The sequence below is a fragment of the Lithobates pipiens genome, unplaced genomic scaffold (assembly GCF_037356315.1).
Source record: "Lithobates pipiens isolate NorthernLeopardFrog02 unplaced genomic scaffold, aLitPip1_a1.2 Scaffold_3, whole genome shotgun sequence".
In the NCBI taxonomy this organism is placed as follows: Eukaryota; Metazoa; Chordata; class Amphibia; order Anura; family Ranidae; genus Lithobates; species Lithobates pipiens.
The window spans coordinates 88555693-88699871 of record NW_027507790.1 but is presented as its reverse complement, the minus strand read 5'-3'; the positions used below and the strand labels follow the sequence as shown (position 1 = coordinate 88699871).

At 43.2% G+C, this 144179-nt stretch overlaps 1 protein-coding gene across 1 annotated transcript; it reads right to left on the bottom strand.

Annotated features, from left to right (window-relative positions):
- Positions 1-51417: 51417 nt before the first annotated feature.
- Positions 51418-138349, bottom strand: MAPKAPK5 (MAPK activated protein kinase 5). The gene is made up of 14 exons (XM_077462025.1): positions 138139-138349; positions 113384-113457; positions 102939-103014; positions 98144-98241; positions 94336-94444; positions 92698-92787; positions 91717-91812; positions 89352-89432; positions 82293-82480; positions 80782-80902; positions 80159-80289; positions 73782-73894; positions 67197-67301; positions 51418-59602 (listed from the first exon to the last, which is right to left on the bottom strand). Exons 1-14 carry the CDS (start codon positions 138172-138174, stop codon positions 59505-59507), a joined length of 1416 nt encoding a protein of 471 aa, XP_077318151.1. The 5' UTR covers positions 138175-138349; the 3' UTR covers positions 51418-59504.
- Between the last annotated feature and the right edge of the window lie 5830 nt (positions 138350-144179).

Genomic DNA, 144179 nt, shown 5'->3' with positions numbered 1-144179 from the left:
TCACAAAGAAAGTGTAAAAATGGTTCGCTGGACCCCGGAGAGATGATCATCCACTGCTGGATAGCAAGAGTGGATTAGCACTGCTGGAATCTTTTTTTAATTTTTTTTAATTTTAATAAAGGAATTTTTCAAAAGTGTGTTTGTCTTATTTAACAATTTTTACACTTTCTTTGTGAAATGGTAGGGGTACTTTTGTACCATTATCCATTTTTGGAAACCCCCACCAATGGACGTGTGTCAATTGGGATGCTAAATTGTAACATTGCAGGTTTGGTAATGCTAGACCTCCCGCTCGTATCGGTAAATACAATGTATCTAAGGACACTCTAGGTGGTTTAGGGCCCCAAAGAAAGGAAGAGAGTATCTTGTTAATTTCTGTGAACATTTTCTTAGGGATATAGATTGGGGCATGCAAGAACAGGTAGAGAAATCTGGGGAGAAAAATAATTTTGAACATGTTAATTCTTCCCAGGAGGTTGAGAGGCAGCCTATTCCATGTCTGTAAACTTCCCCTTAGGTGCAACAGCAAGGGAGATATATTATTGGGTATGTGAAAAATGTGCCACCAGCGCAAAAATCTAAATCTATAACAATGTGTAACTTTATCTTTAAAAAGCAGATCTGCTGCAGTCATAAAACCCCCACCAGGGGTGTGAGGTAAGCAATATTACAGTGAAAAGTGTAACTGTGCTGACCCTAAATGATATATATATATATCTTACCACATATCAAAAACAGTGAACGATCTTCATCAATAATTCATCAAAAATGTAAACATTAATTTAGCAGAAATTGATCATAAACTGAAATAAAGTGCATATTTGGTGAACTACAATATTATAAGGAAAATCATTTTTCTTAATATATGATATTAGTAAATAAATGAAAATCATGTGTTTAACAAAAAAACAGTCCCAATAATCCTCTTCAAAAACTGGTTACCTGAATCCCACGTGCACAAATCCACATCCGTGAGTGGAAAACTTTCACCAGTTCATGAGACACCACCACCTTCTAAAATGGACACTCACCAGAAACAAGGTAAAAAGACACCTTTGGTTTATGCTAGGTAAACCACTCCACTCATATAAGTATGTCTGAAGATTTCCAAATTGAATGCCAGTAATCACTCCTTGCATCTCCACATTAATCTAAGTCTTTTCAGCAATGCTTTAATGTATAGCAAGCACTGTTCCATCTCCCGGGATCGGCGTGCGGTCCAAGCCTCGATATGGTGCAGGTTGGGGCAGGAAGTGATGTCGGCATTACCTAGAAGTCTCTATGTGTTTTGAATCCAATCATGCATCTTCAGGAGCAAAGGCTATTTGCTTTTTATGAGATCCTGAGATTAATGTGGAGATGCAAGGAGTGATTACTGGCATTCAAATAGGAAATCTTCAGACATACTTATATGAGTGAAGTGGTTAACCCAGCATAAACCAAAGGCATCTTTTTTCCTTGTTTCTGGTGAGTGTCCATTTAAGAAGATGGTGGTGTCTCACGAATTGGTAAAAGTTTTCACTCACGGATGTGGATTTGTGCACGGGCAGGGCTGGTGCTACCACTAGGTGAACTAGGCACTCGCCTAGGGCGCTTGGCCACTGGTGTCTCGAATCCCTGTCTCCCACCAGTCTCCGTGTTATGTAAGTGTTCGGTAAAGGTGCGGTGCTGTATAATGCAGGGGATGCCGCCTGGCGCCCCTTCAGAATGTTACATATACTCAGGCAGGCGCTCCGTCCAACTGTACTATCATTAGAGGTGCAGTGCAGCACTGGGGGACATGTCCTGAAACAAACACATCCCCTGCTGCTTCTGCGCGCCACTATGATTACACCAGTGACCTGTCTGTGTCTCTGCACATGATTCAGTCACTAAATTTCAGTGACTGAGATTTGTATCCGAGTCTAGTCATGTGACCTCTGACCCCGCCCCCTGTGTCACCGTCATTTGCAGAGGCCAGCTCTCCCTCCCGGTGTTCTATCACCTGTTCTGTACAGCATAAGGTGTCACTCACGTGCAGACATGCTACAGCCAATCGGAGTAGTCAGTGCCTGGTGAGTGGTGACAGCTGGAGGCATGGAGGCGGGGTCTGTGCTGGACAGAGTCATCGGATGCAGTCTGCAGAGCAGAACCCCAGTGAGTGAACTTTAACTACACTATATAGTGTGTATAGACTGATCTGTCCTCAGACTCCTCATCCCTCTCCTCCTCCTCCTCTCCCCCCTCTTCCTCTCCTAACAACCCTCCTCCCCCTCTCTCCTCCAACCCCTCCTCTCCTCATCCTTTTCCCCCTCTCCACACACCTCTCCCCCCTCTCCTCCTCCCTCAAACTCCTGATCCCTCTCCTCCTCCTCTCCCCCCTCCTCCTCCTCCCCTCCCCTCCTCCCCTCCCCTCCTCCTCCTCCTCCTCTCCCCCTCCTCCTCCTCCCCTCCCCTCCTCCTCCTCCCCCTCTCCTCCTCCTTCTCTCCTAACCCCCCTCCCCTCCTCCTCCCCCTATCCTCCTCCTCTCCCTTCTCCTCATTCTTTACCCCCTCTCCCCCCCTCCTCCTCTCCTTACACCTCTCCCTCCTCCTCCTCCCCCACCCTCTTCATCCCTCTCCTCCTCCCCCACCAACCCCTCCTCCCTCTCATTCCTCCACCCCACACTCCTCATCCCTCTCCTCCTCCTCCCTCCCTCCCATTCCTCCCCCCTCTCCTCTCCCCCACACTCCTCATCCCTCTCTTCCTCCTCCCTCCCACTCCTCATCCCTCTCCTACTCCTCCCCCCTCCTCCTCTCCTAACACCCTTCCTCTCCTCTTCCCCCACACTTCTCATTCCTCTCCTCCTCCTCCCTCTCACTCCTCCTCCCTCACCTCTCCCCCACATTCCTCATCCCTCTCCTCCCCCTCCCCCTCCTAACACCCCTCCCCTCTTCCCCCCCACACTCCCCCTCCCTCTCCTAACACCTTTCCTCCCCTACACTCCTCATCCCTTTCCTCCTCCCTCCCAATCCTCTCCCCTTCCTCTCCTAGCACCTCTCCTCCCCCTCCATCTCCCCCACACTCCTCATCCCTCTCCTCCTCCCTCCCAATCCTCCCCCTCTCCTCCTACCGCCTCTCCCCTCTCCCCCTGTCTTCCCCCACTTCTCCTCCCCTCTGCCCCCCTCTCTTCCTCCTCCTCCTCTTCTGTCCCCTCCTCCTCTCCTAAAACCCCTCCTCCTCACTCCTCCTCCCTCCTCCTCCCTCTCCTCCTCTTCTCCCCTCCTCCTCTTCCCCACTCTTCCTCCTCCCCCACAGTCCTCATTCCTCTCCTCCTCTCCCCACTCCTCCTCTCTCTTCTCCTCCTCCCCCTCTCTTCATCCTTCTCCTCCCCCCTCTCCCTCCCCTCTTCCTCTGACTCTCCCCTTACACTCCATCCTCCCTCTCCTCCTCCCCCTGTCCACCCTGCCCCTCTCCTCCTCCTCCTCCCTCTCTTGAGAGAGCAACCACCAGGGATACCCACCAGTTGTACCAGCCAGATGTACCTACCCACAGAACAGCCATCTGCAGCCACCAGCCATAGCCGCTGCAGGGCAAAGGGGTGGGGTTGGAGGTAGAGCCAGGGGGCGGCAAAATGAGGTTTCGCCTAGGGTGTCAAAAATCCTTGCACCAGCCCTGTGCACGGGAGATTCGGATAATCCGTTTTTGAAGAGGATTATTGGGACTGTTTTTTGTTAAACACACGATTTTCATTTATTTCAACTTTACCTATAAATATTAGTACCCAGTAATATTATGTACATTTAGTAAATAACCCAGGCCTTTCTTAAAGCAATCTACTGAGCTGGCCACAACCACCTGCAGGGAGTCTAATACACATTTTCACAGCTCTTACTGTGAAGAAACCTTTCCGTATTTGGAGATGAAATCTCTTTTCTCTAGACGTAAAGAGTGCCCCCTTGTCCTCTTTGTTGACTGTAGAGTGAATAAATCAACACCAAGTTCACTATATGGGCCCCTTATATATTTGTACATGTTGTTCATATCCCCCTTAATCTCCTCTTATCAAGAGTGAATAAATTTAGTTCCTCTAATCTTTCCTCATAGCTGAGCTCCTCCATGCCTCTTATCAGTTTGGTTGCCCTTCTCTGCACTTTCTCCAGTGCCCCAATATCCTTTTTGAGAACTGGTGCCCAAAACTGAATATGAATGTGTTCAGTGGTAGCTGAAATTCAACCCCCAGGTATCGAAAGTGAGAGACCACCCGCAGTGGGACATCCGGGGCCATCCTAGGAGTATACTCGGGGCTAAGGGGGAAAACTATGGATTTATTTCAGTTCACTTTAAATCCCGAATATCGCCCAAACCTGGAGATGCTATCTAAAGCGGTAGTCAGGGACCCCCCTGCCTCTACTAAATAGATGAGCTTGTCATCAGTATAGAGTGATGTTTTTTCCTCCAGTGCATTGACCCTATATCCTATAACTCCGTCATTTGGACGTAGGAGGGCCACCAACGGTTCTATAGCAAGGGCAAACAGCAGGGGCGATAGGGGGCACCCCTGCAGCGTGCCCCTAGCTATTTCAAAAGGTATCAGTAATGTTAATATTAATATTTTAATAATATTATCCCTCAGTCAGGCCATTGGTTTGGCATACAGTAGTTGGACCCAGGCTATGAAGTTGGGACTGAATTTGAGCCGTTCAAATAGCGCTATGAAGTATGGCCATTCAATAGAGTCGAATACTTTATGGTTGTCCAATGACACCACTACCCGGGTGTCTGGATTGGGACCTTCCGATTGTATAATAGTGAAGAGGTGACGAAGGTTAATAGCCCTTGACCTCTCAGGTATAAAACCTGTCTGATCAGGATGAATACCAGAAGCAGTCACTTTATTTAATAGTTTTGCCAAGAGTTTAGCTAATATTTTTGCATCAACATTAGATAGAGATATAGGCCTGTACGATTCACAAAGGTGATGGTCCTTGTGCGGCTTAGGAATCAGCACAATATGTGCTTCTCACAGAGATTCAGGAAGTATACCTTGTGCAAAGGCTTTTCCATAAACCTCTAGCAATTTAGGTGCCAGAGTTTCTGTATAGGTGCTGTACCATCCAACTGGAAAGTCATCCAATCCTGGTGTCTTGTTTGCGTTGAGTGAGCGTACAGCGGGCACAATTTCATCTGCTGTAATTGGGAGTTCTAGCTCTGCCGCCGCCTCCTTGTACAGTTCCAATAGAGGCAATACTCTGCAATACCCGCCAATACTCTGCAATACCCTGCCAATACTCTGCAATACCCTGCAATACTCTGCAATATCCAATACTCTGCAATACTCTGCAATACCCTGCAATACCCTGCCAATACTCTGCAATACCCTGCAATACCCTGCCAATACTCTGCAATACCCAATACCCTGCCAACACTCTGCAATACCTTGCAATACTCTGCAATACCCAATACCCTGCCAATACTCTGCAATACCCAATACCCTTCCAATACCCTGCAATACCCTGCAATACTCTGCAATACCCTGCCAATACTCTGCAATACCCTGCAATACTCTGCAATACCCAATACCCTGCCAATACTCTGCAATACCCAATACCCTGCCAATACTCTGCAATACCCAGCAATAATCTGCAATACCCAGCAATAATCTGCAATACCCTGCCAATACTTTGCAATAACCTGCCAATACTCTGCAATAACCTGCCAATACTCTGCAATATTTTTATTTATTTTTTATTTATTTTTTATTTCAGGCTTCCCAGCCTAGAGGTGAGATGCAGGGTCTTATTGACCCCATATCTCACTGTAAAGAGGACCTTTCATGCCATATTCCTATTACAAGGGATGTTTACATTCCTTGTAATAGGAATAAAAGTGATTAAAAAAAATATTTTTGGGGAAAAAGATGTTAAACTAAAATAAATAAAGTAAAATGAACAATAAAAAAAAAAATGTTTAAAGCGCCCCTGTCCCCATGTGCTTGCATGCAGAAGCGAACACATATGTAAGTCCGCCCACATATGAAAACGGTGTTCAAACCACACATGTGAGGTATCACTGTGAACGTTAGAACAAGAGCAATAATTTTGGCCCTAGACCTCCTCTGCAACTTAAAACATGTAACCAGTAAAAAAAGCGTTGCCTATGGGGATTTTTAAGTAGCGACATTTGGCGCCATTCCACGAGCATGTGCAATTTTGAAGAGTGACATGTTAGGTATCCATTCACTAAGCGTAACTTCATCTTTCACATTATGCAAAAACATTGGGCTAACTTTACTGTTATATTTTTTTAAAGCACAAAAAGTTTTTTTCCCCAAAAATTGCTGCGCAAATACCGTACGTGATAAAAAGTTGCAACGACCACTATTGTAATCTCTAGGATCTTTGCTAAAAATAATATATAATGTTTTTGGGTTCTATGTAATTTTCTAGCAAATAAATGATGATTTTTACATGTAGGAGAGAAATGTCAGAATTGGCCTGGGTGCTCCAGAACGCCTGATGGTGCTCCCTGCGTGTTGGGCCTCTGTATGTGGCCACGCTGTGTAAAAGTCTCACACATGTGGTATCACCTTACTCGGGAGTAATAGCAGAATGTGTTTTGGGATGTAATTTGTGTGTTGAGAAATAACCTGATAATATGACAATTTTGTGAAAAAAAAAAGGAAAAAAAATCTTGATTTTGCAAAGAATTGTAGGAAAAAATGACAACTTCAAAAAACTCATCATGCCTCTTACTAAATACCTTGTTATGTCTTCTTTCCAAAAAGGGGTCATTAAGGGGGGTATTTGTACTTTTATGGCATGTTAGGGTCTCAAGAAATTAGAAATGAGAAATTTTCAGATATTGGCACCATAGCTTGTGGACTCTATAACTTTCACAAAGACCAAATAATATCCACCAATTTGTACTTATTTTTACCAAAGATATGTAGTAGTATACATTTTGCCCAAAAGTTATGAAGAAAAATTACTAATCTGCTAAATTTTATAACAGAAAAGAGGAAAAATTCATTTTTTTACAGAATTTTCTGTCTTTTTTCTTTTATAGCACAAAAAATAAAAAATCCAGCGGTGATTAAATACCACCAAAAGAAAGCTCTATTTGTGTGAAAAAAAGGACAAAAATTTCATATGGGTACAGTGTTGCATGACTGAGTAATTGTCATTCAAAGTGTGAGAGCACCGAAAGCTGAAAATTGGTCTGGTTATTAAGGGTGTTTAAGTGCCCAGTGGCCAAGTGGTTAAAGACTAGAGCAACAAGTGAACCGTGTTGATTGTAGAGCAATCCATTTTAACCTAGCAGCAATTGGACAATCAAGGATCAATTAAACTGGAAGTAAGATATGCACAGTGGTCTTCATCATGAATTTATCCACCTGGAGGGTCCCTTCCAACTGCATGTGGGCTGACCCAAAGGAGCTGTATGGTCAGGTTATGTAGGTCCCAATGATTCTATCCAGCGGTTTGCCTCTTTAGGAGAAGTGAAAAATTGTACTTTACCTTTGTGCACCACTTTTGGCCTGGCAGGGTAAAGCATACTATATGGCAAGCTGCGTTCTCTCAGGCGCTGCTACACACTTTGAAAGGCCGCTGCTTCTGTGTAGCTTCAGAAGAATCTGGAAAGATGGTAATTTGTGTATTGTTGTACATCATTTCAGGCATGGTACGGGCCTTGTGCAGTATTGATTCTTTATCCCTGAAGTACAGAAAGTGGGCCAGCATGGGTCTAGGGTATCTTCCCAGTGGAGAGGCCCTCGGAGGGACGCTATGGGCCCGTTCTATGTCAAACAGGTGGGAAAAGCATTAATTTCCGAAGGTCTGCTTTAGCCAGCATAACAGGAATTCATCAAGGCGTTTGCCCTCTGATCCCTCTGGGAATCCCAGAAAGTGGAGGGTTATTCCTTCGGAGCCGGTCCTCAATATCCCCCAACTTGGCCTCCTGGGACTTGTGGTCCGCCGCCACATCTTGAACCTGCACCATCAGTGGGTTGCGACCATCATCCACTGTGCTAATATGCTGTTCGGTGTTGGTGACCCTGTGTCTTATCTTGTGCAAATCATCTTTCAGTATGGCAAAGTTCACACTTGTGGTGTTGATCTGTGTGGATAGCGATGCATGGCAGCTCTAAACTGTGTCTATTATCTGCGTCGTCGGTTCTGAGTGTCGGTTCTCTTACCTGTGCACTGGAGTCATCTTCCCCTGACTCCGGCGAGGAAGAGGGCAGGGGATTCGCTAGAGGGTCAGTTGGTTCTAACCAGTCCGTGCCCCCCTGGTCCATAGGCGGCTATCCGAAGCAGGAGAGCGGCGTTGTGCTGCAGCTGACTGGGCACCATCGTGGCTCGCCTCGTGGGTGAAGCGCGCGAGCTTCTCCCCAGTTGTTAACTCGACACTCGGGCCGTATTTCACCATGGTTCTGTGCCCAGTGTGTTCCAAATACAGTTACAGTAAGTGGGTGACAAAAAATCCAAGTTGAAGGATTACAGCGCGATCCAGAGCTCTGAGAAAAGGCTCCTCACATAGCGGAAATTGGGCATGCCCCCAGGGCTAGGAACTTTAGCTTGTGTGTGGGGTATTTCTTTTCAGCTGTAGCCACACTTCTGCTCAAAAACACCACAGGTCAGAGCTGTCCTTCATACTTTTCATATAGCACCCCACCCAAATCATCTTGACTAGCATCTATGTGTAGCTCATATGGATTTGATGTGTCAGCTTAGGCTAGGACTGGAGTGTTTTTCACGTGCTCCTTCAGTTGATTGATTGCTGGTTCACACTGTTCCATCCACTGACCGCAGATATTCTCGCTCAAGGTTTCAATCAAATAATTTTTATTGATTTTTCATTATACAACAAAAAAAGAAGGACTCACAAACAAACAATAAATTTCCCATAAATTCCCCCACCCTAAAACTATTTAAAAAAAAAACAAAAAAAAACACACAGATCATTTCCACATTTGCGCTCACCAGTTTACATTTCAAACTTTAATCAAAACCCTCCCTCACAATATTACGCCTTAGTAATACTTCTGTATATATATATATATATATATATATATATATATATATATATATATATATATATATATATATATATATTTATATATAAACTCCCCCCCTAAAAAAAAAATCTATCTCACTAATAATTTTCCTCAGTTTCATTAATATATTCAGCTGCTCGCTCCGATAAGTTAGAGATTAACCACCAATGCCAGATTTTCAGAATTTTTTTAGCGCTCCTCCTATGTTTAGAAGTCAACTCCTCTTTTCTTAAATTAAGATTAATCACTTAATCACTTTAATACATTGATCTATCATTTCCAGATATTTTGAAATCCAATTTTGTAGTTTAAGTTTACAAGCCATATACATAGTTCTCAACCACATCACATGCATTTCAACTGGGAGAGTATCTTCTGGTACAATCCCTAGCAATGCTATTTTTGGGTCAATATGAATCTGTGTGGAGCTTAAGGTATTTAAGGTATCAAATACGCACTCCCAGTAGCGATACAATTTAGGACATTGCCACAGCATATGCATAAATGTACCTGTATTATTAATACACCTTGGACAGTTTGGTGTATATCTGCTTTAGCCCAAGGAGTGTAATTTTAAAGGAGTATAATGGGCTCTGTGAATGATGAATAGCTGAGTCAAACTTTGTGAGGAGGATAAGGATACCTCAAATAAATTATTCAATGCCTGTTCCCACTCCTCATCACTGTCTCTAATGCTGGCCATATAATATACAAAAAAAATGGGCAAAATTCAGTCATTTAGACAGTTCATTAATTTTTCGGACAGTTAATGGGCACAAAATCAATAATCGTTAACATGTTTTTGAGACAAAAAAAAAACAGACAAGTTTGGAAATTTTCTGCCAAACTAATGATTTAAAGAATATTTTAAATTAAAAGGTTAATGTGTTTGCCATCTGAACTTTCTGCAGTATATTTAAAAAACAACAAAAAAAAATGCATTCATTTATGTCCACTGAACGATTTATTGGTCATTACATGACGGCACTATCGCTTGCGCTCACAAAAATGGGTTTGGCCAATTTTTCATAGTGTATGGCCAGCATACGGTAAGTCTCTGCGCCATCACACAAGACTAGCCTCCTGTTGATTATTTCCAACTGACATTTATAAAGAAGAATATATATTCCCTATAAGTCCCTGTTTAGAGCGTTTTACAGTTGCTGCCAACTTGCCAAGGCTAAAATTGGTAAAGGATTATATTTTAATAGGAATGTCTTTGCTTGAATCTGCAAAGCATGCTGTAGCTGTAAGTTTTGAAAAAATTATTTATTAGACAAATGGTATTTTTCTATTACCTTATCGAACGGATACAAAATCTCATTATCAAAATGCTGACAAAGAAGCTGAATGCCAGCTCTCTTCCATATATCAAAATCGTCAAGCCTTACCAGCTCAGGTAATTGCAGATTATTCCATATGGGTGTATATTGAGTATATCCCTCCTGATGGGTGTCTTGTTGAATAGTAATCCAGATTTTATGCATTAAATTAAATGTGGGATAGCTACGTTTACTTTAGAAATGCTAGGCTACTATTAACTGCAGCGGTGGTTCTATAGGAAGTTGAGAAAATATAATTAGCTGTATAGGATCCTCATAATCTATAGTGTTCAATCCATATAATTGCTGCAATCGGAATGGCAGATAATGCAATCTGGTATTAGGAACAGCCAAGCCTCCTTCATCTTTAGGCAATTGCAAGATTTCCAGTCTAATCTGAGGATTTTTATGGCTCCAAATAAGGTCTCTAAACAAAGTATATATTTGTTTAAAACATTTCTGTGGGAGCCATATAGGACAATTATGCAACAAATATAATTGTGGCATCCATATCATCTTTATCAGATTTGCTCTACCTATTATCGTTAAAGGTAATTTACTCCAAATTTCCCCACTTGCTAAACGGTTTAAATAGTGAAGTTAGATTCCACTCCACATATGTGTTCACCTGTGTTGTAACTTATATGCCCGAGTATTTAAATTTAGACGCTACGACTATTAGAGAAGCAGACATTGGCAGGTTGGTCACCAGGGGGTTCACCAGTAAGAGACCCCAGTTTATTTTAAAGCCTGAAAAAGAGCCATATCTATTAACCAAAGACATCACTGCCTCCAAAGAGGACGATGTATCACCCAAAAATAACAGTGTATCTTCAGCATATAATGCTCTTATCTATCCTCTCTTAAAGATCTATGAAACCCAACAATATCAGGTGACTGACGTTAGGGACTTTAGGGCTAGGAAATGTAGCTTGTGTGTGGGGTATTTCTTTTCAGCTGTAGCCACACTTCTGCTCAAAAACACGACAGGTCATAGTTGCCCTTCATACTCTTCATACAGCACCCCACCCAAACCATCTCGACTAGCATCTATGTGTAGCTCATATAACTTTGATGTTTCAGTGTAGGCTAGGACTGGAGTGTTGTTCAGGCACTCCTTCATTTGATTGCTGGTTTACACTGTTCAATCCACTGACCACAGATAGACTCTCAAGACCTTATCAGGCTTGCCCAACAGGTGTGCAATGTTTTTCTTCAACAGTGCAGTGAGAGGGTGAATCCCTCAACAAATCTTTGATAGTAGGAACAGAACCCCGGGAATGATCTCAACTCTATGACATTACTGGGTCTAAGTTAAGAAAGCAACAGCCTCTATTTTGTGGGGGTCAGTTGCAATCCCTTCAGCAGAGACAACATTACCCAAGTAAGTGACTGTTGCTAAACTTGGGACTTCCCTGAGGACAACTTCAGCCATTCCTCATGAAGCCTCTGTAGCACTTTTTGAGTTGATCTTCATGTTCATTGACGGTTCTCCTGAACACTACCCTGTTTCCCCAAAAATAAGACCTAGCATGATTGTCGATGATGGCTGCAATATAAGCCATACCCCCCAAATAAGCCCTATCTTGTTTCCCCAAAATAAGCCCTATCCTGAAAATAAGACCTACAAGGACTTTAACTAGGGCTTATTTGGGGGGTAGGGCTTATATTGCAGTCATCACTGACAATCACGCTAGGTCTTATTTTTGGGGAAACGGGGTATGATATCATCTAGGTACATCAGGACCTCAATCAAACTCATGTTGCCCACTATGTGCTCCATTAGTCACTGAAATGTTGGGGCTCCTGGCAGTCTCCTGACTTCAGGGTGCATAGGGATTTGAAAGTAACCGCCCTTTAATTCAAGCACGCTGAACCATTTAGCACCAGACATTGATGGGCGTCTTCAATCCAGGGCGTGGTGTATTGGTTGAGGATGGTCCATCGATTATGTGTTCGAAAATCAATGCATTGCGCTATTCTTCTTCCTCACCAAAACTATTAGAAAAGAGTAAGGGCTTTGTGGCTCCCTAATGATTCCTGTTCTCTTTAGTTCTGCTAGCTGCTGCCAGAGGTCTTCCAAATCTCCCAGGGTGATTCTTCAAGTCTTGGTGGCATTGAGAGCTTCCTCCTCCCTGATAGTCTTCATTAGCTTGGAGTATGAAAGCGGGTTTTCGGATCTCTAGCCCCAAGCTGAAACATGATGCCGTCTAAAGGCTGAGCCCCTTTCAGAACTTGTGATAATAGGGCCTTACTCGCAGCCACTACTACCATTCTGCCTTAATGAAAAGCCTGCAAGCATCCAGATGAAGTGCATCCTAACTTATCTTGCTTCAGGTCCCAAATTACGTTTGACATCAGGGCCCGTAAGCTTTCAATCACTCTCTGCCTCTTGATATCGTCAGCTACTTTTCAATCCTCAAAGGCTTGGGTTGTCTGATTGATCCAGGCATCAAGGTCACCCTCTCCGAAGGGTGAGGAATACCTGCCAAAAAAGAATTAGTTTACGTTAGCCGTAGTTCGTTGGCTTGGCGGGATTTTTTTAAAATACCTTTTACCAGCTTCCCAAGCTTATCCAACAGTTATACCGAAAGTCCTTCAAAAGATGAGGTGGAAGCTGCGGCTCCTACCACTAGGTCTGGTGTAGCTCGCCCAGAGATTTACGGATCAAGTCTTGGCCTGCTCAATTGGATTAGTTGGGCTTCAATGAAGTCAGCCAGTTGGAGATTGACCCCCTTGCAACACAGCAGAGATTCCTTTCTTCCATTCTGTTAGAAAATAAGTGTGAAGGGTATCTGGATTTGTCTTCACATCAAGGATGAACATTTGATGGCCAGGGACTAAAGCAATTGGTGTCTGTCAAACGTGCTCTTTAGACCATGGATTGTTCCTTTTTCAAGTGACAAGAGTAGATTGCAATTTTGAATAGGACTAAGTTACTTGGGTCTCTCTTTACCTGTGGTAAAGACTTAAGCCTCGTACACATGATCAGATTTTTGGCAGGGAATTGTGTGATGATAGACTGTTGGCCTAAAATCCGACCATTGGTACACTCCATCAGACAATTGTTGTCCAACTTTCCACCAACAAATGTTCGATACCAGGCTAGTAAATTTTCCGCAGACAACGGTCTGTTGTCCAATTTTCCTACCATGTGTACAAAAGTCCGTCACATAAAAGTTGAAAGTACAAACACGCATGCACAGAATCAATGCTCACCAAACACGACATTAGCAGAAGGTGCCGAAAGGGTGGCGCTCAAGAGCTGAAATTCCTTGTAGTACGTCACTACGTTCATGTTTGTTGGCCGACAATTGTGTAACGTTTGTATGCAAGACAAGTTCATGGGCACACGCCCTTCGGACAAAAGTCTGGCGCTTTGTCTGCCAACAATCCGATCGTATGTACGAGGCTTTACATTCATATGCAGATCTGCCCTCAAGATAGCTTTTAAAAATCTGTTCAACTTCAATGATACAGTATATTCTTAACTCAGAAAATGTGTCTTTTATTGCTGTCTTGTGACCCTCTAAAAGTGAATGACTACAGGTCCCAGCATGAACCCCTCACAGCTTAGGATGTGTCACACCCCCCGCCCTCCCAACTATTGAAGGACTACAGATCACAGCTTGAACCCATGACATCTAAGGGGGTCACATCCTTAGATTTCAGGTATTAATGCTTGAACTTGTAGTCCTTCACTAGTTGCGTCAATTGGTTGGTTCAGTGAGCCACTTGACTGGACCTTCTCCACAGGCTAAGGCTTTCTGGGGACCCTGATGTAAGGGAGGCTCTCTCGGGACTCTAATGTAATGAGGGGGCTCTGAGGACCCTGATGTAAGGGGAGGCTCTCTGGGGACCCTGATGTAATGAGGGGGCTCCAGGGACCCTGACCCTGATGTAAGTGGGGGGCTCTATGGGGACTCTGATGTAATAAGGGGGTTCTCTGGGTACCCTGATGTAACAAGGAGGACTCTGGGGGCCCTAATGTAAGAAGGGTCAATAATAATAATTTTAAAAAATGGGATCCGCACTCAGATATGTAACGGTATTTTATATATCTATATACAGTGCCTTGTGAAAGTATCCGGCCCCCTTGAACTTTTCAACCTTTTGCCACATTTCAGACTTCAAACATAAAGATATAAAAATTTTATTTTTTGTGAAGAATCACCAACAAGTGGGACACAATTGTGAAGTGGAACGAAATCTATTGGATTTTTGAAACTTTTTTAACTAATAAAAAAATGAAAAGTGGGGCGTGCAAAATTATTCGGCCCCCTTGCGTTAATACTTTGTAGAGCCACCTTTTGCTGCGATTACAGCTGCAAGTCGCTTGGGGTATGTCTCTATCAGTTTTGCACATCGAGAGACTGAAATTCTTGCCTATTCTTCCTTGCAAAACAGCTCGAGCTCAATGAGGTTGGATGGAGAGCGTTTGTGAACAGCAGTTTTCAGCTCTTTCCACAGATTCTCGATTGGATTCAGGTCTGGACTTTGACTTGGCCATTCTAACACCTGGATACGTTTATTTGTGAACCATTCCTTTTTTTCGATTTTGCTGTATGTTTGGGATCATTGTCTTGTTGGAAGATAAATCTCCATCTCAGTTTCAGGTCTTTTGCAGACTCCAACAGGTTTTCATCCAGAATGATCCTGTATTTGGCTGCATCCATCTTCCCCTCAATTTTAACCATCTTCCCTGTCCCTGCTGAAGAAAAGCAGGCCCAAACCATGATGCTGCCACCACCATGTTTGACAGTGGGGATGGTGTGTTGAGGGTAATGAGCTGTGTTGCTTTTACGCCAAACATATCGTTTTGCATTGTGGGCAAAAAGTTTGATTTTGGTTTCATCTGACCAGAGCACCTTCTTCCACATGTTTGGTGTGTCTCCCAGGTGGCTTGTGGCAAACTTTAGACGAGACTTTTTATGGATATCTTTGAGAAATGGCTTTCTTCTTGCCACTCTTCCATAAAGGCCAAATTTGTGCAGTGTACGACTGATTGTTGTCCTATGGACAGACTCTCCCACCTCAGCTGTAGTTCTCTGCAGTTCATCCAGAGTGATCATGGGCCTCTTGGCTGCATCTTTGATCAGTCTTCTCCTTATCTGAGCTGAAAGTTTAGAGGGACGGCCAGGTCTTGGAAGATTTGCAGTGGTCTGATACTCCTTCCATTTCAAAATGATCGCTTGCACAGTGCTCCTTGGGATGTTTAAAGCTTGGGAAATCTTTTTGTATCCAAATCCGGATTTAAACTTCTTCACAACAGTATTACGGACCTGCCTGGTGTGTTCCTTGGTCTTCATGATGCTCTCTGTGCTTTCAACAGAACCCTGAGACTATCACAGAGCAGGTGCATTTATACAGAGACTTGATTACACACAGGTGGATTCTATTTATCACCATCAGTCATTTACAGTGCCTTGCGAAAATATTCGGCCCCCTTGAACTTTTCAACCTTTTGCCACATTTCAGGCTTCAAACATAAAGATATAACATTTTAATTTTTTGTGAAGAATCACCAACAAGTGGGACACAATTGTGAAGTGGAACGAAATCTATTGGACTTTTGAAACTTTTTTAACTAATAAAAAAATGAAAAGTGGGGTGTGCAAAATTATTCGGCCCCCTTGCGTTAATACTTTGTAGAGCCACCTTTTGCTGCGATTACAGCTGCAAGTCACTTGGGGTATGTCTCTATTAGTTTTGCACATCGAGAGACTGAAATTCTTGCCCATTCTTCCTTGCAAAACAGCTCGAGCTCAATGAGGTTGGATGGAGAGCGTTTGTGAACAGCAGTTTTCAGCTCTTTCCACAGATTCTAGATTGGATTCAGGTCTGGACTTTGACTTGGCCATTCTAACACCTGGATACGTTTATTTGTGAACCATTCCTTTGTCGATTTTGCTGTATGTTTGGGATCATTGTCTTGTTGGAAGATAAATCTCCATCCCAGTTTCATGTCTTTTGCAGACTCCAACAGGTTTTCATCCAGAATGGTCCTGTATTTGGCTGCATCCACCTTCCCCTCAATTTTAACCATCTTCCCTGTCCCTGCTGAAGAAAAGCAGACCCAAACCATGATGCTGCCACCACCATGTTTGACAGTGGGGATGGTGTGTTGAGGGTAATGAGCTGTGTTGCTTTTACGCCAAACATATCGTTTTGCATTGTGGGCAAAAAGTTGGATTTTGGTTTTATCTGACCAGAGCACCTTCTTCCACATGTTTGGTGTGTCTTCCAGGTGGCTTGTGGCAAACTTTAGACGAGACTTTTTATGGATATCTTTGAGAAATGGCTTTCTTCTTGCCACTCTTCCATAAAGGCCAGATTTGTGCAGTGTACGACTGATTGTTGTCCTATGGACAGACTCTAACACCTCAGCTGTAGTTCTCTGCAGTTCATCCAGAGTGATCATGGGCCTCTTGGCTGCATCTCTGATCAGTCTTCTCCTTGTCTGAGCTGAAATTTTAGAGGGACGGCCAGGTCTTGGTAGATTTGCAGTGGTCTGATACTCCTTCCATTTCAAAATGATCGCTTGCACAGTGCTCCTTGGGATGTTTAAAGCTTGGGAAATCTTTTTGTATCCAAATCCGGCTTTAAACTTCTCCACAACAGTATTACGGACCTGCCTGGTGTGTTCCTTGGTCTTCATGATGCTCTCTGCGCTTTCAACAGAACCCTGAAACTATCACAGAGCAGGTGCATTTATACAGAGACCTGATTACACACAGGTGGATTCCATTTATCACAATCAGTCATTTAGGACAACATTGGATCATTCAGAGATCCTCGCTGGACTTCTGGAGTGAGTTTGCTGCACTGAAAGTAAAGGGGCCGAATAATTTTGCACGCACCACTTTTCAGTTTTTTATTTGCTAAAAAAGTTTAAAATGTCCAATAGAATTCGTTCCACTTCACAATTGTGTCCCACTTGTTGGTGATTCTTCACAAAAATAAAAATTTTATATCTTTATGTTTGAAGCCTGAAATGTGGTAAAAGGTTGAAAAGTTCAAGGGGGCCGAATACTTTCGCAAGGCACTGTATATATATATATATATATATATATATATATATATATATATATATATATTGTATCTCTCTCTCTCTCTCTATATATATATATATATAGAGTTATATATATATATATATATATATATATATATATATATATATATATATATATATATATATACATGCGTATGCCCGCCCAAGTGTATGACTTTCTTTACTTTGCTGCTATGGACTCTATCTAGCCCCAGATCTTTTGTAGATGTAGCAACGCCCCTGGTGGCTCTTATGTATGGGGTTTTGGCCTCACTATATGTCTACATAACGAGAGCTTCTTCTTGAATAATCCAGGCCAACTTCCGTATGCTTTTAGGTTTCTGAACACCGACTCAGTGGCTGTTCCAGACTTGCTGGCTGTGAATCTTCCTCCCATTGGGGCTCCTCTTACGCAATGGGGATGACGAGCACCTTCTACCAGAAACAGTAAATTTACTGTCTTATGATTGCAGTGTTTTCATAATGAAAACCAACCAGCTCCCATGTTGTTCTCAGTTTCTGTTAGCAGTTTGTCACTCCTACTCCCCTTAATACCTACTTGGAGTTAATCATTTAGCATCTACTAGTGCAATCAACACTTGTCATATTTCTTGCTTAACTTTTGCTAAGACTTTAGTTTCAGACAGTAATACTACAAAAATGGCAAACAGTGTGATCACTTGATACGTATATGAAATGGGCAGATGCACTCTAAATTTAGAAGCCTTTTAAAGAGCATTGAAAATATCTCTCTTGGGGATCACACTTCATTTCTCTGATGTGCTTTTTTTCTTAGTTTTTTGTTAAAGTGCCAAATTACCTTGTAGGTATTTCCATTCCAAATCCTTTGCATTTGAGAATGGACCCTCTTCCTTGGATCCATTATCAAGTGAGTCATAGTGAGGCTTCTGTCCCTACATTATTGACTACCTTGGATCTCCTTGTCCCAGTTATTACCCGGACCTGTTCTCAGTGACTGTAGCTCACGGGCTACTAGGACAATGGTCAAGCAATCCCTTCTATGGATATGTCTCTGTGGTAAGGATCATATATCTGCCCGGTGTCACTCACACCTGCTAGACTAGACCTTGATGCTGTTGATCTGTTATTTTATTAGTTCTATAAGATTGTTTAGCCGTTACCTAATTTTCTCATTTAATATCTCAGGTTACTTTCTTACCATGGGGGGGCATTAGGGGAATTGGTGCAATCTTCTTAGTTGCAACTCTGATGCCACTAATGGTTTCAAAAGACCCACTGCATTTCATTTGACTTTTGAACTTTGAATAGGTGAGTACTCCAGGTTTCCTGAAGATCCTAACAAAGTCAATGTATATGAGTACAGTTACTGTATATATATATATATATATATATATATATATATATATATATATATATGTCCTCTACTGTTGGCTTTGACACATTTTATATATATATATGTATGTACACACACACACACACACCTGTCCTGCCCATTATTTGTTCCAATTTAGAATAAAGTGTCCTCTCACTTTATTACTCTGTTCTGTTATCTTTATTTTGTGTGGGCTTTGCTCCATCCATGTTGCGATTGTTTTGTTTTTCCCAAAAAAGACTGCAGGGACTTTGTCTCCACGGTTTTGGATCAGACAGATTCTCTGTTGGCTTATATAGCCATTTGATGTAGCTTGATCTAGGCTGCTAAGATTACTTTTTGGCATCTGCCGTTTTACTCCTTTCCTCTTCTTCTCTCTATCTTTCACTCTAGCCTTTTCTTCCCTTCTTCTCCTTCCCCCCGGTTTTTTTTTTCTGGGGTGAAGGAGAGGCCGAGACCAAGACTTCTCTGCAGCTTTGCTCTTTCAACACCCAAGGTGTAAATGAACCATCCAAACGATCCCAGGTCTAGTATGATTTTCCACAAATCCAAGGTAGGTTTAGCCTTCTTTCAAGAAAGCCATTTCTGCACTGATTATATTCCTGTTTTACGCCACAAGTATTACACATCCCGTTTCTACAGTACCTATGCTCAATCGAAGTCCCGCGGGGTAGCAATTGCTATTCACAAGTCGGTACCATACACCTTATCGGACATTTGCGCTAATCCCGAGGGAAGGTACTTATTTGTGAAACTTACCCTGCATGGCAAGCTATGCAAGTAATACAGGGAAAGCAGTGGAGAGGTTGAGGCACCTGTGTAGTGTAAAAGTTTAGACAGGACTGCTTTGCGGACTGGGACAGGACCACTAAAACAGGGAAGAATGATAACATTACTATTTAGGTAACTTTAGCCTGAATCTACATAGAAATATGACCAAAAAGATAATTGGGTAGAACAGTGTTTGCTGTTTGAGCCTGTGGGTGTGAATAGTATGCAGCTTCACTACTAACCATCGTTAAAATGAAACAATAAGGCAATAACTTCACAGCAGGATATAGAACCTTTACAAGGAAACCTGAACAAAATAATGGGGTGTGCAACTACATGGAAAATTAGGTTTAATATTGAAAAATGTAAAACAATGCACTTGGGGGCTAAAAATATATATAACCCGAAAAATTTGACCCCAGATGACAACTTCCTGGTCGAAACGCATGGGGTGGACCTCCTTGCAGATATTGCTTAACTTTTGTTTACATGCAGTTTTCATACTCCTGAAATATGAGTGTTTTACATATTTTTTACATTAAAACTTCCTTTTCCTGTAACGGTATCATGCTATGTTAGCTCTTTATTTACATGGTCTTATACACGACTTTACCATCCTGCCTTCCATTTGATGCTTCTGAAAATTACCCAATTTGTGATTGACGCTTTGACGTTCCGCTTTTGGGGTTGAGATGGAGGACCGTTTACCCTTACCGGGCCAGTTGTAGTGTACAAGCCTTGTGAGACTTGGGGGGCATAAGCCCAGCTAAGTCCATTTGTTCCGGTAAGCCTCCTCCATTTTTCACGGTGGTGGTGGTGTCTCTTTCACTTTTCAGGAGTTCATTTAAAATTGGTGCTTCTACATTTACCCATTGGACTCTCTTTTATTGGACTATAAAGGGACTTACAGATGGGGAAATGGTTACTGATTAATTACCACACATTAATATTGACCTTTTTGGTTTATACACTATATATGATTTAAATTTCATATGATGTATATCTTTTGATATTTCTACATTGATGTTTTTTATTATTTCAGAATATCGCTACACAATTTTTTGTTTGGTCATAACAAGCAAAGCAATCAGAATATTTGCATGCATTAAAAAGGGGATTTACTCAAGAGATAAAATAATCCTGCCACTTAAGAAAACTCTGGTTCGGCCACATCTGGAGTATCCTGTCCAGTTATACTCACCAGTTGTCAGGATCAGGACTTCAGAATTCCTCCCTGCAAACCTTGTCCCTGCCTGATCTGATCCTTTGCCTGATACCCATTCCTGATCAGCTTCCTGCCCTGTCCTGGACTCTGTTTACTGTGACTTGTCCCCCGATTCCTGCTTCAGGCTCCCCCTTGCTCCTGCTTCCTCTATCTGGCCTCCTGTTCCCCTTGTCTCTTGTCCCTTTCCTTGTGTGTATGTGGGTATGGTGGCCCGTAATTATGGGAGGAGCCTGGAGGGTATTTAATCAGACCACCCACAACGGTCTGTGTCGGTTTCAGTGCAAGGTACTGCACGTCAAGGGGCCGACTCTTCTCAGCTCCCTCACGGTCGTCTATCTGTGCGTCCAATCGCAGGTGCACTTCGGCTTCTTCATTCGTGGTCTTCGCTGGCGGTTCCCGCTCATGGTCGCAGATAAGTAGTATCCGAATCTTTTCATATCATGTGCAAACTTGCGGCTTATCATGCTTACTATCCTGCACCCCTTTCGCAAAACCTACCTCTGAGTTGATGACATCTTTCGGCACAGGCATAGTACATTCGTAAATTCTTTCTACCAAACATACGATTCATTCATAGATCCAAGCCTTCGAGTTGCTGTCGGTCGTTCTCCAATATCACTCGCCATAGGCTTCACTGGTTATAAAATTCACTGTTCTCATCCTTTTTGAGATAAACAGGTATTGTTTGTATGGGTTTCTGTGGCTGATTGAGGTGTAATTAAACCCACCTTATGTCTTTCCTGCACTTGACTAGCCTGGGGGGATGGGTGGTTGATAGGTGTTTGGTTTCACAGTAAGGAATGGCATACACTCTACAACCAATTCGTATCAGATACTCCTTACTGCCAATTTATATCAGAGTCATCTCATACATTTTTAAGCTGATTAGTGTCAAATGCATTGCAGAGGTTGACTCTGCCAACTCACTGCGTGTCCACGTAGTTGTACCTTCGAGATCGGTTGTATATCTTCATTGATTGTCCCACACTCGGACCGCTACACACTCGCTGTCGCAGGTAGGACTTTGTTGTTACCGCTCCTCTAAACTCTAATAGTTATGTTATCATGTTCGTTTATCATGTTCGTTTTGCAAAAGTCGCACTTACGCCACCGTAAGTCTTTCTATGTCATCTTTCATGTATTTCATGCTTTCTACCCAACGCGGGTTTACTCGAGCCGTTCACTTCACGGTCGATGCAGTCAAATCCGACATTCAAGCCCCTTACTCACCTCGCATCTACGGCCGATTCGAATCTAGTCGCAACTTCGCTTCTATTTTTCGGATCCTCGGCAATCACAAGCCCCTTCAACCGCCATCACCATTTAGTCGATTCAAACCCAGCCATATCATCGGCAATACGGGCAGATCTGTCATACGAGCCCTGTAGTCACCTCGCATCTACGGCCGATTCGAATCTAGTCGCAACTTCGCTTCTATGTTTCGGATCATTGACAATCACCAGCCCCTTCAACCACCATCACAATTCAATTAATCCGAACCCAGCCATATCCTCAGCGTTACAGTCGGATCCCATATACGAGCCTCTCAGTCGCATCTACGGAGGATTCGAGTCTAGTCGCAGCATCGGCGCAACGATTCCAGTCCTTGCCAAACGCAACTCTAACAACCAAGCCGAATCCTGTTGCGTCACCGACTCAAATGAGTCAAATCTTTCGCAGACTATTCCATAGCTATAGCCCAGTTCAAACTAGTCACATCGACTGTACGAATTCAGCAGTACTTACATTTGACCTTCTCAGTCTATCCATACATGATCATACACAATTCTCTCCACCAATTTGCTCAGTATTGCGCACGGTCATTCCTACATAATCACATTTCCTCTATAACCTTTTCTTTCGCCTTTCAACAAAGCTGCGTTCTTGCAATCGCTGCAAGTCTTTCTGCATTTGGCTCAAGACTGCCAATCGTCTCCAGTAGCAACACTGCTGTTCACCTCATACCTACACACTTATAATTCTGCAAAACATTGCTTTCACCTTTCAAAGAAAGCTGCTTCCTTGCAATCGCTGCAAGCATCGATGCAATGGCTCAATATGGCCACTCATCTCCAGTAGCAACACGGCTGCTCTCCTCATTCCTACACACTTATAATTAAATTTATAGATTCAAATAAAGCTGCTTTCTTGCAATCGCTGCAAGCATCTCTGCAATGGCTTAATACGGCCACTCATCTCCAGTAGCAACACAGCTGTTCACCTCATTTATTCATTCATTCTCACCTCATAATTCAATTTATAATTCAAATAAGGCCGCTTCCTTGCAATCGCTGCAAGCATTTCAGCAAGTGGCTCAAACTGCCACTCATCGTCTCCAGTAGCAACACGGCTGCTCATCATTTTCTCTGTCGCTTTCCCCTTTTTAGGCCAGTTAGAACACCAGTTAGTCCACCCTGCACCAGGTTTGGACAGTATCTCCCAAAAAAAAAAAAAAAACCCCATTGTCGAGGGCTTGCATCTTCACCAGGGGGCCAGCTTTGCCCCAAACAGCTCTTTGCAATCCCCCTTGTCAAAACGAAATTCTCATGTCACCTTACTACAGGCTCCCGGTCAACTCAGTTCTCGACCCCAACCAGTCGACTTCACAACTAGGGCATAAAGTCAGGTGTGTAGTTCAATGGGATTCCCCCTTTCTCTTAAACACTCTTTCACTACATATTTTTACTTCACATACAGAATTTGACCTGCTCCTGAGGCGTTAGCAACTGTCACATACTTCTGTGCACTTCACTCTGTTTTTGAAGCACAAGCCTTCAATACGCAGACAAGGTCGCCTAATCTCCATACTTGCTGGCAGTGCAAGCATTAGTAGACCGAACCCACGTCAATTAACTACAGATCGCAACATTCCTACTTAGTATACTAGACTTCAGCTACCCACCCCAGTCCGCCCTGTGACGCTCTGGTTCATTAGTCTGTGCCGAGCACAGACTGACACTTGAGCTATCGGTTACCTAGCCAGTCACCTCCTGGTTGTCACACATTCTTTTGAGATTTCTAAAGTCACACTCAACAGCACTCGAGCGCAAACCAACTGTCACTATGGCTGTCATTCCTTGTCCTGTTCTTGTTTTCCTTCCACCTTTCATCTTACCCAAACGCAACTATCCCCTCCTACTTTTGCAACTTACCTCAAACATACGCACCCCCCCCCCTGCTTTTAGTCTTGCTTTTAGTTGACGCCATATCACAGGCAGACAGTGAGGACTTTGCCTCAGCCCTGCCATCACCCTTTGCAGCTCAGCAAGTGGCGGTTTACAGTATCACAAGAGCTTAAAAAAAAAAAAAACTCATAGCAGAACGGAGTAAATCCTACCCTGCCGCAGCCAGGAAACCAAGCTTTTAGGCTACTGTTTCCACCGCCAGGTGCAGCCCTTCCAGGCACCACTTCAGTCTATCTTCTTTGCGACTACTCAGCTGCACTCCTGGGTAACCACACTGTCAACAGCAGTCGCCGAAATCCAAGCAGAGTGACAGCCCTGGAGGTACGCCCAGCCATGCCCCTACCAGCTCCAGTCACCACCGTCATTCCTGTACCTTCACTTACAGGTACACCCAACTTCTGCACCACTGTCTTCCCTGCACACCTTGTCCTAGCAGGGCATCTAAGAGGACATCTTGGATGCCCACGACGTTAACTTAGCATCCCTCCTCATAGCAGTACACAACTTGGCCTAGAACAAGTCATATTCACTGGGAGATATCTCCGTCATCCTGAAGGCCAGAGACCCTTTACTTAATCGCAAGCTCACTGTCACAGAGTTTATGCTGGCCTTGGGGACAGTCAGAGACATGCTAGGCAGAGCAACCCCAACAGGAGGGTAGAATTGGACCCAAGGTGATCCTTTATCTCCCACCTTTTAGTGTTTCTCTCCCAGGTACAAGACCCTGACTAAATCCTTAAATTAAGATGTGCCAGCTATAGCAGATCTGCCCATGGGAGTCGAATTTCTCACAAATTGGAATGGCATGCCAATGTTTATTCCCTCAGCATCTCTCTCTTCATCTCAGGTAGTCATGGTCACCACAGCTTCCACAGGTCCTCGCCTCAATTTTTGGCCAACTTGGGTTTATAGGGCCATGGCCGTCAGAAATCCTCTTGATTCCTGGGTTCAGTTAGTCCTCCTCTTTGTTCGACCTCTACCCCATTGTCGCAGCAGCTCAAGTCTGGTGCAACAACTGGGCAGGACAAACTGTGACGTTCGCCACAGACAACCAAGCCACAGCCAGTATTATAAATAAAGGAGGTCCTAGTAGATGGCCATCGTGGCCTTCCTGCGCAGGCTGGTGCCACTATCCCCACAGCACCAATCTAACGTCCTATGCGTCCACATCCCAGACAAACGCAATAATCTGGCCGACGCACTACCCGTTAACTTTGCTTCGTTATTTTTGCAGGAACCTGGAACCAACCCGACCAGGTCCCTTATCCCACACTGGTCGTAGCTAACCTCGGATTCAAAACAACACTTTCACGACGCTACCTGCCTTATTAATCTTTCATTATCTCACAACACCCTGAAGGCCTACCGTGCAGCCTAGAGGTTCTATGTCAGGTTACTAGCCTCAAACCCCAGAGCAACACCAAGAGTTCTCCATCACATCCTGGTCTTCATATCATGCCACCACACACAGTTGGCATTGTCACACAATACCTTAGACTCTACTCAGCTGACATCCAGTATTTCATCCCCTTATGAGATTCTAACAAACCGTCTATTTTGCCACCCATACGGTCAAGACCATGTTGTGTGGTATTCACAGGCAATGACCCCAAATCAGTATCAAACGGCTACCAGTCACCAGCGCCATATTCCGAGACGTGTCTTTCATCCTGTCACATTCCCCTTTGGTTAAATTCAGCCTGGTCATTCAAGCAGCCATCTACCTGGCTTTCTACAGATTCTTACGCCCCAGTGAATACTGTCACCATCCCAGTTGTAAAGTGTTACGTAGACGCCACCTCACACGCCATCAGACTTACTTCATCTTGCTCCTCAGGGTGTCCAAAACACAATAGTCCGGTCCAGGGGTTGACATCAAACCTTTTCAAACTCTCAAAACCTGGTGCCCCGTGTCCATCCTAGATCAATTTTTTGGCCCATCTGTTTGATCCCTCGCAGGACAGCCCATTACTACCGTTCCCGATTAGCACCCCAGGCTGCAACCAGATCATTAGTCACGTCAGGTTCCTTTTGAGCAAATTAGGCCGGGACCCTGGCCATTTTCTTGGACATTCTTTCGCATTGGAGCAGCATCAGCAGCCTCACAAAACGGGGTCCCAGTCCACGCGATCAAAGATGGGCAGGCAGGAATCCACCTGCTTTACTCGATACATCTCCAATCCACAAGTGGAAATGTCATGAGCCTTCAGCAACTTTGCCCTGTAGTGTCTTGTTGTACATAAATTAATAATTACCTCCCTAAACCCTAAGCTCACCAGGGCTTACCTTACAGCAGACCAAGGGCACAATTCAGGTCTATTTTATGTTGTTAGTCTTGTGACGTGTTTATGTGTTCTTTCATATCTCTTAGAGCGGAAGGCTCCGACCATAAATAAGAGGGCCAGTATGGTGGCCCGTAATTATGGGAGGAGCCTGGAGGGTATTTAATCAGACCACCCACAACAGTCTGTGTCGGTTCCAGTGCAAGGTACCCACCCACCCATTTCCCTTCTTAGAGTACTTCTCTTAAAACACGTTTCTCTACAGAAACATCCATTTACTTTCTTAAGGTATGCGGCCTTCTCTTGGCATATCGCCCAGCAGACCAGGGCTCACCGCCCAGCTCACCAGGGCTTACCTTACAGCAGACCAAGGGCACAATTCAGGTCTATTTTATGTTGTTAGTCTTGTGACGTGTTTATGTGTTCTTTCATATCTCTTAGCCCCTGTACACACGGTCGGAGATTTCCACAACCAAATCCGTCGGATTCTGCCCGTCGGATTTTGTCCGTCGGATCTTGTCCGAAACTGTTGCATACACACGGTCGGACAAAGTTGGCGAAAAATCCGATCTTTCAGAACGTGATGACGTAATTTCGTTACGATGGGACTACATTCAGGCTAGTAGCCAATAGCTTTGATGTAGGAATTTGATCTGAGCATGCGTGGCACTTGGTCCGATCAAAATGCTCTACACATGATCGGATTAGGTCCGTCCGGCCCAGTTGGTTGGGAAATATTTCCAACATGTTGGAAAATTGGGTCGGACGGAGATTCGGACAGAATCAGTCCGATGCATACCACACACAGTCGGATTATCTGACGACACGGTCCGATAAGACTCATTCCGACAGATTCTCCGACCGTGTGTACAAGGGCTCAGAGCGGAAGGCTCCGACCATAAATATATATATATATATGTACATACTGTATATATATACTAGTTAGATTGGGTGTTTGGTGTTGCTGTGTATTAATTGCATTTCCTGCTTGTTCATGGTTTGCTGTGTTTGGTTTTGCACGTGTCTTTATCTTTAATAAATATATATATTTTCACTTACCTTTGTGCCTGATTCCTTTAGCTCTGCCCATTGATCTGTTTACTCTGTGCTGGATGCCTATGTTAGGCATCTCTTCCATGACAAAATTCTGAAGCCTTACAAACAGATTGGCTGCACTTGGGAACTGGGTCTGGGCACTTGCTATTGCTAAAAAAAAAAAATGCATCTGGAAGAGAGCAACTGCTGGAATGCATCCATATAGCCCATGTTTTTGTCGATCAGGTCAGTTTTCTGTTTGAGGACGTGCAACCATTATTGACCCTGTCTGATGCCTCTAGTGAAGGTGATGACTATACACCCCCCTTTAATGCAGCTCAGGTAGAGTCTTTGGTGTAGCTGTTGGAAGATGACAGCCTTTTTCTTTGAGCAGTACTCAGCTTGTCCTAAACAGGTGCTTGCAGCATATATTGATTCAGTGCAGTCTCTGGTGAGACAAACAGTGTGCAAACCTGATTTTGTTTATTTTGTGCAACCATTATTACAGGCCTGGTCAAGTTTGTTGTACTCAGCCTCTGTCAGCTCCCAACCACCCATTTCTGTGTCTAGATACCAGCCTGTTGGGATATCTTCCTCTCTATTACCCCCAACAACCACAGTTGCCGACTAATACCCCCTGCTACCAATGAAGTACCAGTACCCTGTTTCCTCCTGCTGTACCTACTCTGCATTTAACCCCTCTGCTTCTTCTTGGCTGCCTCCTTCAGTTCCACTAAATCTCCCTTCAAAATCTGCTCATTCTGTCTTACTATCCTTCCGCTCTTCGCTTTTACCAGCTGCATCCACTACCTACAGCCCTGTACCCACACACAAATCTTCAGGGGCTAAAACCAAAAAGAAGCGGAAGTTTTTCCCAACCCATACCATTCTGCCATCACCCAATCCGGCCTCCACACCAGTTAATCCACTCCCGTCTGATGTTCCGATGTCTGCTGTTCAGCCTGTTGTGCCAGTGTCTCTGCCTGTTGTCCAGTCTGATGTTCCAGTGCCCGCTGTTCCATCTGATGTGCCACTGTCTGCTGCCCAGCCTGATGTGCCACAGTCTGCTGCTAGGCATGATGTGCCTCTGTCTGCTGCCCAGCCTGATGTGCCACTGTCTGCTGCCCAGCCTGATGTGCCACTGTCTGCTGCCCAGCCTGATGTGCCTCTGCCCACTGCCCAGCTTGAAGTGCCTTTGCCTGCTGTCCAGCCTGATGTGTTCCTGTCTCCTACCCAGCCCAATGACCCGGAGCTTGCTGCCCAGCCCGATGACCCAGAGCTTGCTGCCCATCCCCATGACCTGGAACTCGCTGCTCAGCCTGATGACCCTAAGGGGGGGGGGACTGTCAGGATTAGTGTTATTGCTTGGATCACCTGCTGGTGTCACTATTTCTTTCAGTACCAAAGGGTGCAGTTCTGGTGGCCACCAGCGGGTGTCTCCCAGCAGATAGACATTCTAATGATCAAGCTGCCCCTGATGTGGAAATGCTGGGAGAATATAAGCCCGCCCTTCACTGAGGCTGAGGGCTTCAGAATTCCTCACTGCATGCTTTGTCCCTGCCTGATCTGATCCGTTGCCTGAAACCTGTTCCTGATCCACTTCCCGCCCTGTCCTGGGACTGTTTCCTGTACTCGGTTCCTGTGATGTGTCCCCCGATTCCTGCTTCTGGCTCTCCCTTGCTTCTGCCTTCCTCTATCTGGCCTCCTGTTCCCCTTGTCTCTCGTCCCTGCCTTGTTGTATATGTGTTCCGTGTGTGTGTGTAGTTAGATTAGGTGTTTGGGGTTGCTGTGTATTTATTGCATTCCTTGATTGTTCATGGTCTGCTGTGTTTGGTTTTGTACGTGTGTCTTTATCTTTACTAAATATATATATTTTCACTTACCTTTGTGCCCAATTCCTTTAGTGCAGCCCATTGATCTGTTTACTCTGGGCTGGATGCCTGTGTTAGGCATCTCTTCCATGACACCAGTCCTCAGAAAGGATGTGTTGGAACTGAAGAAAGTCCACAGATGGCAACAAAATTAATAAAAGGACTGTAGAACCTCAATTACGAGGAACGACTACAAGCACTAAATGTATTCTCCCTGGAGAAGGGACGCTTGAGAGGCGATACGATAGTGATATACAAATATCTTAATGGTGATCTCAGCATAGGTAGGAAACTATTCAGTCTCAGGTGGTGTAAGCAGACACATGGGCCACTCAATGAGATTGGAGGAGAAGTGATTTAACCTTAAGACCCCTTTCACACCAATGGTGTTTTGCAGGAGCTATAGCATTAGAAATAGCGCCTGCAATCCGCCCTAAAACTGCTGCACCATTGTCTGTAGTGTGAAAGCCCCAAGGGCCCCAAGGGCTTTCACACTGCAGCGGTTCTTTGGAGTGGTGAAGGAGCGGTGTGTTTACCGCTCCTCCACCGCTGCTCCCCATTGAAATCAATGGGGAAGCGCTGTCATTCCGCCAGCAAAACGCTGCTATTGTGGCTTATTGCCGGCGGTTTTAACCCTTTCTTGCCCGCTAGCGGGGGGTAAAAGCATCCCACTAGTGTCCAAAATGCGCCGTAAATCCGGCGGTAAAACGGCACTAAAAATGGCGGCGTTTTACCGCCGATGCTATAGGCGGCATGGTGTGAAAGGGGTCTTAAGCTGCGTAGGGCGATAAGAATGTGGAACTCTCTACCACAAATTGGTTGTGTCAGTGGGAAGTATTGATAGTTTTAAAAGACTCTGGAATGTGCCTTACCAACTATAAAACTAGAATACTCACCTCAGCTCCAGCAATGCGGTGTCCTCGAGCTCCCCACCCGGCCATTGACATCTTCAGGCAGCCGGCTTCTGGGTCTCAATTGCCAGACTGTCATTGGCAGGGTGGGGATGACATCACTCCCGCGCATGCAGGGGAGCTCAGATTCCATATAAAAAATCCTGCCCATCTACCAATTTAATTTCCGTAGGCTGAAGTTCCACTTTAAACAGAATTACAGGATATCAAAATAAAGAAATCAAACTATTTGTCATGACGAAATGCAAGTAACATTTTCAGTAACTGTATTACCACGTACACATGATCAGAATTTACAGCGGATCATTCGATCGTGTGTGGGCTCCAGCTGACTTTTTCTTCCCCAAAGTCCGGCGGACCTAGATTTAAAACATGTTTTAAATCTTTCCGCCAAAAGTCCACCGGACCCAGTTCCTGTCGGGAAGTCCGCTTGTCTGTATGCTGGTTCGACGAGCCAACTATGACGCAGCGACAACTACAGCACCTGCCCGCGAGAATGTTTCCAGCACGATCCTATCGCACTGGTTCTCGGCTACAGGGTACTGTACACCAGACCCTTAGGTCTGGTATGGATCTTAACCCCTACGCCGCGTGGGGGTCCCCCCAAAATCCATACAAGACCCTTATCCGAGCAGGCAGGCCGGTCAGGAAAGGGGGTGGGGACGAGCGAGCGCCCCCCCCTCCTGAATCGTACCAGGCCGCATGCCCTCAACATGGGGGGTGGGTGCTTTGGGGATGTTGATGAGGACAAGGGCCTCTTCCCGACAACCCTGGCAATTGGTTGTCGGGGTCTGTGGGTGGGGAGCTTATCGGGATCCGGAAGCACCCTTTAATAAGGGAGCCCCCAGATCCCGCCCCCCCCACCCTATGTGAATGATAATGGGGTACATCGTACCCTTACCCATTCATCTGGGGAAAAAGTGGCAATAAAAAAAAATAAACACACTACACAGGTTTTTAAAGTAGTTTATTAGACAGCTACTGGGGTCTTCTTCTGACTTCTCCGCGCTTTCTGGTTCTTCTCGCCGGGCTCTTCCGCTATCTTCTTCTCTTTTGCTAGCGGAGGAGCCCGGCTTTCTCCTTCGTCGACGTCGCCTTCTTCTTCCTTCTTCTGTTCTTCCGATGTTGACACAATGCTCTCTCCCGCTGTAATGCCATGGACACGGTGCGTGGCGATGTATATAGGCATAAGGGATGTGGTCACCGGGTCATGTCACGCGGTGACCCTGCCCCTTATGTCACAGTCCCAGCATGCCGCAGGACTGTTGACGACGAAGGAGAAATCCGGGCTCCTCCGCTAGCAAAAGAGCAGCAAAAGAGCAGAAGATAGCGGAGGAGCCTGGCGAGAAGACCGGAAAGCGTGGAGAAGTCAGAAGAAACCCTCCAAAGTCGGAAGAAGACCCCCAGAGCTGTCAAATAAACTACTTTAAAAACCTGTGTAGTGTGTTTTTTTATTGCCACTTTTTTCCCCCAGGTGAATGGGTAGGGGTCTGATGTACCCCATACTCATTCACATAGGGTGGGGGGGTCGGGATCTGGGGGCCCCTTATTAAAGGGGGCTCCCGGATCCCAATAAGCCCCTGCCTGCAGACCCCAACAACCAGGGTAGTCGGGAAGAGGTGGCCCCCCTTCCCCAAAGCACCCACCCCCCATGTTGAGGGCATGCGGCCTGGTACGGTTCAGGAGGGGGGGGGTCACTCGCTTGCCCCCACCCCCTTTCCTGACCAGCCGGTGTGCCTGCTCGGATAAGGATCTGGTATGGATTTTGGGGGGACCCCCACGCTGTTTTTACAGCGTAGGGGGTTACCCTTAAGATCCAAACCAGGTTACGGGGCTTGCAAGGTGTCAATCTCCCCCGGAAAGTCCAATCATGTGTGTGCAATTTCGCTCGTTCGGAAAGTCTGGCGGACCTCCGATGCAAAGTCTGGCGGATTGTCCGTCGGACCAAGTGTCATGTACCTGGTTGGAGTCTGAAGTGACAATGTTGGCCTCCGTTGTATCTCCAACCCGGGTCCTGCTGATGATGGGGACAGAAGGACCCAAGGGAAAGGAAGAACACGAGTGACTGCAGATGTAGCTCAGGAAACTTGCGGCAGGTGATGCTACTTTGGAGATACAGGAAGTAGCAGCAGGTAGCAGGAATGGAACTGCGGACACCTGGATGACAGCGTGAAGCCAAACAGGAGACAAGAGCGTAGTCACAGGAATAGCCGGGTTCCGAAGCAGACGGGCAGCAAGGTACCAAATCATCAGGCAGGAGCAGGATCAATCAGGAAGCCGAAGTCAGGAGCCAGTAGTTAAAGATAGGATCCAGAGCCAGGTTAGGACAAGCCAAGGGTTCAGCAACGGGCATCAGTCAAGCAATAGCAGGAATAACAAGTGTACAGGACGCCAAGGTTGGCCAAGGACTCTGAAAACTTTGGGGCGAAGACCCGACTACAGAACTGTAGGTACTTTCTTTTCTTGTTCTTTTTGTGCTGAAGATAAGCGGACTTTAATTTACGTTTTTGTATGCTGAAGAAAAGCCTTAGTTTGATTTAATTATAAAGTCTTTTTGGTTTCACCTTTGACCGGTTTATGCACTTGGTCCCGCGGAGCTAATAAGCCACCGTGACCCAGCAGCAAGCTTCAGCAGATGCAAACCGTCGCCATGAGGAAGCGATGGCTCAGCAGCAGCAGGCCCTGGCACAGGCCATAGCTGCACAGCAGGAAAGCACACGGCTGCTAGCCACCCAGTTTACTGCTCAGCAGAAGTCCACTCCCACAGGTGGCTGCCTTGCAGGAGGCAGTACAGCGGCTGGCTCAGGGACGAGAACAAGCGGCTGTTGCCGCTGGCAACCAGGTGTCTGTTAGGGCCAGCCATTTTCTACAAAAACTGACACCCAGTGATGATGTAGAGGCCTTTCTCTCCACCTTTGAGAGGATAGGGTCGGGAGAGTGGTGGCCCCGTGACCAATGGGCCGGCATTATCTCCCCTTTCCTCACCGGTGACCCGCAAAAGGCCTATTTTGACCTCCCAGCGGAACACATCAGCGACTATGAGCGCCTGAAGGCAGAGATCCTGGCCCGCCTAAGAGTGACCACAGCCATCCGGGCTCAGAGGGTGCATCGCTGGAGGTACAAACCTGATCGACCACCCAGGTCCCAAATGCATGAACTGGTACAGCTGGTTAAAAAATGGCTGCAGCCAGAAAAACTGTCAGGCCAACAGATGATGGAACGAGTAGTGATGGAATGGTACCTGCGGTCCCTGCCAGATGACCTACAGCACTGGGTAAGCCATGGAGACCCTGCAACCGCTGACCAGCTGGTTGAGTTGGTTGAAAGGTACACCGTGGTGGAGGACCTGCTTGGGCCTGCCAAGCATCGGGAACCCACATCAAGGGCAACCAGACCAGCCATAGCACCTAGGAGAGAAGCCGTGCCAGACGTTGGGATCCGCAAAACTGCATCGTCTGCTGCAGAACCTCGAAGGGTGGTTCCTGTCCCAAAAATGGGAGACCTACAGTGTTGGCGATGTCGGTCCTGGGGACATACCCGGGCGCAATGCCCACTTCAGGAGGAGCCTATGGACTGCGGGAGTGGTCGGAGAAGCTCCTTCTATGTGCAAAGAGTCTGCACCACTCATCTGGATCCAATTTCAGGTCGGTTGGAGTGTGAAGTGTGGGTGAAGCACCTTCCTGCCAAGATGCTACTGGACTCCGGTAGCATAGTAACTCTTGTACATGCCAGGGTGATTGGGAGACTTGGCCCAGGAAGGAAAACCCTACGCGTAGTGTGCATCCATGGGGACACCAAGGAGTACCCCTTGGTTTCAGTGACGGTGTCCTATGGCCATACCTCAGTGACACAAGAGGTCGGAGTAGTGAGAAGCCTAATACATGACATTATAGTGGGGCGAGACTGTCCACTATTATTCGAACTGTGGAGCCAGGTACAGATGGGGCTACCAGGACAGCCAGGAGAACTGGGGACACTGGGCCTGGAAGAGACAGAGTCTGAGGGACCTGGGCCTGAAACCCCCACAACACACCCCACTGATACGGGGATACCAGTTACTGATAATGATATTGCAGAGAATGTTAAGTTGAAGGCTGGTTCTGTTTCTGGTTTCAAAACCGAGTTAAACTCTGAGGGGGGGGGGGGAGTCTTCCCGTTACAGGTTATGCTGGAGGAAGATGACAAGGAGCTCTCCCCATTGCAGTTCCCGATTGAGGAGGGTGAAGAGGAAACATCCTCAAGGCCAGTACACCCAGACCTGGATGTACCCAGGGGTGCATTTGGCACCGCCCAGTTGCAGGATCCTACCTTGGTCAATGCCCGAGAGCAGGTTTCTGTTGTGGATGGGGTCTCACAAATGCCAGGGGCAGATCAGAGGTTTCCTCATTTTGCGTTGAAGGGTGACTGGCTTTATCGTGGGGCTGAAAGCCGGGGGGAAACTATAGAGCAGTTGCTGGTTCCCCAACCATATAGGCGGATGCTACTTGATCTAGCACACAACGATGCACTGGAAGGACACTTGGGGGCAAAGAAAACAGAGGCCAGTATAACCGACTGGTTTTACTGGCCAGGGGTGAAGGCTGAGGTTAAAAGATATTGTGCATCTTGTCCTGTTTACCAGTTAACTGCCCCAGTGCCCCACTATAGAAGCCCTCTGGTACCCTTGCCAATTATTGAGGTTCCATTCGAGCAGATCGCTATGGATCTCGTGGGACCCCTGGTAAAGTCGGCAAGGGGGCACCAATATATATTAGTCATCCTAGACTACGCAACCAGATATCCAGAGGCAGTTCCTTTGAGATAAACTTCCTCTAAAGCCATTGCCGGGAATTATTTCAAATGTTTTCACGAACTGGATTTCCCAAAGAGATACTAATGGACCAGGGCACCCCTTTTATGTCAAAGGTGATGGCAGACTTGTGCAAACTGTTTCAGATTAAGCAGTTGCGGACGTCCGTCTATCACCTGCAGACCGATGGCCTAGTTGAGAGGTTTAATAAAACTCTAAAGTCTATGCTAAAAAGAGTGGTCCAGAAAGATGGGAAAGATTGGGATATGTTACTCCCTGCCCTCTTGTTTGCCATCTGGGAGGTTCCAGAAGCGTCCACAGGCTTCTCACCATTTGAGCTAGTGTATGGGCGAAGGCCCCGGGGGTTGCTTGATCTGGTAAAGGAAACGTGGGAAAGTGAGTCCTCACCGCACAAAACCGTGATAGAGCATATCTCTCAAATGCGAGAGAGGGTGGCTAAGGTGATGCCGCTGGTGAGGGAGCACATGCAGAAGGCTCAGGATGCCCAAAGAAGGTTGTATAACCGATCTGCGAAAGTCAGACAGTTTCAAGTAGGAGACCGGGTGGCTGTCCTAATACCCACAGTGGAGAGCAAGTTCTTGGCCAAGTGGCAAGGTCCGTTTGAGATAGTAGAAAAAGTGGGGGAGGTAAACTACAAGTTACACCAGCCAGGGAAAAGAAAACCATACCAGATCCATCACGTAAATTTGTTGAAACCCTGGAGAGACAGAGAACAGGTATCCGTGGTGGTAGCAGAACAATCAGGAGACCATGCAGGGATCGACCTGGTGCAGGTGGCTGCTACCTTAACTAGGCCCCAAACCTAGCAAGCAAAAGAGTTCCTTCAAAGAAATAGGGACATGTTTTCAGGGTTGCCGGGACTCACCAATGTCATCGAGCATGACATTGTAACTGAACCCCATGAAAAAATTAAAACCGTATTCCAGAAGCTCATAGAGTGGCAGTGTCTGAAGAGGTCAAAAGAATGCTCGAGCTTGATGTCATTGAGGAGTCGCAGAGCGAGTGGTCGAGTCCAATCGTGTTGGTACCCAAACCCAACGGCACTCTTCGCTTCTGCAATGACTTTAGAAAACTTAATGAAATCTCTAAGTTTGATGCCTATCCCATGCCACGGGTAGATGAGCTAATTGAGAGGTTGGGTCCTGCCAGGTATATTACCACGCTAGACCTCATGAAAGGGTACTGGCAGATTCCCCTGACCAAGGAAGCTAGGGAGAAAATGGCCTTCTCTACCCCGGAAGGCCACTTCCAATACAAAAGAATGCCATTTGGTTTACACTCTGCCCCCTGCTACGTTCCAAAGGGCCATGGACAAAACTTTGCGTCCACATCATCGGTACGCTTCTGTTTATTTGGATGACATAGTCATCTTCGGCCCTGATCGGGAGTCCTATCTTCCCCGAGTTCAGGCAGTCGAAGACTCCTTGAGAAGAGCAGGATTCACCATCAATCCAGAAAAGTGTGCAATTGGGGTGGAGGAAGCCAAGTACCTAGGGTACATTGTGGGTAGAGGGCTGGTGAAGCCAGAAATGAGTAAAATAAAATCCATACAGGACTGGCCCCGTCCCCTAACCAAGAAGCAGGTCAGAGCGTTTTTGGGCATAGTTGGCTACTACCGGAGGTTTATCCCCAACTTTTCCACCATTGCTGGTGATGGTAAAGTGGAATGACGATGCCGAAAAAGCTTTTCAGAAGCTTAAGACGGCATTGTGCCAGGATCCGGTGCTCGTTGCTCCAGACTTTACTAAGGATTTTGTAGTACAGACAGATGCTTCAAATGAAGGGCTAGGAGCAGTCCTGTCGCAAGTGATCAACGGGGAAGAGCACTCCGTAGTTTTTCTAAGTATGAAGCTGACGGCAGCGGAGAAAAACTACACGGTGGTGGAGCGGGACTGTCTTGCCATTAAGTGGGCTTTGGACTCTTTGCGGTATTTCCTCCTAGGCAGAAGGTTTCGCTTGGTATCCGACCATGCCCCACTGACCTGGATGAGGCAAAATAAGCACACTAATGCCAGCGTTCTCTCCAGGAGTTCAATTTTGTGGTAGAGCACAGATCCGGGAGACAACATCAGAACGCCGATGCCATCTCCCGGGTCCATTGTACGGTGTCAAGTGGTGCCTCCAACACCTCCTCGTTGAGGCAGGGGGAGGGATATGTACAGGACACCAAGGTTGAGTCCTGGGCGGGTGCTATGTAGCACCTATATTCGGGTTGTGGTCCCTTTAAGGGAATCCGGTAGGCTTCAGGGGGCCACCCAAAAATGGGTGAGAAATTCCGGAGATAGTCTTTAGGAGAGGACTGACTCACGGTCCTCTCTATATTAAAAGAGAGATAGTTGGGACCCAGAATTTGGGGGGCTCTGAAGTGACATTTGGGTGGGAAAGTGCCTCCCTCCGTGACCACAGGGATTTGGCACACAGGGGGTTAAAGGCCTCCAAGAAGACAGCTCATAAGACAGGAAGTAGTAGAGAGGTGGTGGTGAGGAGGAGTAGGAGATTAACACCTGTCTGAGGAGCTGTGTTGCTGTCTTGCTATCTTGGAGGCTACAAAAGATTGCTATAAGGACTCTGAAAACTTTGGGACAAAGACCCGATTACAGAACTGTAGGTGCTTTCTTTTCTTGTTCTTTTTGTGCTGAAGATAAGCGGAGTTTAATTTACGTTTTTGTATGCTGAAGAAAAGCCTTATTTTATTTAATTATAAATAAAGTCTTTTTGGTCTCACCTTTGACCGGTTTATGCACTTGGTCCCGCGGAGCTAATATCCCCAAACTTTACACAAGGAACAGGACTGTAACAGCTGAAGATCGGTCAGCATCTGCTACAAGTCAGTGTGCCCTTTAAATAAGTCCACTGGCGCCAAAAGGAGCGTGGATGCGCACCTACAAACCCGCGCGCACACGGGCACACATTGACACGAGCATTAGCACGCACATTGCTGTGCGCATTGGCGCACCTGCGATTGACACAGTCTCTTGTGCGCATATGCGTGCGCAAATGCGCCCGGAGCTTAACAGCAGCTCTCTTACACCAAGTCTGCCGGAAAGTCCGATCGTGTGTATGTGGCATTTCTAAAAATTCATGTTTTCACTGCTATTATATCTAATGCATAAGATTAAACTGGTTTATTTAGGTACCATTTCCCTAACATACTGTATCATAGACTACTAGATGTGTATACTCGGGACTTTTGAAAGGTACCATTTCAACATGTAAATACCATATACTCAAATATATAGCAACATTTTTTTATTGCTATAAATCTTAAAATCACATACAAAAATAGAAAAGGAGGTCCATGCGAGTTGATAGATTGATATACCAATATGTTTGCATTTTTCTTGCTGTTCTGCCTCCCCAGTCTAAACATGCCTCATGCATAAACTACACCTGCTTAGGAAATGTATCAGCATCAGAAAGAAACCCTTCTAAGAACGCAAATAGCTTTTAACCACTTCCCACCCGGCCAATGCACATATACGGCCGGGTGGGAGCCGTCTACTCCTGATAGGACGTTCAGGAACGTCCATCAGGAGGAGCGGGATCGCGCGCGCCCGCGCAGCGGCGCGATCCCGATGCGCCCGTGTCACCCGGACACGGCGCATCTCAGATCGGCAGGAGGGCTCTGTGATTGGCCCTCCTGATCACATGACGGCCGTGTCCAATCACGACGGTCATGTGATGTAAACAAACAGCCGGTTGCTAGGGAATCGGCTTCTCCTCACACAGAAGTCATCGCTGAGGAGAGGAGAGCAGATTGCTGCAGCCGGCTGATGATCAGTGAGTATGAGCTGTTTTTTACAGATTTTTACTCACTGATCACTAGTCTAGTGTACACACAAATCACCACACAGTAAACACACCACACAGTATAAACACAATGTCCCCACACATGTCCCCAAAACATACATGTCCCCAAATAATAAAAACACATGTCCCTAATAATAAAAACATGTCCCCCACATATGTCCCACTAAAATCACATGTCCCAATGATTATCTGCACACATATGTACGTGATCACCTGCACACATCTGTACATGATCATTTGCGTACATATGTCCGTGATCACACAAACCAATTATTATACACTTAACGGAATTTTTTTTACCAAAAACATGTAGCAGAATACATTTTGGCTTAAATTTATGACAAAATTTGATTTTATTGGATTTCTTTTAAAATAGAAAAAAGAAAATATTGTTTTTTTTTCCAAATTTCCGCTTTTTTGCGCTTATATCGCAAAAAATAAAAAACGGAGTCGTGAATAAATACCACCAAAATAAAGCTCTATTTGTGCGAACAAAATGATAAAAATTTCATTTGGGTACAGTGTAGCATGACCGCGCAATTGTCACTGAAAGCGCTAGAGCGCTGAAAGCTGAAAATTGGGCTGGGAAGGAAGGGGGCGAAAGTGCCCTGTATTGAAGTGGTTAAAGAAATTTGGGGTTTGCTTCAAATGCAGTGCCTACACAACACTATGCTAAAGACTTCAAGGCTATTATTAAGTGAAAAGAATGCAACAGTGATGATCATGTGCAAGTGAGCCATTTCAAGACACTACCATTCTGCCCACAAATAATTCTCCCAAGGCAAATCATGGCAGGGAGAGCACAGACAAAACAGCGCCTCATATTCCAGTTTTCTCTACATGTACAGATACAGAGATAGACCCCGAGACAAATCCCAAAATATGCTTAGTTTGTGTATACCCCAAGGGTCACCCTGAAAAACATGTAAGACTTTATACTATTCTAGATGATCAGAGTAACAGGTCTCTTGCAAGATCAAAACTTTATGACTTGTTAAACATAACAGGAGATGCCTTAGCATACACCCTGGGCACCTAGGCTGGCATTACATATGTAGGAGAGCCACTAAAAAGATAATAGTTTTATGTTGCCTGCCATTTGTGCAACTGTTAAATGCATATTTTCAGGAAAAAATATAATAAAATCAATTTTAGGGAACACAAACACAATATAATACCCATTTTTTTTTTTTTGTAAAATGGGGTTGTGTCGAGTAAATAGGAAACATGTCAAGTCTTAAAATTGTGTGTGCAAAAAACCTCCATAGGTGAGGCCAAATGCCTTTATTACCCAGCTTATAATTAACCACTTAACAACCGCCCATTGCCGATTAACGGCTTCACGGCGGTTGTTTAACTCTGAGAGGCCGTTAATTAACGGCCTCCCAGAATTCTGCTCTCGCGCGCCCCCTGGGGCGCGCACACGAGAGCATCCGTGACCGCTGGACCGCGGCCGTTTACCACGTGATCGCTCCGTCAAATGACGGAGTGATCACTTGTAAACAAACCGGCGTCATGTTCACCGAAAATTAACCCCTCAATTCCCTGCAATACCCTACAATACTCTGCAATACCCTGCAACACTCTGCAATACCTTGCAACACTCTGCAATACCCTGCAACACCCTGCAACACTCTGCAATACCCTGCAACACTCCGCAATACCCTGCAACACTCTGCAATACCCTGCAACACTCTGCAATACCCTGCAACACTCTGCAATACCCTGCAACACTCCGCAATACCCTGCAACACTCCGCAATACCCTGCAACACTCTGCAATACCCTGCAACACTCCGCAATACTCTGCAACACTCTGCAATACCCTGCAACACTCCGCAACACTTCCTCCCTCCCCCTCTCTGTACCGATCGGTACAGCGGAGGGGGAAGAGATCGGTGTCAGCAGCGATGTGGGCTGCATCTGCAGTGCCCACATCGCTGCTCACCGAAAATTAACCCCTCAATTCCCTGCCATTACTCTGCAATACCCTACAATACTCTGCAATACCCTGCAACACTCTGCAATACCCTGCAACACTCTGCAACACTCTACAATACCCTGCAACACTCCGCAACACTCTGCAACACTCTGCAATACCCTGCAACACTCTGCAATACCCTGCAACACTCCGCAATACTCTGCAACACTCCGCAATACTCCGCAACACTCCGCAACACCCTGCAACACCCTGCAACACCCTGCAACACTCTGCAATACCCTGCAACACTCCGCAACACTCTGCAATACTCTGCAACACTCCGCAATACTCTGCAACACTCCGCAACACTCTGCAACACCCTGCAACACCCTGCAACACTCTGCAATACCCTGCAACACTCCGCAATACTCCGCAACACTCCGCAACACTCCGCAACACTCCGCAATACCCTGCAACACTCCGCAACACCCTGCAACACTCTGCAACACCCTGCAACACTCTGCAATACCCTGCAACACCCAGCAACACTCTGCAATGCTCTGCAACACTCTGCAATACCCTGCAACACTCTGCAATGCTCTGCAACACCCGCCAATACCCTGCAACACTCTGCAATGCTCTGCAACACCCGCCAATACCCTGCAATGCTCTGCAACGCAATACTCTGCAACGCCATACTCTGAGATACCCAGCCATACTCGGTGATACCCCGCAATACCCAGCCATAGACATTTCCCCCCCCCCTCCCGCCGCCCTCCGGTGCTTCTACCGAATCGCTAATACGATCACAGCCAGAATCTTTTTTTTTTTTTTGTTCAGGCTTCCCAGCTTAGAGGTGAGATGTGGGGTCTTATGGACCCCACATCTCACTGTAAAGAGGACCTGTCATGCCATATTCCTATTACAAGGGATGTTTACATTCCTTGTAATAGGAATAAAAGTGATCAAAAAAATTATTTTTGGGGAAAAAAATGTCAAACTAAAATAAATAAAGTAAAATGAACAATAAAAAAAATGTTTTTTTTTAAAGCGCCCCTGTCCCCATGTGCTCGCATGCAGAAGCGAACGCATACGTAAGTCCCGCCCACATATGAAAACCGTGTTCAAACCACACATGTGAGGTATCGCTGCGAACGTTAGAGCGAGAGCAATAATTCTAGCCCTAGACCTCCTCTGTAACTCAAAATATATAACCAGTAAAAAAAAATTAAATCGTCGCCTATGGGGATTTTTAAGTAGCGACGTTTGGCGCCATTCCACGAGCTTGTGCAATTTTGAAGAGTGACATATTAGGTATCTATTTACTCACCGTAACTTCATCTTTCACATTATGCAAAAATTGGGCTAACTTTACTGTGTTTTTTTTTTTTAAGCACAAAACTGTTTTTTTTTCCAAAAAAAAGCATTCGAAAAATTACTGCGCAAATACCGTGCGAGATAAAAAGTTGCAAAGACCACCATTGTATTCTCCAGGGTGTTTGCTAAAAAAAACATATATAATGTTTTGGAGTTCTATGTAATTTTCTAGCAAATAAATGATGATTTTTACATGTAGGAGAGAAATGTCAGAATTGTCCTGGGTGCTCCAGAACGCCCGATGGCGCTCCCTGCATGTTGGGCCTCTGTATGTGGCCACACTGTGTAAAAGTCTCACACATGTGGTATCGCCGTACTCGGGAGTAATAGCAGAATGTGTTTTGGGGTGTAATTTGTGGTATGTATATGCTGTGTGTGAGAAATAAACTGATAATATGACAATTTTGTGAAAAAAAAAAAAAAGTAAAACAAATCTTGATTTTGCAAAGAATTGTGGGAAAAAATTACAACTTCAAAAAACTCATCATGCCTCTTACTAAATACCTTGGAATGTCTTCTTTCCAAAAAGGGGTCATTTGGGGGGTATTTGTACTTTTCTGGCATGTTAGGGTCTCAAGAGTTGAAATAGGCCATCAGTACTTCAGGTGTGATCAATTTTCAGATATTGGCACCATAGCTTGTGGACTCTATAACTTTCACAAAGACCAAATAATATCCACCAATTTGTACTTATTTTTACCAAAGCTATGTAGTAGTATAAATTTTGGCCAAAATTTATGAAGAAAAAATTACTAATCTGCTAAATTTTATAACAGAAACGAAGAAAAATTCATTTTTTCACAGAATTTTCGGTCTTTTTTCTTTTATAGCACAAAAAATAAAAAACTGAGAGGTGATTAAATACCACCAAAAGAAAGCTCTATTTGTGTGAAAAAAGGACAAAAATTTCATATAGGTCCAGTGTTGCATGACTGAGCAATTGTCATTCAAAATGCGAGAGCACCGAAAGCTGAAAATTGGTCTGGTTATTAAGGGTGTTTAAGTGCCCAGTGGTCAAGTGGTTAACTGTGTACTATTGCTAGAATTACTACTTTACCTCACATGGATGGTGAGATCATGGTGCACACTGGATGTGCGTTTGCATTTGTGGGTGTGTACAGGGCAACAACGGTTACGGTTCCTTTTGTTTTGGCTTTTGATCATTTCATTTTTTTTTCCAACTTTTTTTTATAGATTTTTTTCTATTTAATGTTATTGCTATCACAAGGGGTTATCAACCCCACATGAGATAGCATTAGACAGGTATTCCTTACGCAGACATTGGGGGTTTTGGGTTCCCAGTAACAGCGAGCCCAGCCACAAATGGGTAGGGTGTGTGTGGGGGGTGAACACCATGCTGCCCACACTGTGACAGTGATACATATGCTTGATTACTTTCACTTTACAGCCGAGTGTCAAGCTGAGAGAAACAAAGCCATAATAATTGTGCCAATCATTGTTAAAAGCCCAATCAGCTTGATTAAGAATATGGAAAGGCTTTCTAGAAATTGCCTTCTTTTTGTGGCTACTGGAATATGAGGAAGCTGTGCAGAACTAGATGTGACTAGCCAGAGACAGTACGTGGCAAGAATCTGAAGAATGAAATCATAAAATTCTGGCAGTGAAAAAACTTCAGCTATCTTCATGCCCAAATCCCCCTTGCCTTCTGAAAATTTAAGTGCATTAGGCAATTCAGGCTGTAACCCATGAATAGTCAGAGGGAGAAGAAAGCATATTGGTGATAGCCTTTCAAATAGATTAGACATAGTGGCAGAGAATTCAGCTTTAATCAGACAGGCTTATTGTTGCACATCTCTGAGGGAGCCCAAATCAGGGGATGGCATGGTGTTCATGTAAGACCTTGCTCCGGAAGGGAACAGCTATAAACTGGAGAGTAACATGGATTTTCTTCAGAGTCTACAGTGGAATTCCTGCTAATTGCCTTATATGCTTCCACTCGCAAGTGCTTGCAATCAGTGAATCCACCATGAGGATCTTCCCTTGCGGGATACTCATGGAATAGATTAAGCCTGATGGGGTCTACATCATCTAGTATCAATGAAATGCTATAAACCAAGCACTACGTGATCTCCTATGGTTGTGTCTCTGAGGTATAAAAGCAACAGGTGCAATTATCAACTTGTGCAGTCAGAAAATGGCAGGAGTGCACAGTTAGGAATCTTATTAGCACAACGTCACTAGCCAGAGAAAAACTTCTGATAGTGAGGTGGAAAAAAGACTACTTAATTTAAAATAGGTGAACACTAATAACTGAGATACTTGTCTTTTAGTTTGGATAGATACTGGCGGAGAAGAGCAATGTCAATTTTGATCTCCTCAATCTTTTCCATGAGGGTTTCCTGCAATGCAGCGATAGCCTCCAGCACCTTGGCAACATTGGCTGAGTGGTGTTCTGTGTCAGAGCAAGCGTCGGCGCCATGCCCAAAAATATATAAAAACATTTTTTTATCTCAGTTTAGGCCAATACGTATTCTTCTACATTTTTTTTTTCTAGCAAAAGTATTGTAATTTGCGATTGATTGGTTTGCGCAAAAGTTATAGCGTTTACAAAATAGGGGATAGTTTTATAGCATTTTTATAAAAAAATATTTTACTAGTAATGGCGGCGATCAGCGATTTTTATTGTGACTTTACATTATGGCAGACACATCGGACATTTTTGGAGCCACTGCCATTTATACAGCAATCAGTGCTATTTAAATACACTGATTCCTGTTTAAATGACACTGGCAGTGAAGGAGTTAACCACTAGGGGGCAGTGTAGGTGTTATGTATGACGTTATGTTTTTTTATTGTAGGGGGGGCGTGGCCTGGCATGTGATGTCACTGATCGTCCTTCCCTATAAAAGGAAACAGACGATCGGTGACAGCCACACAGGGAAGCATGGGGAGAGGTTTGTTTACACAGACCTCTCCTCGTTCTTCAGCTCTGTGACCCGATCACGGGACACCAGCGGCGATCGGGTCCGCTGGTCCAGCGGCCACAGAGCACAGGACCAGGTCGGGAGCGCGCCCCCGGTGGCGATTCAGTTCGCATTGTGCGCTATATAAGTATTTCATTCATTCATTCATTCATTCAACCCACGGCTGGGCACTTAAAAAGCAACGTACAGGTACGTGCTTGTGCCCAGCCGTGTCATTCTGCCGATGTACATCGGCGTGAGGCGGTCCTTAAGTGGTTAAAGTTAGGTGATTGGCTGAGCCATTCTCACAGCTTTATCTTCTTTCTTTGAAACCAATTGAGTTTCCTTGGCTTTGTGTTTGGGATCATTGTCCTGCTGAAATGTCCACCCTCATTTCATCTTCAGCATCCCGGTAGATGGCAGCAGATTTTTATCAAGAATGTCTTGGTACATTTTTCCATTCATCCTTCCTTCAATGACATGAAGTTTGTATGAAGTACCATATCCCAAAAAACAGCCCCACGCCATGATGTTGCCATTAGACCTCAAACATGGTGTGTATTATGGCATCCAAAGAGTTCATTTTTTATCTCATTTGACAGACTATATTCTCCCAGAATTTAACAGGCTTGTCTAAATGTTGTGCAGCAAACTTTAAACAAGCTTCAACATGCTTTTTCTAAAGCAATGAAGTCTTGTATGGTGAGCGTGCATATAGGCCATGGCAGTTGAGTGTATTACTTATTGTTTTATTTGAAAAAATTGTACCTGCTAATTCCAGGTCCTGCTAAAAAAATAAAAAAAAATAAAAATAAAACTCAAGTGGTCATTGGCTCTTGGTCAACTCTTATGTTAATTCTTTTCACTCCTCTGTTTTGCAAGGAGCACCGGATCGTAGACGGTTTATGGTGAAACAATGTTCTTTCTACTTACAGATTATGACCCCAACTGTGCTCACTGGAAAATTCAGATGTTTAGAAATCGTTCTGTACCAATGCTATCAGTATGTTTTGCAACAATAAGGTGGTGAAGATCTCGAGAGCTCTTATACCCATCATATGTTTCTTGTGTGACACCTTGGTAATGAGACACCTTCTTATAGGCCATCAGTTGAGACTGAACCAGCTGGATAATAATTTGCACTGACAAGGGGCAGGATTGGAACACACCAACTGAAACAAAAAGAAGAAGCTGCTCCAGGTGTCTACTTCCTAATGATCTTTCCCCTCTCCAGGCCTGGGTGCAGCTCAATCTGCAACCATATGCAAAAATTGAACAAAAAAGGTCTGGATGGCCGCACTGCAATGAAAACGATTTCTTGATTGTTATAATAAATCCATGTAGCAATGATAAAACCACTGAAGCGTTTCACACCATTACAGGAGTTGCTTCTAAGCACCTGCTGTATCGGTATGAAACTCGTCAGTGGTTTTAATTTTTGCTGCATGGATTTATTATAACAATAAAGAAATCATTTTCATTGGAGTGCAGCCATCCAGACCTTTTTGATCTACCTTTTTGCACCTCACTTTCTTCATGTGTTCAATAACTTTATTATTTGTTATTTTGTCATTACATTTTATTACACAACTTCATTTCTGAACTTTTTTTGTTTATGGTTTCTTTGAATGTACGACTTGCATGGGTTACCAACATGTGGGGAAAATGTCACGTCAATAGCACCTTTGGGGGGTGTGGCCTGGAGCGTGATGGAGAAGGTTGTGGATTGTGAGGGTTCCGCTTGCTGATCATCCTGTACTATCCTGCTCGCTAAAACCGAGGTTAAACTTACCTGCATAGCTTCTTCTGGGTCCCGGGATTCAGAGGGGACATGTCTCCACCTAAAAGGAACAACGAGACAGCAAATCAGCTAGCAAAATATTACCATCAAGACAAGGACCAGCTGGCCGAAGATGGCGCCGACACTTGCTCTGACACAGAACACCACTCGGCCAATGTTGCCAAGGTGCTGGAGGCTATCGCTGCATTGCAGGAAACTCTCGCAGAAAAGATTGAGGAGATCAAAATTGACATTGCTCTTCTCCACCAGTATCTCTCCAAACTAAAGGACAGCGTTACAGAGACTGAAATCTGTATAGGAACAGCAGAGGATATCCTGCACCTATTGCGACATACCACGGGACAAACACAGAGGCAAATACAGCAATTGCACTCACACCAAGACGACATGGAGAATCGCCTTCGCTGATGTAATCTCCGGTTCATAGGGCTCCCTGAGAGAGCAGAAGGTAATGATTTGGTGGGATAGTTGGAGAATCTCCTCATTAAAGCCCATGGCAGGGAAGTCTTCTCCATTATGTGTGCAGTAGAACGGGCGTACCGCATACCGGCAAGACCCCCACCACAAGCAGCACCTCCTCACATATTTATAGCCAAATTTCTCAATTTTATAGATAGATAGAGATCGAATTCTGTGGCTTACCAGGGAGAAAGGCGTCAACCCTGTGGGAAATTCAAGTGGCAGTATTCCCGGATTTCTCGAATGAGATACAGAGAAGGAGATCCCAGTTTCAAGGAGTCAAATGGCGCATGTACACCCTCCACCTCAAGTACGCTATGCTGTTCCCTGCCAGGCTGAGGGTGGAAGAGGACGGCCATGTACAGTTCTTTAAAGACCCAGCTGTGGCAAGGCTGGATCAGCATGGATGTCTTGCTTAGATGCTCGATTGACCTGGTACCCCAGTGAGTACGACAACTATGTCCATCTGAAGGGTGTCTTTTTACCCATTCCCCCCACCTTGTTTTTTCTCCTCGATTTGGAGCCTGTGACTTGTTGGTAGCACAACTCACCCATAAGGGTAGGGGGGGGGGGATTAGACTACACCTAGATATCCCATTGACCCAAACCCCATTCTGAAAGAACCCTTCCAGATATAAAACAATATACCCCAATATGCAAACGTACTGGCTTCAAGTTTCACATTCTACATGATAAAATAAGGTGTCCTGTGGTCCTTGACCCAAAATTATGTCTGCTGGGCTTATTGCCAGATGCCAAGGTAGACACATTTCTGGCCACATTTAAGCATGAGACTTTTTGGCACGTAAGGTCATGGCCCGGTCTTGGATGCTGGCATTAACCCCCCAATTCAGAACTGGAAAAAGGATGTCAATGATACTCTTCAAAATAAAATACTGCTCTATACCTATAGAGGGTGTCCACTTAAACCTAACTTTGAAGAGGGATATGTTTGTTAGCTAGCTGCCATAACCCTGGTATCCTCTTCTTCATGGGGCGGTCCGGTTTCTGATAATAATGGTCTCTGCGCAGATTCACAGCGAGATCACTTGTGTTGGCAGCTATAGAGGGGCCATGCCCCGATGCCCTCCACCGCTTAGCGGAGCAGGCAAGAGCGGCAGAGATCATACCCTTGTTCTTGCTAGGTATAGAGACGAGTGAGGGCAAAATGGCCCCCATCTTTCGCCATACAATTGCAGGTCTTAATATGGACATTTTTGTTTTTATTATTGCATTTTAGTGTAAATATGAGATCTGAGAACTTTTTGACCCCAGATCTCATATTTAATAGGTCCCATCGTGCTTTTTTCTATTACAAGGGATGTTTACATTCCTTGTAATAGGAATACATGTGGAACTTTTTTTTTTTTTTAAAAGAACAGTGTAAAAATAAAAAGGTAAAATAAATAAGAAAAAAAAAATGTAAACGTGCCCCATCGAGCTTGTGCGCAGAAGCGAACACATACGCAAGTAGCACCACACACATCAGGTATTGCCGCGATTGGTAGAGCGAGAGCAATAATTCTAGCCCTAGAGCTCCTCTGTAACACAAAACACGCAACCTGTTGAATTTTTTTAAACATCGCCTATAGGGATTTTTAAGGGTAAATGTTTTTCGCCATTCCACGAGCGGGCACAATTTTGAAGCATGACATGTTGGGTATCAACATTTACTCTGCGTAACATTATCTTTCACAATATAAAAAAAATTGGGCTAACATTACTGTTGACTTTTTTTTATTCAAAGAAGTGTATTTTTTCCAAAAGAGTGGGCTTGCAAGACCACTGCGCAAATACGGCGTAACAAAGTATTGAAACAACCTTCATTTTATTCTCTAGGGTGTTCGAAAAAATTTGTATAACGTTTGGCGGTTCCAAGTAATTTTCTAGCAAAAAAACTGTTTAACTTGTAAACAACAAATCTCAGAAAGAGGCTTGGTCCTTAAGTGGTTATATAGGTGGTTGGGAGAGGGCAAGACCTGTATCTAACTGAAACATACCAATATGTTGACTATATCACACCCCAGGGATGTACCGTTGGGAAATAGCTTCAATCTCCCATATTTATGATGTCCTGGTTCCCAGGAACCGAAAATAAATTGTTACCATAGATATGTTTTTTTTGTCCCTGTCTGAATTGATTGGATCAACGGGACCATGGCAAATGTATTACTAGTTACCATATCTGACATATGTATCCAAAATTGTTGTAATATGTGCATTTCCTCTCAATAAAATAGTTTTTTTCCAAAAAAACAAAAAAAAAAACTTTGGAAGTATACTTACCTAGAAAAATGGTGATGTGTTCAATACTTAATTTTACTGTGTGTGTGTGTGTGTGTATATATATATATATATATATATATATATTATATATACACACACACACACACACACACACACACACACACACACACTTGTGCTCATAAGTTTACATAACCTGGCAGAATTTATGATTCCTTGGCCATTTTTCAGAGAATATGAAAACACAAAAACTTTTCTTTCACTCAGGTTTAGTGTTTGGCTGAAGCCATTTATACTCCTTTTAAATCATAATGACAACAGAAACTACCCAAATTACCCTGATCAAAAGTTTACATACCCCAGTTCTTAATACTTTGTATTGACCCCTTTAACATCAAGCTACAGCTAGTAGTCTTTTGTGGTATTTGTGGATGAGGCTCTTTATTTTCTCAGCTGCCCATTCCTCTTGGCAAAAAGCCTTCAGTTCCTGTAAATTCTTGGGCCGTCTTTCATGAACTGCACTTTGAGATCTCCCCAGAATGGCTCAATTATATTGAGGTCAGGAGACTGAGATGGCCACTCCAGAACCTTCATTTTACTCTGCTGTAGCCAACGACAGGTCGACTTGGCCTTTTTTGGATCATTGTCATGTTGGAATGCCCAAGTACGTTCCATGCGCAGCTTCCTGACTGATGAATGCAAATGCTCCTCCAGTAATTTTTGATAACATGCTGCATTTATCTTGCCAACAATTTTGATCAAATTTCATGTGCCTTTGTAGCTCACACATCCCCAAAACATCAGCGATCTACCTCCGTACCTTTCATCATAGTCCTTGTTGACTCCTCCAAATGTAGCATTTATGGTTGTGGGCAAAATGCTCATCAGTCCAAATGACTTTGTGCCAGAAGGTTCGAGGCTTGTCTCTGTGCCGTTTGGCATATTGTAAGCGGGATACTTTGTGGCTTTTGCGTAGTAATGGCTTTCTTCTGGTGACTCGACCATGCAGCTCTTCTTTCTTCAAGTGCCTCCTTATTGTGCATCTTAAAACAGCCACCCACGTTTTCATAAAGTACTGTATTTCACCTAAAGTTATTTGTGGATTTTTCCTTGTATCCCAAATAATTTCCTGGCAGTTGTGGCTGAAATTTTAGTTGGTCTACCTGACCATGGTTTGGTTTCAACAGAACCCCTCATTTTTCACTTTTTGATTAGAGTTGGAACACTGCTGATTGGCATTCTCAATTCCTTGGATATCTTTTTATATCCATTTCCTGTTTTATACAGGTTAACAACCTATCCTGCAGATCCTTTGACAATTCTTTTGCTTTCCCCATGACTCAGAATCCAGAAATGTCAGTGCAGCACTGGATGAAAGGGTCTGTCAGGAGTCCAGAAACGCATTAACTTTTTATATACACACACCAATTACAAGCAACTAGATCACAGGTAAGGATGGTTACCTTTAATAGCCATTCAAACCTCTTTGTGTCAACTTGTGTGCATGTTATCAGGCCAAAATCACCAGGGTATGTCAGGGTCATTTGGGTAGATTCTGTTGCCATTGTTGATTGATAATAAATGGCTTCAGCCAAACAATAACCATGAGTGAAAGAAATGTTTTTGTGTTATTCATATTCTCTGAAAAACAGCCAAGAAATCATAAATTCTGCCAGGGTATGTAAACTTATTAGCACGTGTGTGTGTGTGTGTGTGTGTGTGTGTGTGTGTGTATATATATATATATATATATATATATATACACACATACACACACACACACACATATACATATACACACACACACACTTCAATGTTTTGACTGGACAAAAATGGCTACCTTTTTGCGATTTGCTATTCTGTAAATATAAAATCTTCACGATATCTCTAGTTCCTAGTCTTTTACAGTCATAATGGTATCTAACAGAACTAGGGAGGATCACAAGGGGTCATGTTGACATATTAGGCAATCGAGCCTCTGGTTTAAAATACAATTTTTCATTGGTCATTGTATTGAAAAAAGCATAGATGAAGAATCAAGACACAAATATTTCAGTAAAATTTTATATACAGTAATGCATATTTACATTTTAACACTGGTCTGAAAAACAAAAACTTTAATGACATCAATAAACATTGCAACATAAATTAAATATGCTTGATACATTTAAGAAACAAGATTAAGAATGATGAACCACAGAATTAGATTAGACAAAGATTAACCAAACATCCCTCCCATCCGCAATTTTTCAATTTGACTGAAATATATTTCACTAACTTTTCAGTGATAAATAAAACTGAACAATTTAATATTCTATTTTCTGCAATGAATTTCAATATAGGCAGCAAATATTATCAAACCGTATATGTGTTTTTAGGCATATAAATCTATCAAAATATTTCTTAATCATGCCATGCACAAAAGGTGGCCAAAATAAAGTTGAACAACTTTCATTCTGGCACAAATTTAAGAGATGATAGTTCTTACAAATACCCTCCTTCCCCAGTTACACATATTGGTAATCATATAGGGTATGTGATTAACAGAAGAGCTTCATGATAAAACATAATATATAAAATTGATCAACAGCTGGAGACATTCAGAAGTTCACTTGGCCTTATTTATAAAGCAGATGGAAAAAACACAATTTCTAGCCGTTTTCCAGTGTGGGATTCAATTACCGGGAATTATCGGAGACTGCTTTTCCATTGGACAACTTTATAAATCAAGGATGTATTTTTATGAGTTGTTTAAGTGTTGCTCATGAGAAGAAAATCCATTATTAAAAGTACAGCATTTATGTTTCTACAAAAACGGTTATCAGTAAATAAAGTGTATATGTGCTGACCGAGCAGGTGGCCATTGACTAAAAGCTTCCAGTGCATGGCCCCATAAATACCAGGGGTCTTAGCCAGACCACTTGACACCAGAGAACTTCCAACCTAATGGATCATGCCTGAAGGTGATGGTCTCCTTAATTGCAACGTATTGATTCCTCACTCATGATTGTGAAATGGCTGTACCAAAATGTCATGCGACACTCTTTTCCCACCTTTACAATGTCCATATTCATCCAATTCTGCACTGGATTTAACATAAATAGCACAAGCATTAACCTTAAGGACAGCCTGTTGGCAAAGCAAATTTGGAGCTTACATTTTGAATTACAAGTGGGCTTTACAAAGGTATCAGGATGAATGCAAAAAACAAAAACAAAAAACAGTTTTTTAAATATATACACACAGCTCTCCAAAGTAGGGAGAATTCAGAATAATATCGCATTACTTGGAAAGTCAGTTGCAGCATGGCATGGATAGCACTCTGAACCATGCAGTCCCAATTTCAAAGTGATAGAATGCAGTCCGAGTTAAACTGGTTGTCAGTAAAACTCTTCAAAAGTTATTCATGCTTATAGCAGAGGAACAAAGCAGCAAAAAAAAATAACACTTAGTGTTCTGGACTGAGACAAGTACACACTATAGAGTGATATGCTTTGTTTATATTTCATGTCTGAGGTTTACAACCACTTTAAGCACAGAACAAAGTGACTGCATAGAATAAACAACAGTGTATGAACCTTACATGGAGAATTGCAACTAGCAAATCACAGAACTGCTTTGATTTCTTCTTCGAGGAAAACTAGGTCAAGGTTATGTTGCTTCTCCAGCTTATTCACATGCAGTCTATCAACATGGTTTTACTGACAAGAGTTCTTTGGTTGCAGATCAGTTGATATATATATACACAAAAGTATTTTTCCATTTCTAGCTTATGATGAATATTTGTTAGCCTGCTAAAATGTACTAGTAAGTGTATAGGAAAAAGACAGAACACTGCAGCTCCAGATCAAGTTTATATATCACTACTCTGCTCTCATGTAAAACCAAGTACATAAAATGGTTATATTCATGGGTAAAAGTGAATGTTTAAACACATTTAGTTTTATAATAAACTCAATATAATGAAATCAGACTCATCTTATAAGCATAGTGCTTTCACTATAGGACCATGCAACGTAAACATTCAACAATCACTAAGACCAAACAAGAACGCAGTACACAAGTGTCCACTTCACAAACAGCCTCAAAATAAAACCTACACGTCCCAGCTTAAACTTTCCAAGACTTCAACCACAGAAAGAATCTAACTTTGTACCAAGTATTATGCCAACAGGAGAAATGCCTGCTGATCTGCATAATGCACAGCATCATTTACACAGGGTGCTAGATAAATCGATATTAACTACTGGGGAAAAAAAACGTACATTTACGTATAGTAAGCAAGTTGAAAAATCATTTGTGAGACCTGTACCAATTATTTCTAGTTCAATCTTTTTTTAATTTAATTTGTACAAAGCAATAGGCACAAGAGCGTGCCAATTATTTTTCTATCAAGGAAGGGGAACCAGACTGTCACTGATTTTCTACCACATTTACCCTTTGGTTGTGTTTGGGTGAATGCCATAGTGGCTTGATCAAGAACACACTTCAAAACATGTGATTCTCCAAGAGATATCTGCCTGTCTAATGCTAGCCCTGGTTTGAACAACCTAAATGAAAACAAATACCAATTACAGAGTGGCTTATTCTGTTATTGGTTTTAACTTGGCAAGTAGCTCAGCTAGTCTGATATACAGATGTTATGAAGACTTGGAACATCAAAGGTGAAAATATACACAAAGAAAAATATACAATTTTTTCCCCATAAGCTTTGAGAGAAGACGATTGCTCATGTTGTTGGAAAGGACAATTTTTGTCCTCTGCACTGTAGTTTTCTAAGGTTTTAAAAAGAAGGGATCTCAAACCATTTTCCTACTCTATCAGGCAGCCTTGTGAAATAATGCTGTGCACAATGCAGGAAAGGTAATTTCCTTTAGAAGGACTCACATGGTTATGGAATATTAATAATACTGGTATTCCTTCTATTGAGGAAACAGACTTCCAAAAGTTAATCAAATACTTGTTTTAGGAAACAAAATTATGGGAATAACTACAAAAATATGGCTTAGATTCAGCATGGCAAGCCATGTACATGGCCAGCCAGCTATTGCTGGACTATATCTCTTTTTAACCTTGACTCTTTAATGGTGACAGATAAATAAAACTTATCATGTAAAGATTGCATCCAATGTTTTTTAACCCCCAATTTACTACACCAAAATTAGGTTGAGCATCCATAAACAGCCATGGCAAATTAAGATTTTCTTTTTTATCTCCAATGTACAATGCTAACCTGAAATGCAGTTTCCTTAGCATCTCCATTTTGGGCACTTTTCCACTTCCTATATATTTTAACGAACACAAACAAACAATTCTCTGATGTGAACAGAAAAAGAATCGCACTAAAGTCTAGAAAATACAGAAATGGTCATACAACCTAGTTAAAAATCTGAAAGGATAATGATGTGCATTTGTGACCAGTGGCTAGTTTCTTTGCGTAAACTGCTTCCAGGATTACTGCCGTAGCAGTCAGTTTATTATATAAAAGTACCAGTGGTGTATACTGATCGCTCATGAATGATATGAAGTAATACACACTATACACTCTGAAATCACAATGTAAAATAATGCACTACTTAATAATAGAGCAGAGAACGGATTATCAGTACCAAAATTCTCGTCAGTGCTTCAAATACAGAATTTCACAAAGTTCAAGAAAAGGAAATCTCAAACATTCAATTATCATGAATATAAAAAAGAAAATTTCTTTAGAATACAATTAAATATTTTCAATAGATGTGAGCAAAGTTGGAGAAGTTGATTTTTATGACATTTGTAGCTATGGAAGTATCTGAAGGTAAAGCAATTAGACATTCAGGGTATGATGCAGCATTTTCCCCCACATACTTGCTTTTTAAAGTCGAGGTTTATGTGTCCTCTCACTTTAAATGGTTTGGGTCAAACTGGCCCATACAAACTATTACTATAACCAAATGACTCTGCCACTGTGTGCACGGTATCATACTGTAGTAGCAGCATTTGCTACATACTGTACAGCAGTATTTGTCTACCTTTGTTAAATCAAAGCACCCTTTAAAAAATTGTGCACAATTTCAAAGCACACCATTTTAATAAAAAGGTAAAAAAAGAAACTAATAGTTTTACATACAGTCACATATAAACACATAAAAATGCCCAACATTGGAGGCGATTTATTCTTCCAAAGCAAATACACTCTTTACACACTGGTACTGATGTATTCCCCCACTCAACTATTGTGACCCCAGTGCTGATGGATAGCGGCAAACAAGGATGCTGTTGCAGGTGATGTCATTGGCTGTTATGACACCGGTGGTTAAAGGTTGTAATGTTGCACAATGTATAACGAAAAAGGCAGGCTTGATCCACCCACTCGCTTGCACACAAATTTTTTGCCATGTTGCCAAGTCACCCTGAAGAAACCTGGTGGCACCCAAGGGTGTCTGGGCACACTGGTTGAAAAAGGTTGCTGTGTTCTAGCACCCTCGCGAGTGGCTTCCCCTTTGCTGCTGGAACAAGTTTGAGAGTGCTACTCAGCCATTCAGAGGAAGTCTTGTATTTTAATCAATAACCACAAGGGTTTCCTTTGATTGACCAGGGTGGAAATTGTAAGATCTGCTCGCCTCTCCACCTCCCTGCCAATAAGTGGGAAGCCGTTTATTTATTCATAAAAAATAAAAGCTTCTACTAAATGGCTGAGAAGCACTCAGCCTAACTCAATTTTGCCCTAGCAGCAATGGGAAGTCACCCTTTATGCCTGTCAGAACACAGAGCTGCATAATGCATGCAGTACTACAGTATGATACAGTGCTGACAGTGGCAGAATATCACTATAGAAATAGTTTGTTTGGGCCAGCTTTAGTGAAAGGAAACCCGGACTTAAAGGATAAGTACACCTTTGGGAACATGTTACATGTTCCACCCATTTTTAGGGTGTAACATGTTCCCAATGCTGCAGCTGCTGCTAATGCCGATCCCCCCCCCCCCCCCCCCCTGTGACAGCAGTATGGGGAAAGGTTTCCCGTACTAACTGCCACTTTTTGAAATCAGCGTAGCTTGTAGTTTTCAATGAACTACCATGGCGCTGTGGCGCACCATGGTAGTTCATCAAATCCCCTCTACGGGATGTATGGCACACAGATACACCGACAGATCTGCAGGAGACCTACATGGCACCAGTGACCTGTTGATTGCTGAAGGCTCCAAATTCTTTTTTGTTAAATAACTGCACAATTTTTTTACCTGCAAAATATTGTGCAGTTATCTTTTTTTTTTTTTTTTAAGTGAACGTATGCTTTAAGCTTTAAAGCATGGTTAAATCCCAAAACAAAAATTAAATATATTACAGCTAACCAGTCCTCAGATGATATGCCTGCATTAGTATTCTTTTTCAGGCTCCCTCTCCTTTCTTTTTACCTGGTTATCCTTCAAGTAACACATTTACTGTTCCAGTGTGGCTAAACTCACTCCTTCACTATATCTATGAAGGAAGCCATGATTGTCACCCAGGCTGGACTTTAACGAGCTTGCCTCTGTTTATCTCGGTTAAAAAGGGGTGATGGAATTAGTTTTGCCTGGTTTTGCCTCCAGTTCATCTCACAGGAGGTGGCATAAGGCTGGCCATAAACGGTTCAAAGTTGGAACCATTAATGGACAGGCTGAAGTACCAAAGTTAATCAATCGATCAACATAGGTACAACCAACCTTCCGGATTCGCTTACAATTATCGCAACCGGCAACTATAGCTGCTAGTGATAATCACCGTCAATGTCTCAGCAGGAGGGATCCCCTGTTAGCACTCTCTGTGTTGATAGGGGAATCGTGCAAATTTCTTTCCTGCAACCCATGGTTGCAGGAAAGAAAACTGCACAATCTATGGCCTGCCTAACATTTTTTTCACTTGTCACAATTGTGAGATAATATCCTTTCAGATTTATAACTAGGACATGACAAAACTGGGGGCGACAATGCATTTTAGCGCAATCAACATGCATCGTCTGTATTTGCTAAGAATGCTCACAGCCTGAAAAACAATAAAATAAAATAATGCAGCCACCACATCTAAAGACTAATGAGCTGCAATATAAAATGTTAGTTGTTTAGTTTAGTCATAATTTAAGCTAATGGGGTGGCTAGTCTATAAAAAGGCAGTTATACTTTCCATTATTCCCCTGTTATCAGCTTATGCCATGTGCATATCTGGCACAGTATATTTTGGGCAACTGTTTAAAACAAGCCTGTAATGACAAATTGAAGGAGCTTCCAATGAGGCCTTTTTGGGTGTTGTTCCAATGGCTTAATTACACAGTGAGTAAATGCCCTCGATGTACACATCCAGTGCAATCGTATTATGGGTCACTGGCCTATAAAATAGTAAGGATAGAAGAGTAACCATAACAGTCAGGAAAATATCAACTTTAAAGATAAAGCAACTGATGCAATTATATTTCAGTTATCGCAAATTTACTACTGGTAATGGGAAGATTCAAAACCGCAATAACCCTTAATCACAAATCACGGTTCGATGGTCAGCTTTAGTGAATGGGATTGGCTGCTATGGGTTTATGAATCTTGCACATTAACACACTTCTCTCTCTGCTCCGCCTTACTAAAAAAAATATTATAATATATATATATATATAAATAATATTGTAATGATGAATTGTGAAAACCTTGCAAGCACTGGAAACCAATTCATAGCTGTTCATTTTTCCAAAAATTTAATGAATGCATACCATATAGTATAAAATGACCAGCTATGAATTGTCAAAAAAATTTGTGAAATTTGTCGCAACAGAAGTTATGGAACATGTGTCGGTGAATTTTCATCTGTTTACTGCAGATGATGAAGAAATGCAGCTTATACTAATTTTAATATTGCCCTGTCTATGGACATTGCCCTTGATATGCAAAAAATAAAAAACTCCACTGGAGAGACATTACATTAGTTCAGTTTACATGCAGCAACCAAAGGTCAAATCAACACAATAAAATAAAGGATTGTGAACCTACTGTAAGAGCAATCACAGAAGATGAACAGTACAGAGGGGAGTTGCACATTTACACAGATGTACATTCAGCTAAACTCTCTCTTGTAAAAGAGCTTTTCGAGAGCTGGGAAGATCACTTTGGCAAAGAAAGCCAAGCCACAAAAACATTAGTACGCCATTGCTGTTCTCGAAACGTACATTGTTTCTAAAGAACCCCAGAATTGGCACTTTAGTCTGCAGTTCACCACTGCATGTTCAGGCACACTAAACATATGCATATTTCATATTAAAGGAAAGTTTTAAAATAGAAAACTAGATTATCTAAAAAGAAATCTATTAAAGCTGAGAACTGTGCAGTAAAAAGGAGAAACAAGCACCTCACAACAGAATAGTAAAAAAAAAAAAAAAAATTATGAAAAGAAATACATGGTATGTCTTATCAGAACTACACAAGAGCACCACCTAGTGGAGAAATTGCCCAAAGCAACGAAATGCTTAGTTTCAGGGTTGGAAAAGATGAATATTTTGTCAACTAAGGAAGAAAGAAAGGCTACAGAGATTTCTAGAACATGGGTACAAATTGAAAGTCTTATACCCTTCTGAAATATACTGGCACCTATACAGAGCAGCTGGTGAACAATTCAAAGGCATGTGCTCTATCCAGTTATTCCTGAGGATACCGCCAGCCAGTGTAACAAAGTCAGTTACATTCAACATACAGTTATTTTCAAGTATGTTAACATGTTGACTGTCAGCTGAGACTGAACCATATTGCTCAGAATGTATTATTCTGACAGTTTAGGAATCAAGCAGCTTGTGTACATAGCAGCCTGCTGACTATCTATGGGCGAAAAAAAAAAAAGGAGAGGGCTCATACCTTTGTAGAGTACTACAAGTTCATGAACGGCTATGTATTCCCTGCTAGGCTTGTACCTATTAACAGTACAGTAGTGTGAAAAAATATTTAAACCAGTTTATATTTTCTAAATAAATTACAGTACCAATGATTGTTTTTTCTTTTAAACCTCTATCTACATTTATACTGTATGTTCAAGCAGTGTGGAAATTCAGTGATATAATTTACATAAAACTATTTTACAGTTATTTAAGACGCACGTATTCTTCTATAAAATAAAATAAAAAAAATAAAAAAAAAAACACTTCAGCTATTGAGAATCTTCTTGAGAGTTTGTTTGTTCTTCAATAACCTGCTTTACAATTTCGGCAAGTTTCAGACGATCAACCTTGTCTGTAAATCCTTGTCCTGAAAAAGAAAAACCAAATGTTATTACTACAAGATTAAGACATATTTGGCAGACATTTGTCCCTTATAAAAGGAAAGTATTCTTGATTTACTACAAATAATCATAAAAATCCACAACTGACTTCTGGGTAAACTTCTTTTGGGACTCTTCCATAACAGTACCACTGTTAATTTATTTTACTTACCGTAACTACATTATACTAACTTGGGCAGGAAAGTTCCTGCCCCTTCACATCACTTCAGTGTTTCCCACACAAACGTCACAAAATGCATCACAGGGAGAAACTGATCTGCAGGCTTTAACAGGAGACTCGGCACAGGGGAATGCCGGTAAAGAAAAATTCTGTCTTTGCTGATGGGGAGAGCTTTAGTTCATCTTTGTTAACAGGGGAAGGTCAAACCAAAAACAGAGAAGAAGAACAAGGACTACAAAGAAATACAACTAGGTAAACTGACTTTTCTGAAGCCTAACATTTTCACAGTACTTTGGAAAGAGGGAAAAAATGTAAGCTGGGACAATCTAAAGGTGGTTTGGTCACCGAGGAGATCTGTTTGGGCTAAAGGAGTTTCTATCAACTTGCTTTTACATATAAAATGGGCCTAGGTCAGACCCCTTTACAGTAGCTTTTAATCTTGGTTTGCAGTTTAAGCTTTCAATCCTACCCAGAAACTTGTTACGCATTTGTGTGGGTTTTGCAATTTTGTGGCTTCTTCCCACAAAATAAAACATTCGGCTAGGATAAATATTATCCTCTTAAAATGGCCCGCCTAACGCGCACGTGTGTGTGTTTGTGTGCAAAAAGAGTAGATTATGAGATCCTTGGAGGTGCATAAACTAATGTGAATCATTGTATATACCCAATAAATTGTTGTATATACAGTATGCATATAGAAGATCAAATAATTTGATTGTAAGCTCGCAGGAGCAGGGCCCTCCTAACTCTCTTGTACTGTTGGTATAATACCTCCATTTATATCGTAAAGCGCTACGCAAACTGTTGTTGCTATATAAATCATGTGTAATAATAATAAAATATACAATGGATTTCTGCCTGTCTATAGCCCTTAGGCCCCTTTCACACATGTTCATCAGTTCAGTCACGTTTTTTTAACAATTTTTGCGTCAGTTTTTTACATCCACCAGCTAGCGTCCTTAAAAGTGTTTGTACTCTAAAAAAAAAAAAAAATGTATCACGTTCCCCTTAAAATATATTATATAGCACAGTGCTTGTGCTGTGTAATTTGTCTCCCTGTATCACCTGAAATACCTGGGTGATCCTGCCTGGTTCTGCACTCCGCTCTGTAAACTGACCAAGGGTTATTATGGCTGCTGAGCCCTGACAACCATGGTCAGTTTATGTGTCTCCGTCATCCACAGCGCGCCTATCCACCTCTGTGTTCCTCTACCCCCTTCCTCCCTGCCTGTCAGCTCATACCAGTGGCCCTCTCTGCTCCCCTCCCCATTGCTATAAAACTAGGTTATGTTTACACCATCCCCTCTATTAGATGACAACATGTGTCCTAGCGTCTGTGCCTTATTAAAAAAAATTATTTAGATTTCTACCTGATCTCACAGCGCCTCCCGGCGATCATGTGACTCTTCAGCTGACGTCAGCGGGAGTTCTCGGTCCTGCCCGCTGTAGGAGTCAGACAGGGAGAGGAGAGAGCCCGGGAGACGCTGTGAAATCAGGTAAAAAGCTGCATCCTTTTTTTTTATAAAGCACAAACGCTAGGACACGTTATCTAACAGAGGGGATGGTATAAACATAACATAGTGGCTTAACAACCACTTTAACCACTTCAGTCCTTTGATGTAAAAATGGACCATTTGTTTACATATGGTTTTCATCAGATCCAAAATAGGGCTTTGAACAGTTCCAAAAATGGATGTTCATGGAAGCGGATATAAATGGATGCTCATTCATTTACATCCGTTTTTTCCATAGAGATGCATTAATGTCCATTTTTTATCCATCAACAGATGGATGAAAAACAGACAGTTTGCGTGTGTGAAGGGGGCCGAAGGCTCAATGCAAACTATAAGCTTAATAAAATAACAGAAAAACGCTGGATGAAAAAATGTTCATAATTAGCCTTTTTGTGCCAGCTTTTAGCAGTGTTTAGAAGTGTTAGTGTTAATTGGAATTTCCTGTAATGTGACTCATTCCCTTTCTTTTGTGCAGTCCCTCTTAAAAAAACAAAAAAACAAAACAAAAAAAAACGCTGGAAACCAGCATTTTTTTCTGCAGGCAAATCGCTTCCACAAAGCAAAAATGTTTTTCTGCTCCTAGAAGCTGAAGCTTCAAAAATGCTTCTAGACTAAACCAGTGTGCATGGATACATAGGATAACACCATTTGCTCAAAAGCTGCTGCAAGGAGCGTTTTTTTTAAGCTAGTGTGCAAATGTGGTGCAATTTTAGATTTTACTAGCAAGTGGTGTTGAAGGCGACATGTAAAATAGCAGAGACACTTCATGTAGCATATAAATGTAAGATTTACAGTGGTGTGAAAAAGTGTTTGCCCCCTTCCTCATTTCCTGTTCCTTTGCATGTTTGTCACACTTAAGTGTTTCGGAACATCAAACCAATTTAAACAATAGTCAAGGACAACACAAGTAAACACAAAATGCAATTTGTAAATGAAGGTGTTTATTATTAAAGGTGAAAAAAAATCCAAACCATCATGGCCCTGTGTGAAAAAGTGATTGCCCCCCTTGTTAAAACATACTATAACTGTGGTTGTCCACACCTGAGTTCAATTTCTCTAGCCACACCCAGGCCTGATTATTGCCACACCTGTTCACAATCAAGGCATCACTTAAATAGGAGCTGCTTGACACAGTAAGGTCCACCAGAAGATCCTTAAAAGCTACACATCATGCCGAGACCCAAAGAAATTCAGGAACAATTGAGAAAGAAAGTAATTGAGATCTATCAGTCTGGAAAGGGTTATAAAGCCATTTCCAAAGCTTTGGGAATCCAGCGAACCACAGTGAGAGCCATTATCCACAAATGGCGAAGACACGGAACAGTGGTGAACCTTCCCAGGAGTGGCCGGCCGCCCAAAATTACCCCAAGAGTGCAGCGACGACTCATCCAAGAGGTCACAAAAGACCCCACAACAACGTCCAAGGAACTGCAGGCCTCACTTGCCTCAGTTAAGGTCAGCGTTCATGCCTCCACCATCAGGAAAAGACTGGGCAAAAATGGCCTGCATGGCAGAGTTCCAAGGAGAAAACCACTGCTGAGCAAAAAGAACATCAAAGCTCGTCTCAATTTCTCCACAACACATCTTGATGATCCCCAAGACTTTTGGGACAACATTCTGTGGACCGATGAGACAAAAGTGGAACTCTTTGGAAGGTGTGTGTCCAAGTATATCTGGCGTAGAAGGAACACTGCATTTCAGAAAAAGAACATTATACCAATAGTAAAATATGGTGGTGGTAGTGTGATGGTCTGGGGCTGTTTTGCTGCTTCAGGACCTGGAAGACTTGCCGTGATAAAAGGAACTATGAATTCTGCTGTCTACCAAGAGATCCTGAAGGAGAATGTCCGACCATCTGTTCGTGTACTCAAGCTGAAACGAACTTGGGTTCTGCAGCAGGACAATGATCCTAAACACACCAGCAAGTCCACCACCGAATGGCTGAAGAAAAACAAAATGAAGACTTTGGAGTGGCCTAGCCAAAGTCCTGACCTGAATCCTATTGAGATGTTGTAGTATGACCTTAAAAAGGCCGTTCATGCTCGAAAACCCTCTAATGTAACTGAATTAGGACAATTCTGCAAAGATGAGTGGGCCAAAATTCCTCCAGGACGCTGTAAAAGCCTCATTGCACGTTATCGCAAACGCTTGGTTGCAGTTGTTGCTGCTAAGGGTGGCCCAACCAGTTATTAGGTTTAGGGGGCAATCACTTTTTCACACAGGGCCATGATGGTTTGGATTTTTTTTCACCTTTAATAATAAACACCTTCATTTACAAATTGCATTTTGTGTTTACTTGTGTTGTCCTTGACTATTGTTTAAATTGGTTTGATGTTCTGAAACACTTAAGTGTGACAAACATGCAAAGGAACAGGAAATGAGGAAGGGGGCAAACACTTTTTCACACCACTGTAAATTCTAAATCACCACACATTTGTTTTAAAAGATTAGATGCCTTGGAAACACTGGTGAAAACGGTACAAGCATACAGGAAAAACAGACCTCACAACTAATAGTATGATGAAAGCAATTCAGATGGCTGTTGCTGCCCAGATTCAGAAGTAATGCAGTCATAAATAAACATGAAATCATGGATATCGGGAACTGGTGTCCACATTGTACACAGTTAAACCATTAGACAAAGCTTCACTGGTTTATTAACTATGGTTTAGTAAACATGCTGATGGTTTACTGAGTCACTGCAATTCATACAGGAGAATGACTCATTTACCAAGCTGTATTTATCAATAGCATGGTTCTGCAGACCTGTACACAAGTGTGTACTTTACTAACAATTGTAGATAAAGAATCATTCTACTATATGCATGGCCCTGTAAGGCCACATGCACACTGGGCATTCAGCATTGGTGCATGAGATCCTGGTATTTTGGTGTGGGCAGAAGGCACAGGTGCACTGGGGCACCCAGCCCAGCTATTGAAAACCTGTAAAACTCGAGAAGTCTGCATCCCAGGAAATTGTCTCTGAGTGCAAATTACCCTTAAATGAGTACTACTCAGTAAAGTATCACCAGCTTTCACCCTCTCAGAGTTTTACAGGCCGCAGGCAGCAGGGCAGGACTGTGCACCTGTGCCTGCACCAAAATACCAGGATCTCATGCACCAGGGCTAAATGCCCAGTGTGAATGAGGCCATAATTTGCCACACATGCAAATTAATAATTATTTGTCTACGTTCATTAACAGCATTCATTTTCAATGGACTACATATACTATAAACTGATACTGTAAACTGAATTTTTGTCATCAAGACTTTTGAGAAAGTCTTGTCAAAGAAGTGCAATTTTATTTTTTTTAAAAAGTGGTTTACTGGTTGCTACACTAGGAGACTGTTTTGTTAATAAACTTCCATGGAGGTATTTCAACACTACCTGGGCAACTATAAGAGGGGTCCAAGGAGGATAACGATTATTAATGAGTGCTTGTCTAGACCCTATGCAGTATATGGGTCATTACATTTGGTAAAAGTCCATTCCATGACATCTAGTGGTCACTAATATATGTGTCTTTTAAGACCCATTTAGACTGAAGGGTTTAATCCAGTCTTTCTTAACGTTTTTACCCCAGAGGAACCCTTGAAATCATTTTTAAGTCTCAGGGAACTCTTACTAAAACCAATTCATTGGTGGTCAGTGAAAAAAATGGCTCTTACATTGTGGTCATGTGGAATGAGGCAGCCCTTACAGTGGTGGAGAAAATGCAATCCCTACGGATGGCTTAAAAGATTGTTGGCTTCATGCAACTGGCTCTATCCAAGGAGCATTGACCCCAGAACTATGCAGACAACTTAAGATAGGAGGTCAATCGGCCAAAGCTCAAGGAACCCCTAGCAACCTTTGAAAGAACCCTAGGGTTCCACGAGACCCTGGTTGAGAATGGCTGATTTGATGAGAGTTCACTTTTACCATTGTTTTCACTGAAGTGAAGCATATAGTAAAGACCCAAAGTATGAACATTTGGGTTTATTTGTATTTGGTAAACTCTACACGTTTGGAGAAGAGTGTGATTACAACGGTCAATCAGTGGGGAGAGATGGCAATTTTAAAGTATGAAGTGAGGGAGAAGGCACAGTCCAAAACTCCAGCTTGTAGCCCATAGAAATGACACAACATCTGACAATTCTTGGAACCAGTAGGCCCACAAAGCCAAAATACATCCCAATGAAAGTGTGTTTTAGACTTTGGAGCTGGAGGCGTGAGAGGGTCTTCTTTCCTAGTCTGGGAAGAAGGTCTACCAGCAGACGCACAGGCTTTTTTTCTGGGGGAGAAAAGTGCTCTTATCCCCCAAGATCTCCTTGATGTAACTATCCAAGGAAGGACCACATAGGCATTTTCCCTCAAACAAAATTCTGTTTGAGGCATTTTTTGCATAGGAGTTTCACTGACCAGCATTTGAGCCAAGGGATCTACGTATATGGATGACAGAGGAGGTTCATCCTGGCGATCTGGTGAAGCATATATGCAAAGCTGCTCAGATAGTAGTGTAAGATAAGGCACCGGTTAAAAGCTCTAGATGGCAGTGAAAGGAGGTTTCCATTAAGTTGCAGTTAGACTCCTTTCACACTGGGGCATTACCACTTTGCTGCTGTTATAGCATCGCTTTTCAGACACTAGTGGGGTGCTTTTAACCCCCGCTAGCGGCCAAAGAAAGGGTTAATAGTGCCCGTGTTGCCGCGCTGCCGAATCGCTTTGGCAGTGTTGCCCATTCATTTCAATGGGCAGGGGTGGTGGAAACCACTCCCCCACCATCCCAAAGATGCTGCTCGCAGGACTTTTTTTCCCATCCTGCAAGCGCACAGCTTGGGCTTGAGAGGTGCTTTTCAGGTGCTATTTTTAGTGCTAAAAAGCCTGAAAAGCGCCCCAGTGTGAAAGGGGTGTTAAAGGAGAAGTATGGGCAAAGCTTTTTTGGCAATACTTCTATGGATCACAAGTACAGCTCGTTCTGCACTCCTATGACCCATTTTCAGCAGACAGTGAGCCAAAGCCCGCTGTTGGCTGATGTCACTCAGCCGGTCCAGGCTGGGGTAAGATCCCTATTTTACAGTCGAGATCCACCCAGATGCCTGGATCAACAGCTGGCTCAGCCTCTCAGCTGTGCCACTTGGAGACTGACCCAGCCACTCACTACCCTCCCCAGTGCTCCAGTGAGAGCTGGCATAGCAGAGCAGATAGCCGTTGACTGACAGTCAAGGCTCTCTGCTCAGAGCGGAGGGAAGAACTGAGCGATCAGCGGTGTTTGTTCGCTTAGGTCTCACTGCAGAGATGGCTGGGACAGATGCAGAATCGTATCAATGCTGCATCCACCTAGAGAAGTATAGTATGTAGTAGGTGTTTTTAAAAAACAAAGACAAACATACTTATTTTTTAAGGTTTTGGGCAATGCACTTAGTCCAGACAGCAAGAATCTCTGGCAGATAGCCATGGGGGCCACTGCCCCCCCCCCCCCAAGGAATAGGTGGCCTTAAGAGAGCCTCTAACCTTTAATCTGAAAGGTCTCTGAACTCTGGATTATGCTCCACAGGGAGCGTGTCTTGTTAAGAAAGGAAATTGCTTGTTCCCCCATGCAGTCCCCATCCATTTTAGGAGGAGCAAGGAGCTTCTCCGGATGAGTCCAGTCATTGTACAAGACGGGCTCTAAAATGCCTGCTGCTGCTAATCATTTGTTTGACTGAACTCGATTAAACGATCTTCTGGGGATGCACATACACTAACTGAAATTCAGTTGGTTCTTGCTGAACCACCCAAATTGAGGTCTATGGCTAACTTAACACAGGCAACACAGACACTTAAAAATATAAGTATTAGAAACATTTAAGACCAGATCAGATTCACTTTAAGATAAAGGTGGCTGACAAAATTTCAAAATTTACCATTCCAGCTAAAACTTTGCAATGTGTCTCTCAGTAATTTACAGTCTCTGTTGTATTCCCAGGCATCCTGTACAACTTCATTTAATTTTTCGTCTTCATTTTCTCCTGTAAAAAGAACAAAAATTTAATGTCTCAGTTTACATTTTTGTTGTTTGCACCTGCAGGGATTGGGGGGACTTTGGGTTAGCAGACCGCACATTCGGGTCCTAAAGTAAAGTGGAATAAAAGTCTGTAGCTTACCGTCAAAGAACCTCATAACCTTAATGTCAAATATAAACATGCTTACTAGATAATCTGTACAGCATAATATACGCACTTGCGCATTTGATGTCACACAATAGTCCTACAGCAATATCTATGGAAGGAGAAGCTTTAGGAGGATGTGAATATGCTCAACATCAATCAGGTACTATAAGCTTGCTGATGGAGCAAAGTGTAAAAGAGTCTAATTCAGTTAAAAATGATTATTGAACACCTGTCCACAGATGTATGTCACTGTAACAGATATAGGACTTATTAGTAGCCAAGTGCAATTACTGAAGTTAACATGCACTGATGATGGCAAACACTTCTCACAACATGGAAGTAGAGGCAATGGACGCAGATTTGTTTTCCTTTGGATGTCCCATGTTGACACTGATTGTGAAAGTATGGGACACAGTAAAAGGACATGCTAGGATTTACAGAGTATTTTGCAAATTAGGCATTCCCTTGGAATGCAGTTGAAAGATAAGGAACTAGAATGGAGCGAGAGCCCTCTTAGCAAGATAATCAATGCGAGCACCTCTAAGGGATTAATATCTAGTCTATACCCACATATATAAGGCGACCTTGGATGGAAATGTGAACCCCCTTAGTAGCAAGAGGTGGGAGGAGGACCTGGGGAGTATAACAGAGGAGCGAGCAGTGGAGGCGTATATAGGAATTAGGCCTATTTTTGTTGTTGTCCCAATAAATGAGAGTGTCACATCTATTCTTACTAAACAGGGTGTATTATACACCTAAAATGCTGTTTTTATTTGAACAGAGACTAGATGCCAACTGTCCAGGGTGTAGAAACACAGGAGTGGATCTAATACATATGGTGTGGAGATTGCCCAACGTTACACTGGTATTGGAAAGACATCCTTGACATTATAAATTGTGTATTTGAGACAAATATTGAATCTAGAGGCAAAAAGGTATGTGTGCTGGGATATGTGGAAGGGGCAGGGGAACCCAGTTACATAAAAACCGCAGTGCTTAGATGCTTGTTTCAAGCAAGGAAACGGATTGCTCAAAGATGGTTGTCGGTAGCACCCCTCGACCTGTAGGAAATGGACCATGAATGAAACAATATGGAAGGAGAAGTTGGTATACATTAAACGGGGTTGTATAAAGAAGTACGAAAGGATCTGGAGACCCTGGTTGGAGGGAAAAGGATACTCCCCCCAGAATACTAATATATAGCTGATAAAGTAGATAGGCCACAAACATGTAAATAAGGGAATATATGGGAAGGAAGGAGGAAAGGGTGAATTTAAAGAATTAGAGGATATTCTAAAGGAAGATTATTTGGTGAGGTGTGATGTACTTTAAAAGAATACAGAAAAAAAGGGAAAAAAGGAAACCGTGGGTGATGTAGGAGTTGGGGGTAGGAACTTAGTGGGAGTAGGAGTAGGGAATTAATGAGTGAGAAATATCAAGTTAATATAAGTTTAGAGCAATATATTTTTATATTTTGGTTTGGAATTGTGATGCAGATGTTGGTAGATAGTAGGGGTGTTAATTAGTATAACGGCACAACGATGAACAGCATAGATGAATTGTCTATTTAAGTGGTGGTGGTGGTGGTGGTGGTGGTGGGGGGGGGGGGTGGGGGGGTGGGGTAGGGGGATTGTAAGGGGACTGTATGTTTGTTATAAGTGAAAAATCTTCATTGGAAGAATATGGGGCCTGTCATTGCTTAAATGCATAGCCCACCTTTTATACTTTTCAGGTCTCTTAGGCTGCTTTCACACTGGGATGGGCGTTAATGGTAAAACGCCACTAGTTTTCGCAGCACTTTACCATCATTTTCGCACCGCTTTTCAGGCACTAACGAGAGCTTTTAACCCCCAGGCCAGATACAGGGTTAAATACACACACGCAGCGCCACTGTCGAAGCGATTCGGCAGCGGTGCCCATTAATTTCAATGGGCAGGAGCGGTGTATAGACCGCTCCTCCGCCACCCCAAAAATGCTGCTGTCAGCGCATCGCCCCAGTGGTAAAGCAATCTGGCATTCACACTGGGACTGCAAGTTAGGTGTTTTTCAGAGGCTTTACAGGCGCTATTTTTAGCCCAAAAGAGCCTGAAAAATGCCCTAGTGTGAAAGGGGACTTAGTACTTATAAGGGCACAACGAGACAAAGGAGAATCAAGTGCAACTACACTGAGGTTTTTGTGCACGGCAGAAGTGAGCATATCTACATTGGCAAGCATTTTGTACAAAGCCAGGTTTAAACATCCGAAGAGTAAATAAACTCAAATACATCCCCAGCTTCCTGCCAGATCTACCTAAATATGAATGCCATTCAGGAGGCACTTATATAAAAGTGTACTGCAAGAGTAATGGAGATATTGGTCTCTCTTCTCTGTATGGGTCCAGGCCTTAGCTGTCACTTTGGGCATACCCCAGGAGGAGTTTTCATGGGATTTGGGATCCATAGGAAAAGACCAGGGCCCTGGAACTATAAAGCACCCCCCCACTAACTACACTTATTATATAATTATTATATAATCAACAATGATCCTGCGCAAGTGGAATGTGTACAAGTGAATAATAAACATATAAAGTGCAATGTGCTTGATGCAAAAAATAGGATAAATAATTATATTAGAAAGGCACGCATCATAAATAAGTCCAAAAGAATATATAGTGACTAATAAAAATAAATAAATATATAAAGTGCTAAGTGCTAGTGCAATCCAATAGCAATAATATTCGGAAAGTAGGCACCATAAAAAATAAGTCTCTCGATAATGTTCAACAGCACCAGAAGAGTTCAAATAAATTCTTATCCAGGAAACAGCAGGTGAAATATGATGCAAAAAGATATGGGCTCTCAGAACTCTCACCTCCACTCCTTGATATAATAGCACATCAAATACAATGAATAACCTCCATTCTCTCCTTTACCACCAGGGGGTCTTCAGTTGTTAATAACATGGAAATTATGGCCATCCACACTGGGCCACTAGGGGGAAATTCCTCCCTGTATCAACCATAAGCAAAGCCAGGCAGCGACCTCCACGAAAATATGCCACTCAATAGGGATATAGGGAGAGAGAGAAAGGCTCCAATAGTGTAGTATTAGGTCAAATCAAAGGTTCAATTTATTTAAATAATGATAGGACTCTCACATGAATAGAAATAACAAACAGCACATAAGGAAAATGGTGTCCTGGCGACTTCCGCCAGTCTTACGTCACTTCCGGTATTACATCACGGCCAATCCCTACGCGTTACGTCAATCACGTGACTTCATCACCTTATGTGCTGTTTGTCATTTCTATTCATGTGATAGTCCCATCATTAATTTATTAGTCACTATATATACTTTTGGACTTATTTATGATGCGTGCCTAATATAATTATTTATCCTATTTTTTGCATCAAGCACATTGGACTTTATATATGTTTATTATTCACTGTTACACATTCCACTTGCGCAGGATCATTATTGATTATATTATATTTGCAGTATTATGTGAATACTGATAGATCCAGCTGCATGTATTAGCACTTTGTTTGCAATTTGCACGTGTATTTTTATTTATTTTTTATAATTTTTTGATATTTATCACTATTTACCATATTCGTTGTCTTTACCTTTAGGTAGTAGCGCGAGGGCTGCCTTATTTTATTTAACTACACTAATTGCACTCTGTGCCAAGTTAAGCGCCTAAGCAGGATCCAATGCTCAAAGCAACATCACAGGCCATATCCACAACCAAAAGTTTACATACCCTGGTAATTTTGGCCGCATAACTTGCACACAAGTTGACACAAAGGGGATTGAATGGCTATTAAAGGTAACCATCCTCACCTGTGATCTGTTTGCTTGTAGTGTGTGTGTGTGTGTGTGTGTGTGTGTGTGTGTGTGTGTGTGTGTGTGTGTGTGTGTGTGTGTGTGTGTGTGTGTAAAAAGTCAATGAGTTTCTGGACTCATGACAGACCCTTGCATCTTTCATCCTGTGCTGCACTGACGTTTCTGGATTCTGAGTCATGGGGAAAGCAAAAGAATTGCCAAAGGATCTGTGGGAAAAGGTAGTTGAACTGTATAAAACAGGAAAGGAATATAAAAAGATATTCAAGGAATGGAGAATGCCAATCAGCAGTGTTCAAACTATTTAAGAAGCGGAACATGAGGGGTTCTGTTGAAACCAAACCACAGTCAAGTGGACCAACTAAAATTTCAGCCACACCTGCCAGGAAACTTGTTCGGGATGCAAAGAAAAATCCCAAAAAAACTTCAGGGGAAAGACAGGACTCTCTGAAAACACGTGGTGTGGCTGTTTGCACAATAAGAAGGCACTTGAAGAAAGATGGGCTGCATGGTCGAGTCGCCAGAAGAAAGCCATTACTACGCAAATGCCACAAAGTATTCTGCTTACAATATGCCAAACAGCACAGAGACAAGCCTCAAACCTTCTGGCACAAAGTAATTTGGAGTGAGACCCAAATTGAGCATTTTGGCCACAACCATAAACGCTACATTTGGAGAGGAGTCAACAAGGCCTATGTTGAAAGGTAGACTATTCCTACTGTGAAACACGGAGGTGGATCGTTGATGTTTTGGGGATGCGTGGGCTACAAAAGGCACAGGAAATTTGGTCAAAATTGAGGGCAAGATGAATGCAGTATGTTATCAAAAAATACTGGAGGAACATTCATCAGCCACGGAGCTGCGCATGGGACGTACTTGGAAATTCCAACATGATAATGATCCAAAACACAAGGCCAAGTCGACCTGTCATTGGCTACAGCAGAATAAAGTGAAGGTTCTGAAGTGGCCATCTCAGTCTCCTGACCTCAATATTATTGAGCCACTCTGGGGAGATCTCAAACGTGCAGTTCATGCAAGACAGCCCAAGAACTTACAGGAACTGAAGGCTTTTTGCCAAGAGGAATGGGCATCTTTACCATCTGAGAAGATAAAGAGCCTCATTTACAAATAACACAAAAGACGTCAAGCTGTCATTGATGTTAAAGGGGCCAATACACGGTATTAACAACTGGGTTATGTAAACTTTTGATCAGGGCCATTTGGGTAGTTTCTGTTGTCATTGTGATTTTTTTTTTCTAAGAGTAAACACAGTTGATTGATAATAAATGGCTTCAGCCAACTACAAACCATGAGTGATATTGCTCCTTTAATGTGCTAAGGTCTCCTGGCATTTCATATGATACAAAAGGCACAATTAGAAAGTCCACTTTTGAATGATCATTATATGTGCAACCAGTAGGTGGGTACAGGGTGAGATGTGGGTCGGATCTGTGCCTCTGCATCCTTTTAAAATGTCCAAGGATGAAACGCGCCAACAGAGCTTTGCGTACTGGTGTCACACACTGTCAGATTGTTTTTTGGCAATGGTGTTTTATGTTCATTTTCCTGCTTGCTTTTATATAATTTTCTGCCCTAGAAATTATTTTAAATAAAATAACACTGCTGCACTTATGCAGTGTTTCTCTGTTTTATGATTATATCATTAGGATAATCCTGCCATGAAGATCAGTTTGCACATGGACGCAAAGAAGTCCTACATTTTAGTAAGTGTGTGTTTGGATTACCTGGTGATGTTGGTGACCTTTTACAATAGAAGCACAAGAATTATATTTGAGGTCAGCACATCTGGTTTGTGGTGGCACTACATATAAACTACATTACAAAAAGTATTGGGACACCTGCCTTTACATGCACATAAACTTTAAATGGCATCCCAGTCTTAGGCCATAGGAGTTGGCCCACCCTTTGCAGCTATAACAGCTTCAACTCTTCTGGGAAGGCTGTCCACAAGGTTTAGGAGTGTGTCTATGGGAATGTTTGACCATTCTTCCAGAAGTGCATTTGTGAGGTCAGGCACTGATGTGGACGAGAAGACCTGGCTCAGAGTCTCGCGATCGGGGGGGGGGGGGTTTGTGTGCCTGTGTGTCTTCTCCTCGTAGTCCGGTCAAAAAGACCGCCCCGAGGAGAATGGCATCACTTCCTGCTTCCTGTGTAAACAACACACAGTGGGAGGAAGCTTCTCATTGGCCAGGAGCGATCCAGGGGGGGTGGCCAGAAACCAACGGCCATTCCCTCATCACGGATCGCTCCTGGAGCGAACCGAACCGCCGTATCCAGCGGGAGGGGGTCCGATCGGACCCCCCACCCGCTGGAAGGCAGGCACGTACATGTACGTGCCAGCCTGTGCCATTGCGATGACGTGCAATGGCAATACGGCGGTCCTTAAGTGATTAAAGGAGATCTAAAAACAGAGGGTGCCTGAAATTCATAATAAGCTGCAAATTGGCACATCATTGAAGCCCACCAATTGCTTTAAATGGATGCATGGTAATTTACCTTCTTGTGGTAGAATACATTGTGCAATCACATCCCGCAGTTTTTCCACAGCAATATTGGAATCTTCACCATTCTCTGCATCTTGAATATAAACATTTTCCTTGGGTTTTGTCCTGTAATTAAAAACATGTCAAACAAAGTCTCATTCTTGTGCTAATTTCACTAGGTTTTGGCTCAAAGCTGTGTCACACTGAAAAAAGGCAAATGAACTAAAAGTCACTTTAGCTCAACTCCCAAAAAAGTGATCTGCAGGGTCCAAGACAGTTTTTCTCAACCTTTTTTCGATCAAAGCGCCCTTTAAAATGATGCACAATCTTGGGGCACTCCATTCGAAAATGTAAAAACGAAACTAATAGTTTTATATAATTAAGGAACATTCATACATGTAGGACACCCAACGGCAGAGATGATTTATTCTTCCAAAGCAAATACACCTTTGCACACTGGTACGGATTAGTGTTCCAATGTTTCTCTTGTCCCTCAGTTTCCCTCCCTCATTCAGCTAGTGTGAACTCAATGCTTACAGAGTGGGGCAGGGGAGGGAAGTGCAGTGCAGGCACCCAACATTTTTCCTTATCAACCAATTATGTCATTGGGTGTTAGGAGGCGGGGGCTAGAAGGTTGTAATGGTGCACAATGAAAATGTGGCTTTATGTACCTAAAAGGAAGGCTTTATCCACCCACTAGTTGGTATACAATTTTTGAGGAATTGTAGGCATTTTCCCAAGGCACCCCTGAAGAAACCTGAAGTCACCCTGGTTGAAAAAGGTTGGTTCAAGATGAGTGTCCACCACCGTTTTTCTTTAGTCCCACAGAAAAATAGGAGTTTTGTACTCACCGTAAAATCCTTTTCTCTGAAGTTCATTGACGGACACAGCATCTTTATCTTGACCTTAGGTTTATATCGGCCCTTTAGTAGAGGACTAGACAAAGTGTTAAAAACAGCAACACTTGCACAGTACTGCCCAGGGGGTGGTCCTACTGGCTATAACCCCTCACACTGCATCCAGCAGCTCAGTTCGTCAAAAACAGTACAAACAAACAGGAGGGGTGGATGCTGTGTCCGTCAATGAACTTCAGAGAAAAGGATTTTATGGCAAAAATCCTAAATTTTCTATTTCGTTCATTGACGGACACAGCATCTTCGTCTTGACCTTAGGGACATCCCCAGGCAGTTTCAAAGAAATGAGGGGTGGGAATAGCAAGAAAATAACTCCACCCATAACAACCAGAGCTCCTCAACAGAGGAGTTGCAACCTTAAACAGCCGCCTGCAAAACCCCCATCACCCTTGTAAAATTTTGTGACGACCAGGTCGCTGCCTTACACACCTGGGAAACAGATGCTTGATGTCGAAAAGCCCAAGAGGCACCAATCGCCCTGGTAGAATGTGCTGTGACAAGAAAAGGAGGCGTTCGCCCCCTTAAGGCATAAGCCTGAGTCACAATCTGCATGATCTACCGAGAAATGGTGGCCGATGAGACCGCCAGTAACTTCTTCGGACCAGCCACCGATACAAACAGCGAGTCTGACCTCCGAAAAGGAGCCATAGCAGACAGATACACCCTCAGAGCCCGGACCATGTCCAAGGAATGCAAAGCCACCTCTTTGGGGTGTGACGGCCGAAGACATAAGGACGGAAGCACAATGTCCTCATTTAGATGAATGGCTGAAACAACCTTTGGCAGGAATGAAGGCTGCAGACGCAGCACCGCTTTATCTTTGTGGAGGATCAAGTAGGGAGACTCGCCAGAGTGCCTCAACCCTTCGGGGGTTTCTCGCATTCACAGTGTGTGCCCCTGTGTAGCAATCTGTGGCTCCAGGACTTCTATATGATGGTACTAACTTTTATTGTTGTTTCATTTGGTCACCATATGAGAAAAAGAAGGGGATGCCCATAGTGTAAATCTGTTTAAAAATTTTGAATTTATTGAGATAAATAATGTACTCACACTTAAATGAACAATTGCAGGCAAAAAAACAAACACGCTATATCCTCAGACCGGAAGTGACGCAATGCCGTTCTACGTGTTTCGTCATCAGACGTCGACTGGAACGCTCCAGTCGACGTCTGATGACAAAACGCGTACCTTGATGAAGACCCTCAGTGCTGAAGTCAGGCCAAAAGGGAGAGCTACAAATTGGTAGTGCTCGTCCCAGACCGCAAATCGCAGAAACCTCTGATGCTTGATGCAAATATTTAGTCATGCATGTGTACGTCCTTGATGTCCAGGGATGCCAGAAAAAACCCCTGATGGAGTGCAGCGACCACAGAGAACTGATTCCACCCTGAACGTTTGCACCTTCACAAAGCTGTTGAGGGCCTTGAAAACCAGGACTGGATGGACCCCTTCCTTCTTTGGGACTATAACAGATTGGAGTAGAATCCTTGAAACCCTTCCGGTGTTGGTACAGGTACTATCAACCCACGCAACAGCAGGTCCTGTACTGCCCCGAACAGGACTTCCCGACCAACCTTCATCTTCTTGCGGCTGGAGGAAAAAAAAATCTTTTTGGCGGACAAGAAAGAAGTTATCTTGTATCCTGATGAAACCAGTTTGCAGACCCACCAGACAGAAAGTAGGGAGGTCCACCAGGCGGCAAACTCACAAAAGCAACCCCCCCACCCGGAGATCGAGTGGGAGCAAACCCTTCATGCAGTTACAGAATTGCTCGCAGGCTTGTTTGGCTTGCGAAACCAGGGACGCTTCTGTCCCACAGCAGGCACCTTGTCGAACTGGGAATGCATACCTGCCAACCCGGGCGGACAAAAAATCTGCTTCTGAGTGGAAAAGGAGGGCCCTTGCCTACGGCATGGCTTCTTACCCTTTCTGAACTGTGGGAGGAACGTACTCTTACCCCCAGTAACATTCTTAATAATGTCATCCAGCAAGGCTCCAAATAGCCTCTCTCCCTGGAAGGGCAAGTCTGCCAGTGCTTTCTTAGATGCCTAGTCCACAGACCAGCATTTCAGCCAAATCAGGCGACGTAGCACTACTGCCGATGCAGAGGCTCTAGAGAGCAAGGAGGCCGTATCTAAGGCCGCATCACAGACATACTTAAGGCCCTGCACCAACTGCTCCACCAGCACAAAGCAGACCAGGGAAGCCTGTTGCTTCTCCAACTCACAGTGCAACAATTTTGCCCATTCAGTAAGCGTCTGGGACAACAGGGCCGGAGCTAACACTGGTTGCAATGCTGACCCCACCACAGTAAACATGGACCAGGCAACTGCCTCTGCCCTTCTGTTGGCAGGGTCTTTGAAAGCAGGAGTCCCTTCCACCGAAATCATGGTTACCTTATTTAACATGGATACGGGGGGATGGGGGGGGGTCAACAATCGGAGGAGATGTCCATTTCTTCAGGAAACTCTCTTCAAAAGGGTAATGCACCGCCATGCATTTTGGGACTGAAAAGGCCCGCTGCGGTTTTCCCCACTCCTTGTAAGTAAACTTAGCAAAATAAGTTGGGTAAGAAAACACCTGGCTGGCTTGTGGGACCCGAAAGGGACCAACACCTCTGTAGACGCCCCCACAGTATCCTCCATCTTTAGGGTATCCCGCACCACTATAATAAGTCCTCCTACAAGCGCCTTTTCCTGCGCTGACCCGGACACGGAGTCATCCTCACTGTCTGAACGGTCCTGGTCCGCATCCTCCGACACATCAGAACAGGGGCTGCCTATAACAGCAGGGCCGTGTCTGAATCAGAGCTTTCCCCAGAAGACAGTGCTCAGCTGCTCCATCCTGCCGAGACAGGAAGAACCATACTTACCCCTCCTGCAGGGACTGCTGGACTCATTCCACAGACATACCCCTCACCCGAGCAGTACGGGGTGGCTTTCAGCCACGGCACACTGACACGGACAGCAGTAGCCCAGTCGTGTGTGCACCGGAGCATATAGCTCACCGACCGCCCCTGGATCAGACGGGGCATGTCGCTGCCGACCCAGCGCGTAACTCGGGCCTGATCGTGCTCGATGGCCAGGCTGGGGAGACTACCAGGATCTATATTATCCAGCCTGTCACCCATCCTGCCTGTTGACTGTAGATCACAGGAATCAAAAATGCAGAAAAAAAAAAATTCCTAGGACCAATGGTCCCACCAGGAGCTAGGTCCTTCTACACTAGGCTGGGTGCAGTGAGAAGGGTTATAGCCAGTAGGACCGCCCCCTGGGCAGTACTGTGTTGATGTCTTTAACACTTTCTGCCTAGTCCTCTCCTAAAAGGGGCGATATAACCCTAAGGTCAAGATGAAGATGCCGTGTCCGTCAATGAACGAAAGAAAAAGGAGCTTTACAATTTGATGTATAAATCTTTAAAAAAGGCACTTGGTCTACCAAGAATCACACCAAATAATGGTCATTAAAAATGCACCTTTAGGGCAGTTTAGTAAGAAATTGATAGAGCTTGGGAAAAACGAAGGGTAAACTTTTAAGACATTTAAGCACTGGTCAGAAAATGTGTTACATTTTGTAAATTCATAACTTCATAAAATTATTGGGTACACAAATACAACACTACTCTTACAACACAACTTGGTGGATAAGCATGCTACTCCAAACCTGCTGACCACACAGAGCTGTGCTGGCCCACTAGGGGTCAGTAAGTTTGTCTACATTGGTCTTTGCATGTGTAATCACCTTTCCTCAGATTTACAGTATCTCATGAAAGTGAGTACACCCCTCACATTTTTGTAAATATTTTATTATATCTTTCATGTGACAACACTGAAGAAATGACACTTTGCTACAATGTAAAGTAGTGAGTGTACAGCTTGTATAACAGTGTAAATTTGCTGCCCCCTCAAAATAACTCAACACACAGCCATTAATGTCTAAACTGCTGGCAACAAAAGTGAGTACACAGCAAAGTGAAAATGTCCAAATTGAGACCAAAGTGTGAATATTTTGTGTGGCCCCTATTATTTTCCAGCCCTGCCTTAACCCTCTTGGGCATGGAGTTCACCAGAACTTCACAGGTTGCCACTGGAGTCCTGTTCCACTCCTCCAGGACGACATGACGAAGCTGGTGGATGTTAGAGACCTTGCGCTCCTCCACCTTCCATTTGAGGATGCCCCACAGATGCTTAATAGGGTTTAGGTCTGGAGACACACGTTTGGCGAGTCCATCGCCTTTACCCTCAGCTTCTTAAACAAGGCAGTCGTCGTCTTGGACGTGCGTTTGGGGCCGTTATGTTGGAATACTGCCCAGTCTCCAAAGGGAGGGGATCATGCTCTGCTTCAGTATGTCACAGTACATGTTGGCATTCATGGTTCCCTTAATGAACTGTAGCTCCCCAGTGCACCATGACATTGTGCACATACCGTGCACCAGTAGCGCACCATGACACTCTGACCACCATGCTTGACTGTAGGCAAGACACTTGTCTTTGTACTCCTCCCCTGGTTGCCGCCACACATGCTTGACACCACCAGAACCAAATAAGTTTATCTCGGTCTCATCAGACCAAAGGACATGGTTCCAGCAATCCGTGTCCTTAGCCTGCTTGTCCTCAGCAAACTGTTTGTGGGCTTTCTTGTGCATCATCTTAGAAGAGGTTTCCTTCTAGGATGACAGCCATGCAGACCAATTTGATGCAGTGTGCGACCTATGGTCTGAGCACTGACAGGCTCACCTTCCACCCCTTCAACCTCTGCAGCAATGCTGGTAGCACTCATAGGTCTATTTTGCAAAGACAACCTCTGGATATGCAGCTGAGCATGTGAACTCAACCTCTTTGATTAAGCCTAGCGAGGCCTGTTCTGAGTGGAACTTGTCCTGTTAAACTACTGTATGTTCTTGGCCCCCGTGCTGCAGCTCCGTTTCAGGGTTTTGGAAATCTTCTTATAGTCTAGGCCAAATTTAGGTGCCATGTTGAACTTCCAGTGAGCAGTAAGAGAGTGAGAGCATTAACACCAAATTGAACACACCTGCTCCCCATTCACACCTGAGACTTTGTAACACTAATGAGTCACATGACACCAGGAAAGGGAAAATTGCTAATTGGACTCAATTTGGACAGTTTCACTTAGGGGTGTACTCACTTTTGTTGCCAACGGTTTAGACAAATAATGGGTTGAGTTGTTTTGAGGGGACAGCACATTTACATTGTTATACAAACTGTACATTCAGTACTTTACATTGTAGCAAAGTATAATTTCTTCAGTGTTGTCACATGAAAAGATATAAATACGATATAAATAAGAGATAAATAATAAAATATTTACAAAAAATGAAAGGGGTGTACTCACTTTTGTGAGATACTGTACATTTCAAAGAAAATAAGAAAATGAAGGGACATTCTGACACAAGTTTTTTCCAGACCACTCTATCATATTGATTGGGATGGATAACTATGTTTTCTCATAACATTTACCCCAACAGCTTTCGCTTGCGCAGGATGGGATTATTGACAATGTTTAATGGTTTCAAGTTGACTTTGAGGTCTTGTATTCTCATGTTGGCAAGCTGCTCTGCATGGGCTTGCTGTATCCCGGCAACCATTGCCTGCAATGGAAAATGGTACACAGTCTAATTAGTTCCTGTGCAACTTTCTTAAGATGAAGCATCCACTGAAGTGAATACAACAGAAGAATCTTTAATGTGATAATGTTCTGACAGAGATAATACACTGTAATGCCTTAATGTAAATGGCACACTCCTGAATGTGAATTTCTGCTATCGTTACCTGGAATCTAAGCAAGACACATTTTCCCTACGAGAGCAATTGCTCCTTATGAAAGTCTTTGTCTGAAGTGTAATCTGAACACCCTATTTTAACTGATTATAAAAAAATGAATTTAATTTTTCTCTATAGTAGACTGTTATATCAACACTTCCAGAAACCTGTTTCCCATTTACCATTAATGTTTCTTAAAATTTTGTTTTACTGATAAATATCAGTATTATCCATTTCAAATGTCATCTGTGTACCCTAAGGAAGATGAAAGTTTTCCTAACAATTTAAGATTAACGCAGAGCACAAAATCCATATACAACCTTATCCATCATCATCTGTGCAGATGGCAAAATATTATCCAGCGCCTCTGTGGAGTTTAGCCAAGGGTGGTCCAGAACACCTTCAATGGTGAGTCGTTCCTCAGGCTTAACCTTCAAAAGCCTACAGACAACATTATACATTTAAATAAACATTGGTTTTGGTAAACAAAAAACAAAACAAAAAAAAGGCATATCTACAATCCAAGGAGTTTACTGTTCTTGAGCACTTAAAGCCTAAGGCCGGCCAAAGACGGTTCGGTTCAAACCCAGGTGTGAACCATGTATGGGCATGCTGAATGTACCAAGTTGCTTGATCGATCAACTTGGGTACAACCAGCCTGCTGGATTTTACATACGACCATCGCTAGCGATGAGTATAGCCGCTAGCAATAATCACTGTCTTCTCCCGGCAGGAACAGTCTTTAAACCCCCCTTTTGGCTGTTCTGCTCCTATGGCTCACAGGAGTGCTGTTCATGCAGCACTCCTGTGACCGGTTTACTGGTTTCCAGCAGACAGTGATTGACATCACAGAGCCTGGGAAAGATCAGGACCATATGTTCAAGATCCCCCCAGAACCCGGGACTGGTACCTAGCTCAGCCGCTCAGAGAGAGCATGGGCCAGCCGCTTCTGCCCCCTCCACAGCCTAGCGCTCCAGCAAGTGCGATGGGGGTGCTTTTGTTTGGACGTTGGAGATGGCCAGACAGATGCAGCATCAGACTGATGCTGCATACACCTAGGCAAGTATGATTCCTTGCAGAAATTTTCTTGTAAGGTGAACAAAGTGCACCTTTTCAAAATTGTTGCCTAGTTTAAATGGCATATCTGCAATGCCAATGGCAATGGTGGCTTTCCCACAGTATGGGCAAAAAAATACATATATATATAAATTTTAGGTGCTCGTTTCTGTCTAGCTTAAGAAGTGGAATGTACTGTATGCTGGGCACGTCCTGAGCATTATAGAAACAAGTGTGCTTTCCTTTTCATGTCCCTTGCATGTACAATGCAACAGCATTGGGTTTGGCTCCTGTGGCGACGAGGGAAGATGAAGAGCACTGCGCATGTCCTGATAGAGCGCTTGCTCCTGTGATGCCTGGGGCATACTCAGCTTATGGTGTATTCCAGATCCTAGGTAGGATGGGGATGACCTCTTACAGTGGCAGTCTGTTAGCCAGGCTATGGGTAAGTCATTACAAGTAGAGCATTTAAACTAAGCACCAATTTTGTAAGCTGCGCAGTTTTTAGAACTACTGGGGTCCCTTGACCCCACACATTACATTATATACATCACAGTACATTATACTGTATAACAAAAGTGAACTTAGTCTTGAAATGAATAAGATTTTGTTTTATGAGCAATCTTGTTAAAGGCGTTTACATTACAGATGCTACAGCAGTCTAACAATGGCTTAATTGCTGTAGATGAGTTGCAAAGCACATGGGATTAAACAATGGAAAAAAAAAACGATTACTTCATAACTACAAAGATTTCAGGAAAATGCAATAACTCACTTTCTGACAATGTCTTTTGCCATTTCTGAAATCTGGCTCCATTCTTCCTCTGGGAACTCAAAACTTCCTGTCATAATCTTCTTCCTCATATCCTTAGGGATTGTTCGGCTGTGGTGCTTGGAGTAAAAGGGAGGGTAGCCGCACAGCATCACATAGATGATCACACCTAAGGACCATAAGTCACAGCTCTGGGAGAGACAGAGACAACCACAGAGTAAAAACATAAAACACATAATAGTGATAGGTCCCTGTATGCACACCTTGCATACATGTGTAGGGGTTCTGATAAAATGTTTTCCCACAATAACAAGAGGGGGGGGGGAGACAATGTTTCCTCTGCGTCACAAAGAACGGTGTTCTAACAGTTTAGGTGTTCTTTGTTGCTTGATTAAATGCGTAAAAAAAACAAAAAAATAAAAATAATAACAGCTTACATGTAAAATCCTTTTCTTTGAAGTACATCATGGGACACAGAGCCATAGTAATTACTATGTGGGTTATAGGCCACCTACAGTTGATGGACACTGGCACACCCTAAGACAGGAAGTCCACTCCCCATTATAACCCCTTGCACTACCGGGAGTACCTCAGTTTTGTAGAAAAGCAATACACGTGTATACCAGAAAGAGGGGGGGGGGGGCCTCTGTGTCCCATGATGTACTTTAAAGAAAAGGATTTTACAGGTAAGCTGTTCTAAAAATCCTATTTTCCTAATCGTACATCACGGGACACAGAGCCATAGTAATTACTACATGGGATGTCCCAGAGCAATACCAATATTCTCATGCCTTTTTACAGTCACCTGATAGAATCTGGTAAATGTATGGACTGAAGACCAAGTAACAGTCCTAGTGGAGTGCACTTTTGATTTGAGATTGTGGAATCCTCCTCATTAAATCATAAGCCTGGACAGTTACTTGAACTAGTTACTTAGAAATAGTAGATTTCGATGCTGCCTGTCCTTTTTCTAGGACCTACAGGCAACACAACAAAACATACATTTTTCGAATCTGAGCAGTCGCCTTCAAGTAGACCTTGAGTGCTCTCACCACATCAAGAGAATGTAGCCATTTTCCTTTCGTAGAACAGGGTTCTGGAAAAAATGAAGGTAGAACAATATCCTAGTTCGGCTAAAACTAGAAAGTTAGGATGAAGGCACAATACTACCTTATCCTTGTGAATAATCAAATATGGCTCTTACAAGAAAGAGCAGCCAACTCTAATAACCTTCTTGCAGAAGATATGGTTACCAGAAAATTTGATTCCTTGTTAAAAGGACCAAGGGAATATGCTGTATTGCCTCAAAAAGGCTGTTTCAGCAATGCCGACAGAACTAAATCCAAGTCCCAAGGGTTCACGGGTGACTTAACCGGAGGATTAAGCCGCTTTAAGCCCTGAATAAGCTACGAACCAAAGAATGCAAAGCAAGTGGTTGGTAAAATAATACCGACAAGGCCGAAACCTGGCCTTTGATAGTACGCAAGACCAGCTTTATTTCTAACCCCATCTACAGAAAGTCAAGGATTCTACCTTCATGGGGTGCGAACCCCTGGATTCAAACCAGGAGACATATGCTTTCTACACTCTAATCTACGATTCTGGAAGCCAGCTTCCCTGCATTAATCAAGGTAAATACCACTGGACCGGACAGTCCACACTTCAAGAATGTGGGATTTAACAGCAAAACCGTTTAATTTAGCGTTTGTAAGGTAGGATGGAATACCGGCCCTTGCAAGAGAAGGTCTGGACATGGTGGTAGGGTCCATAGGTCCACCAACGCCATCCTTATGATCTCTGCATAACAAGATCTTCTGGGCCACAAGAATCACCGATCTCCCTTTCTGCTTGATGCTGCGAAGCAGTCGTGGATACAGCAGAATAGGAGGAAATGCATAAATCAGTGAGAACTGATTCCACAGGAACACCAAGGCACCTGTTGCGCGTGCTAGCGGATCCCTTGTTCTTGATACAAAGTTGTCGATTTTCTTGTTGAACCTGGACACAAACAGATCTACGTCTGGGATCCCCCATCTTCGGCACATTGCCAGGAAGATATCGGGGTGAAGGGAACATTCTGCTGGGAACAACTGCTGGCGACTCAAGTGTCTGCCTGCCAATCTTCTATTCCCATAATTAAGACTGCTGATAGGCAAAGTATATTGTTTTATGCCCAAGTTAACCACTTCAATACAGGGCACTTTCACCCCCTTCCTTCCCAGCCCAATTTTCAGCTTTCAGCGCTCTAGCGCTTTCAGTGACCATTGCGCGGTCATGCTACACTGTACCCAAATGAAATTGTTATCATTTTGTTCGCACAAATAGAGCTTTATTTTGGTGTTATTTATTCACGACTCCGTTTTTTTTTTTTTGCGATATAAGCGCAAAAAAAGCGGAAATTTGGGAAAAAAACAATATTTTCTTTTTTCTATTTGAAAAGAAATCCAATAAAATCAAATTTTGTCATAAATTTAAGCCAAAATGTATTCTGCTACATGTTTTTGGTAAAAAAAATTCCGTTAAGTGTATAATAATTGGTTTGTGTGATCACGGACATATGTACGCAAATGATCATGTACATATGTGTGCAGATAATCATTGGGACATGTGATTTTAGTGGGACATATGTGGGGGACATGTTTTTATTATTAGGGACATGTGTTTTTATTATTTGGGGACATGTATGTTTTGGGGACATGTGTGTTTTGGGGACATATGTGGGGACTGTGTTTTCACTGTGTGGTGTGTTGTGTGTTTACACTACACTGATGATCAGTGAGTAAAAAGCTGTGAAAAGCAGCCCATACTCACTGATCATCAGCCGGCTGCAGCGTTCTGCTCTCCTCTTCTCAGCGGTGACTTCCGTGTGAGGAGAGGAGAGCCGATTGCCTAGCAACCGGCTGTTTGTTTACATCACATGACGGCCGTGATTGGACACGGCCGTCATGTGATCAGGAGGGCCAATCACAGAGCCCTCCTGCCGATCTGAGATGTGCCGTGTCCGGGTGACACGAGCACATCGGGATCGCGCCGCTGCGCGGGCGCGCGCGATCCCGCTGCTCCTGAATGACGTTCCTGAACGTCCTATCAGGAGCAGGCGGCTCCCACCCGCCGTATATATACATTGGCCGGGTGGGAAGTGGTTAAGATATAATTCACATCTCTCTGGGCCGCACAACTTGTCGTGCCCCCTTGGTGATTGATATAGGCCACTGCTGTGGTATCGTCGGATTGAATCCTAACAGGATAATTCCGTAATATGAACATCCATGCCCTCAAGTCCAATCGCTCTGCCCAGATCTCTAGAATGTTATTGAGCATTTTTAATCTGGACCATTTCCCTTGGACAGTCACTTCTTCCTGGACTGCTCCCCAACTCAAAAAGGCTGTCATCTGCTGTTACCATCTTTCAGGTAGGTGATAGGAAAGATTTTCCCTTCGGCAGATTCTTGGTTATCAAGTACCAACTGAGGCTCCGCTGCACTCTGGAGACAAGTCACATTGGGAAATCTAGAGCTTGGACCTATTTGTTCCAAGCCGACAAAATACTGTTTTGCAGCAGCCTCAATGAAACTGAGCAAAAGTAACAGCCTCGAATGAAGCCACCATCTTTCCCAACAACCTCATGAAAAGCGGAATAGACGGATTCTTCTTTGCTATGAGCATCTGAATCAGTTCCTTTATGGCACTGATCTACGCTTGAGGCAATACCTTTTCCTGGGCTGTATCAATAATCAGACCCAAGTATTCCAATCTCCTTGATAGTATTTTTAAGGAGGATTTCTATAGGTTGAGAATCCGACCTTGGTATTCCAGGTAGTTAACTATAGATCATGCATTGGTGTAAGTGGGCTACCGACTGGTCTATCAAGAGCAGATCATCTAGGTAAGCAATAATCACTTGGGGCCTTAATCTGGCTACAGGAGGGGGGCCAGTCCTTTGTAAATACTCCAAGTGCAGTATCTAGAACGAAAAGGCACAGCTAAAAACTGAAAAAGAAGAAGATTTTCTACCTTGAAATATAGATATTTCTGGTGAACGAGAAATATAGGTACATGGAGGTATGCATCCCTGACATCCCTGATCTATTGACGCCATAAGTTCTCCACCTGGTACGACGAAGACCACTGATCGGATTGACTCTAAACGGAAAGAGCAGATATTCAGAACTGGTTTAGATATTTGAGATCGAGAATGGGTCTGACATACTCTTTTGGTACTGTGAAAAGGTTTAAATAAAACCCCAATCCCTGCTCTTGCATGAGAACCACGAAGATGAATCTTTTGAGACAAAAGATGGTCCAATGCTTTAAAGAGAGACTTCTTTTCCTCTGGAGTCTGATAAAAAGAGGAGACGAGGACCTTTGGAACCCAAGTTTTTACCCTAGCGTTATTGAGCAAGTCACCCATCAGCAGCCTATGGCACCTGGCATTCCTAGGTGGTCTCCCTTCCAGGTACTGACCAGGCCCGACCCCACTTAGTCGATGAGATTAGACGAGATCGGGCATTTTCAGCCTAATGTGGCCGTAGGCTCTGACACTCTTCCTGCCAGACCCTTGAGAACAGTGGAAGTCTCCCCCCCCCCCCCACTTGAGCGAGAGGGCGCGCCCCTCAAAGAGGCTTCAGTTTCCTTCTTGAACTTGACGGCAGAGGCTGTCGTGACTGCCTGGAAGCAGATGCTCCTAGCACTGAAGAAGGAGCTTGTTTAAATTAAATACATTTACTCCTCTTCCAACTAGTAAAAGAATACTTTTTGCGCTAAAAATTTTTTGGACGTATTTATCCAAATCATTCCTAAACATCTGTTCACCGTGAAAAAGAAACTAGCCAGGAGTTTTGCATGATGCTTCGGCTGACCAATTATGACTTCGTCCTCAATCTATCTCGAGAGAAATTATACGTCTACAGGCAGTCCCCAAAATCATAAACATAGGCAAGGTTGAAAAAGACCCTTCAGAGGCTCCATCAGCTATATTATGATAAAGGTAACAAAGCTCACACCTTATTAGCGCATAAACTACGGGAACATACTCTTATCTTGGCCCACCAAGCCCTGTGGGACCCAACTGGGACCCTTTACTCCCACCCCGACTGTTTCGTCCGTTACTCTGAGACTATTACTCAGATCTTTACAATAATCCCTCTATACCACACTGGACGACCCAAACAACTTATGGACAGGGGCTGCAGTGTTGAAAACAACTGCAATACTCGATAGCCCTGATCACTTACTCTGACCATCCACCCCAAAACTCTCAGGGGAGGATGCCAGTGTAGAGCGTTTAGAGCTTACAGGAGTCCAATTTAAACCCTTTTTTGGTGTGTTTCTACCCCCCGTCCAACCATAGCCCAGTGTACAAATGCAGAGGGACTATCAGAAGAAATCGCATCCACTGCTTGAGCAAGTAGTCCAGCAACTGCTTTCGCTAATTTAACTCTCACCACTGACATGCCTCTTTTTAGCTTTTGTATCTGTCTGACATCTGCAGTCAGCAAAAAATTGAGCTTTTAAAAGTACCCCCATGCTGGACGTTACTGCACGCCAATGCCACGCTAAACCTAGCTCACTCCATGTTCCAACAATGCTCTTCCCCCTAAAAAGTGTTTTTCAGCACGAGCGCAGGCCTCCGATCCGATGGGATCGGGGTGTGTGTGTGTGTGTGTGTGTGTGTGTGTGTGTGTGTGTGTGTGTGTGTGTGTGTGTGTGTGTGTGTGTGGGGGGGGGGGGGGGGGGTGGCAGTGAAAAACCGCCATACAGAGGCGGTGAAGAACGGAGTGGCATCCGCCGATCGTTCTGCTTCCCCCTTTACTCAGAAAGAGGGGAGAGAACTTGTCTGGGTGGGTGCAGCGTTTTTTTTTTTTTTAAACCCCCCCCAACATCGGACCAGAGTCCTGTGACTGCTAGCCGGAGAGAGATCCGTCAGAGTCTGCTGACACGGCATGTGAGAAAGCATCACAAGGTACGTGCTCTATACAGCCCCCAGTGGTGACTTTTAGGCATGACAACATTTACTTTTTAAAGGAGACAATTCACAAGAAACATTAACATTCTTAACAAGTCTCCACTTTCTTTTCCCGCCGCAGGGTTTTCTGTGGTAAAACCAACAGACCCAATGTTCACCTCTCGCGGTGGGCTCCGTTTAAAAAAAATCTTCAGGAACTGGGGGGCCCCTTTTTTAATCGGGGGATCTGCACTCCTGGACCAGTAAAATACCCTGCCAGAAAAAAAAGGTAAGGCTGAAAAAACCAAAAGCACTGGATCCCGGGGTCTAGCTCTCTAGAGAGAGAAGCGTTGCCGTCTAAACCCCGTTTCTTCGGGCACGAGGCCCGGGTACCATTCAATTTAGCCTAAAAAGACACTTTGAATGGATCCGGCTGCTTAGCTAGCCCCAGCAAGGATTGCTCCAGTGGAGCTCAGCACAGCACATCTTTACTCGTGACCAACACCTTAGACACTGGCGAAAAAACGGAGGTACTCCCAGTAGAGGGAGGGGTTATATAGGGAGTGGACTTCGTGTCTTAGGGTGTGCCAGTGTACATCACCTGAAGGTGGCCTATAACCCACATAGTAATTACTAGGGCTCTGTGTCCCGTGATGTACTATTTAGAAAACACATTTCCTCCAAAGCTAATAACTTAGTGAATTTTACAAGATCTTTCTATCTCCCTCTGAATTTGAGAAACTTGATGCGATTACAAAATTCCTGGAAAATAATGCTTAACATTTCTATTTATTCATGTGCATTGGTTCTCAACTTAAACATTTCAGTCTATAAAATGAAAGCTGTTGGATCAACATTCCTTATATGTAGAATCTTTGCAGCATGGGCATCACATAGCCTAAAACAAAAGCTGACTCATCCAGATGTTCTTGCAGCAGTAACTAAGCAAGAATGCAGATATAGAGTCGCTGTGTCCTCTCCTTGGTGAAAATCCATATATATATGTAATATAATGCAAAGCTTTGGAACACTAGTTTTTGTGGGAAAATGTATTTCTGAAATATTCAATGGTTGTTCCAAAGCAAAGATTCATTTTAAAAACTGGCAAAAACATTTACCTTGTTATATGTGTATGGTGTTGGTGAGGTAGGAATAATCCCCGACTTCTCTTTCTGGTGTCTTCTTTGTGCCTCTAGAACCTGACAGTTATAATATAAAGTAAATAGAAGCGCTGCATGAAAAAAAAAATCTCTAACTGATAAACATCTTGTATACAGACAACAAAAATGTTTTTGCAAGTTTAAAAAAAAAAAAAAAAAAAAAAAAAAAACACAAACACAAACAAACATTTTTTTTTGTAAGGTATTTCACAGTAAGAAATACTACAGGAAATATTCTAGCTTTGAAGCCCTGTACTGCCCGATGATGATGTTTCCTGCATAATACAGAACGGGCATATCCACTGACCAGAATTCTAGCATGTGTGTCCATTGTGCAGCATGTGTAATCTGATCTCTCTGCTCTTAAAGTGTCACTAAACCCACATCATAAAAAACTAGGGGACAAGAAGTTCCTCATGCAGACAGGCTGGAAAAGACCTGGGTCATATAACAGCTGTATATTGATCAGATCTAGAAGTATTTTTTTTTTTTTATTAAAATAATTTGGGTCATCATCCACATGTAGAAATAGAAGTGACATTGTGAATTAAACAGTGTTGGTTTAGTTTCACTTTTAGTATTATTTTATCAGAGTACCAGTGGCAGTGGGAGTCTACTGAAGACTGCTTGCGTGGAGCTCAAAAACGGCTTGCTGCAAGCGATAAATATAGGTAATGCAAACTTTCCATTTATAAAATACTACTATGTAATATTGTATAATTACCTGACTAAATAAAATACTTAGTATCACTCTTCAATTATGTTTTTTGTTTAAAATTTTAAAGTGAAGTTCCACCAAAAAGTGGAACTTCCGCCTATTTGTCCCGTCTCCTATCCTCCTCCAGTGCCACAATCTTTGACAGGTATCCTGTTCCCCACTTCCGGGAGTCTGGGTCATGGCCCGTGACATCACCGATGGGGCTCCCCCCTCCTCTCCCTGCCACTGGGCCAGTAGGAGAGAGGAGCGGGACCTCGCGCATGCGCACTAGGGTTTCCGCCGTGAAGCCATAAAGGCTACACTGCCGGGTTCCCTTACCCACAATGGCAGCAGCAGCACCCGACAGCCGATGGAAACATCAGCTGTGGTGCCAGCATCATGGGACTCCAGGACAGGTAAGTGTCCTATTGTTAAAAGCCAGCAGCTGCAGCTGTCTGAATTCAATAATAAAATAAAATGTGCTGCTTCCAAGTTATAGCAACATTAATCATGCAGCTCTGCATTTTTACATTCCTTTTCACTACAGTACTCTGTTATGTGATCCTGTTATGCACACACAGGAGACAGCATGAGGTCAGACAGTTGGCAAAGCAACAGACTTCAGGTGATCTCTCACCTTTAAAGCGGGCCATGCATACAACAATTTGTAACAGATCAATGGATTGAATGGTTTAGATGGGTCATTTCAAGTTTGACTGTCAAAATAAATGGGTAATCGATTCTGATCAATAGATTTTGTGCATATTATTCACAATCTCTTGTGCAATCAAATGGAATTTATTTTGTCATTAAGAAATAACTGATTTATAAAAGCTGGGCTCAAAAAAGGCAGGTAAAAATGACAAAGGGCTAGTCACCAGTGTTGCCTGTGGTCTTCCTGCAGCTGAACTTTACCCCATTACTGACTTACCATTCCTTTTTTTTTTTTGCACTGTCCATCCATGTGGAGGTGACCATTTTTGGTAGAGGTAGAGCATGGCTTCCTCATGTGAGAGTCTCCAGCAAGGAGAACACCGGGCAGGAGCACCAGAGACATATGCGTATCGCATGGATAATCTCCTGAGATGAGCAGTCAGAGGCAGTGGTACCTTAGATCTCACACTGCAGCTATACGGCCTTGATGCTGTAGGCCATTCACACACCAGGAAGTGCACTGCTGATTTGTGATAGGAATTCCAAGAAAAGTGTACTGCTTAGGCACAATTTACACTTCCAGAATATATCCTAGCTATTTGAGTTCAGGTCCACTTTGTTTTTAAGCTAAATAATATTTGAAAGATTGATAAAATGTATCATCCTGCCCAACGGACTGAATTAAACAAAAATGCAAGAGATAGTCAATAACAGCAAATAACTATTTTCTGCAAATTCCATAAAAGGTGTTGAAATTGGCAATTTGTTGCCAATATATTGTGGATGCACACAATAGCTTTAGGACATCCTTAGAAAACATTAAGGTAAATAAAAAGACAAGAAGAATATTTCAAATACAAGCCATTATACTTGTGATAAAAAGACTGAAAATGTATAATCCCATTGTAACTGGTTCGCTTTATTGAGTCAATTTCTTATGTGACATGCTTCGAAATGAATTTTACCAATTACCTGAGGAGCTACATAGTAGGGGGTAAACTGTGGTGTCATTAGGTCTCCTTGGTCTATTTTTGCAAACCCAAAATCACACAGTTTGACTGGAGCATCCTGAAAAAAACAAAAACAATTGTGGACAGACATTTTTTATTATTATTCACGATTTATATAGCACCAACAGTTAACGCAGCGCTTTACAATGTATAGGGGCACAATTACAGTGCAATACAAAAAGGTACAGGAGGGCCCTGATTGTAGAGCTTACATTCTAAAGGGAGGGGGTGGTGGTACAAAAGGTAATACCTGCAGAGAATAATTTCATGGGGGTATAGATACAATGTAAAATGATTAGTTTGATGCTTAAGGTGGATGTAAACTCGATTCAGAAATTTGAGCTGGGCACATATATCTGCAGTGTTTTCTTATCTCCCTTCAAAGCACTAAGTGGCTTTCTTCTGTTGAGTTCTGTTATCAGCATGATAACTTCTGACAAGTTCTCTATCAACTAAGATAAAACCAGCCTGAAATTTCTGTCCAGGGAGGTTGCTATAAATAGATCAGATAGCTGATCTATTCACAGAACAGCTCTGAAAGTCTCTACCTATGTGGAGAAGGGGGCGTGTGCCTTTCCCCCAATCAGCTGTCATGGCTGTATGCCAAAACTTCACTTCCAGTGTTGAACAGGAAGAGAACATCCTTAGCAAAATCTGCACTTTCTAAAGACTATATAAAGCTGAAAACCGCAGCTATGCAGGTAAAACTCATGTTTTATCCCTGTGTATCATCTGAGGCTGTTCACTTCACTGGGTATATGTGAGGGTTTACATCCTCTTTAACTTTAACTTGCTAAGAGTAGAAAAGGTACCAAAAACATTGGAGCAGTAGAAAGCAGAGCAGAGCCTGTATTTGCAAACACACAGTCCTCAAATATATAATCTAGCACTGTAATTAGTGTGAGAAAAAGCCTACTGCACAAAAGGATTATAACAGTCTTACCAAGGAGTTATCTTTAAAGAGCAAATTCTCTGGTTTTAGATCTCTGTGTGCAATGTTTAATGAGTGACAATACTGTAGAGCCAAAGCAATCTGTAAGGAAAAAAAAAAATAACAAGTCAGCACAAGGAGCATTTCTCACCTACAGTTGTATCTCAGATAACAAGAGGAGCTGTGTCAATATATAGGTTATTAAATAAAGACTGCTAGTCTGCACTCTATTCAATAAAAGAAAATTATAGCGTACTTTCAGCAAGTATACGATATGGGTAATAATGATAATGTGGAAAGGTAAGCCTAAATTTACTGAGATGCTGGTACTTACACTTTAGTAATTCCTAAAAGAATCATAGAATGTACCCTATTGCTGCACATATGGCCACTGGTCCTGTGAGTTGCCCCATTAAGGAGTTCTGAATGATGAGTAACATTCAGAGTTCCCCCTGCAGGAAACCTATACTCATTTCCATGTCAAACACTCCATTTCATAAAGGCAAGACGCATAAGAGCAGTCCATTTGTAGAGGTGTCACACTACTTGATAATTTGCATACGGCCATGGTAGAATTTTACCGTACAAACTGATTCCATTATGCCGAATGCACATGAAGGCATCATCAGGGAAGATGGAAGGACTTTAGGACAGTGGAGTACATGCAAAGAAAACATTTGTTTGGTTGTTGGTCTATGTATACACACACGTAGTCAGATTGCGACTCTTAACTTTGACTTACAGTTCCACTTTAACATCTGAAAATCAAACAGTCTATTCAGCATTGTATTGAACAACTGCTAGCATAGGGATGATACGTATACCAACTTCAATCAGTCTGGGTAAGCTCGCTTTGCAGCACTATGTTGCTGCTCAGCCCACATACGTAATGAACAAATATACATGTAAATGAAAGCGGCCATAATTACAATCAATACCTACAGTAGAAGCAATATGTTTAAAACCACAGCACACAATACTAAGACTATTCAGATCCAGATGATCACAGTCATTTGTATTTAAAACACTAAAAACAAACAAAAAACAAACAAAAAAGAAAAAAAAAAAAGAAAAAAAGAAGGACTATAGATTCCCTTTAACACACGTTATGGAGATGTAAATTATCCTATATATCCTCAATGCTCCACAAGCAATTGAAAACACCATGTAATAGATGGCAGGGTATCCCTTTATCCCATAGCAACCATGGACAATGTAACCACTAACATGTTTTAAGGCTTCCTGGAGAAGCTTTTATGTGGAGACCCATTAAATATAATGCTGTACATCTGCATAAAAAAAAAAAAAGAAGAAGAATCAGATAGCTGGGCTTTCCATTGAATTATTTTTATATTTCTTTATACACCAATTAACAGACACATTTATACAATTTTGGAAATGTAAACTGGATTTAACCCAGGCAAGGCTTTCAGTCCACCACAGGCCCATAAAGCAGAGTACGCATTATTTATACGCCCAGTAGGAACGTACTCTGGCTGAAACAAAACATTCCTCCAAGTGGTGGCGTACATAGCATTTGATCATTATAACAAAGCAGGCAATAAGATAAGTGAGAGCCTAGGTCCCTCTATTATTCTTTCAACCCTTATTGTTCATTGCAAGACTGCTGGTGGAAATTCTGGAACTTGCCTGCTTTGTTACTTGGCTGGCTTGCTTCTCAGTGAAGTGCCGGTGCTGGCTGATTCTGTGAAACAGCTCGCCCCCCTCCATCATCTCCATAACAAATAGGAGCCGTGCCCTGTTCAAAAGTGTTAATTTAAAGAGTGTGTCAATTATCAGTGAGTATGCAGTCAATGCTGATGCTGGTCAACAGAAGGCGCAACCTTGCCTTAGTTTTCCCCCATTTGCTGCCTTGACAAAATGCTGTTTGGTTTTGGTGAAGGTTGTGCCCCAGATTGACAGCACTGGCACTTCTCTTCCAGCAGTGTTAAAATCAATCCTCCTGCCATTGTATCATATACTAACTTTATTTAATACAATATGTATGAAAGCAGGGTTTCACTATATTAGCCTGTTAAATCTGGAAAGATACTGGAGGTAACCATTTGTAAAGTTGTATAAAACAGCAACAGCTGCAGAGAAGGACATTAGGGAGCCAATAAATGTGTTTGGACAATGAAAAAAGGTCAGGCAAACTATTTGATTACAGCAAGTGTTTTGGTACCATACATTTAATGAGGTACATGTGCGTGTAGTACAACTGTTGCAGAATTATCAGGAACCAATGACACAAGTACATGGCCTAGTAATACCGCTAGCTGTTTGTGAAGTGATAACCTGTATATTCTAGCTAAAATGGCCACCTCCATTATGTGCCAACTCCAAATTACTGAGCAAAGCTGTCACAAAATTTTACATGAAGTAAACAACTATTATATATGGTCACCATTTAGAATAGAAACTCTACAATATTTACTACAGGTTTAAGAATGGTTTATTGACTATACTTGTTGCGTTAAATAGATAAAGCTACAGGTGTTACCTACAGAAACCAATTAGAGCCTTCCTTCTGAAATCTGAATGGTTGCTGTATATAGACCATCCTTCATTCAAAGACCCATTGTTAGAGTAACAAATCCTCTCTAGTAACCCAATTAAAACCCTGGTTGACAAACAATAGGTATTACAGCAAGTCTGATAAAGAATACTCTGCATATCTAGCCAAACATTTCAGTTGTTTTAGCAGTGGCGGCCCATCCATAAGGGGCACTGCCCACTGAATCCATGAGCCCGGCCCCTAATCAACATGCAGGGTGCCGGATGCAATAGATTCCTGAGGCTTTAATTGGCTTCAAAAAAGGGGTGGGCTGGAGGGGGCAGTGCACTGTGCCCTTAGCCCACCCAGTTGTGTGACAATAGCAAATATAAGCTATATAAGCTATTGTCTTCCTGATTCTCCTATCGGCCAATAAGGAAGCGGGTCCTAAGACCCGATTGGCCCTGTTCAGCCGGGAGAAGCAGCAATGGCCCCAGCTCCTCCTTCCGCCTACATCCTAAGATGAGGTCCGTCTCCTGCAGGGGGGAGAGGGGGCTTAGGTGGCAGTGGATGGCCAACCGCCGCCTTCTCATCCATTTAACAACAGGGTGAGGGGGCATGGGGGTTAGTGTGCTGCCCCCCTAAAAAAAATAATTAGCAGCAGCTGCAATTTAGCCCTCTTGCCCCCGCGGTTATACGGAATAGAAGGCTGCGGCCATCCACTGCCACCTAAGCCCCCCCCCTGCAGGAGAAGGAAGACAATAGCTTATATTAATTTGCTATTGTCACTGCATTTTAGCTATTATAAGAATGGGTTTGAACTTCTGTCTATGACCTCTTTGGGAAAATTTGCCCTTAAATTCCTGTCCCAGAGACTGCTGGACTGTAGTACTTCCCAATGTGTTCTATGGCCATTTCTATTTCCTATTGGGCAGATCTCCCATCAATTAGGCTGACCATACGTGATGTAAATTTCTTCCCTGCAACCACGGGTTGCAGGAAATAAATTCACACGATTCCCCCATCAAAACAAACAGTGCTGACAGGGGAATACCTCCTGCTGAGCAACTGTCTTCTCCTGGTGGGAGTGCAGTTCGGACGAGGGAAGCCACCCCCCCGGAAGATGACAGTGATTATTGCTAGCGGCTATAGCAACTGCTAGCGATAATCACAAGAGAATCCAGCAGGCTGGTTGTAACCAAGTTGATAGACCAATCAACTTGGTACATTAAGCCTACCCATTAATGGTTTGAAACTTCACCTGTTCCTGCTGAACATGTTACTGTCTCAGTAACACTAAAAAGTGAAGGAAATCCACCCAAAGGAGACAAACCCAACAATACCTGAGAGACTTTATAACCCTTCCCCACACTATTTAAAGCTCGAAAAATGTTTTTGCTGGCATTCCACTTCAGGGACTTATTTAAATAACTTAAGCTGGGTACACACAGGCCGAAAATGGTTAGTTTGTCAGGAACCAACCAACTTTTGGCCCAGGTGTACAGCTCTACAACCGGCTTCTGTAGAATGGGCACGCTGAAAAATCAGCATCTGATCAGCACTGGCAGCCAATGGCTATCAAAGCTGGTTTCTGTATTCTGGTGGGGTGGGGGCAGTCCCCGTGTCAGAACACAATAGCTCAGTGGGCATATTGCCACACTAATATCTGATGTGTTAGTGGCTCGCCCGTTGGGTTGAACGAAAAAACAATGAAAAACTTCCTGTGTGTACCGAGCATTAAATAGGGAGTAGTTTACTAGGAGAGATTATACTTCCTTAAGGCTTGTTTACAAAAAAATCACATAAAAAAAATATCAAGTAATCTTTAATAAAAGGATTTAAGTGAAATTTCTGCTGACACCTAACTAGCCTTATAACTGTCCCTTCCATCCTTCTAACACCTATGCTAACTAACCTGTTTAAAAGAGATGTATTTACTTACCTATTTTCAGGCTCCTTCCAGTCATATGAGTCGGCTCCCTCTAGTCACATGATTCGGCTCCCCTGTATATGCCAGTGTAGCTTCAGTAGAGAGGAGGGAGCACTGATAAAGGATGGGCCATTAAAGACAATGGGTGACATCAATGCTCTAGGCCAGGCATATGCAATTAGCGGACCTCCAGCTGTTGCAAAACTACAAGTCCCATCACACTTCTGCCTCTGGATGTCATGCTTGTGGCTGTCAAGTCTTGCTATGCCTCATGGGACTTGTAGTTCTGCAACAGCTGAAGGGCCACTAATCGCATATCCCTGATCTAGGCTCTACTAGCTGTTTTTGGAGTGCTCTCTCCTCTGCAGCCGCCACTGACTGACACATGGGAGATCATGTGACCAGATCAGAGCAGCCTAAAAATAGGCAAGTATATACATCTTTATTACAAAAGTTTGTTAGCATAGGTGTTAGGATGACAGTTTTAAGGCTAGTTAGGTGTAAGCATGTAATAAATGTTAACACAAGTATATTTTTAAGCACATCATTTTCCATAATTTTGACTGCCTCAAGTCACTGGACAAGAAGGTTACACCAATACCCTGCATGATACCTGACAGAAGAGTGACAGATAACAAAACAAAAAAAAAATGTATTTTGTAACAATTTATTTGTGCTAAACAGATTACTCAAACTAAACACTCAGATCAATATTGTATCTAGCACACAAGAATGATTAATAAACTAGTAGAGATCGGTCCAGCAAATTCAGAAACATATTAGAGAGGCAATTTAAACAAGACAAACTGGAAAAGAAACAACTTTACAGCAACAAAGTAATGCGCACGGAAAAATACTTTTAAACTATGTTATCCTACTAGAGGAATCTTACATACAGCTACAGGACAAAATTATTGGTGCTCAACCTTCTGCAAAAGAATAAAAGTAAATATAATGAAAAAGAAAACAGCATATAAGAACAAACATTCACTTTGCTTGAAAAGAAACTAAATTTGCCAGAAATGTCTTACCTTGGACTAGATTCGTGGGGAAACTGTACACTATTCGCATAAACATCGATGATTTGTACAATGTTTGAATGTGCTGCACACAGCATATGTAACCGTACCTTCAAGGAAAAAAATAAAAGGTATATGGTAAGGAGATATAGAGAATATAAATAAATTATATATATATATTTACACACACACAAACAAGTGGTAAATTAGGGAGAAAAAGCACCATGTGATTATAAGGCAAGAAAGTGCTACAGGAACATATTTTGAAGACATTCGTTTTGAAACCCCATCGGGAGAACTGTGGAAACTCATGACGTACTTTAACCTGGCTTAGTGCCAGCAATATACATTAAGTGAGATTAAGTGAGCAACGTGAATGTGTCAAGTATTAGCCTGGGTTCACATTTGTGCGATGCAGACACCTCATGCGAATCACACAGGTATCACATTGCGTTCCTGTGCACATCCAGTGCAATGTCTGTGCGGTGCGATTTCAGCCATACATTCTGTAATAATCAGAATCCCACCATAGATCCAACGTGCCTATTTAGATCAGAGTCCCGTCTTGAATATGAAGCCCCCCTTTAGATCATAATCTTCTCTCTGTTTAGCAGTAGTGGATCAGAATCCTCCCCTACATAAGAGTTTCACTTTAGATCAGTATCTCCCTGTACCCCGCTTCCCCTTGTTGGTGAGTGAACGCCAAAATTGGCGTCAGTGGCACAATAATAGCCCACGGCATGGTGTCGGTGGGTACAATAATAGCCTACGACATTGGCCTCAGTGGACATAGTAAAAGCCTATGACATTGGTGTCAGTGGATGCAATAATAGCCACCAAAATTGTGGTCAGAATAATAGTCGTCATTGGTGTCGTTGGATGCAATAACTCCCAACATTGATGTCAGTGGACACAAAATCTTCCCCTATATGAGTCCCACCTTAGATTAGAGACCCCCTTTTGATCAGAATCCCACCTTCGATCAGAATCTCCCGAGTCCCTCTTTGGATCATAACCTTCCCTCGGCACATGAGAAGCTGTATCCTACTGTGTGTGTTGGGAAAGCATATCACTGGTTGCTTGGGCGCTGGCAGTCCTAGCAACCAATGACAGCACAGATACCAGTGGTGGGGGAGAAGCAGAAAGCATGGGCAGTTCCTTATAACAGGAATCCTCAATAGCTAAAGTGTGTATGGGAGCACAGTGGGCCCCATGGGCATAGCATCAGTGGGCCCCTAGCTCCAGGGGGCCCGTGCGGCTCTCTGTCATATAGTAGCATACCCATTGGTGCATCATAATGGATGCAGGTGTCTGCAAGAAACAGGAGCTCAGAGGAAAGGGGGGGCCCACTGTACACTGTGTCACACAAATATAGTAACTGCAGCTGCTCTAATCCTCCTGTCACTGATAGCTGCTGGTGTTCCTGCCTGGGAACTGGGGCGGCTGCACTGTACTGTGCTGATAATGTCAGTGGTGTATTTTGGTTTTGTGCTGCCCTAGGCAAGACTAAAATCGGGTGCCCCCCCAATTTAAAATTTTTCCCACCCCAGCCGCAGTATACCATTCTTGTCTCAGGGTCTGAAGCGGAAGCTGCAGCCATTCACAGTGAACAGCTGCGGCTGTCTGACCCCTCAGACCCCGAGACAGGATTCGCCCAAGTGCCACATATGTTGTCAATGAAGCAGAGGATGGGGTCAGTGGGACAAAGGACATGGTCAGCAGGGCAGAGGATGAGGCGGCACTGATATACGGCGCGGATGGCATTGATTATCAGGACACTGATAATCAGTGCTGGGGCCACCCCCGTCAGAACACAACAGTTGTTTGGTTAGTACAGCGGCTCTGACTGGAGCCAACAGTTTTAGTGCGTACCCGGCTTTAGATTAGTATCCTCCTTTGGATTAGAGTACCTGCTTGGATCAAAACACCCCTTTCGATAAAAAAAAAAAAAAAAAAAAAAAACTTCTTTAGATCAGAGTCCCTCCTTAGATCAAAATCCTCCACCTTAAAGCCTGGTACACAAAAACTTTTATTTTTTTACGGAAAAAAAAAACCTGACGGCTGGAGCCGCTGTACTAACCATGTGAGGTTAGTTCAGTGATCTCCCCCACTGACCTGAAAGCCCCCCTGCCAGAACACTCTGCCATTGCCCAAGAGCGCTGATTGGGAGTCAGTCGGCTGCTGGTTTACCAGCATGCACATCTGACAGACGCCGGCTGAACGGCAGGCTTCTAATGGACAGGCCTGCGAATGTCGGCCGTTTATTTTTTGAACCGGCCGTTGTCTCCTGACATTCGGCCTGTATGTACAGGGCTTTATTGTGTGAGCTCATCAGATTTCATGTCACGGTTGTGAGTTCTTCGTGTGCTTATTATGGACAATGTTAATGCACAGTACAATTGCATATCATTCTCAAAGACAATTAGCAGTGCTAATTATGGTTTATCTGTTTGCCATTGTACCAAGTCCTTATGTGAAAAAAAAAAAAGTGGTGCTTTCAAGTACAATAGATGATATAATTGGCACGACAAGACAATGCTCCAAAGTAAATTTACGTTTCATTTACAGCTCTTTGTACAAAGGAATCACTTGCAAAAGAAGTAACAGGCACAATAGTAAATGATGAGAAGTGTCTCTCACACTATAAAAAAAGGTAGCAATAAACAATGTTTGTTGTCCAATATCCTCAACCTTATCAGATTTCTGTGGTAACCAGGTTTGACTTTTAATTGCTTTAAGCTAAAAGTGAAACACTGCGGATTACAACTTTACACACTTGTAAAACACAATTGTATATCCACGTGTAGCACCCAACTCAAGCCGTTCTTTGTTATGAACCAAATGCTCGTAGATGAAAGCCCTGATTCTATCTTATGGACAATCGCCACTTTTCTCTTCAATAATTATCCTGCCATCCTGAGTATCAGAAGTGACCAGTGCAGCATTATCCAATTCAAAAGAAAGAAAATTAAGAGTTTATTCAGGACAGGGCTACATAAGTGCTATTGGTCCTTGTTTTAGATAGATTAGGAAAGAATTTGAATCCAACAGGTTTTTATTGCCATTCGGGAGTCCATTAAAAATGTTTCTCTACTTCCTGTACTGCTTTGGAAGAACCTCGTACCTCTATTTTAATATGTATGCCCTTAGCAGACACACCTAGAACCATTGCAGTGTATCACGTAATATTATCAAAAAGCAAAGGGTAACATGTAGGCATCTAAGAAATCCCATAATTCCTTAATTTTGTATGCTCTTATGGATTATCAATCCAGCATAATACATTTGTTTCCACGATTCAAAGTAGAAATTCACCCAAAACCTCTAAACCTACATGCAGCCACATTCTAAAACAAATCTATCTAGCCTCCTGTAAAGAAGAAACCGCTATACTTCCATTTTCTGCATCCGCTCCAGTCCAGTCCAGTCCCATGCTAATCTGTCAGAGGCAGCTTCAGTGTGTAAGCGAGTGCAGGAGAGGCAGCAGACAATGGAAGCCCCAAATTAAGGAAGTATAGCCAAGGTTGTTTGGCTGTAATTCTGTGGATCGCAGGAGTACAATTCACTTTGCACTCCTGCAACTAGTTTTCAGCAGAGAGCGGGCTGAAGTCCACTCTCTGCTTATGTCACAGAAAGCGGTAAAGCTCTATCAGTCAGCAGCTCTCGGCTTGGGGGGCTGTCAGAACCAAGTGATCGGCAGTGTTTGATCTCTTGGTTCCCAGTGCAAAGGCTCCGGGGGACCGATGCTGCATCCACCTAGGTAAGTATAATTGGGGGAAAAAAAATCCTTTACTTCTCTTTTAAATCTATGGGTCACTTCCCAGACATTTCCCAGCCATTGTAGGTTCTCGTCAGCACAAAGCATCCGCCGCTAGAGACTGAACCGGATTGGCTTCAGAAAAGTTATGAATATTAATTTCTTCTTTACAGGTCTAGATAGATTAGTATTAGGTTATGGGTGAATTTCTACTTTAAAGGAAAATGGCTGAAGAAAATATCCCTCCTAACCCTTAAAAAAAGGCAAAAAAAACTTTGTTTATAAAAACAAAAAATAAAACCATATGTAAACTCACTTATTTACTTTTTTCAGGAAAGCATCTACAACTCAAGAAATCTAGTATTGGTACTAAAATCTGATTTTTTGGGTGTGATTATTCCACTTTTTCACAACCAAGGATTGATTGCATCTTCTCAAGTACAAATAAACCCAATTATTAATTTCTCTCCAAGTTGTTTATTCACTTAAGAGGCACCTAAAGGGCATATGGTCAGTTTTTACTTTAACATCACTAGAAACACAAAGACAAATGCTGCAATAGGAAAAAAAAAATACTGGAAAGTGTAAAAACACTCAAAATAAAGCTGTAAACAGGTAAAATTGACTGCTCAGCTATCCACCAAGCAATGTTCACTAATCCTATGTAGATTATTCAAAAAGTTACCTACAACTATGGCAAAATGAATTTTCAGACCACCACTTTAAAAAAGGTATTTTTGTCAAATGTTGAGTGTCTTTGTCAGGTAATTAAAGGCAACAATTAGTGGCTTGAGACTCCATGCCCCATCTATGTACTATACAAGAAACTTTTACTGAAGAACGGTTTTTACATCTAAAAGGGTTGCGTAACAGAAACCCGAAGTAAATGCAGAGCAAAATAAATATCAGTTACACAAGTATAAAATGGGACCCAATTATAAGAATGTGTTCTTACAAACAAACGACGTCATTTTCCAGAGCTACCATTAAACATTCAAAACTGGAATGGTGCAGATTTTTTTTTCACAAGGATACATTTACAGAGCTCACCTCATTTCTGGCTTTTGGACGATCTATAAGAATCTTCAGTGCAAACCGCTCTTGAGTTGACTTTTTCACACATACCCTAAAACAATTAAAATTAGATTAGATCTAAAATTGCATTGCTGCCATTAGAAGGACCTATATGGACAATTACATGCATAGCTATTTTATAATTTAATAAGCTTAAAAATAAAACATGTAAGAAATGTCTAAGAGAACGCAACTTTTTCTGGTCAGGTGACCAGCTGCAGGAAGGAAACCAGTTATTACATACTTTCATAGTACATAATACATACTTACATAGTGGATGAAGGTTAAAAAAAAAAAAGATGATGTGTATTGTGTGTGCACGCTTTTTTTTTTTTTTTTTTTTTTAGATTTTTTTGTGATTGAAAAACAACCCCTACTGAAATAGGCCAATTTGCTGTATGAATAGAGCTTTTTTTTTCTTCCCTTTTTCTCTCTCTCCCTCCAACCTCATAGTGGTTATTGGCTAAATTGCTGTAACAGACCCCTATCAGAATTCCTATAGCCCTGGTTCGTTCCCGGGTTTCGGCACCAAAAAAAAAAAGAATTCCTATAGCCCTGTCATATTATGCTGACTGAAGAAGATATCTAAAATTGTTAACACTCGCAACGAATGCCACTTACTAAGAAAGAGCGTTACACATTTTCACCAAACAGTAAAGAAACGCTTTTTCAGTTCAGGATTACCGTATACCTCTTTTCATCCAAGTTTAAAATTGTGGCCATGGGTCCTCCAAAAAGCAACCATACAGATGAGGTCTTCAAAAGGAATGTGTCAGTTCACAGGGGAGCCTGTGAAGAGCAGAGGTTGAGATCTCAAAGTGATAGAGGAGGCTAACTAGTCGGATTTAAATTATGTTTCTGGAAGATGGAGTAGGCAGAAACCTGTCCCCTTAATGGTCAGATGCTGGTCAAGACCAGAATGAAGAAAGGCCAAAACATGATTGATATAGTATTCACCAAGGTTCAACCATCTGTCCGTGCAGCATGCAAAGAAGGCCTACCATGTAGTAAATCTTCTGAGAGTTAGGTCCCTTTCACACATGCTTTCCAATCAGGTCCATCTGTCAGTTTTTCAGGCGGAACTGAGCGGACGCTCCCGTTCACCCCTATGGGGCAGCGGACGTCAGTGGTGACATGACCGCTGACACCCACTGCTATCCGATCCGATCCTGTTCGCCAAATCCAGACGGACGGTGGCCCTATATTTCATGCGTCTGTCGAAACAGATGGGAAGAAAACAGACAGGCGGCCCGTTTTCATCCGATCTCCCCATAAAGGAGAGCGGGACTCTGACAGCTCCATCTCAACATAGTGAGCGGAGATGGACTTATCATCCACCTGCTCAGCGGATCGATCCCCAAGGAAACGGATCTGCCCAGTGTGAACGATCCCTTAGGATTTCTTTGCTCTGGGTAAAATGGAAACAACCGAGTCAAAGATAACCCTATCATTTATGAATTTGGCTTCAACAACGATGCTGTTAAAGCCTGCGACTTAGAAGTAGGATAGAACAGGGGTCCTTGTACTGGCTGACTTTGGGTTCATGTGTGCAACTGTCTGCTCAACAGAAGTTGGTCTAACAACCGGCTTCTGTCGAACAGTCCTGCTGAAAAACCAGCATTCAATCAGCATTTGCAGCCAACAAGCGCTGACCAGTGTATTCTGATGGGGCGGGGGGAGTCCTCGCTGTCAGCATACAATAACTCAGAGGAAGAGATCCCTGCATCACACATTATTGAGTTGATGCCAAAAATCTGTCAGCTTTTTCCATTTAACCTCTGGTGTGGGCGTTAACTCAAAACAATAAGGCTAATAGCATCAGCTGTAATTGTTCTAAGAGAGCGCACTCTTCAAAGATAGGTTCCTGGTCTCTGTTCATTTGTTTTGTCCATTTGGCAAATCAGACATGGCAGCAATTGCTGGCTGCAGGGCTGGGCCAGCAAGGGCAAATAGAGGCTTTAAGAGGGCTTTGAACTCCTATCAACAGAAACATTATCAATAGTAACTGCAAGGCGTTTCTTGAGAACTAAAATAGTAGGATCTACTATAGGATTAGTCCATTTCTTTTTAAAATAATTTTCCAATGGACAAGCATAAAAAAAAAAAAGCTTAGGCTGAGTAAAAACCCACTTAGGGTTGAGCCAGTGCTCATATCTGTGCATGTATGGGAAAAGTATTTTTTGACTTAGCCAGTCTTAGTGGCCCAAAAGGGCTTGTTTCGGCTGTGGAGAATCGGGTGTTGGGTAAAGACTAGTACGCACTGCATCAATTAGCATGTACAAAGTGGAAAGCATTTGGCCCAAAGCTGTAGCTTGTACCTCATAAAATGCAAGAGAGGAAAAGTCCTCTGCTGTCTTCAATACAAAATCAGGGTCTTCAGTACTTTCCATAGGGTCAGAGGATAGGTGTTTTTTCTTGGCTCTGGAAACCAAAGGTTCTAGAATTGCTGAAGGTTTTACAAAGAAATCAGACATAATGGCAGAGAAATCTGAATTTAGCACACAGGCTGCATGACGCATGCCAAAGATGGAGCTAGAGTCTGAGTAGAGTATCAATATAGGAAATTGCTCCAGGGCAAGGAACATCTATCACCCTGAGCGTTGTTCTATGTTTCATGTAGCTATCTGCAGAGTACATGTTATTTGGGGCTTTAGTCCTAGCTCCCTGTGACCCGCCACTGCTAGCGATAGAATCCCCAGTGGGTACTCATGTGGCTATGAAGTGCACAACACAAGGGACACTGACCATGTTTTTAGGCCATTTCTCTGTAGAAGATGGCAGAATGCAGCAGTGTTCTGTGTGCATTCTCAGCAGAGCAGGTTGGCAGAAACGCATCATCTAAAAGGCATGAAAAATGCCAAATTTGAAACTCTTTAGGCTAAGCAGCATTAGACACAAACTGTCAGTAGATACCACAAATAAAGTGAATACCTTCCAAATCCTCTGGCCAATAAACCACAGCACTGCTGATTGTATGAATAGCCAGGAAATGGTGTAAACATACAGTTTTACTTTCCAGGATCCAGTGACCAAAGCAAGCACTATAGGCCAGCCCTACACCGTGGGATCCGTGTACTGCCCTTAAGATAAACACCAAGGTAATTGACCCAGAAACTGCAAGGTAGCCAAGGGCTATATGCAGTCAGAAACTGACCTAAGCTTTAGCAGAAAAATGAAATGGTTTACAACAAAAAATACTTCTCCATAACCCAAGGACACTAGCAAAAAAAAAAAAAACTGGAGCCATGCAGAATGGGTGGGGTTTTAAGAGTATGTTGTGGGGGCAGATCTTGTAAGTCCAGTCACCTGAAGGTAGTCAGCATATAACCCATGGTCTGAGAATACCAGTCCTGTACAATTAGGACTCAATTTTTACATGTCCAATAATTAAGCATATCTTACAACCAGTGGCGGCTCGTGCATTGTGGGTGCACGGGCCCCGCAGCCTCCCTATCCATGTGCCCCCGCCCCCTTTTAGGACGTAGAGCACATGAATTCCTATGGCGGGGTATGTTTTTTGAACCAACTGATTAGAGCCAGAAATATGGTGGGGTGCTGGCGGACAGTGGCACAAACCCTGCAGGATCCCCTGGTGCGAGTGGTGGATGAATGTCGGTTGTTTGTTTTTAGGCTTTTTTTTCCCCCTTGTATTTTCACCAGGTGAACACACACTGTCCTGGGGTGTTTACGCTAACCCCTCCAATTTATCTATGGAGAAAGCCATGATTGTCACTACTAGGCCATCATCATAAATTGGACTACAAACAGGTCTTCTCTTCATCTGTATTACGTGAAAGGCAGGTGGAATTAGTAAATTTACGAAAGATAGCTAGGAAGAAAGATGTTTGTGCTTAGTTTAATCCACAGGAAATTACACTGCATTTCTGGCGAGATCAATAGGTATTTTGTATACTTGGTAAAAATGTTCCTGGGTTGAAAGATAGTAACTAATGCAGCCACCATATTTAAGAACCAGTAAGCTGTAATATAGTGAATTTCCTCTTTAATTTAAAGTGTTTATTGAAAGCTTTGTTAAAGCTGTTAACCAATTAAAAAATAAAAACAAACCTACTGATCTTACCAGAAACCCAGTGAGCTCATTGGTTACTGTATACTCTGCTGCACTGAAATCTCAAACAGTGTTATCAGTCCTAGCTGACCTCTGTAAACCAAAAGGGCACCTTCCCATATTTTATGGAGAAGCGGAGATGTTCTGTAGTCCAAGCTAGGAATGGGAAACCCAGGGTGGCAACATTGCTCCTACATAGATACAGTACAATGAGTGAGCGTTGTCACTCTGGGACATAGTAGGGGTTATTTATTAAAGGAAAAGCCACTTTGCACTGAAAGTGCACTTGGAAGTAAAGTCGCTGTAGATCCAAGGGGGACATGCAAGGAAAATAAAAAACACAGCATTTTAGTTTGCACATGATTGGATGATAAAATCAGCAGGGCTTCCACTCATTTCAGATCTACCCCTTAGATTTAGAGTGACTGCACTTTCAAGTGCACTTGCAGTGCAAAGTGGATTTGCCTTTCGTAAATAATCCCCAAAGTGTGTTAATGGCCAGATAACCAGATAACATGAAGGCAAAAGCCTGAAAAAAAAGAAAAGTATGGCAGCCAAGGACTGGTAAGCTGCAATATATGCTATTTTTATTCTTGGATTTAGATACACGTTAATGTTTAAATGGTTATCCATTATATTTTACACAAGTTACAAAAAACAGATATAGCAGCTTTTCATTGATCTTATGAGCACCACATGTACAAATAAGAACAATTCTAGTAAGCTTTCTCATAGAAAGAAGGGTTTAGCATTTTATTATGGGTGTACAGCTATGAAACAACTGCAGGGAAGGCATGGCCACTATGCATCAGAAAGGTTATTGTCGGCTAAGGCAGAAATGGCTGGTATCAGACGACAGGACAGGCCCTCAAAAGGAAGCATTTCTGTGCCCTGGTATAAATAGATGAAGGCTACATTACTGTGTGTGTAACTGAAGACTAACGAAAGGACAGGAGAGCCATGCAAATTTTTAAATATAATAACATTCATATCTACTGTCGTAAATATTTACAGTGCTCCACAAGCAAAAATAAAGAAGAAAGGAAATATCAGCCATTTAGAAAATTAACTGAAGCTAAAAACATAGTACTCATAAGTGAAAGGGATACACAAAGCTAATTTACAACTGCTAAGATTTACTATTTAACAAGCCCTACACCTAACTTTTTTTTCCTTGAGCAAAAGTGTATGTAAAAAGACATTAATCTTAAATGTAATTACTGATAAAGACCAGCTGTGTAAGGGAAAGCTATTCTTCTCACGGCATCCACTGTAGCGCAACTAAAAAAACATTTAAAGCAAAAAAAAAAAAAAAACTTGCCATTTTGCATTATCTGGCTTTTCCCAGAATAATCTCTTCGACAAAATGCATAAAAAAAATTGAGCTGCTATGGGGTACAGCTCAATCAGATGTCACTTTACTGTAGTAATGTAAGCAAAATGATGAAAGCTGGGTGGTATTACAGGTTTCTGCACTTTCTAGATGCTGGCTATACCGTTTTTAATACAGCTACCGATGCCAGAAAAATGGTGAAAAATTCAGTTATCCTGGAGTTGTCCCTTTAACAATGATGTTTATATCTACGAGAGCTTGGCAGAGCTGGAGAAATCCCTGGGTGACACAGCCATAGAAACTAAAAAGTAACTGGTAGCAGCCAACTAGGGCTGCAACTAACGATTATTTTCATAAATCAATTAGTTGGCCGATTTTTTCGATTAATCGGTCAATGACCTTAAAAGTCATTATACACCTTAAATTATATTATTATAAATTATACACCTTAAAGTGCGGTGTATAATTTAGTTAATATGTAAAGTTTTAAAAAAATAAATAAAAAAAAAGGCAATTTATTCTTAAATATCTCTATGCAGTGGTAAATATAAAAAAAAACAACTATATGGTTAGGGAGCAAAATCTGTAATCCACCCGCGAAAAACAGACAGAAGAGATATACGGGATATATTCTACTAGGAGTTGATATAATGTATATACTGTTAGAGGGGATATACTGTATATACTATTAGAGGTGATATACTGTATTTACTAGGGCTGTGGAAATTAAAGATTAAATTCCTCAATTAAATCGATTCATTTTTTTGATCAACACTCACCTCCCCGCTGGCTTCCAGGTCTTCAGGGAGTTCCACCAGAGATCCGATGACGTCACGGACATCAACGTCACTGGACTCCTCCCCCTTCCCCAAGTGCCTCCGTCTGCCAACGAATGGAAGGGGGGGGGGGGTGGGAGTCCGATGACGGTGAAGTTCCAATTGAACGTACTGCGTATGGGAGAGGAGCTACGCATAATGTCACCTGCTGCTGCCCTATGGAACTAACAGGATTGTCGGCTTTACATGCTGTGTTATCATCTTTATGTGAGTAGTTTATGTTTGAACACAAAAATTAAATCTTATACTTAAGCGGAGAGCACTTAGATATTTTCCTTCTTCCATGACCTGGCGTCCTTGCTGAGATCTAAGGAGACGTGAGAGAAGTTTATGGTCCATCTTAATCCTTTTTGATACCCACTTGCATGACCACCTGTTTGCACAGGGGTCCATGCCATAAGGTAAGAGTGATTAGTTAGACCGGAGGTGGAGGTATTGTCACGCTATTGTGAAAAAATAATTACTTACGTCAGTGCTACAGTTTGAATTTAAAACGTATTTGTGTGAACTGTGAAGTTAAGTCATGGATTGTGGAAACTAACAAGTGTCGGGTGATTGTATATAGTGTATACCACATTTACCACTGACTAATGCATAGTTGCAATGCAAGGAGATCAGCTAAAAGCAGTTGGATCTGTACGTGCGCTATAATTCATCAAAATCAAAGTCATTTTAAGAATGTTTGTTCGATTTTCTAATCGTTAGTGGGGTCAAATCGACCTTTGTCATCAACCACAGTGATGGGAAAATTTAGAAATAGAAAACTTCTTGGTGAAAGGAATTTTCAAACCCTGTATGTGGTTTTCGTTCAGAAATTACATTAATTTTAAAAACAGAAATGTTAAAAGCAAGTGAAAATTTTAAAACCACATTCTTTCAATCTGCGAATGTACAAAAAATATTCGTCTGAATATTCTCGTCTGAAAATTGGTCCACGTGGCCAGGTTCGTACCTATGCAGTTTGCTTTGATCTGTTTTTGCAGTATGTTTTGATTTTTGCACACGTGATTTTGCTGCGATTCATGTTTTTGAATTTTTTTTTTGGCCAATTTGTTGTTAAAAAACACAAATTGCTGCAAAAATGCATTACATGCTTTTCTGAAGCTTCTCCATTGAAGTATATTGAAGCACCGTTTTGCCTTAAAAAAAGCCCCTGACCCTTTCCAAATACACAGCAGCTGGAAAAAGCATAGGATGCGAGCGTGTCCCATAGGAAACCATGTAAATGAACTGTAGTGCGTTTCTGCAAAAGCACCAAAAAACACATAGGTGTGACCCAGGCCTAAGATGTCTAGTAACATAATGGGGTTAGAAAAACTAAAATTAGCCCTTTAAAGTACAAAAATAAATAAATAAATAAAAAAGCAGATAATCGCTACTATAAGGGGTTAATTTTTTTACTGTGAAACTTTTACAGTAGCGTTTTTCTCTTTTTGTACTATAAAGGGCTAATTTTAGTTTCTTTTAACCCCATTATGTTAGTGGCCAATTAATCGATTATGAAAATAGTAATCAATTTCATAATCGATTAGTTGTGAATTAATCAATTTTTTTCGGCCCTACAGCCAACTATTTACCAAATAAATATTTATTTTTTATTTACTTCAGGTACTTATCTAGGGCCATCAATTTACTCAGTACTTTACTTAATTCAGGTACTTATATAGTGCCGTAAATTTACACAGCGCTTTACATATACATCGTACATTCACATCAGCCCCTTCCCTCAAGGAGCTTACAATCTAAGGTCCCTAACCAAATTCATTCATACACATACTAGGGCCAATTTAGACATGATTCAATGAACCTACCGGCATGTTTTTGGAGAGTGAGAGGAAACCAGAATACAGGGAGAACATGCAAACTCAAGGTGCTTGCATGGGTTTCCTCTGGGTACTCCAGTTGGGATTCAAACCAGCAGCCTTTTTTGCTGCTAGGCGAAAGTGTTAACCATTACGCAACTGTGACGCCCAACATACAATATATATTGTACATTCACATCAGTCCCTGCCCTCAAGGAGCTTACAATCTAAGGTCCCTAAGGCCCATTTCACACTGGGGCAGGAGTGGCGTCGGCGGTATTCGGCAGCTAGCGGGGCAGTTTTAACCCCCGTTAGCAGCCGGAAAAGGGTTAAAACTGACGGAAAAGAGCTGCTGCAGCAGTGATTTGCCAGCGGTATAGCCGTGCTGCCCCATTGATTTCAACTGCTCCTTTACCGCTCCAAAGATGCTGCTAGCAGGACTTTTTTTACCGTCCTGCTGGCACACCGCTCGGGCTTTCACACTGGAGTGAAAGGGGCCGTTTTTTTTCAGGCGATATACAGGTGCTATTTTTAGTGCTGTAGCGCCTGAAAACCGCCTGTGTGTGAAAGGGGCCTAACTCACATTCATACATACAGTATACATCGTTGGGCCAATTTAGATAGCAGCTAATTATCCTACTAGGATATCTTTGTAGTGTGGGAGAAAACCCACACAGGCACAGTGGGAATATGCAAACTCCAGGCAGGTAGTGCCATGGTTGGGATTTAAACCAACGACCCTAGGCAGAAGTGCTAACCACATAGCCTCTGTGCTGCCCCTTTTTACAAACTAAAAAAAAAAGTATGGAAGATACTCTTTAACCTTACCAGGGGGCCATTCCAGAGTGGTACCTTTAGATTTAAGTCCTACAGAGTACAAGGTTTTATAAGCGATTGTATATTGCAGCTTTAATAACTACACAACGCAAGTGTGCATATCTCAGATCTTATTAGCTCCTGAGAAAACTGAAAATTACTGTAATAGTCGGTGATACCACAGCAATAGCCAAAATCTTTCTGGTCCTGCTCAGGTTCAATGTGAGCAACTTCTATGCACATTGACCATAGGCCATTCACAGAACCCCTTAGATTTTTCAGTAAATAAAGGTATTCTCCAGTTGGACAAGGCGGAAGGTGTGACATCAGCAGCCCTCCTCTCCAACTCACCCTAATCAGAGAATGCTTTTAGAAAATAAAAGTTGTTCTAAAGTCAAGTACACACTACAGTTTTTTTTCCCCGAATGCACGGAAAAGACCAATAGCTCTGGTCTGGAACCGCTGTACTAACTAGGTTAGATACAGCAATCTCCCCCACTGAGCTGTTGTGTTGCCCCTCCCCCATGCCGAACACTCAGATCAGCACTCTCTGCCATTGGCAGAGAGCACTGATCGAGAGTCGGTCGGCTGCTAGTTCTCCAGCATGCACGGCTGACTTCTGTCATTTTGCCCGTGTGTACAGGGCTTAAGAAAGGCAGCAGTGCTTAGCAACCTCTGTGGTCAGAGTGCAGAGGGGAAGCCACTCGCACAGACCCCAAGCAGTACACGGAAGATCACCGCTATCACTACCACTGTGGTTTCCAGCTTTCCCTATGAGCCCAATTGGGTGTGAGATATGCATATTTACATTTTGGCAAGCTGGTCCAACTTAAGTATGCAATACAAATACTTCCAAAAAAAGTTGTAATAGCAAATTCAACTTGGAATTTTGTTTTTTAGCTTCTTTCTTCATTGTGAAATTTTATAAAATAAAAAAAGGTGCCCCTGGACGACGTCCTCTCTGATGAAATGCGTAGGGCGGAGCAACGCAATGGCGTCATCTATCCCCTCGGGTCCCGGAAGGACGGGTCTGTTTTGGTTGTGCACCGGCCAGCACACCCGACTTATGAAACTTTTAACATGTAAGCGCGTTACTTTTCTTCTAATAAACTTTTAAAAATGTTTTATGCCATGTGGAGCTTTTATTGTTTTCGGTACACAAACCATTCATCCATGTGAGTGAGGGGTGCCCCGTGAATTGGAGAACGATATCGTTGGGAGAAAGACCCAGGCCGAGTATAAGCCAAACACGATATTAGATTCCCTGTAATGGGGGATCCGGAACTGGTAAGCAGCAAATCTCACTATTTGGTGGTGGACTCTTCACATGAGGTGACTGATGGCGGTTTCTATCATCAGGGATTTTTTTTTTTAGGAATGCCATATTTTTATATCTGATGGACTGATTCATTTTTTAATTAAGCGCGATTCTAATATCTTTTATATTTTTTAAAGATGCATATAACTTTTACCAAACCTTTGCAAACAAGACTGATTAAAATGAGAATCCTACAGCATTAGCTAACATGCCTACATTTCAGAAGAATATAAAAAGAATTCACTACCTTACTGGACCGCTGATTCCAGCTCCAAGCTTCTGCGTCCAGTTGATGTTGTACTCTTCTAAGATAGAAGTATCCTGCATGCAAACACACAAATAAAGATGTTTAAACAATATGCTAATAATGTGAAAGTGATTTTTGCCAACAATATAAATGCATTTTTAGGGCATTTTCCTCCCAACCCCCCCAAAATTTCAGTAACATACTAAACAGTCTCGAAATACAGTTCTTTTGTGATCTTCTGCCACTATTCCAAGTGTATCTAAAATATATAATTTATTATATAATGCTGCCAATTATTGGCCTGTGCAATGCTCCTGTTCCCAGGCAATGCCATGTTTCATGGTTGCCACCTAGGGGTGCTGGTTCCCACAATAAACTACAATAATATGTGCCAATTCACACCTCTATATTGTGTCATCAGCAATTATACAGTGCGACATGCACAAGCCCAGCCTCATTTCGATCAGTTGCAAGGGGCTTTTACAGCAATGATGTCTACAAACGACTTGTAAACTGTTGCACCAAAGCACTACGAGCAGAATATTTTTATGTTCTTTTTAGTTTTTTTTCAAAGGGCTGAAGCTTTGTTTTTTTGGATCAGTAGACTTGCTGGTTAACTCCTTCCCGCCGAGCGTACGCAGATGTGCGTACTCGGCTTTCGGAGGTTATACCGGGATGATGTCCGCACCTGCAGGCATCATCCTGGTACTGATTTTTAGAGCCGGCGATCAGCTTTACAGTCATAACAACCGAAGCGGCTAAAAGCCGCTTGGCTGTTATGCTGGAGGAGCAGGAGGGGACGTCCCACCCTCCCGCCACTCTTACCGGGGCTCCCGTTCAATCGGCTAGCCGTAAGTGGCTTCATTCCAGTCTCCAAATTGTAAACATGGAAGCGACGTCATGACGTCACTTCCCGTTTACTCGGCTGCCAATGGCGCCGGATTTAAAAATATATACAGTATTCAGAATCGCAGAAAACGGCGATCTGAATACTTTGAAGAGTAAAGGAGGGATCGGGGGTCTACCTGTCACCATCTATTACTGTCACAAGGGATGTTTACATTCCTTGTGACAGCAATAAAAGTGATCAAAATTATATATATATATTTTTTTAACTATTTATTAATTTTAAAAGAAAAAAAAAAGAGCTCGCACAGCAAAGAAACCGCATACAGAAGTCACGCGCGCATATGTAAACGGTGTTCAAATCACACATGTGAGGTATCGCCGCGATCGTCAGAGCGAGAGCAATAATTCTAGCACTAGACCTCCTCTGTAACTCTAACCTGGTAACCGGAAAAAAAAATTAAAGCGAAGCCTATTGAGATTTTTAGGTACCATAGTTTGTCGTCATTTCACGAGTGTGTGCAATTATAAAGTCTGACATGTTTGGTATCCATTTACTCGGCGTAACATTATCTTTCACATTGTGTAAAAAAGTTGGGCTAATTTTACGGTTTTGTTTTTTTTAAATTCATGAAAGTGTCCCTTTTCCCAAAAAGTTGCGTTTAAAACACCGCTGCAATATATATGTTTGGGGGTTCCAAGTAATTTTCTAGCAAAAAATATGGATTTTAACTTGTAAACACCAAATGTCAAAAAAAAATAAAAAATAAAAATAAAAAAAACACACACACACACACACACACACACACACAGAGAAGAACAGCTTTCCCTATCCACACATTTGAGATGAGCGACTCCTCACGGTTTGCAAATGTTTTCTGACACTGGGGACACCCCCAATGTCAGAATACACTGATCAGTGCTGCAGTGCTGATCAAAGCAAAAATTCCAAACAAGCCCATTTGAGAGCAGTCGGTCCTTAGATCAAACAGGAAAGGCTGTGGATGGATGGAAATCTGGCCGTTCCCTGCTGATCCAGCTGAAATTCAATCCATCTATGGCCAGCTTAACACGGCATTAGAGCAAAATTGTTCTATAAATGAAGGCACACAGCAATGTTGTGAAACCATGAAAACATTTACAGAACAATCTCCTAGTGAAATGTTACTATCTAATTACATTCCTGAGCTCAGGGCAGAACATTTACACACTGAGGCCTGTTGCACGGTGGACATCAAAAATTTAGCTTTTATGGGCTTTAGACTTTTTTTTTTTTAGCCTCTAAACACCCCTCCATTTTAGCCTGTGTCCAGGCGTTTAGCAGCAGGAGTGCTTAGAGGCAAAAGAAAATGGCCAATGGGCCTAACCGCTAGACGTTCATTCATTTCAATGGCCAGAATAAAAAACCCAGGTTTTTTTAATTTATTTTTTATTATTATTGGGGCATAAAATTCATATATTACCTAGCTAGAGCAATATGGTATAAATAACTCCCACATCACTACTGTTCCAATATTGGAACAAGAGGCATTAATGGGTTAATATTCTGGCCATTGGAATGAATGAGTGGCTAAAATCTCAGGGCTGTCTGCTGGGATTGTGTGATGTTGATGTAACCTGCAGATAGCACAGGGAAGGAGGGACAGAAAGCACACTCTGTGTTTTGGATTAAGACTAAGACTACACTATAGGATATGCTCAGAATGGAACCATGATGGAAAGTTGTCAGCTAGTTAGTGGGACAGCTATGAAAAGTTTTGGAAAATATGGTCACCCTGGATTTCCTATTCTCAACCGAACCAAAGAGCCCTGAGCCTTTGGCAGGCCATACTTAATAAAATAGTATTTTCTTCCACCAGGGGGCAAACAGTGTTGATGGGGGAATTTCTCTTGCAGCGCCTTTGTGTTCTTCCGGCAGGAAGCCTTTCCCACCGACGGCATACAAGGATCACTGCTGGTGGCCACTGGTACGGTAATGACTGGGCAAAAAAAAAAAAAAAATGTCTTTAGAACAACCAGACTGCCCACAGATGGAACGAAATTTGGCCCATTCCTGCTGAACTTCCAAATTTTCGATCCATCTATGGCTGGCTCTTGACTGGTTAACACCTTTCTTCAACCTGGGGGGGGGGGGGGGTTGGGCACGAGAATCCTCTCCTTCCAATTCTCACCTTACTTTCCTCTCCCACCCACACTCCTCGTAGTCTACTTTTTGTTCAAACTTCCCTTTGCTGAGCAATTGTCTTGGGGGAAGCTGTCCCTGCCGTGAGAGGACAGTGATTATCACTAGAGGCTATAGCAGCCATTAGTGATAATCACAAGAGAATCTGGCAGGCTGGTTGTACCCAAGATGAACAACTTGGTACATTCAGTCTGCCCATTAACTTGGTACATTCAGTCTCAACCGGTTTCTGCTCAACTAAATGAGATTCGAACCGTGGATGGCCCGATTATGTAGACCCTGCTCATGTCTTCAAGAAGGGGCACTTCTCTATATACTTTGTTGTGCTTAATTTTTATGGGGCCTCGACCCGACTGTTTTTGTACCATTTGAAAACTGTCAAACATAATTGAATAAGAATGTTCATTCTTCATTTCAGAGGTTTACAACCACTTTGATTATTTATCAAATTTTTTGTGGTATTTACCAAGAAAAGAAAGAAAAGAAAGAAAAGAAAGAAAAGAAAGAAAAGAAAGAAAAGAAAGAAAAGAAAGAAAAGAAAGAAAAGAAAGAAAAGATTTTACCTGTAAAATCCTTTTCTTTGATGTATATCAGGGGACACAGAGCCATAGTACTTACTATGTGGGATGGACACTGGCAAGAAGTGTACTCCCTATATAACCCCTCCCACTAGTGGGAGTCTGCAGGTTTGTAGCCAAGCAATACAAGTGTACACCAAGAAGGGAGGGACCTCTGTGTGCCCTCATGTACATCAGAGAAAAGGACTTTACAGGTAAGCCATTTTAAAAATCCTGTTTTCTTTTCTTACATCAGGGGACACAGAGCCATAGTACTTACTATGTGGTATGTCCAATAGCAATGGCAACTGAAGGGATGGAGACAACAAAAAAAGGAGGCCAGAGAACTCATACTGCAGCCTGCAGTACACTGTGCCCAAAGGCAATATCCTCATGACCTTTAACATCGATTTGATAAAATATATGAACTGAAGACCAAGTTGCGGCCTTACAAGATCTGAGCCATAGAGGCCTGATTATGCACTGCCTAAGAGGCACTAATCGCCCTGGTTGAGTGTGCTTTAACATGAAAAGGAGAAATTTTCTTCTTTAAACCATAAGCCTGAATAACGACTTGACGAATCCATTTGGAAATAGTAGATTTTGATGCTGCATGTCCCCTTTTTGGACCTTCTGGCAGTACAAATAAAAAATCTGTTTTGAGAATCTGAGCGGTCGCCTTTAAATAAACTCTGATCGCTCTTACTACATCAAGGGAATGTAGTGCCTTCTCTTCCCTAGATTGAGGCTCTGAGAAGAAAAGGAGGAGGAACAATATCTTGGTTTAAGTGAAAACCTGTCCCCACCTTTGATAGGAAATCAGGATGAGGACGTAAAACCACCTTATCCTTATGCATGATCAAATATGGTTCTTTACAAGACAGAGACGCTAGTTCCGATACTCTTCTAGCAGAACAAATGGCAACCAGAAAGATTATCTTTCTAGTCAAAAGAACCAAGGGAATTTCTCATAAAGGCTCAAAAGGCTGATTCTGCAAAGCCGATAAGACCAAATTTAAATCCCAAGGATTTAAAGGTGCCTTGATAGGGGGATTAATCCGTGTTACCCCCTGAAGAAAGCTACGCACCAGACAGTGGGTAGCAAGAGGCCGTTGAAAAAAAATACTGACAAGGCCGAGATCTGGCCCTTGATAGTACTCAAGGCCAGTTAATTTCTAATCCCATCTGCAGGAAATCAAGGATCCCATCTATGACATATTTCCTGGGGTGCCAACCCCTGGATCCACACCAAGAAACATATGCCTTCCAGACGCTATATAGTAAATGATTCTGGAAGCCGGATTCCTGGCATTAAATCAAGGTAGACACTACCGAAGGAGACAACCCACCATCCCTTAGAATGTGGGTCTTAATAGCCAAACCATTAAATTTAGAATCTGTAAGGTAGGATGGAATACCGGACCTTGTGCGAGAAGGTCTGGCCATAATGGCAGAGTCCAAGGGACTCCTACCACCATCTTTATGATCTCGGCAAACCAAAATCTTCTGGGCTTACCTCCTTTCTTTCCTGCTTGATCCTGTGAAGAAGACGTGAAAGTAGCAGAACTGGAGGAAACGCATAGATCAGTGAAAACTGATCCCATGGGAAGACTAATGCGTCTTTTCCACATGCTAGCGGATTCCTTGTTCGACAACAAAGTTGCCGACCTTGTTGTTGAATCTGGACGCGAACAGGTCCATGTCCGGAGTACCTCATCTCGGACATATTGCTAGGAAGATGTTGGGGTGAAGAGACCATTCCCCTAGAAATAACTGTTGGTGGCTCAAGTTGTCCGCCTGCCAATTTTCTATTCCTGGAATGAATATTGCCGACAGTTAAGGAATGTTGTATTCTGCCCAAGCTAGAACATGATTCATCTCTTTTTGGGCTGCACGACTTCTCGCGCCCCCCCCCCCCTGGTGATTGATGTAAGCCACAGCCATGGCATTGTCGGATTGAATCCTGACAGGACAATCCCTTCATCTGGCCCTAGAGTCTTGGAAGGTCAGAGTAACTGCCTGAATTTCTAAAATGTTGATAGGCAAGGTCCTCTCCGACTTGGACCATCTCCCCTGGACAGAATGTTCTTCCAGGACTGCTCCCCAGCCTAGAAGGCTGGCATCTGTTGTCACCACTTTTCAGGAGACTGGTAGAAAAGATTTTCCCTTTTGGAGGTTGCTGGATACCAACCACCAATTTAGACTCTGACATACGTCGGGAGCCAAGCGTATTGGAAAATCCAAGGCCTGAACCTTTTTGTTCCAGGCCGACAGGATGGTGCTTTGCAGAAGTCTTGAATGAAACTGTGTATAAGGGACGGCCTCAAAGGAGGCCACCATTTTCCCCAACAGTCTCATGCACAAACGAATGTAAGGATTTTTTTATTTTTTTGCTTTGATGAGTTGAATTAGTCCTATAATGGAACTGATTCTTGTCTGGGGTAAGAATACCTTTTTCTGTATGGTATCTATGACCAGTCCCAAGTACTGCAATCTCCTTGATGGTTTTAAGGAGGATTTTTATAGGTGGAGTATACCTAGAGATTCCAGGAAGTTTACAGCTGTGTCCAGACTCTGGTTTAGACCTGAGACTGAATGATCTATTAAAAGTAGATTGTCTAAATAGTCTAGGACCGTTATGCCTTGAGCCCTTAATCTGGCTAAAGGAGGTGCCAGAATTGTGACTAGACCAAATGGCAGGGCCACAAACTGAAGATGATGATTTTCTATTTTGAAGAGTAGAAATTTCTGGTGAGCGGGAAATATTGGCACGTGGAGATATGCATATTTGATATCGATGGAAGCCAAAAACTCCCCTCCTTGCAGGATGGAAACAATCGATCGGATTGACTCCATGCGAAAGGATCGGATGTTTAAGTGCCGATTCAGATCTTTGATATCAAGAATAGGTCTTACCTCTCCATTTGGTTTTGGAACCGTGAAAAGGTTTGAATAAAAACCTGTGCCCTGTTCCACCAAGGGGACCTCTGATATTACCGACTGGGATAATAGATGATCCAGAGCTAGAAAGAGACTTTTTCTCTGGGTCATTGGGAACATTTGACCTTAGAAAACGAGGAGACGGAAACTCTTGAAACTCTAGTTTGTACCCTAGAGAAACTGCAGAAGCCACCCACCTATCTTGATATTGTTCCTGCCAGATCCTTGAGCATTGCAGGAGCCTTCCCCCCACCCGAGTGAGCGGGGGTGCCCCTTCATAATGAGGCTTTAGCATTCTGCTTTGTGGCTTTCTGCTCCAAGGTCTCTTCTGACCTTGGTGCTGCCTTTGGGATCTTCCCCTTGAACCCGACAGTTGAGGCCGTCGAGACTGCCTAGAGGCTGATGCCCCTGGTACAGGTGAGGCAGCACGTTTAAAAAGGAGAAATGTTTGAACCTCTTCTTTACTGGTAAAAGAGAGCTTTTCCCATTAGAGATCCTTTGGATGCATTTATCCAGATTGTCTCCAAATAGCTGTTCTCCATGAAAAGGGAAACTGGCTAAGAGATTTTTACATGGTGCTTCGGCTGACCAATTTTTCAGCCATAGAACTCTGCGAGAATGCACTAGTCCAAGCATAAGTCGTGAGGCTTGAATGATAGAAACTTTCATTGCATTTACTCTGAAACACAGTGTGTCTGATGCACCAGCCCATTGCTGGGCCTGCTGATCAGGCAGAATTTTAAGTATCTCCACAAGCTGTTCCTTAATGGACTGGGATACACCGATTTCAGCAAGAACCAGCTGCGCTACTGAACTTGCTAAAAAGACATATGGCTTTTAGAAAGAAGTTCCAACTTTTTATCTGTTGGATCCTTTAACATTAGCGCATTATCCACTGGACATGTGAGATTCTTGTTCACCGAGACGATTGCAGCATCAATTGCTGGAACCCGCCCCATTTTTTATAGAAATCCTCTTCCACAGGATAAAGTGTGGAGAATCTCTTAGGAGGATAATATTGTTTAGCACGAATTACTGCAAAAATATCAATGTACTCAAACAGTGAAAACATATAAATAACAACTGTGAAGGTGATAACAAAAACAGTGAGTGAGTAATGTATATAAATGAGTATACGTGCATACACCATGTAGGATGTCACCGAAAAAAATGATGTATCAAAAAGTCCAATCAAGTGATCAATAACTCAATTGCCAGAAGATGTGGTCAAAGTAAATCTTGAATGGATCTCAAAGCTTCATAAGTGGAAATTAGATGGAAAGATAAAAAAAAATCTTACCAGATGCGTTGGATACAAGTACCATATGGCAATGTATCAGAAGAGCATGAAACGCTAGAACCACTAGTGCAAAGGGAAAGCAGAGCCAAGCCGAATCCAGACAATCAAGACTGTGAGGCGGCCATCAGGAAGGGCAGCACCTGTCCACTCCAAAGATCTTGCAGTGGAGTATCTCAACAGGAATCCAAATACGATGCGATGGAATGGCTCAAAAAGTCCCATGTAGTATAGGAAATAAAAAATACAAAAAACGCCAATGGTGCAGGTCAAAAATGACTAACATTTTATTCACATCTTACATAAAAAGAGATGTGACAAAAAATGTGATCACATAAAATATATAAAAGCAATGTGGGAAGCATAAGATAAGCGTAGCCCCGACAAGTTTTGACACATAGGTCATTGACTGGGGCATATATGAGATGAAGATGACCATATCTTCTGGCAATTGAGTTATTGATCACTTGATTGGACTATCCATTGTGAGGGACTTTTTATTACATCATTTTTTTGGGTGACATCCTACACGGTGTATGCACGTATACTCATTTATATACATTACCCCCCCCCCCCCCTTTTTTTGTTATCACCTTCATGGTTGCTATTTATATGTTGTCACTGTTTGAGTACATTGATATCTTTTGCAGTACACTATTTTGCTTTATTTGATCTTTGAACTTTGAGTGTTAGCTGCTTTTTTTTCCCTCCCTGTTTTGGGTTTTAGCGCAGTATTTTTTCCACTCTTGGATAATATTGTTTATCTGGATGTTCCCATTCAGCATACATAAGCTTCTTTAGCCATGCATGAATAGAAATGGCATCCCCAGATGGGGGAGATTTTAATGATCCCAAATTAGAGGTGGGTTCCTCAAGAGCCTGCGCTGCAGGCAGCAAAAAGGTTGAACGAACCAATTTAGTAAGAGAGTGCACAAGCAGCCTGTCTTGTGATGTTAGGCCGCGTACACACGCGCGGACTGTTGGCCCAACTTTGTCCGTCCAACAGTTTGAGCGAACAGTCCGCTCAAACTTAGCATGGACGGACATGGCCACACACGACGGACGAACAGTTTGCTGAAACCGTGCGCGATGACGTGAACGGCACGTACGACGGGACGAAAAATACGACGTCCTATACACTGCAATGCAACCTTCCGACGTGGAAATCCTTTCTGAGCATGCGCGAGACTTAGTTGGCCGAACAAGCCTACACACGAGCGAACAGTCCGCTGAAACAAGGTTTCAGCGGACAGTTTTTCGGAATTTCCGTAAGACCTTGTTCGGCCAACTGTCCGCTGAAACTGTCCGCTGAAGCCCCACACACGAGCGGACTGTCCGCCCAAACACTGTTCAGCGGACAAGGTTGGGCGAACAGTCCGCCCGTGTGTACGCAGCCTTACTCCTTCTATATTAGGATCCTCAGAAGAGGATAAATAAGTATCTTCCAAATCTTTGGGAAGATGTACCCGATCCTCAGCCTCCTGAACCTCAATAAGAGGGTCCTGAGCACTAGATGGGGATCTGCTACGTTTGACCCCATGGAGAGATATCATAGCATCAATCTTCTTTTCCAAGTTACATATGGTAGAAGAAAAAAACAAACAAACACTCTTGTGTGATATATAAAGGGGCTGAAGTGTCTAGTGCAGTTGTGACGGCTCAATCTGACCAGCTGCATCATTCTCAGAGGTGGATGACATTCTTTTGTAAATGGATTTAGTTTGTTGTGAAACCACTGACCCCTTAGAACCCTTAGAGGAGTTCCTGGTCCCTTTACCACTCATAGCCTGGAGCACAAAGCAGAGGCACTACCAGCAAAAGAATGCACACTGCTAGGTTATAATCCAGCGCTAATAGCTGCTATTAATACCTAGCCTGCTAAAGTACCATATGTCAAAGGGAATGCCTGTGTCACCAAACCTGAATCTAGCCAACCTCCTACTCGTGTGTCCCTCCACAGCCAGGCAGCAGCTTCCAACTACCCACTTCCTCCACATGTGGCCGGCGATCGCTCCCGCATGAATTACGTCCCCCCTTTTCTTTCAAAGGAAAGTGTTTTCCCGCGCGAGCAGGAGTCCTATGAAACTGCAGACATGGCGGGGGGGGGTAAATCCTCCTTTTTTTTGGCATATCAATCTCCCCCCTTTCTTACCAGAGGATTTGCCTGTGGCCGAAGGAAAGGAGAAATTAAGGCTTCTGTGCCGTTTCCAGCATCAGACGGTGATTGCTCAGTACAGCCCCCCAGTGGTGACACACAAGCATGACAGCATTATACACAGAAGGAGAAATTCCTAAGAAAATCTCCCTTAACTTTCCTCGCAGCAGGGTTATCTGAGAAACCCAATCTTCACCCTTCACAGTGGGCTCCGAAACCTTCAGGAACAGGGGAACCTCAGGTTACCCACAATCCTGGACCTGCAACAGCACCCTGCCAGTAAAAACTTTATGGCCTTACTACCAAAAAGTACTGCATCCCAGGGTCCAGCTCTCTAAAAAGAAAAGCGTTCGCAAGCAAAACCTTGTTTCTTCGGACACCAGGTCCAGGTACCGTTCCTTTAGCCCATGAATGGACATCAGAACGGATCCAGTCAGCATGGCTAGCCCCAGCATGGAAGCTTCCAGTGGCGCTCAGCACAGCATATCTTTACTCATGACCAACACCTTAGACACTGGCGAAAAAACTGAGGACTCCCAGTAGTGGGAGGGGTTATATAGGGAGTACACGCCTTAGAGCGTGCGAGTGTCCATCACCTATCAGTGGCCCTATAACCCACATAGTAAGTACTATGGCTCTGTGTCCCCTGATGTAAAAAAACACACACACACACACACACACACACACACACAAATGCTGCATGCTATAAATTAAGTGAATAGACTCCTAAAACATATGCTCCACATATGTATTTCAGTGAGTGATATTCAAGTAACTTACTGTCAGACCACCTTTCCTTCACAAGAATAGTGTGATGCCCGCTATCCCCATTGGGTACTGAAAAAAGTTAATGTCTCTCTTGATGAATGAATACCAAAATTCACTATAGTCACTTTTTACCCAATCTTAACAGTATTATTTCCTTAAATAGTTAAAGGACTCTAGGCACATATTAAAAGAAACTTTTCCCTTACCCTCATTTGGGACAGACGCTGAACATAGAACATAGATGCTGGGAAAACCTTCAAGCCCTAGGACATATGTTCACCCTTTCTGTATCATCTCTACACCAAAATTCCATGGCTTGACTTTCTTAAATACAAGCCTGGGTGAGGGCAATTAGGATCCTCTTTAACAAAAGGAGCAATTGATACAATCTTCTCATGTTTCCCCAAAATCAAACATCATATCCTCCTTGAAAAAAAACTCCTAAAAACACTACTTGGCTGGGTTCACACTGCTGCGATGCGGGAACGCTGCAAATCTACTGCGGGTTCCCGCATCGCATGCCTCCGGCAGTGCGAATAACATCCAATCTCGTACACTGCAGCTGTGTGAACCCAGCCTTAGTCTGAACTTACCCAGTCCTAGAATAATTAAATACACCCCATGCTACTACCCCTAATCCTAAAAACCCTGGGAGGCTCCGTTTCAAGCGTCCACCAATGTCCCCAAAAAGCTCATGTTCTGATCTTCTATATATTCAGTGTGACCAAACTATTGCCAGAGGCTAGAAGTCCCCTACACTAAGCTCCCAGAAGGTAAAAAAAAAATCCTCAAAAAGATATATTCATAAACAAAAAGTTAAAGCTTTTCTTCTTGACAAAGATAAAATAAAAATCAAACTTAAATGTTTGACATCAGTAGTTGGCCCACTCCTGCTCGTCAGGAATGGACCATGCTCTCTCAAACCTCTTAATATCTAAATGCCCCAACAATACTGCATTGAAAAGAAACTGCATTGCCCCTTTTCCTTTGACTTATCAATCTACTCCCCGACCAACAACACCTTTCTTCCCTACTTCTTTTTCCTTAACCCCCCCCCCCCTTTCTTTCCATGGCAGATCTGCCTTTTTCTTTTAGTTTCTCTGTATGTTCCCTTCACCACTCCCTACCCATTTTTTTTTTTTTGTTGTCTGAATTTCGTCTCCTATTTGTTCTGGGTACCATTGCCATTAGGACAATTGGAAATCCAATTTCTTGAGCTGTTAATAGAACATGAACAGTGGGGAAGTCTTCCAGTGGGGACACATGTTGTGAAAACAACCGTTTGTTCCCCCATTTCCTCTTTGGGAAAGGATGGTACTGAAATCTCCCCAATGGGACACAGGTTACAAAACATAAGCCAAAAAGAAGTCGAGTCAGTTCAGAAGGGTTAGCATAGCAGTCCTTTATAAACGGTTTGTTCATACCTCTTGTACATTTTCTTACAATTGGCCTGGGAAAAGGATTTGAGAACAGCATTAATGAGGAAGACTGGAGGGACAGGACTTCCAGGTTTCATAAAGGAATTCTGAACACATTAATAGGAAGCCAACTACAAAAGGTTTTTTTTCTAGATGAACATCTTTCTAAAATATGTCTAGGCTCATCTCCCCCATGTTTTTGGGGGATGTGGCCAGGTGGGAATAATATTCCACACATGGTGGACATGCCCTCAGGTCAGATGCTTTTGGAAGAGGGCCTAATATATTGTGTAACTATGGAGATTACCAAGAGCGCTTGGGGATGACCCATTGAATGAACCTATAGACAGACAAACCCAAAACACACTTAAAAGGTTAATGTATTATATACTCCTAGCGACTAAAATTGTGAAAGCCAAGGCTTGGAAGAGTTCAGTGATAGACTTGTCCTCTATGAAAAGTAAGCTGAAATGGATCAAGCTTACTGAAACAATGATCAGCGTATACAACTGATCATCGACCCCCTCTCTGAAAGTAGATGTTGAACCGACCATGGAGAGAAGGCCTGTGACGGTAACCACTTCTCTTTCGTTTTTCTTTATTTTCTTTCCTCTATCCATTTTTTTCTGATTGATATCCTAAGAAACCTTTTTTATTGCATTCAATCCCTGTAGTTATTGGAGGATGCGCTGACAATGACACGTGAATGCCCTAATTATTCAATTTTTGTTGAATACTACAGAATTAAATCTCACATGTCTTACGATTCCTCAAGGGGATATTTTAAAATAAATTATACAAATGTATATAAAATGTATCCCCCATGATAAGTATATTGTATCGTATCTTGATATGCAGGATGATAATTTTGGAAAAATTGTCTTCTTTTCTTTATTATTCATTTATAAGTCTTTGTTTACTTTATATGGTTTTCTTAATTGTTTTGTAACATTTTTTTCTTTATTGTAAAACTCAATAAATATCACTGAACACTAAAATGCTTTTGCATTAATGAAAGCTGGACATCTTTCTAAAGCCAAACTTAAAAATGGCAAGTCAGTGCTCATCAAATCTACTTTTACAATGATTTGGAAGCTTCTCAAACACATAGTTAAACACATTTAAAAATAATTTGTAAACACCCATATACACACCCTAAAGCTTAACAGCTGTAGAGTATACCGCTTAAAAAGGGGGAGTATGGCTTAAAAAACAAAACAAAAAAAGCAATCAATCATACTCACCTAGATGGCTGCAGTACCAATCCCAGCTGCATCTGTTCCCCAATGCCTGAGAACTGAGCTATCAAAGACCACTGATTGCTCAGTTCTTGGTCTACACTGCAGCCTGCAGAGAGCTGGTGACTGTCAGTCACTGTGTCTGCTCTGCCCCTCCAGGGCTCACTGGAGCGCTGGGCTGTGGATAGGGCAGGAACAGCTGGCTCATGCTCTCAGTGTCTCGCCGAGATGCTGGTCCAGGCACCTGGGTGAATCCCAACTGTAAAGTCAGGCTCTTTCCAGAGCCTGGACTGGCTTTTAGCAGGCTGAAAATGGGTCATGGGTGTGCAGAACGAACTACATTCCTGTAATCCATAGGAGAAGCATAGCCAAAATAGCTTTGGCTATACTTCTTCTTTCAAGATGAATTCCAGGTATGCTATATTTTACATTTGTCCAGCCTGGACCATTGCAACTATGTATATACCATACCTGGCCGATGACCCTGGAAGATGGAAATCACTGTAGAAGGCTCCACTACTTCCGTGATGTCCTCTTGTCTCTGGGTCCCGTAGTGAGTGGCTGGCCTGGTGCAATGTGAACATAGGAAGTTGGCTGCTCTACATGTTTTGCATTACATTTTCTGAATGTGGATGAGGTGGAAAGGTGGGGCAGAGACGACAACTTTCAAGTGCTGCATAAATAATTACATTTCGCTTTCCGACACAGCTATCGCATGTGCATATGAAAAATCATGCAGGTATCCTGCGCTAGAATTCCTGCATAAATACAATGATAAATTACACCTGTTCAGCTAAATACTCTGTTTAACCTGGTTTCTTTCTGTGCTGTAACATTTGATTAGAAAAAAATAAAAATAATAATCAGCATGTCCTCTCGTTTTTAGGGAGATAACAGCAACATTGTTACTTTTTGAAGCTGATCTCCCAACTGAAAAAAAGAGTATTTTTCTATTGTCCGAATAACAGGTGGACAGTGTTCATGCAACACACATAGGAGGGGCACACATTTTTTATGACTACATCTAAGTAATCACACACAGCGTCTTGCATAACTAACCAGAAACATAGCAGGAATTTAAGCATTCCGTCAGACAAAAAAGTAGCCATCTGGGACACAAATCATAACAGATTGACAATATTTCACCACATCACATTCAAATGATTCTACTGTTTGTATTCATACTTTAATATGTTAATATTAAAATGCAAAACAAGAAAAATACATTTGTACAAAAGTTGTTTAAAGTTATAACGGGCTGATCAAAAAAAATTAAAAAAAAATAAAAAATTATTTCCTTATCGACTTTACATGTGTGAATGAAGGAATCCTCCCAGCTGTGCTATTGTATTCTGACAGTGGGGATGCTGCAGCCGATTTTTGGATGAAAAATTTCCAACTTCCCCATTCGAGAGAAGTGGATCATTAGAACCACTGAGCGAGAAGGGCGCATAGATGGATCGAAATTGGGCCAGTCCTTGCTGAACTGGGTGACTTTCAATCCATCTATGGCCAGCCTTAGACACAATACATCTGCTGTAGCAGTCAGGTTAAACAGTTCAACATTTATTCCTGCGAATTCAATCAGGGCCTTCAGTCTTCTTGGTTACTCATTTACCCAGGAAAGCTTATCACCTTACTACAGTCCTTGTGTAATAGTGCCTCCATTTAATTTGAAAAATCTGCATGTGAACAATTCCTAGCACTCATAACAATGAGGTTTTGCTTGTATAGATGGCTTCTATGGTGTTGACTTACTAAAGGAAAATATACTGTGCACTGCAAATGCACTTGCTTTAGAGCTTAGAAATTAGGTAAAATTTCACCGTGAAAAGAATACTTCAAGTGATACTAAAGTCTCGCTTTTTCTTTAACCACTTGCTTACTGGGCACTTAAACCCCCATCCTGTCCAGACCAATTTTCAGCTTTCAGCGCTGTCGCACTGTGAATGACAATGGCGTGGTCATACATTGTACCCAAATGAAAATTTTTATTATCATTATTCAGGATTTATATAGCGCCAACAATTTATGCAGCACTTTACAATATAAAAGGGAGACAATACAGTTCAAATACAATAAAATACAACAGGATTAAGAGGGCCCTGCTCAGAAGAGCTTACAATCTAATAGGGTGGGGCAGGTGGTACGAAAGGTTAAGCTGTGACGAACGAGCTGATGGAAGTGGTAGGAGATTCATTGGAGACATGATAGGCTTCCCTGAAGAGATGAGTTTTCAGGGATCGCCTGAAGGTAGCGAGAGTAGGGGATAGCCAGACCAGTGGAGGTAGCGAGTTCCAGAGGATGGGAGAGGCTGTGGAAAAATCCTGAAAACGAGCATGGGAGGAGGAGACAAGAGAGCTTGAGGAGTAGGAGGTCTTGAGAAGAGGGGAGGGGACGATTTGGGTGATATTTGGAGACAAGATTGGTGATGTAGCTCGGGGTAGAGTTGTGATTAGCTTTGTATGTTGTGGTTAGTATTTTGAATTCAATTTGCTGGGTGATTGGGAGCCAGTGTAGGGATTGGAGGAGAGGGTTGGCAAACACTGAGCAGTTGGTAAGGTGGATAAGTCTGGCAGCAGCATTCATGATAGACTAAAGAGGGGATAGCCTATGGAGAGGCAGGCCAATGAGAAGGGAGTTGCAATAGTCAAGGTAAGAGAGAACAAGGGAGTGAATGAGGAGCTTGGTGGTTTCATTTGTTAAAAAGGGGCGAACTTTTGACAACGATTGGACTTGGGGCTGAAATGACAAATCAGAGTCTAGGATTACACCTAGTACCCTGGCGTGAGGGGAGGGCCTGATAGTTGCATTGTTGATTTTGATGGAAAAGTCATAAAGGGGGTCATGTGCAGGTGGGGAATATTAATAGATCAGTTTTAGAGATGTTTAGTTTAAGGAGGTGGTGCGACATCCATGCCGATATGTCAGTTAGCAAGTTAGTAATGCGAGAGGAGACTGAAGGAGTGAGGTGAGGAGTAGACTGGTAGATTTGGGTGTCATCGGCGTATAAGTGGTATTGGAAGCTGTGGGTGGTTATCAAGTCACCAAGGGAGGAGGTGTAGATAGAGAACAGAAGGGGTCCAAGAACAGAGCCTTGGGAGACCCCCACAGAAAGAGGCAATGGAGAGGAGCAGACAAAGTTGCAGGTGACACTGAAGGAGCACTGTGATAGATAGGCAGAGAACCAGGATAGAGCAGAATCTCGGAGGCCAAGGGAATGTAGTTTATTGAGAAGGAGCGGGTGGTCATCAGTATCAAAGGCCGCACAGAGGTCAAGCAGTAGTATGGAGTATTGGCTGTTGGTTTTAGCAGTCAGTCGATCGTTAGTGAGTTTTAGTAAGGCAGTTTCCGTGGAGTGCTGCGAGAGAAAGCCAGACTGTAATAGGTCAAGAAGGTTATTTTCACTGAGGTAGGAGCTAAAACGGTTGTAGACTAAGGGCCGGTTCACACTGCAGGCGAGGCAAGGCGACTCCGACTTGCCTCGCCGCGACCTGCCGCGACCTCAGCGGCAACTTGCAGATGACTTCTGTATAGAAGTCAATGCAAGTCGCCCCGAGGTCGCCCAAAAGTAGTACAGGAACCTTTTTTCTGAGTCGGAGCGACTCGAGTCGCTCCTCTCAGAACGGTTCCATTGTACAGAACGGGGGCGACTTGCGAGAGCAAGGCGAGGCGAGTCGTGTCGCCTCGCCCGCTGTGTGAACCGGCTCTAAGCGTTCTAGAAGTTTAGAGGTGAATGGGAGCAATGAGATGGGTCTTAAGTTGTTCAGGTTGGTGGGGTCCAGTGAGGGTTTTCTGCACATGTTTTAGAGGGGAGGGGAAGGTGCCACTAGAGAGGGAGAGATTGAAGATGTGAGTGAGGGAGCATAGTATAGAATAAGAGGGTGACCTTAGTAGTTATGAGGGAACAGGATCCAAGGGACAACTGGTTAGGTGGGCATCTGAGAAAAGTTTTGTAACCTCTTCAGTAGTAGCCAATTCAAAAGAGGAGAGAGTGTTGAATGTGCTGTTAGGCAAGGTATGCTGGGTGGAGAAGATGTACCCACAGTGGAGGTGTTCTCACAAATTGCATCAATCTTGTCTTTGAAGTGATTGGGCAGTGAGTGAGTTAGTGGATAGAGGGGGTGGGGGACGAAGCAGAGAGTTAAAGGTTGAGAAGAGCCAACGGGGACTGGATGACAAAGTATTAATAAGAGAAACAAAGTAGGCTTGTTTGGAAGCATGGAGGCAGGAATTGTATTTTTAGAGGGGCAAATTTTTTTCCCCACAAATAGAGCTTTCTTTTGGTGGCATTTGATCACCTCTGCGGTGTTTATTTTTTGTTAAAAATGTTTTAAAAGACCGAATTTAAGAAAAAAAAAATGATATATTTTTATATTTTGTTATAAATTTTCTCCTTCATTGATGTACAGTGATGAGGCTGCACTGATGGGCACCGATGGGTGGCATTGGTGGGCACTGAGAAGTGGCACCAATAGGCGACAGTGATGGGCACTGATAGGTTACACTGAAAGGCAGCACTTCTAGGTGGCACTGATTGGCACCACTGGTGGGCATTGTGGGCACTGACAGGTGGCATTGGCAGGGGGTACTTATTGGCACATGTGCCTCCTTCCACTTCGGGACCGATGTCCCTTGAACATAAGCTGTCAGTGTGAGGAGAAAAAAAAAACCTGATTACCGAGCTTTTGTTTACACACGTGATCAGCTGTCATTGGCTGACAGCTGATCACGTTGTAAGGTGTTGGGATCGGCCCCTTACTCGGATCGGTGATCACCCGAGTCTCGGTGACTTGTGATCACAGCTCGCGCCCTGCAGGGGGTGGACGGGGAGCACACAAAAGGGGGAAGATGTCCTATGATGGCCTCCCAGAAATTCAGGTCCGTGCTGTAGCCCTCATTCGGCTATAGCGCGGACGTCAAGTGGTTAAAAATAACAAACATGTTATGCTTACCTGCTCTGTACAGTGATTTTGCACAGAGCAGCCCATAGCAAACTCAAACAGCTTGCTATGGGGGCACCTGAGCTGAGCTGCAGGTCTGTGTGTCCATTCAGACACAGAGCCGTGGTTTGGCCCCGCCCCCTCCCTCCTCATTGGAGAAGTGACTTTGATTGACAGCAGTGGGAGCAAGAATGTCCCTTGAGGTAGGATATTCCTGATTGAATAGACTCCATTCTGAATTATTTATTTGTATTTTATTCTCCTGTTGAGTGGCTTGAGGTTCAGTATGAGCCTTAGCTTGCCTGACGGTTTTTTCTTTGCAAAGATATGTGAATAGAACCCAGTTTTCTCTTCTAAGGGACTTGACAAATCACTTTTTGGTTTAACAGTTTTCCCAGGGACTCTAGAAAGGCCTTGGTTTGATCTTCCTCCCTTGGTTGGATGGTTGGGGGGCGGTGGAAAATTCTATTTCGTAGCCCTCCGCTATGGTGCGGTGGATGAATTTGTTTTTTGTGGCTTCCATCCACTGGTGGGCAAAGGCTGCCAGTCTGCCTCCCACCTGAAGACGGTCATTGTTTTTTGTTCTTTGGATTTGGAGGCTTGAGGATGAATTCCCCTTTGCCTTTTTTTGGTTTTGCTGTCCCCATCACTTTTTCACTCCTGGTTTGTTGAATTGACGAAAGGGCGCCTTCTCCCATTTCTATTTGGTTTGGGGGAACCCCTTGTTTTTGCTGCAGTCCTGTCTAGTACAGTTTCTAGATCAGGCCCAAATAGCAGATCTCCTGTGAATGGGATTCCACACAGCCTGTTCTTGGAAGCGATATCCCCTTCCCGTAACTTCAGCCACAGGGCTCTTTGGGCCAAATTTACTAGAGCTGTGGCCATTGAAGATACTCTTATGGTTTCGGCCAAGGCATCTGCTAGAAAAGCCGCCGCTCTGGTCAATGTGCGGATAGTTCTTCCCTTGATGTGTCACCTTCCAGTAACTCTTGTAGTTGAGTCAACCAAAATAGCTTCCACCTGCACAGCCTGTAACTTACTATCAATGGGTTTAGGTTTGCCGATCCCGCTTCCCAAGCCCTCTTCAGAAGGGCTTCTATCGTCTTATCCTTGGGATCGCTTAAGGTACCCACGTGGTCAAAAGCCAAGTCGGATTTGTTTGTGACTCTTGCTAGAGAAATATCCACTTTGGGACACTTAGCCCAGGTCTTGGTATCTGCCTCTGCAAATGGATATCTGCGTTTAACCGCTGCCGGTATGAAGAGCTTTTTCTCTGGGTCTTCCCACTCTTTTCTGACAATGTCTTTAAGAGTTTGCTGTACTGGAAACATTCAAGGTTTCATGGGTTGCAGCCCTTTGTACATTTTGTCATGTAGGGAGAGCTGTCCCAGCTTTTTTCTTCTGTGATGCCCAGCGTGTCGGCTATGGCTTTAAGAAGACTGCCCGTATCTTCTGAGGGGAACAAGTTGCCCTCTAATGCCGGATCATCTTCTTCAGAATCTGAGCATAGGCCTTCCTCAGATTCAGGTTCATCAGACAGACTCATCCTCTTGCTGCCCCACCTCTTCCCTGCTATCGGAAGGGACACATGTCCCGCTGGTAGATGGGGTACTGTTTTGACTAGAGCTTGCCAATGCCTCGAATTTCTCAACTGCTAAGCTTAGTGACCCTATAGCGCCCAGTGCTAAACCTTTCATCCAAATTCTAAATTGCTGTAATTTTCAATTTTAAAAGCCAATATAAAAGGCATATTAGGGATAAAAAAAGAAAAAAAGAGCACTTGTGGATTTAATTAACCTTTTTTTGTTATTTCCCCTTTAATGGGGCGTGTCCTATGCCTACATACGTTTGCTAGTAGGTGTCCCTCATTCCCATCTCAAAATGTTGGGAGGTATGTTTCTACTGAAAGAAAGAACCATGTGGCTAATAACTATGCAGGGAAATGTTGATTCCCCAACCCTGCCACCTATTGGAACAAACCTAGTATGCCCAATGGTAGAGGGGTCATGATCATATGACACATACTGTACTAGGAACGTCACTGCTTTCTACAACAGACTTCATTCCATCAAAGCTTTCCTGTACTTTACAAACCAACAGGAAAGAGCAGAAGAATGACGGAGGAACACATGAGAGCAGATCAGGTACAGATCACTGTGACAATGATACTTTACAGGAAATTCTAAGAATGTCATTCAATCCACACACAGCTGTGTAGCCAGGCAGGGTTCAGGAGCTGCACGATTCCCTATGGATGTGGAGATCCCCGATGGGCAGAAACATGCAGCACCTGCCTCTTTTAGGACAATTAGCACATGGTGATTCATTTGGAAAATAGATCTCAGATTCACACAATACGATGAGATACAAGACTGACTCATCACCAGCAGTCTTATATAGAGCTCCCCACACACACCTGGTGTGTACTGTCTGTGTTCCCTCCAAAACAAAGCAGCTCTATGATGTCACCCTTTACCAGCACAGAGCAAACCACCCTCTAACACACAGACACCTATCTGTATATAAAGAGAGAAATCATTGTCACTAGCTCATTGATACAGGTCTAGAAATACAGAATGCCACCACCAGCACAAAGCACACCACCCTCCAATACACTGACACGTGTCTGTATAGCGGTAAGGGCCAGCAGCCCAGAGCACACCGCCACCTGTCTGTATAGCGGTAAGGGCCAGCAGCCCAGAGCACACCGCCACCTGTCTGTATAGCGGTAAGGGGCAGCAGCGCAGAGCACACCGCCACCTGTCTGTATAGCGGTAAGGGGCAGCAGCGCAGAGCACACCGCCACCTGTCTGTATAGCGGTAAGGGGCAGCAGCGCAGAGCACACCGCCACCTGTCTGTATAGCGGTAAGGGGCAGCAGCGCAGAGCACACCGCCACCTGTCTGTATAGCGGTAAGGGGCAGCAGCGCAGAGCACACCGCCACCTGTCTGTATAGCGGTAAGGGGCAGCAGCGCAGAGCACACCGCCACCTGTCTGTATAGCGGTAAGGGGCAGCAGCGCAGAGCACACCGCCACCTGTCTGTATAGCGGTAAGGGGCAGCAGCGCAGAGCACACCGCCACCTGTCTGTATAGCGGTAAGGGGCAGCAGCGCAGAGCACACCGCCACCTGTCTGTATAGCGGTAAGGGGCAGCAGCGCAGAGCACACCGCCACCTGTCTGTATAGCGGTAAGGGGCAGCAGCGCAGAGCACACCGCCACCTGTCTGTATAGCGGTAAGGGGCAGCAGCGCAGAGCACACCGCCACCTGTCTGTATAGCGGTAAGGGGCAGCAGCGCAGAGCACACCGCCACCTGTCTGTATAGCGGTAAGGGGCAGCAGCGCAGAGCACACCGCCACCTGTCTGTATAGCGGTAAGGGGCAGCAGCGCAGAGCACACCGCCACCTGTCTGTATAGCGGTAAGGGGCAGCAGCGCAGAGCACACCGCCACCTGTCTTTATAGCGGTAAGGGGCAGCAGCGCAGAGCACACCGCCACCTGTCTTTATAGCGGTAAGGGGCAGCAGCGCAGAGCACACCGCCACCTGTCTGTATAGCGGTAAGGGGCAGCAGCGCAGAGCACACCGCCACCTGTCTGTATAGCGGTGATGGGCAGAAGCGCACAGCACACCGCCACCTGTCTGTATAGCGGTGACGGGCAGGAGCGCACAGCACACCGCCACCTGTCTGTATAGCGGTGACGGGCAGAAGCGCAGAGCACACCGCCACCTGTCTGTATAGCGGTGACGGGCAGAAGCGCAGAGCACACCGCCACCTGTCTGTATAGCGGTGACGGGCAGAAGCGCAGAGCACACCGCCACCTGTCTGTATAGCGGTGACGGGCCGAAGCGCAGAGCACACCGCCACCTGTCTGTATAGCGGTGACGGGCAGAAGCGCAGAGCACACCGCCACCTGTCTGTATAGCGGTGACGGGCCGAAGCGCAGAGCACACCGCCACCTGTCTGTATAGCGGTGACGGGCCGAAGCGCAGAGCACACCGCCACCTGTCTGTATAGCGGTGACGGGCAGAAGCGCAGAGCACACCGCCACCTGTCTGTATAGCGGTGACGGGCAGAAGCGCAGAGCACACCGCCACCTGTCTGTATAGCGGTGACGGGCAGAAGCGCAGAGCACACCGCCACCTGTCTGTATAGCGGTGACGGGCAGAAGCGCAGAGCACACCGCCACCTGTCTGTATAGCGGTGACGGGCAGAAGCGCAGAGCACACCGCCACCTGTCTGTATAGCGGTGACGGGCAGAAGCGCAGAGCACACCGCCACCTGTCTGTATAGCGGTGACGGGCAGAAGCGCAGAGCACACCGCCACCTGTCTGTATAGCGGTGACGGGCAGAAACGCAGAGCACACCGCCACCTGTCTGTATAGCGGTGACGGGCAGAAACGCAGAGCACACCGCCACCTGTCTGTATAGCGGTGACGGGCAGAAACGCAGAGCACACCGCCACCTGTCTGTATAGCGGTGACGGGCAGAAGCGCAGAGCACACCGCCACCTGTCTGTATAGCGGTGACGGGCAGAAACGCAGAGCACACCGCCACCTGTCTGTATAGCGGTAACGGGCAGAAGCGCAGAGCACACCGCCACCTGTCTGTATAGCGGTAACGGGCAGAAGCGCAGAGCACACCGCCACCTGTCTGTATAGCGGTAACGGGCAGAAGCGCAGAGCACACCGCCACCTGTCTGTATAGCAATAACGGGCAGAAGCGCAGAGCACACCGCCACCTGTCTGTATTGAGGTAACCGCCACCAGCGCAGAGCACACCGTCACCTGTCTGTATTGAGGTAACCGCCACCAGCGCAGAGCACACCGCCATCTAATGCACAGATACATGTCTGAATATACAGAAAACCAGCACTGTCACCAGCACATTGATACATGTGTATAAATACATAAGCCCACCACCAGCACAGAGCACACTGCCATCTAATACACTCACACCTGTAAGTATAGTGGTAACTGCCACCAGCACAGAGCACAACACCCTCCAATACGCAGATACATCTAGAGAAAGCCACCATTGTCACCAGCACAAAGCATCCTGTCCTCTAATACAGAGATACATATCTATCAATACAGAGAGCTGCTACTAGTACAGAGCATACTGTCCTCCAATACAATGATAGCTGTAAGTATAGGAGGTAGCTTCCACCGCCATCAGCACACCACACTCAATACATGTTTGTATATATATACACACACACACACACACACACACACACACACAAAGCCACCACTGTCACCAGCACATCGATACATGATGTTTATAAATAAAGAAAGCCAACAGCAGCACAGAGCACACCACCCTCTAATACATAGATACCTATCTGTAGATACAGAGATTCACCACTGTCACCAGCACAAAGTATCCTGTCCTCTAATACAGAGGCACATCTATCAATACAGAGAGCTGCTACCAGCACAGAGCACACTGTCAACGAATACACAGTTAGCTGTCTGTACATACAAAGAGAGTCACCATCACCAAAGAAGCACACTGTCCTTTGTATATACAGAAGTATTAGTGGACAGTGTGCTCAGCACTGAAGATGGTTCTCTCTATATACAGACAAGTATCTGCGAATTAGAAAGCCCCCACTGTCACTAGCACAGAGCATACTGTCTTTTAATACACAGATAGCAATCTGATGACAGTATATTTTGTGCTGATGATGTTTCTCTGTATATACAGACAGGTATCTGTGTATTAGAGGATAGTGTGCTCTGTGCCGGTGGTTCTCTGTGTATACAGACAGGTATATGTGTATTAGCACAGAGCACACTATCCTCGAATACACAGATACCTGTCTGTATACACAGGGAACCATCAGCACAGCGCACACTATCCTCTTATACACAGATACCTGTCTGTATGTAGAGAGTCATCCTCAGAGGATAGTGTGCTCTGTGCTGATGGTTCTCTGTGTATACAGACAGGTATCTGTGTATTAGAGGATAGTATGCTCTGTGCTGATGGTTCTCTGTGTATACAGACAAGTATCTGTGTATTAGAGGATAGTGTGCTCTGTGCTGATGGTTCTCTGTATATACCGATATCTGTGTATTAGAGGATGGTGTGCTCTGTGCTGATGGTTCTCTGTATATACCGATATCTGTGTATTAGAGGATGGTGTGCTCTGTGCTGACGATGACTCTCTGTATATACAGACAGGTATCCGGGTATTAGTGGGCCCCCACTGTCATCAGCATTGAGTCCTGTAATACACAGATACATGTCTATATACAGAAAGCCTCCATCGTCACCAGCACAGAGCACACTGTCCTGTCTGTATGTAGAGTCCCCACCAGCACAGAGCACACTGTGCACTATGACATACCTGTCTGTATACAGGGAGCCGTCCCCAGCTGTGTGTATATAGAGGTCACATTATCTTACCTTTATTGTTTTGTCCATGGTGCTGCTCTGCGACATATAGCGAGGGGAGTGAATGGCGAGCAGCGGGTCACAGCCTGGGCCAGTACATGAAGCTGCCACTCGGGTCCTCCATACAATAGGACTGAGGGGGAGGGAAAGGAGGCGGAGGACCGGACACACCGGCGCTATGGAGAGACCTCCTCTAACTACAACACATTACCTCCCTATCGGCACGACCACAAACATGCCGGTTTTGTTAAACGCCCACATCGCGAAAGCCTCTCCAGGCTAGGGAGGTCGCAGCTTCCGGACTCCTATGATAAAACGTACACAATGGTAGAAGTGGCTCCCAATGTGTATTGAAGACAAATGTGTGGAAAACGAAACAGGCATTTTGCATGGGCACTTCAGCGCGCGCCACATATAATAAAGGACCCCCTGTCAGCTCCATAGTGTGAGCCGCTGCTGGGGCCCTTCCGAGCTGAGGGCGCACTTTGAGTGGGTCATGGAGTGGTAATGCTTAGTGAGGGGTTTTGTTTGAAAGGAGGGTGAGTGTTCTGCTGGGATAAGCTTTTATGCCCCCGTCTGATGAGATTTATAAAGAAATCTGTATGCATATATAGATATACGATTTTTTTTAAAGAAAATATTTACTTTTGTCGGGCTGCGATTTTTAATTTTACAGGTATTGGGTCTCATGCACAATGGACATTTTTGCAGCAGCTGTAGAAGCTTATGTCACACATCATCCCCTCTACTAACCACTTGAAGACAAAGACCTTTCTGACACTTTTTGTTTACATGAAAATTTTTTATTTTTTTGCAAGAAAATTACTTTGAAACCCCAAACATTATATATATATATATATATATATATATATATATATATATATATATATATATATATATATATATATATAAATTGTTTTTAAAGCAAAGGCCCTACAGATTAAAATGGTGGGTGTTTCATTTTTCTTTCACACAGTATTTGAGCAGCGATTTTTCAAATGCATTTTTTAATTTTAATGCACTAAAACGCACTATGTTGCCCAAGTGTTTGAGGAAATAAAAAAGATTGATCTTAGATCGAGCACATGGATACCAAACATGACATGCTTTATAATTCTCAGGTTCCCTGTTGGGACAGTGTGTCCTAGTCTGTACAATGCTGTACCCTATGCTAAAACTCCACTAGTGTATGGTAGCGTTCAAAACATTCCCCAATGCAAAGAGCAGGATTGTCAGGACAGGAGGGACAATAATAGCGGGTGTCACGCCTATATCCGCACTTGCTACAGACACAACATCTTTGGGGGGGGCTCGTTGGGTAGGGGTACTCGGGAGGACATATGGAAAATGCCTCTCATGCAGCCGGTTTGCTGCATTTGGATTGGGAAGGTGAGGTGGAGCACCATCTGGAAACAGAAGAGCTCTGACAATCTCTTCCTGGAATTTAAGGAAGGATCCAGTCTGTCCTGAAGCTCTGTATAGCACATGAGCGTTCAGCAAAGCCAATTGAAATAAGTATACAGACAATTCTTTTTGTACCAGCGTCTGGCCTTACGAGCAACTAGGTACAGCGCCAATAACTGGTCGTTGAGGTCCACCCCTCCCATATTTTTGTTATATTTGTGGACATAGAGGGGTTTCCCCACAACACTAGTCACCGTAGGAATTTGGACCGTCGTGTCTGCATGAAGGGAGGACAGAAAGAAAACATTCTTATCATTCCACTTCATAGCAAGCAAATTATTACACTTCAAACAGGCTCTCTCCCTCAGCCTAAGATGGGAATCTACAAGCCGCTGGGGAAAACCCTGGCGATTAGGTCACACGGTGCCACATGCGCCAATCTGATGATCAAAAAAGTGGCACCCTTGTGTAATAATTGTCCGCATACAAATGGTAAACCTTTCTGAATAAGTAGACAAAAACTCACCCAAGCTCTACCACATGTTTAAAGGATGATGAGCTGAATAACGGTGCTCAGGCCATTGTGTCCCATACGCCAAAATTGCAAAAAGAATACCAGCAACTCGATTGCTTCTTCTTAAATCTTTATTGAGCACAAACAGCAGTCCAACATCAAGACGCTGACATGTTTTGGCAAAAGCCTTCCTCATAGCATAAATCTTTATTGAGCACAAACGCCAATGCGACATCAAAACGCTAACATGTTTCAGCAAAAACCTTCCTCATAGCATCATGTTATGAGGAAGGCTTTTGCCAAAACACGTTAGCGTTTTGATGTTGCACTGCTGTTTGCGTCTTCTTAAATCTATATTTAGCTTAATCGAGTTGCCCGCATTCTTTTTGCAATTTCTGAATAAAGGTGACACCAAGTCCCACACAATCTTGCCAGCGCTCCCTATGTAATCTGAGCATTTTGGCGGCTCTACGTGACTATCTTCTCCTTCGTAAACCATAAAAATATATGTATAGCCATTGGCCCTGTCACAGAGCTTATACATCTTGACTCCATATCTGGCACGTTTGCTGAGAAGATACTGTTTGACAACTAGATGGGGAGTAAACAAGGCTGCAAAACGTTGGTTGGAGTGGTTGGGGGGGGCGAATTTTGTAGAGCCGATCGTAGCCAAGATCTCGACGAGGACGACAGAGTTCATTGTCGTTTAAATGCATAAACCACAAGATCTGCTCATATTGTGCCCTGGTCATGGAGGTAGAGAACACTGGCATATGGTATATTGGGTCAGTGGACCAATATGACCGCAACATACTCATTTTAACTATATTGCTCTAACCTGTAACTTTACCGCCACAATATTGCCCTAACCATCCACTATACTGTGAAACCTTGTATTGCGAGCATAATTCATTCTGGATCATGCTTGTAATCCAAAGCACTTGTATATCAAATTGAATTTCCCCAGAAGAAATAATGGAAACTCAGATGATTCGTTCCACAACCATTTATTAATAAGTCCTTCAGTCCATATAAATAGATTATAGCAATGTGATAGGTTGTGTAACCATAAAATGTCCATCCATCCCCTTGTGGAAGCCTCCACAAGGGGATTAAAAGAAAAATCCAGCAGGAGCTACAGGGTATGAAAGAGAAGAGATTCTCCTTTAAGTGTAGCAATATGATTACATTTAATGAAGGTACAACATTTAGCAACTCACATGGTTGATGGTTAAAAGAGGCACATCTAAGTATGCAAGCACCGCTGGCTCTTACCACTGTCAGTCTACAATCGTGACTAGGAAGACTACCCTGTAGTAAATCGATTTGAAAGTGAGGCTTGAAGCACTCATGGAGTGCAGCGTGGAAGGGATGACATAGCTGGCGCTGTATAGGATGGTCTATGTAGACAGCTTTACCCCGGATGCCTGCATACTTAGATGTGCCTCAATTTAATCATCAACCATGTGAGTTGCTAAATGTTCATTAAATGTAACCATATTTCTACATTTAGAGGCGGCTCTCTTCTCTTTTACACCCAGTTGTGACATGACGTTACTTGCATATCAAGTCAAAATTTATTTTAAAAATTCACTTTTTTTTCAAAACAAGATTCTACTGTTTTGTCCTAACCTACCACTATACCACCACTATATTGCCCTAATCTGTCACTATACTCCTCTAGCCTGTCACTATACTGCCCTAACCTGTCACAATACCACCACTAAATTGCCCTAACCTGGCACCATGCTGCCCTAATCTGCCATTATGTGGCCCTAATCTGCCTCTAGACTGCTACTATATTGCCTTAACCTGTTACTATACTGCTCTAGCCTCCCACTATACAGCCCTGCCTCCCACTATACTGCCACTATACTCCTCTAGCCTGCCACTATACTGCCCTAATCTGTCACTATACTGCCTCTTTTCAGTCCTGATCTGCCACTATACTGCCCTTACCTGCCACTATACCACTACTATATTGCCCTAATCTGCCACTATACCACCACTATATTGCCCTAGCCTGCTACTGTACTTCCCTAACCTACCACTATATTGCCACTATTTTTCCCTAACCTACAACTACACTGCCCTAACCTACCACTATTATGTCATTATACTGCTCTAACCTGACACTTTATTGCCCTAATCTGCCATTATACTACTCTAGCTTGCCACTTTACTTCCCGAACCTGCCACTATACTACACTAATCTTCCACTATACTGCTCTATACTGCCCTAACCTGACACTATACACTGTCCTAACCTGCCACTATATTGCCCCAAACTGCCACTATATTGCTCTAACCTGCCACTATACTATACTGACCCCTTCCTCAGCTCTGCTGACCCCTATTCTGTGCCCAGATGGACCCCCTATACACTGCCCTGCTGACCTCCTATCCTCTGCCTCCCTGTCATTTTTTACTTTACCCTCAAATCAGACAGGTTAGATCCGACCCTGCTTAATCCTGAACCTGGATCTCTCAGCATTACTTAATCCTGACCCCTGATCTCTAAGCAGTATTTGAAGAGGAAGTAAACCCTGATGGGTTTTACTTCCTCTTTTGTTCCCTGCAAAGTAAAAGCATAATGGACTAGTATGCATCGCATACTAGCCCATTATGTGGCACTTACCTGCAAATGAAGCCCACGCTGTCCCCGCTGGAAGCCGCATCCATGTTCGCCCATCTTCCTTCCGGGGCTGCTGACCTCAGCTCTGTGGCCTAAGTCGCATTATGTCACTTCTGCGAATGCGCGCGAGAGCCGACAGTCACGGCACTCGCTAGTGAAGAAACAGCACGGAGGGCCGTTTCTTCTCGGCACAGTACAGGGTAAATATCTCCTAAACGGTACACATATAGGTGTACCTTATAGGCTTACCTATAGGTACAGATTGAAAATGGAGGTTTAAACCTGGTCCTGAACTTTGTATATTACAGAACTGCTGAGCCTCTCACACCTATTCACCCCCTATGGACCAGAGCAATTTGTACAAATCTGGTATGACTCGTTTGTTCAGCAATAACTTTGTCATTACTTAAAGTATAACTAAAGGCAAAACTTTTTTGTTTTATATAGATTGAAGAGGGGTTAGATCACTTGTCAGTTTTTATTACTGCCTGTGCCCTGTTAAGGAGAGTCGCACTCTCTATTTGTCCTGTTTACCATTATCATTGAAAGTAAAACACATATTTTGAGTTGTCCCCAGAAAAGTAATAGAGGTCAAATAATCCAATAAGCACACTAGTTCTGGTGACCTGGGGGTCCCCAAGAGATTCTTTAGCCACTTAAGGACCGAGCCTCTTTTTGAAATTTGTTGTTTACAAGTTAAAAACAATTATTTTATATTTTTTGCTAGAAAATTACTTAGAACCAAACATTTATAAACTTTTTTTTTTTTTTTTTTTTTTTCTTATAACACCCTAGAGAATAAAATGGAGGTTGTTGCAATACTTTTTGTAACACCGTATTTGCGCAGTGCTCTTACAAGCACACTTTTTTGGGAAAAAGTATATGGATACATTTTTTGAATTTAAAAATAAGATAACAGTAAAGTTAGCCCAATTTATTTTTATATTGTGAAAGATAATATTACACCGAGTAAATTGATAACCAACATGTCACGCTTCAAATTTGTGGCCGCTCGTGGAATGGCGACAAACTTTTACCCTTAAAAATCTCCATAGGCAATGTTTAAAAAATTCTACAGGTTGCATGTTTTGAGTTACAGGGGAGGTCTAGGGCTAGAATTATTGCTCTCACTGTACCAATCGTGGCGATACCTCACGTGTGGTTTGAACACTGTTTTCATATGCGAGCGCTACTCACATGTGCGTTCACTTCTGCACGCATTTATTTTTCCTTTTATTATTTTTACACTGTTCTTTTATAAAAAATAAAAAATTGTGGCACTTTTATTCCTATTACAAGGAATGTAAACATCCCTTTAATAGGAAAAAAAAGCATGTCAGGACCACTTAAATATGAGATCTGGGGTCATATAAATAATAATAATAAAAAAAAAATTATTATATATAATCTTCTTTTTTTATTATTATTTATTTTTTTTAAAAAAGGCTCTTTTAAGAGCTATGGGAGGAAATGACGTTTTGACGTCGCTTCCGTCCTGCA

Bases quoted from the DNA above. Each gene is read 5' to 3' on its own strand.
- MAPKAPK5 (XM_077462025.1), bottom strand. From the start codon at position 138,174: ATGTCGCAGAGCAGCACCATGGACAAAACAATAAAG. The intron at 80,290-80,781 runs GTTGTATATGGA...TTTCCATTGCAG, and splicing joins CACAGATGATGATGGATAAG to GCAATGGTTGCCGGGATACA. The intron at 67,302-73,781 runs GTAAATTACCAT...TTCTTTTTACAG, and splicing joins ATGTATTCTACCACAAGAAG to GAGAAAATGAAGACGAAAAA.